General features: G+C 42.2%; 2 protein-coding genes across 3 annotated transcripts; one reads left to right on the forward strand and one right to left on the reverse strand.

The window, feature by feature from the left end:
• Window positions 1-43,323: 43,323 nt before the first annotated feature.
• TARBP1 (TAR (HIV-1) RNA binding protein 1) lies at window positions 43,324-109,391 on the forward strand. Its single transcript, XM_068982022.1, has 30 exons — window positions 43,324-44,263; window positions 46,217-46,314; window positions 48,693-48,762; window positions 50,889-51,037; window positions 52,055-52,107; window positions 53,988-54,085; window positions 56,900-57,035; window positions 57,674-57,770; window positions 60,341-60,430; window positions 61,620-61,761; window positions 67,559-67,658; window positions 68,544-68,716; window positions 79,340-79,437; window positions 82,393-82,554; window positions 86,738-86,952; window positions 87,359-87,596; window positions 87,702-87,890; window positions 89,249-89,430; window positions 89,893-89,964; window positions 91,197-91,317; window positions 91,993-92,103; window positions 92,756-92,905; window positions 94,704-94,790; window positions 97,444-97,640; window positions 99,610-99,691; window positions 101,720-101,891; window positions 107,703-107,894; window positions 108,053-108,177; window positions 108,575-108,711; window positions 109,064-109,391. Exons 1-30 carry the CDS (start codon window positions 43,324-43,326, stop codon window positions 109,230-109,232), a joined length of 4,845 nt encoding a protein of 1,614 aa, XP_068838123.1. The 3' UTR covers window positions 109,233-109,391.
• Window positions 109,392-113,140: 3,749 nt separating this feature from the next.
• Window positions 113,141-121,602, reverse strand: COA6 (cytochrome c oxidase assembly factor 6). Of its 2 annotated transcripts, none has more exons than XM_068982908.1 (3): window positions 121,402-121,602; window positions 120,571-120,730; window positions 113,141-113,368 (listed from the first exon to the last, which is right to left on the reverse strand). In XM_068982908.1, exons 2-3 carry the CDS (start codon window positions 120,712-120,714, stop codon window positions 113,273-113,275), a joined length of 240 nt encoding a protein of 79 aa, XP_068839009.1. In that variant the 5' UTR covers window positions 120,715-120,730; window positions 121,402-121,602; the 3' UTR covers window positions 113,141-113,272. The 2 variants fall into 2 exon arrangements, with proteins under 2 accessions (XP_068839009.1, XP_068839008.1); XM_068982907.1 differs by lacking the exon at window positions 121,402-121,602 and adding an exon at window positions 121,066-121,350.
• Between the last annotated feature and the right edge of the window lie 294 nt (window positions 121,603-121,896).

The raw sequence follows: 121,896 nt of genomic DNA on the forward strand, positions 1-121,896 counted from the left end.
GAAGAGTCAGACACAACTGAGTGACTGAACAACAACAAATAGCCAAGTGGATAAGAGGGCCTCCAGCTAACGCCCCTGCCTTCTCTCTTTCTGAAAAGTGAGCAAAGCTCCTTGAAGTTCAAGGAGCTTTCCCCTGCACAATAGCCCTCCAGATTGTTATGCAGTGGCTATAGCAGTTAATCACAGTCAATAGTTGGAACATCGTAAATTTGGAGAGAAGTCATTTGGTTGGTGGGGAGGGGGCATTGTTATTAAATTCACTTAATCATGAGTGACGATGATGGAGGATTTGGGGGAAAAGCCACTTCCGCCTGTGTGAGCATGAGTCTCCACTGTGGAGGGGCGCCTTTCATCACCAGCTCCCGGGGAGGTCGTAGGTCTCATCCTCTGGAAATGCACTGAGAGCCCTAAGAATTCTGTGGCTCTGAAATCTGCCTCTGAGCGGGGCTGTGGAGGATGCCACTTCCTCCTGCCAGTGGATGGAACAATCCCCCTTCTGTTCTGTAATCCCTGTGCCCTTGGTGCACAGCCTCCTGGGAACTCGGCCATCATCCCCACTGAAGAAGGTCCCCTGGTTCACAGGAGGAGAATGGAAATGGGGCTGCCCAGGAGGGGAGACATTTAGAATCACTGGGTCTTAGCATTGAAAGGAATTTTTAGAGACTGAGTGAAACCCAAGCTCCTCATTCATTTTGAGAATGAGAAATAAGAAATCCAGAGAAGTTGAATGGCTTTGCTGGTATGGCCAAGTTGGTGTCAGGGCTAAGAACTGGTCTTGCTGCCCAGGTCTGTGTCTGTCTCAGCATGGCCGCCTGCTCTCCTCCGGGGTCAGCCCAGGGGTCAGACCATGGTCCTCTTTGCCAAGTGCAATGCCCTGTCCAGTGGAATGTGAAGCTCAAGGACCACTGAGGCTACTGGCAGTGTGGATGTGAGCAGTAAGGATGAAGTTCAACTCCAGGTGAGGTCGGGGTGGAGGTCAACTGAACCCACATCCCTCTTCTCCTTGCTTCACTGGGTGCCCACAGAGGAGCTCTCTGGTTTACACTCCACTTGAACCAGCAGGAGCCCATGGTCTCCAGACTGCACTTGTCCCCTGGCAGGACTGGAGAGGCAGCAAAGGAGCCCAGCAGTCATCACAGGGCCAGAGGCAGAGAACCTGGGTGGTGCTGGGACAGCCTTGAACTAGACTCTCACTCTCTTTCCCTTGGGAGCCAAGCAGGAAAATAGCATAACTGTGTATAAGGCAGTGGAAAAAGGATGTGTTAACCCTCACCCAGAGCTTGTACATCCAGAATCAGTTTTCTCATCCTTTTCTTCCCTTTTTGCCAAACTCCATACATCCCCCATGGGCTGAGATGCTGTGAAGCTGGCCAAGCCTGATGGCTACGATTCAGAGCAAGGATTTTGGGGTCCCACCTCCTGGGTATCCACCTAGCCTCTGCCACTTGAGCGCTGTGTGATTTCAAGCAGGATTTTATTTTCTGGAAGCCTCAGTTTCCTCATCTGGAAAATGGACATCATGCCAGTTAGTTTAAGAAATACCCTAAGGCTTAAATAAGAGGAAGTTTGCAGTGGGTTTGGCTAAGTACCTGGCATGAAAGTGATGGATATACCTCAACTCCTGTTGCTGTTAGCACATAGAGAACTTCACCAGACAGAATTCATAAAAGAATTTACTTGATTGTTTTTTAAAGGGTCTTCTTTGATGTGGACCAATTGTAAAGTCTTTATTGAATTTGTTGCAATGTTGTTTCTGTTTTTATGTTTTATTTTCTTGGCCAAGAGGCATGTGGGATCTCAGCTCCCCGACTAGGAATTGAACCTGCCCCCACTGCAATGGGAGGTGAAATCTTAACCACTGGATCACCAGGGAAGTCCCAGGAGACCATTTAGAAGGACAAACCTTTGCAGTTAGCAAGTGAGACTGCATCAGTCATCAACATCTGGTCTTGGTGAAAAGGAAGGGCAGCTGCAGACAAGGAGACCGACTGGTGGAAACAACACAGATGACCTACACCTTGATGGGGCTGCATATCAACATCGATCCCTTATAGAGGGTGGAGCCAGCCTATCCTAGCTGGGGAACCCCAAATTCTGCTTTCAGTGACCTACAGCCCTGGCTGGGGGCACCTGGGTCTAGCAAGCAGTCCAACCACAGGGCATGACTGCAGGGAAAAGAGAGAAGCAGCACAAAAGAATGGGGGACCTCCCTGATGATCCATGGTTCGAATCCACCTCCCAGCGCAGGGGACGTGGATTCCATCCCTGGGGGTCCTCCTCATGCCAGGTGGCAGCTCAGCCCCGGAGCCACAACCACTGAGCCCATGCTCCACAAGAGAACCTCAGGCGCTGCAACTAGAGAAAAGCCTGCACGCCGCAACAAAGACCCAGCACAGGCAAAAAACAAAACAAAACAAAACAAAAAAGGAATGGTGGCATTCTCATGGCTGCGGTGCAGAGAGGGTTTGACTGATCTCTGAGAAGAGGACCTAGTGTTTTTCACGATCACTATATTCCAGATGCAAACATTCTCAGGCAGGAGAATGGTCCCTAAAGGATTGGTCTACCAATTGAAGAGTGAGAAACTGTTTATAGAGTCACGCCTGGACTTCCTCGAACATTCCTCCTGCACACACTCACGGACACAGACGTGCACACGGGGTGCCTGACCGCGGGGCAGGGAGACCCAGCTGGTGGCTCAGACGGTAAAGCGTCTGTCTACGATGCAGGAGACCTGGGTTCGATCCCTGGGTCGGGAAGATCCCCTGGAGAAGGAAATGGCAATCTACTCCAGTACTATTGCCTGGAAAATCCCATGGACAGAGGAGCCAGGTAGGCTACAGTCCATGGGGTCGCAAAGAGTTGGACACGACTGAGCAACTTCACTTTCACTACATTGGCCAGAGCTCCCTGGGGTCCTTAGTACCTGGAGAAGTGACAGAAGAGGCGAGGGCTGGCCTCACTGCACCAAGGATCAGCTAATTGAACCTGGTAACCAGAGTTTTCCTTTCCCTGCAGAGGGACTGGAGCTGAGAGACTGGAACACAGGAAAAACTGGAATGTCCCCATTTTCTTTCCCCAGTGTCTCTCTGGCGGTCGTGACAAGAGAGGAGGCTGACGGGGGTGGATCAATCTTTCTCCGGCTCTGGAGTGAGTCATTTGGCAAATAGCTTCATGTGGAAGTTACAAAACCTCTCGGGTCACCTATGGAAACCCCAGTCTTCAGAAACCACAGCAAAGTTTCTGTTTGTTTTGGGGTGTTTTTTTTTTTTTTTTTTTTTTTTGCTGTTGAGCTCACTTCCGCAGCGGCAGGGATACAGGCGAATCACAAACCGCACACCGACCGCGCACAGGCGTTCCACCTGCGGATGGATACGCTGCCTTCGGCCTGGAGGACCCCGGAAGTCCCTTCCATCTGCCGTTACAGTTTCTTTTGTGTGTCGCCTATTTGGTCTCTGTTGTACTAATTTGTCCAGGCCACTCCCAAGATGGGGGGCTGCTACGGTCCTCTGAAGGACCTTTCCTTTGGGGCCCGGAGAAAGCTTTTACTATAGACATGTTTTAAGGGGGAATTTTCTTGCTTTGTGTTCCCTACACAGATTTTAGGGGTTTCTTTTACCCCCTTGGGGATAAAAAATCATTTCAAGAAAAACCCACAAAACTTTTGACGCCTGTGGTATTTCTGCTCTTTCTGCTTTTAATCCACTGAAATTATTTTCGAAACAAAGTAGCTCTCAATTTTTCAATAGCCACCTTCTATCCCAGTGGCTGCCACGTACACAAATTCAGTCACTCAGGAAGTATTTTTGAGCATTGCCTATGATCCAGGGACTGTTGAGTTTGCTGAGTATATAGCTTTGAACAACACTGATACACTTCTTGGTTTCAGGAAGCTTACATCACAGTAATAACTAAAAAAACTTCACAGATATGCTATGAACTGAAACCAGAATTAAGGCCGGATAAAGACCCACTTAAACTTAATGGCCTACCTTTGTTAATATATATGCAACTATTGTTCTCAAGTCATTGTTAGTGTACACAAGGGGCTTACCTGGTGGCTCAGTTGGCAAACAGTCTGCCTGCAGTGCAAAAGACCAAGTTCCATACCTGGGTCAGGAAGATCCCCTGGAGAAAGAAATGTCAACCCACTTCAAGTATTCTTGCCTGGGAAATCTCACGGACAGAGGAGCCTGGCAGCATACAGCCCACAGGGTCGGAAAGAGTCGGACACGACTTAGGGACTAAAGGTACCTACCTACTAGTGTACATGATATACAACAGGCATCCCCCCAACGTGGCGGGGGGGTGGAGGTGGGGGTTGGCTGTGTCACTGAAAATTTTGGACTCTGTGAATTCTCCTACAGTGATGACCAAAGCTTAGATGCAAGGTTGAAAAGAGACCACCCAACCTCTGAAAAAAATTGGATTTTGCTGAAGCTTTGTCTTGGAAAAGGACTTAGAAGTAAATATCATTTAAACAGTTCGTTTTTCTTTAGAGACATAGAAAACAACTATTTAAATAGACTGCTGATTTTGTAAATCTGCTGATTTTAATTGGCAGCTCATCCATGTATTCATTTATGGTATACCAAGGCACTGTGCTTTATGACAGAAACACGAAGTTTAATAAGACATGGCCTCTGCCATTCTGAAGCTTATAATCCTGTAAGAAAAGCAGACATGGAAACAATCTAGTAGGTGCTATGTTGAGGTGAGAGTGGGGATGGAGTCCACCTTGCATGAGCAAGGCAATGGGAGGGTCATCAAAAGAAGACTTTTGAACAGTGTCTTCAGCACAAGTTTAAAGATGCCTAAACCTCTTTTAAGAGCCGGTAGCTTTTCTGCATCCTTGTCTTTTTTTGTTTGTTTCTTTGCTGCATGGCGTATGGTGTCTTAGTCTCCCAAACAGAGACTAAACCCACACCGTCTCCACTGAAAGCACAGGGTCTTAACCGCTGGACCACCAGGGGAGTCCCACACTATCCTTTTCTCTGTGATGTTTGTCTATGGTAGCTGTAAGGAATTTGGCTGCATTATCCATACACCAATAAACAACTCTACCAGCCCTTAGACAGAGTAAGCTGCTTAGTATTCTATTTTGTGCAATCAGAGATTAAATTCCAAATTCACTGGCACCCGGAGATGAAACAGCTAATTATATACAGTAATTGCATTTAAAATCCATGCCTTTGAATGACTGATGAAATCTTCTCTTTCAAATGCTCATAAAACTCAGTGTGCCCAGCAACCAACTGGGAAGAAGTGGCAGTAAGTTTTCAGTCTTGTAATGTGGGTATGGTGCCATGCTCTTTCACCCCTGTGCTTTCCTTGAATTCACCCTGCACATTTAAATAATACTTTTGTCCAAGAGGAAGAAGTAAAATTGTCTCTGTTTGCAGATGAAATGATATTATATATAGAAAACCCTAAAGACTCCACCAAAAATTGTTAGAACCAATAAACAAATTCAGTAAAGTTGCAGGATATAAAATCAATATACAAAAATCAGTTCAATTTCTCTACAGCAACAATCTTTCAGAGAAATTAAGAAAACAATTACCTTGACAATAGCATCAGAAAACATAAAATACATAGGAATAAATTTAACCAAGGAAGTGAAAGAACTGTATACTGAAAACTATAAAACACTGATGAAAGAAATTAAGGGAGAAACAAATAAATGAATTGGAAGAATTAATATTGTTTAAACTGTATTCTACCCTAGCAATCTGCGGATTCTGTGCAATCTCTATCAAAATACTGATGGCATTTTTCACAGACTAGAACAAACAATCCAAAAGTTTCTGTGGAACCACAAAAGATCCTGAATAGCCAAAGCAATCTTGAGAAAGAAGAACAAATCTGGAGGCACCATCCATCCTGATTTCAAACTACAGTTGACCTTGAACAACACACAAGGTGCCAGCCCTTTACACAGTTGCAAAGCTGCATGTCACTTTACAGTCAGCCATCCTCTTCATCCAGAGTTCAGTAGCCTTGGATTCTACCAACCAGGGATCAGATTGCATTTTACTGCAATTCGTATCTATTGAAAAACATCTGTGTTTCAGTTGACTCATGAAATTCAGACTCCTGTTGTTCAGGGGCCACCAGTATATTACAAAGCTATTATAATCAAAACAGCATGGTATTGGCATTAAGAACAGACACAGAGATCAAAGAAACAGAATAGACAGCTCAGAAATAAACCTATGCTGTGCTGTGCTGAGTCGCTCAGTCATGTCTGACTCTTTGCGACCCCGTGGTCTGTAGCCTGCCAGGCTCCCCTGTCCATGGAATTTTCAAGAATACTGAAATGGGTAACCATTCCCTTCTCCAGGGGATCTTCCTAACCCAGAGATCAAACCTATGTCTCCAGAACTGCAGGCAGATTCTGTACCATTTGAGCCACCATGGAAGCCCAGGGAAGAGAAAACCTCTTCAAAAAATGGTGCTCTAAAAACTAGATTCCTTCATGCAAAAGAATGTCACTGAGCTATCTTACGTCATACACAAAAAGCACCTCAAAATGGGCTAAAAACTTAAGTATCAGATGCAAAACCATAAAACTTATAGAATAAATTTTATAGAAAAAGCTGTTAACCTTTGTCTTGGGTATGATTTTTTTTTACACCGAAAGTAAATGCAACAGAAACAAAAATAAATAAGTGGGACTATATCCAGCTAAAAAGCTCCTGCACAGCAAAGGAAACCACCGACAAAATGAAAAGTCATCTGTGGAATGGAAGAAAGTATTTGCAAACCATATATCCAATAAGAAAATATTTGCGAACCATATATCCAATAACCATATATCCAAAAATAATAATTAACATCCTAATTATACAAAGAACTCGCACAACTCAATAGCAAGAAGCCAAATAACCCAATTTTTAAAATGGGAAAGGGATGTGATTAGATGTTTTTCCAGAGAAGATCGTCTCATGGCCAGCAGGTGCATGAAAAGATGCTCAAATCACTAATCGTCACAAATCAAAACCACAGTGAGCTATCACTTCACATTTGTTTTCTGTTATCAAAAAGACAGGTGATAACAAATGCTGGTGAGAATGTGGAGTAAAGGAGACCCTCATACACTGTTGGTGGAGACTGGTACAGCTGCTATCAAAAACAGTATGGAGATTTCTCAAGAAATTAAAAATAGACTTACCATCTGATCCATCAATCCCACTTCTGGATATATATCCAAAGAAAGCAAAATCATTATTTCAAAGAGATATCTGTACACTCATTTTCATAATAGCCAATAACATTATTCAGAATAGCCAAAGTATATAAACAACCTATGTGCTTGGATGAATGGATAAAGAAACTGTGGTATCCACACACACCATGGAATATTATTCAGCTTCAAAAAAAAGAAAATCTGCCATTTGAACAGCATGGATGGATCTTGAGGGCGTTGTGCTAAGTGAAATAAGTCAGACAGAGACAAATGCTGCATGAGGTCACTTATATATGGGATCTAAAGAGAAAAAAAAAAACAACACTGATTACATAGATACAGAGTAGAATGGTGATTGTCAGGGCTGGGGGGAGGGAAATGGGGAGAGGTTAGTAACAGGGCACAACCTCTCAGGTATAAATGAGTAAGGGGACTTCCCTGGTGGTCTAGTAGTTAAGACTGTGTGCATCCAGATCAGGGGGTGTGGATTCGATCCCCAGTCCGGAAACTAAGATCCCACGTGCCACGCAGCATGGTCACACAAAAGAGGATCGAAATAGTAAGATAACCTGTATCTACAGTTAAGATAACATGTAATAGGTAATCTATAGAAGGCATAGATTATAGTAAGATGACATGAATTTATAATAATTGTGTAATTTCATGATAGCATGATAGCCAATTTTTGTTAATATTTTAAGTTTCTTATGTAATAGTGGTTTACACCTCAAACATCTATAATTTATAGCATTTTAAATCTTTCAAATAAATACTTAAGACTCTGGGGTGTTCTTACTCATAACCTGAGTCACTCGTTATTAAAATGGATTCAGTCATGTATTAGAATGTATTTATAGAATCCATGCTTCACTATAAACACCACAGGAGGGGAAGGGACACAAAATATATCCAGGGCTTGCACTCAGGCCAGTGCTTCTGCTGGGGAGCTCAACTCAGGAAGTGGTGGTGTGTTTGGAAGACATTCAGTTTAGTTTTCTCCCAACTTGATGGTTAGTTGAAACTTTTGGAACTGTTTCAGTTGGATGGAAAACGGAGGAAGTTATGTCAGATGAATCATTTCCCTGTGTGTTGCTTTACAGAATCACTTCCCCTGAATAATTAATAAAAAATTGACAGGAAGAATGTCCCCGGAATAACTAGCAGGCAATTTCAGCGGGGGAACTTTTATTTTTCTCAGTCAAGCTGAGCACTTAGTTTTTGCCATTTGAGGAGTTTCGACAGACACGGAGGCAGCCGTAGAGCATCTTCAGAGCAGCTCCCAGTAAGAACAGGGCGTGTGGATTCCTGGAGAAGCACTTTCATCCGTTTACTCTGAAGACCCCTGGAAATCAGCCTTGACTTTGGGAAGAGCCCTGCCCCATTCTCTAGGAGACTCTCCAGCATCGCCTGTTCCACACACTGGTTTTGGCATTTTGTGGCCAAGTGACCAGCAACTTTACAATGAGATGAAGTTTCCAGTTTCTAAGCAAATAAGTCAAGCAGTGCAAATTCAAGGGGCATAAGGATTTTTTTGCTGTTTTTACATAAGACGGTGCCAAAAGTTTTCAAGGACTATACAGGAATCCTAAGTCCCATTTGGTCAAAAAACACTCAGAGCTCACACTATGTTGAATTGCCCAGAATCCTACAAACACATGTGGGGACAAGAAAAATATTTGCTTTCTGGGTCAGAATGCTCCCCCTCTTTTTCCTTCCTGTATTTCTCATGTTTTGGCTTTTGCACTAATTTTATTCTTTCTTGCCACTATACTCCCATATCTGTATTACTTTAGGCAAAGAACACTGGCTGATTCAGCAGCCATGTTGATATCCATTGCAACTTTATTAATAATCTTGATAATATTATTAATACAAAAAATATAGCTCTGGTACTAATTAGGTGGATGACCTCCCACAAGGCATTTAAACGCTTTGAACATCAGTTTCCGGATTAGGTTAGCATTTTTTTAGTTGTTTCAATGTCTACACGCTATGGTTCTGAAGGACCTGGCTGGGCTTGGGGCAGTACCATTCACAGATTGATGAGAATATAACCAAGGGCTCCCTGGATGCCATTCCAGACACTCTGCCTCTCTGTGCCTCCTGCCTCCCCTCTCTCCCTGAAACTAATCAGTCGTTCAGCCTACGTGTAAGGAGGAGAACAGTATGGGGGATGCTCTGGGGGCATATGGGGTTTCTCAACTCCCCCCTGGGGCCGCCAGGTGAGAGATGTAGCTTTTCAGATGCTCTGGACCATTCTTGGTGATTTAGACACATCCCTGCTTAAAGCAGATTGCTTCTCCTAATCTGACACCCGCCCCCCCAACCTTGCAGTGTTCATCAACTTTTTTCAATGTGGTTGAAAATTTTACTATTTTGAGCCCATAAAACTGTAACAGAGTATTTCACCATTTACCCGGTTAATTTCGCATACAGTGGATTGTTCCATCTCATCGCTGTTAGGATTTCATTTTTGCCTCTGGGAAGTAAGCGGCCCAGTCACCTCCTGCCAGACCACTGTGGGCTAAGGTCCTGGGGAGATGCTGCATGTTTGCTCTGTGAGGGGACAAACCTCCACCGGGCATACCTCCGGGGCAGAAGCCAAGAAGACTACAGTGTCCTCCACACGTGAACCTTCACTGTGTGAACTTTCAAAGACGCGAACATGTGTTTCCATGTCCAATCACATAAGTCAGTTCACATGTCTGGTGTACATGGGCTTGCATTCTCTATAAGTGGTTGTGCTTTGGGGTACTGTCCAGTACTGCATAGAGTACAGTAGCGTAGTATCCTTATTTCAAGCCCAGGATGTCTGAATGCAGGCTTAAAAGCGGCGGTGATACAGCTGATAGTGCTAAAAAGCACCAGCTATTGTACTATACTACTGTACTTTTCAAGGTACTGGAGTGTAAGATGAAAAATGTTCCCTTAATTTTTTGTGCTTTTTTAAATGTATTTTTTTGTGAAAAGTATTATAACTCTATTACAGTACACTACTATATAGTCGATTGTGTTAGTTGGGTACCTAGGCTAAACTACGAACAAACTGGACTTCAGAATGAGCCCTTGGAATGGAACCAGTCCATATGTAGGGGACTTAATGTATTTCACACAAGAACCGAGGTGCCTTAGCTAAACCCCATCACCCCATAGCTGCCCATCTACAACACGGTGCTAAAAGGGACTCACCTCTCCAGGGGCTGTGGGTACCCTTGAACTGATTATCTGTGGCAGGACAGGACTGCTAAGTATTATTATAGTAATAGAGAAAGAGCCAGCATTAGCATTTTTAGGCCCTGGGGACACTTGAAAATCAGATACTCTCACAGCTGCTGGTAATGGCTGCCTGAGAGCTGGGGAACCAGCTTCTTCACCATCCCCAAGCCACCAACATTTAACTCATCACAATGCAGAGCAATTTGGGTGACATCAGTTGGGAAGGGGGCTGGGGAGCTGGAAGGGGTGGTAATTAAAAAAAAAAAAATTCTTGTCTATGTGTTCATTTAATCAACAAATAACTGAATGTCAGGGGTTGCTCCTGGCAGGGGGTAGGCACCCTGCAGCGCAGCAGGCAGCCTCCGGAAAGGGAGGGGCCATCCCGAGGGTGGGGGCTATTCCCAAGCTGACAGAAAGCAGCAGGATCCCCGGGGCAGATAGATGGTACAAGCGCTGGGGATTCTCAGAGCCCTGGCACAGAGCCCGGCACCCTGTAGGCACCACAAAATATTTATGGATGAATGAATTTTAAAAATAAATAAATAAAAGCAGGAAGGTCCAAATGGAGTGGAGAGATAAATCCAGTCAAGTCAGAGGTGGCAAAGCCCAGGAGAGATGACCACATGCCAGGGTGTGGAGCCTCAAAGGGAGAGCCCGATGCTGGCCTGGGAGCACATGTTCGCATCTTTGAAAGTTCACAACAAGCAGGTTCACATGTAAGGGACTTAGACTGTAGTCATCTCGGCTCCTATCCTGGGTTCTAGGGGACAGACGGACAGGGAGACAGAAGTGCAGCCAGGCCCTGGGAAATGAATGGAGCCGAGGAGCTCCTCTGAGCAGCGGTGTTGAACTCTCTAGGCACCAGCCTAGGAACTTGTTCTCTGTCCACATATGGGCCACACCCTTCAGCCCTCAGCTTCTCTCCTGAGGCAGGTGCTTCCCAGCGTTGCCACCAGCAGTTTCTGACTCATCCTTTCATTTCTATCCTTGCTGTATGTTTTATAAACAAATTTTTATTTAATCCTTAAAGCTATGATTTGGTGGTTCACATTGGCCCAGGTTTTCAGATGAGCAGCTGAGGCTCAGAGAGGTTAAGTCACTTTCCTGAAGTCACACAGCCAGCACAGGTGGGAGCTAGGAGATTAACCCAGGTCTGTCTGGCTTCAAGGCTAGGATTTGTTTTCTCCACCAAGGCATTTCACAGACTTATAGAATCTCCCAGTTGTGAGGGCTTTGAAAGGTCATGTTGATGAACCCTCTGAAAAAAATGCAAGAATCCTTTCCTAACATTCTCCATAAGTTGCTCATGCTCTCGCTTAGAGAAATAACAAACATAGACAAAGAGAAAGAAGATGGGAAGGAGGGAAGAAAGGATAAATGAAAAAGAGGCAGAGAGAAGACAAAAGTTTAGCTTCAATGAATGCATTCAGAGTTTAACTGGCAGGAAAATCTAGCAAGAAGCTACTTTAATTTCAGCATACCTGAACATCTTGTATTTTAAGTTTAGTGTTCTTCTTCTTGCAGGTCTTAGGTCTGGCATGCAGGGATGCAGCATGGGGGATCTAGTTCACTGACCAGGGATTGAACCCCAGGCCCCCTGCATTGGGAGAGCAGTCTCAGCCACTGGACCACCAGGGAAGTCCCTAGTGTTGTCTTATATGAAGTTACATCTGGAGATGGGCCCACCTGCCTTCTCCAGTTGAAGGTCTCTGAAGGCCTGGTCTGCCAGGCTGTGTCCTGGCCTCTGCCCTCTAAGATGTGCTCTTTTTTTCCCAGGCGAGATTTTGCTTCCTCTTGTTCAGCCACTCAGTCATGTCTGACACTTTGTGATACCATGGACTGCAGCACACCAGGCTTTCCTGGCCTTCATCATCTCCCAGAGCTTGCTCTAACTCATGTCCATTGAGTTGGTGATGCCATCTAACCATCTGTCATCCCCTTCTCCTCCTGCCTTCAATCTTTCCCAGCACCAGGGTCTTTACTAAGGAGTTGACTCTTCACATCAGGTGGCCAAAGGATTGGAGCTTCAGCTTCAGCATCAGTCCTTCTAATGAATATTCAAGATTGATTTCCTTCAGGATTGACTGATTTGATCTCCTTGAAGTCCAAGGGGCTCTCAAGAGCCTTCCCCAACACCACAGCTCAAAAGCATCAATTCTTCCTCTTGTTAAAGGTCCTAATTTGCTGTCCTCATAATGAAGCTTCTCCATTGCATGCCCCATTTAAACCATGGATATCAGTATCAGCCCAGGGGTGAGGCATCCATTTGACCTGCCCAGGCTTCCTGAGCAAAACTAAACTAGGGAGAGGGCAGAAAACATGCTTCAGTCACCCTCAACCGGCTTAGGGAAGGGCTGATGGATTCCCAGACCTCAGGAAGACAGAAATTCCAATAGACTGGAGTTGAAACGGGGCACACATATGTGACTTTGGTTACTTCTTGAGGTTATTTGGGGTGAGACAACTCTCAGAACTAGAAGAGTAACAACTGTCTAAATATCCTGGTTTCTACAACTATACATATGCAAAAAAGAAAGAAAAATAATCTTGCTCTAAACTTTATATCTTACACAAAAAATTAACTCGAAAGAACTGCTGCTGTTGAGTCGCTAAGACATATGTGACTCCTTGCATCTCCGTGGACTGCAGCCCAACAAGCTCCTCTGTCTTTAGGATTCCCCCAGGCAAGAATACTGGAGTGGGTTGCCACTTCCTTCTCCAGGGGATTTTTCCAACCCAGGGGTCAGACTCAGGGATCGAACCCTGGTCTCCTGCTTGGCAGGCAATTTCTTTACCACTGAGTCACCTGGGAAACCCAACTCAAAAACAGATGGACTTAAATTTAAAGTGTAAAACTATGAAACATTTAGGAGAACTGTTAGCATGATCCATAAAAGAAAAAACATAAAAGGAAAAAGTCATTATACTACTCTGTTTTTATGTATATTCACATTTTTCCCTAATAATTTTCATTATTTGTTATATAGAAATATTGCTCTGTTCATCATGAGCCTCTCTGGAGTTCCAGGTGGATGGAGGGAGGGGCAGCTTGCAGACAGCACCCTGCTACCCCCCAAAGAGCTGACAAGGATGGGACAGGTTCAGGGCCATTGCCCAGCAGTTCCTAACCCTTGGAAGCATGCTAAACAACAGAGGGAATCTAAGAGACCAATAAGGCTGGCCTCCTGCCCTCAGGTTGCTTAGTGTCTAGACTCGGGTCCAATCAGAAGACAGTTTAGGGCTAAGGTATGTGAAAATAACTGTAAGGTTGCGTGCATGTGTGCAAAGTCACATCAGTCATGTCCAACTCTTTGCGACCCCATGGACTGAAGCCCACCAGGCTCCTCTGTCCACGGGATTCTCTAGGCAAGAATACCAGAATGGTTTGCCTTTTCCTACTCCGGGAGATCTTCTGGACCCAAAAATCCAACCCAGGTCTCAGGTCTCCTGCATTGGCATGCCGGTTCTTTACCACCGGCACCACCTCAGGGAACTATATTCAATACCCTGTGATAAACCATAATGGAAAATAATATGAAAAAGAATATATATATAAATATATATAGAAAACTGAATCACTGCAGATGGTGATTGCAGCCATGAAATTAAAAGACACTTACTCCTTGAAAGGAAAGTTATGACCAACCTAGACAGGATATTATGGAGAAGGCAATGGCACCCCTCTCCAGTACTCTTGCCTGGAAAATCCCATGGACGGAGGAGCCTGGTAGGCTGCAGTCCATGGGGTCGTGAAGAGTCAGACACGACTGAGTGACTTCACTTTCACTTTTCACTTTCATGCATTGGAGAAGGAAATGGCAACCCACTCCAGTGTTCTTGCCTGGAGAATCCGAGGGACAGAGAAGCGTGGTGGGCTGCTGTCTATGGGGTTGCACAGAGTTGGACACAACTGAAGCAACTTAGCAGCAGCAGACAGCATATTAAAAAGCAGAGACATTCCTTTGTCAACAAAGTTCCATCTAGTCAAGGCTATGGTTTTTCCAGTAGTCATGTATGGATGTGAGAGTTGGACTATAAAGAAAGCTGAGCGCCAAAGAATTGATGCTTTTGAACTGTGGTGTTGGAGAAGACTCTTGAAAGTCCCTTGGACTGCAAGGAGATCCAACCAGTCCATCCTAAAGGAGATCAGTCCTGGGTGTTCATTGGAAGGACTGATGTTGAAGCTGAAATTCCAATACTTTGGCCACCTGATGGTGAAGAGCTGACTCCTCTGAAAAGACCCTGATGCTGGGAAAGATAGAGGGCAGGAGGAGAAGGGGATGACAGAGGATGAGATGGTTGGATGGCATCACCAACTCCATGAACATGAGTTTGGGTAAACTCCAGGAGTTGGTGATGGACACGGAGGCCTGGTGTGCTGCGGTTCATGGGGTCGCAAAGAGTTGGACATGACTGAGCAACTGAACTGAACTGAAACTGAATCACTTTGCTGTACAGCATAAATTAGCACAACATTGCAACTCAACTACATTTTAACAAAATATATTTTAAAACAACTTTCCTGGCATACATAAGCATCTCATTTAATTATCACAGCAATCCTGCAAGATTAGTCTTATTATTCCCCTTTCTTGGGCCACTTAAGTCTCAGAATAGGATGAGGTTTAATGCGAAATGTGCCCCAAACCACCAACTAGTAAGTAACTGAACCTTGACTCAAGTTCAGAGTTGATTTCAAACTACGGTGTCTTCAACTGCTTCCCCACAGCACTCTCACCCATGTTAGTCTGCAACGGTCGGCCTGACAAAGTAAGTACCCCACCCTGGAGAGCTTAGACAACAGGAATAGCTTGTCTCGTGGGTCTAAAAACTCAAAGTCTGAGATCAAGATCCGGCAAGGCTTATGGAGAATTCTTGCCTGCCTCATCTAGGTTCTGGTGGGGCAATCTTCACCTTGTAGCTGCAACATTTCATCCCTCTCTGTCATCACGTGGCCTTCAGTCACTGTGTCTGTCTTGGTGGCTCTTTCTTTTGCCCTTATGGGGACACCAGTCACACTGGATCAAGGGCACAGTTACAACCTCATGACCTCATCTTACCTTGACCACATCTGCTCAGATCCTATCTCCAAAGAAGTTCACATTCATAGGGGGTTGGCACTGCACCGTATCTTTTGGTGGGGGACACGAAGTAATCCAGAGAATGAAATCTTACTGATCCGGGAACTGAAGGCAGGAGATGCAGTGATATACCCAGGCTACCAAGCCCTCTGGCGGGAAAAGGGCTCTCTCTTTTTTTCACATTATGAATGGATTGGGTAAACCTACCCTGTAGACACAGGAGAAATCACATAGACAGTAATGAAATTTGGGAGGGGTTGGCGAAAACCTGATATTGATTCTTTGACACGTTTGCTAAAATAGAGCATAAAGCAGTCAGTAGGGGCCAGGGGTGAGGGAGGAAAAAGGAGCCAGCAATCAAACCACTGCAGGTCATCTGGGTGATTGTTCATTTATTCCATTATTAAACACAGGCACATGTGCAGTCAGTACAGTGAAGGGTCACTCACCTGGTAAATTTCCACTGAGTGGCCACCATTGTCAGTGTGAGTTTATATGTCCAGTTGGCATGCTTGTCTCCTGTCTTCTGTCATATGTCTTTGGATAATCCTGAAAGATAATTTTGCTGTACAGTCTTTAAGAAACCAAGATTTGACCTGTTTCTTTGGAACATTGGTCATCGATTTTTCAGATTAACGTCCTTTGGGAAGAACCAGGAAGTTATCAAGAGAAGGAAAAATGTAACTAATTATATACTAAACATAATATGATAATTCAAGTTACCTCTGGAAATTCCTAGCAAGTAGTCATGTCCAAATTGTGCTTCACATTCTAACCAACGGGCCTTGGTTACATCTCCGTCACCTTCAAGCTTTCCAATGTCACTTTGCTGTGCTGGTCTGCGCTTAGTTGCTCAGTCCTGTCTCTTAGTCATGTCCAACTCTCTGCGACCCTATGGACTGCAGCCTGCCAGGCTCCTCTGTCCATGGGGCTTCTCCAGGCAAGAATACTGGAGTGCGTTGCCATGCCCTCCTCCAGGGGATCTTCCCAACCTAGGGATCGAACCCAGGTCTCCCACATTGCAGGCAGATTCTTTATAGATTCTTTACGGAGCCACCAGAGAAGCCCAAGAATACAAGAGTGGGTAGCCTATTCCTTCTCCAGGGGATCTCTCCAACTCAGGAGTAGAACCAGGGTCTCCTGCCTTAGTCCCAAGAAGACAATAGGACAACCAGGAAATGGCAGAGGAAAGCCCACGAGAACATGGACTAAATCATCTGGGTGTAGGAGACCTATATTTGTAGAGGACAGAATCCAGGGGCCCCTGAAAATAGAAGTTGTACTGCAGTATCATTCTGAACTGAGCATGACTCTTTAGGAAGTAGTTGTTTAAAACAAAATAACTTCCCAGTTCCCCAATTTTCTCTCTCTTTACAGTTCATCACCTCAGTCATCCTTCCTAACACCTTGACACAAATGCCTTTATCCTCTCAGTCATCCTCTCTAACAGCCCAGGGCTGCATGGTACCCTCATGGACCCCAGACCCCCTCCCCAGCTTATATCAAGCATGTTCAAGGCTCCCACCCTCTACCCTGACGGATGACGACATAAGAGCTGAGGGCAGTCATGGTTGGTACATTAGCGTGTCACACTTTCAGACGTGTGATGAAACAGTTATTAGTTTAGATGATTTTCACTTCATATTTTGAGAACAATGAGTATCATCTTGAGTCAACTGAGCATGTTGGCATCCACCAAGTGTTGAATGGGCAAATCGATAGGGCGTCAGCCTGCTCACTGAGTTCTGATTCTTGGACTCCTTTCCCTCTCTCCCATGACCTTAGTTCTAGGTTTGCCTCAGGATCCAGCAAGACCACCTCCTCTTTCCACTGAACATTCATCAGATTGTCACAGCCTCCCAAATAAGTCCCTCTCCAGTCTTGCACTATGAGGTTTGTTCAGAGATGCTGGCAAGAGATACATACCCCAAAGATGGGATGGGAAGAGTCACACTGACCCTCCTTCACTTAACTAAGGTGCACTGTAATAAAACCAGTCCTGGGAAGTCCCTGTCCTCAGCTTACAAACATACATACCTGCAAGCCTGCTCGAATGGCTGCAAGAATTGAAGGAGCGTTTTAAAACCCTGAAAGGCGACAAACCTGTGACAAGATGGGGTTTTCAGTATTTCCTATAAGCAAGCTTCATCTTGAATATTCAAAAGGTACTGCTTGACTCACGATGGGGTCACGCCCCTTTAAACCCATCGGATGCAGTTGAGCATAATCATCTAACACAAAACCTATTTCATGATAAAGTGTTGAATAGCTCGTGCAATTGGTTGAATACTGTACTGAGAGCGGAAAACAAAATAGTTATCTGGGGACTCAATGGTTGTAAATGTATGGACTGTGAACACTCATGACAACGAGGCTGATTGGGAGCTGCTGCTTGTTGCCCAGCATTACCAGCGAGGATGGAGGATCGTGACCCAAATCACTAGCCTGGGGAGAGATCACAATTCAAAATCTGAACTTCTTTTTCTACTGAACCCCTATTGGTTTTTTGTTTGGTTTGGTTTGGTTTTTGCTGTACTGCTCAGTTTTCAGGATCTTAGTTCCCTGAGCAGGTATTGAACCCGTGCTCCTTAACCACTGCACCACCAGGGAAGCCCTGCATGTTGCTTTTGAACTGTCATGAAGGTGGAAAATCATTAAGTTAAACCAGCATAAGTAGGGACTATTTCTTCCACTCTTAGTCTTGGAACTGAATATTTATTTAGACTTCCACCATTAAGGGAAAGGAGAAAAATAAGAACACCTCAGTCCAGTTTTCTGAAAGAGATCTAACTCATTACAGAGCGCACATGTGTTCTCACAAGTGAACGTCTCTCTACATATAATTTATATTGACATAAATTATATACACAAATTTATAACACATATCATATATCTCATAATACATTATATATATATCACAATAGATAATTAAAACATAATTATAATATATAAAAGCATATGTCATATGTATTTATATATATTTGATGATATATTTAATATTTTGGAGAATATTTAGAGAATACTTTCCTTTATTCCCCATCCCCAGCCTCGTGGATATTCAGGCCACCATTGCCAGCCAGCAAGGGAAGAGAATCATTTCTGTCTTCCATAGTCGTTTGAACTTGAATTCTTGCAAGGTCTTTGGATGGTCTTGGAACCTGGTTTCTTCAGAGTTCTCCTAATTCCCTCAATTAAACTGGATAATTTCAAGCTGGTTGTACAGAGGGTCTTCGTGATTTAAACCAAAACAAGACGTTCCCTACTTGGCCATGTCACTTGAAGGACATCTTCTTGACCTTCCTTCCCTGGCCTGGGACAGGAGTAAGTGGAACTAATCCAGGCCTCACGTACAGATAGCCCATCCCTGGGATCTGCCAATATAGGCTGGCCCAGTGGCCTGCCTCACAAGGGTGTTTTGAGGAGTTACTAGTTAGTGGCTGTAAAATACTATATGAGTATAATAAACCCCAGGCAGTGAGATCACACTTGCACCCCAGTGTTCACTGCAGCATTATTTACAATAACCAAGCCACAGAAACATCCTAAATATCCATCAACAGAGGAAGGGATAAAGAAGATATGGTACAAATAAACAATGAAATATTATTCAGCCACAAAAAGGAATGAAATTGGGTCATTTGTAGTGACAGAGATGGGCCTAGAGACTGTCGTACAAAATGAAGAAGTCAGAAAGAGAAACACAAATACTGCATATTAATATATATATGTGGAATCTGTAAAAATGATATAGATGATCTTATTTACAAAGCAGAAATAGAGACACAGACATAGAAAGCAAACCTATGGACACCAAGGGGCAAGAGGTAGGGTGGGACGAAGTAGGAGATTGGGATTGACATACAGGCACAGCTGATAGTACGTGTAAGACAGGTGGGCTTCCCTGGTGGCTCAGTGGTAAAGAAGCCGCCTGCAACGCAGGAGATCCGGGTTTGATATCTGCATGAGGAAGATCCCCTGGAAAGGGGAATGGCTACCCCTTCCAGTATCCTTGCCTGGAGAATCCCACGGACAGAGGAGCCTGGCAGGATATCGTCCAGCGGTCTCAAAGAGCTGAACACGACTGAGGGACTAAGCATGCATGCATCAAATAGATGGCTAATGAGCATCTACTGTGTAGCACAGGGAACCCTACTCAGTGCTCTGTGAGGACCTAAATGGGAAGGAAGTCCAAGAGAGAGGGGGTATGTGCACATGTATAGGTGACTCACTGTGCTGTAGAGCAGAAGCTAACACAACCTTGTAAAGCAACGTTCAACAATTTTTTTTTAAGTACTATAGAAACCCAAATTGTTTCTGAAAATGCTAAACAATAAGACATTTCTCAAAAGAGCCTCAGTCCCTCCAGTTTTTTCCAGGAATCCAACTTAAGCAGCTTTACACAGCCATTATCACTTAATTACCAATATAAATCTCACTAGCAACTTCCATAACTTTGTTTGCAAATGAATATGCACACCTCCTAAATCATTCCCTCCTTTTCTCTCTCTCCCCAGCTGGAGTGGAGAGAAACTGTAGCAGCTGTGATTTGCAGAGGCTCCTGGCCTGCAGTGTCACCCCAGGCCGCCCGTACCTGGGACACGGCACTGCTGAGGCTATGGAATTGTACCTGGTTCCCGCTCAGCCCCATAAATCCCCACCTGGCATCGGCGGGGGCAGGCGCATGGCAGAAACCTGGCTCCATCTGTTTGAAAGGTTCACAAACCACAGTGAACTTTTTAGTGATCTCAGGCCAAGTTTCCGGTGTGTAATGAAAACCGAAACCCAGTGTTGGGTTTCCTTACCAAATTCACACAGGGCTGGTCATGACAAGGGACTAAGTGTGAGGTGGCAGGGCACAGCTAGGACACACAGCCATCAGTTCTATTTCTAGCTCGGCCACCGACTTGCTGTGTGGCCTGAGGCCAGTCCCCTACCCTCACGCCTGCAGTTACCTGTCTCCAGTATAGAGGGGGAGCTTTTTACCAGAAAGTTATCTTTCTGGTTCAGAAAGGTGTTTTGAGATAGTAGCATTCCTCTGCATCATTTTTAGTTATAGCACAGAGGCACTTGAGAATATTATGACCATCCCACTTGCGTATATTATCCATTTTTTAAAATATTTAAATAAAATTGAAACAAAATCTATTCCATTTATTTAGGCCCTCTGTCTGCATTCTGAAGTCTTGCTCTTATTTCCTTTCTAAGCTTCAGCTTTTGATTCCAGGCACATTTATATTTACAATTATAGAGAACAGTGGGGAAGGGATTATTGCATGATTTAGAGGGTTTATCTAAATGACCTCCCAGACCTCCCCCAACTCAAAGGTTCTGTGAGTCTATGAAATGCCTTGACCAAGGAGAACAAACCCAGGCCTTCAAGTCCAAAATACCTGTGTCTATTTTCTAGCTCTCACATTTACTGGCTGTGTGACTTCTGGCGAGCTACTTAACTTCTCTGAGCCCAGATTTCTCCTCTGAAAACCTGGGGCAATGCCAAATACTAAGTCGTTGTCAGGAAGATGAAATAATAAAGTACTTTTCAGACATGGGACAGGGTGCCAGACAAAGAGTAGGTGCCAAGGTTTTGCTTGTCTTGATTCACACAAGTTTCTGATTGGGTCAAAAATGTAGGTCATATTTGAATATTGCCTTTGTCTTCCCTTCCAGGGCCCTACTTCAGAAAGAGAAAGAGAGAAGGAAATAAAAAGTGACTCGCTGAGGCCCTTCTGAAAGATCACCCATGTATTGAAATATTCCTTCCAGTCAAAAACTAGGTTATTAATTATACATTGCTATTGGAACAGAAAATAAGAAGAGGCCTCACTGCTTATGACCCAGAACTTGACCATTGTTTGATTTCGATTATTTCCTGGTATCTGTGTAATGTATCCCAAATGTGAGATTTGCACTGTTGAGAGTCCAACCAACTGTAGCCTGAATGACTGTCCGTAATATTTAGTAAATGCCCTGGAATGACTGTTCATTTCCACTCCAGGCAGCGCATTTCTGGGGGATTATTTCACTGCATGGGTGGCCCAAGTCCCTTGGCCTTCAGCCTCACAGCTCATTCCACAGCTCTGGGCAAGCAGCAACCACCCAAAAGCGCGAGTCTTTCTTCCCGGCCCCAGTGGCATGAGTAACATCATTAACTCTTCGGGGCTGAGGTCTGGGATGATGTCAAAATCTTCCACCCCACTGTGTTAGCTGACAGAATACCAGAGTAACAAAGTTTTGGCAGTTTGTTTTCACGCCAGCAACGTGCCTGCCCTCATAAACAATCTTGATATTTTTTTCCTCTTCTTTTCCAGCAGGATTGTGGGTTTCAAAATGGAAGCAAAGTCCTCCCCGCGTCTAGCTCCAGTTCTGAGAACAAATGGGCAAGAAGGCTCCGAAATTCTACAGACAAGGGGAAATGCTGCTGACGTGTCCCCGCGAGGGACAGGACAGGAAGAGCACAGCTGTGCCGTGCGCCGTTTCACATGCTCCTCTGCCGATGAGCTTTCTAAAGTGTAAAAACGTTGCAGGGCGCTCCGAGAGGAGACACACAAACACATTTCCTCTGGGCCCCGGGCCAGCGCTGGGGCAGGCAGAGGCCGCGCAAGTGCACTGTGGATGCCGCGCGCCATCTGGTGGCCAGGAGGTGACATTGCGGGCACCATCCGGGCTTTTACACCATTGATCTGCAGTCATTTCACGGAAGGAGCAATTTTGTTGTTCAGTTGCTCAGTCGTGTCCAACTATTTGCGACCCCTTGGACTGCAGCACGCCAGACTTCCCTGTCCTTTACCATCTCCCAGAGCTTCCTCAAATTCCTGTCCATTGAGTCGGTGATACCATCCAACCATCTCGTACTCTGTTGTCCCCTTCTCCTTCTGCCTTCAATCTTTTCCACCATCAGGATCTTTTCTAACGAGGTGGCCAAGTATTGGAGCTTCAGCTTCAGCATCAGTCCTTCCAATGAATATTCAGGGTTGGTTTCCTTTAGGATTGACTGATTTGAGCTCCTTGCTGTTCGAAGGATTCTCAAGCGTCTTCTCCAGCACCACAATTCAAAAGCATTGTTTCTTTGACACTCAGCCTTCTTTATAGTCCAGCTCTCACATCCATACATGACTACTGGAAAAACCATAGCTTTGAATAAAGGACCCTTTGTTGGCAAAGTAATGTCTCTGCTTTTTTAATATGCTGTCTAGGTTGGTCAGAGCTTTTCTTCCAAAGAGCAAGTGTCTTTTAATTTCATGGCTGCAGTCACCATCTGCAGTGATTTTGGAGCCAAAGAAAATAAAGTCTCTCACTGTTTCCATTGTTTCCCCATCTATTTGCCATGAAGTGTTGGGACTGGATGCCATGATCTTTGTCTTCTTAATGTTGAGTTTTAAGCCAACTTTTTCACTCTCCTCTTTCACTTTCATCAAGAGGCTCTTTAGTTCTTTGCTTTCTGCAATAAGCGTGGTGTCATCTGCATATCTGAGATTTTGATATTTTGATATTTGATTTTTGAGATTTTGGTATTTCTCCTGGCAATCTTGATTCCAGCTTGTGCTTCCTACAGCCCAGCATTTCTCATGATGTACTCTGCATATAAGTTAAATAAGCAGGGTGACAGTAAACAGCCTTGACATACTCCTTTCCCAATTTTGAACCAGTCTGTTGTTCTGTGTCCAGTTCTAACTGTTGCTTCTTGACCTGCATACAGGTTTCTCAGGAGGCAGGTAAGGTGGTCTGGTATTCCCATTAAAGGAGTATATTGTGGGCTTTTAAATTCTGTTGGGAGTGATCATAGGGGATCCTGAAGGAAGACACCAAGGGCCAGGTGTTCTAAATTCCGTTCGTTCTTCTACGACTGGATGCTTGATGTCTCAGATTCTCCTAGAAACAGAGATAATGATCCTTGGGAAGCACTCAGCTCTGGGCCATCCAGCGTCTCATGCCCTCGGGTCCTCCTGTCCCTGTCATGATCACACAGACCTGGGCACAAGAGTCCCCTTCTTTCCACTGCCTGGGGCATGCTTAGGTTCTCTTCTCCAGCCTTCGGAATCCAACATTTCCCAAGGCTTGCTTCACGGCATCTCGACATTCTCAGAGTATCTGCTTCATTTTTTGCCCACACTAGTGTTTGTGAAGCCTGTTCCAAGAATACTGGTTTTATTATTCAGAACTGTATCTTCTCATAAACAGTGTAGGAGGATTCCCTTTTCTCCACACCCTCTCCAGCATTTATTGTTTGTAGACTTTTTGATGCTGGCCATTCTGAAGAGTATGAGGTGGTACCTCATTGTAATTTTGATTTCTATTTCTCTAATAATTAGCAGTGCTGAACATCTTTTCATGTGCTTTATGGCCATCTGTATGTCTTTTTTGGAGAAATGCCTATTTAGATCATTAAAAAACTAAACATCTGGCAATCCCACTCCTGGGCATATATCTGGAAAGAACCCTAATTTGCAGAGATACATGCACCCCAATATTCATTGCAGCACTATTTACAATAGCCAAGACATGGAAGCAACCTAAATGTCCACCAAGGGAGGAATGGATAAACATGCAGTACATATTAATGTATACAATGGAATACTATGCACCCATTAAACAAGAATGAAATAGTACCATTTGCAACAGTATGGGTGAACGTAGAGATTATCATACTAAGTGAAGTAAGTCAGTCAGAGACAAATATGGTATCACTTATATGTGAAACCTAATAAAAATAATACAAATGAACTTATTTGCAAAGCAAGAGAACTATATATATATATGTATATTTTTTTTTAAAGGCATTCCATGTTTGAGAAACTCTGGAATTAAAATAAGAATTATTGTAGGACATCTGAAGAACGTTGACATATTGACATTGTAGGGAGTATTTAAGAAAGAACTACGATTTTTTTTAGTTTCTAAACTTGACGTCGAAATTTCCCCCCCGTCTCCACCTTCAACTGTATCTTGAAAATAATCCATTTGATAAAGCAAATGTAGCAGGAAATTGGTCTAGCCTATTCCTTTGACTCATGATTAGATAGGCTTATTTTTAAAGTGATTCATTTCTGGTAGTCTGTTGTGGCTGTATAACAAAGTACCGCAAACTGGGTGGCTTAAACTGCAGAAATTTATTCTCGTGAAATTTCTTTTGAAGCTTCTCCTTAACTTGTAGACGGCCATCTTCTCCCTGTATTTTCACGTGGTCTTCCCTCTGAATGTGTCTATGTCCTAATCTCCTTTCTTACAAGGATACCAGTCATATTGGACTAGGGCCCACCCTAATGGCCTCATTTTAATTACCTCTTTATAAAGATTCTATCTCCAAATACAGTCCCATTCTGAGAGACTAGGGGTGGAGGAGGGGTTAGGATTTCAGCGTATGAATGTTAAGGGGACACAGTTCAACTGATAAGACCATCTTATTTTTGTATCTGTTGGAGATAACTTGTGCTTCAGTGGAAAACAGCATTCTTTAGAGCAGGGTCAGCAAACTATAGTCAGTGGGCCAGATGTGGCCTGCCACCTGGGTCTATAAATAAAGTTTTATTGACACAAAGCAACACTCATTCCTTTATGGATTATCTGTGGTTACTTTTTGTTTAACAGTAGAATTGAGTAGTTATAACAAAGGCCACATGGCTTGTGAAACTGAAAATATTTACTACCTGACCATTTATAGAACAAGTTTCCCAGGTGAGTATATACCTCAAGTTTATCTAATTCTGACTCTATAGGGACTCTGCATCTTTCATTGCCTTTGAGCTATTTTACAGCTTATTAGGTTGTACAAAATGAAGAGCAATGTAAAATAATCCTTCCCTTAGACACAACGAGGGGCTTCCCAGGTGACACCAGTGGTAAAGAACCTGCCTGCCAATGCAGGTAGATGTAAGAGACGCTGGTTCGATCTCTTCCCTGGGTTGGGAAGATTCTCTGGAGGAGGAAATGGCAACCCACTCCAGTATTCTTGCCTGGAAAATCCCATGGACCGAGGAGCCTGGCGGGCTACAGTCCATAGGGTTGCAAAGAGTCGGATGCGGCTGAGCATGCACACACATTAGACACAAGGAAGCCAGCTTTGCCTCCACTTGCTCATTCCTTTCAACCTTCCTCATCCACAAACATGCCTGCTCTTTAGATTCTCTTTTGAACTCACTGTGACATCCTAACAGTTCCCTCACTGATCATGACTTCAATAAAATCTTTAACACATGTTGATTCTATATTGGGATAAGAGTCATCATTTTCCTTCTTTGAAAACTTTCCCTTAATGTACTGATGTCATTATTCTTGGGTGTGCTCATAACAATGGGATTATAAAGGACAATGTTTTTTTGTTCTTAAAAGATACACACTGAAGCATTTAGGGTGGAGTGTCATGCTTCTAGCTTACTCATGCTTACTTTTAAATGGCTTGGCGTGTGTGTGTGCACAAATTCTCACACATACTATATATATATATATATATATGGAAAAAGAAAGAAAAGAGAAAGCATATATAGTAACATATAAACAACCAGTGAATCTAAGTGAAAGCCATATGATGTCTTTGAGTGGTGTACTACTCACTCAACTTTTCCATAGGTTTGACAATTTTCAAAATTAAAAAAAAAATTGGAAGAGTAAATTTGTGTCCTGCTCCCAGCTAAGTGTGTAGCTGGCCTGTGTCCGGTACTTCTGGATGTCCTTTACTTCAGAGAGCAGCCAATTACAGACACTTGTTAGCTATCTGACTCTTGGCAGTGGGTTCCACAAATAAGAATAAGTAAATGAAACATTGTTGTTTCTATTGTCATAGGCCTCCACCTTCTCAGATTTTTTTTTTTTTTGACACTCTGCAGACCATGTGGGATCTTAATTCCCTGACCACAGATCGAACCTACAGTCCCTGCAGTGGAATTGCAGAATAATAACCATCGGACCACCATGGAAATCCTCCATTTAAAACAAAAAAAGTTAACAGCACCATGTGAGCAGGATAATGTAGAATTTTTAAAACTAGATTTCTCATACTCCCCAAGAGTATTTTTAAAGGAAATGAATCTTTTAGGATGAACCCAGAATCTGAGGACCACTTGGAGCGTGTTCATGTACAAGCTTGGGGTACTACTTTCCGGAAGTGGGTGGACATTGAGGTTCATATCTCTCAACTGCTCTACAATTATTGCCCTCCTGCCCCTCAGCTTGACATCATGGTCGTAATATGGTTAAGGACCCCATGAATTGCAATTGTCTGCTGCTTGAGATGGGACTGTAAGATTCGGAGCTTTTAACATCCTTCAAGGCATGATGGCAAGGTAACAAAGAAGGAAGAAAGCCAGCTGAATGCTCAAACGCTGTGTCATTTAGTGTGAAGGCTTGGGATTGAAATTTTCTGCCTGAAGGAAGCAGAAAAAAATGAGTTTTTACAGAAAGCTGCTGTTTCTAAATCTAAAAGGTGCACTAAAAATAGCTGAAGGGACTGAGCTACCCAGAGGCTTCTTGAGTTGCCCAGTGGGAGTTCCTGCTTGGAGAATCTGTCCTTCAAAGATGCTGCTCCAAATAGCCCCAATAGCTGGTGTGTGGGGGGCTCTCTCCGGGGCTGTCGTTCATCCAGACACAAGGAAGCAGGGGCTGGAGTGGACAGAGATGCTTCTTAACTACAGGAGACCCTGGAGGAAGGCTTTCTCCCTCTGACAGAGGCTGATGGTTCTGAGAGAGAAGCACTATGTGGGCAGAGACCAGACGGTTCTGAAATCGACCAGGAGCACATGAGTTTTGGCCATGACTAACTTCCCCGTTGGCTCAGACCGTGAAGAATCTGCCTGCAGTGCGGGGGACCCAAGTTTGATCCCTGGGGTCAGGAAGATCCCCCAGAGGAAGAGATGGCACCCCACTCCAGTATTCTTGCCAGAAAAATCCATGGACAGAGGAGCCTGGTGGACTACAGTCCATGGTGTCGCAAAGAGTCAGACACGACTGAGCGACTAACACACACACGTTAACACAGACTCTAAAGGAAAATGTCTTTATCCATCCCCACTGATATCATGCTCATTAAAGCCCTGACTTTTTTTCTTACCTGGGCCATCTGCCATAGCCTCTGATAGGGGCACTCTATCTCCAATTTAGGCCACTCCAATTCATTCTACTTATGAACTCCAAAACCATGTTTCTGCATCCCAAATCAGTTCAGGTTTTTCTGTCTATTTTTAGTTTAACTTGAAACAAATAAAACAACCAATAAGTCAAGCAAACAACAAAAAAACCCAAATTCTTCACTACCTTTTCTTGAATTAACCAAACACCCTTACCCGGCCCTGTCTTTCTAACTACGTCAGCCACCTCTTCTTTATCTACTTCACCAAATGCCTCCTCTCTCCACCAAAATCTGCAGAGAGAAAGAGGAGGCATTTTCCTGTCTACACTGGGCTGACAAGAACTGTGTCATATTCATTTTTCTAAGCCCCCATAGAGTTTAGTGTAGTGCCATTCCTATAAAAGGTATTCAAGAAATAGCCTTGCAGTATATACTAAAAAATGGGCTTCCTTAGTGGCTCAGAGGTTAAAGCGTCTACCTCCAATGCGGGAGACCTGGGTTCGATCCCTGGGTTGGGAAGATCCCCTGGAGAAGGAAATGGCAACCCACTCCAGTACTCTTGCCTGGAGAATCCCATGGACGGAGGAGCCTGGTAGGCTATAGTCCACGGGATCGCAAAGAGTCAGACATGACTGAGCGACTTCACCTTATATACTCAAAAGAATTGAAAGTAGAGATTCAAAAATGCTACAAATGAACCTATTTACAAAACAGAAGTAGAGTCACAAATGTAGAAAACAAACTTACGGTTACCAAAGGGGAAAGGGAAGTTTGGGAGGGGTAAATTGGAAAATTGGGATTGACATGCGCACTGCTATATATAAAACAGACGATCAACAAAGACGGACTGTGTAACACAGGAAACTTGACACTCTGTAGTGACCTACCTAGATGGCAACAGAATCTGAAGAGAGATTCTATTCTATGTATATGCATACCTGAATCACTTTACACCTGAAACTAACACAGCATTGTAAATCAACTATACCCCAATAAAAAATTAATTAAAGAAAAAAGAGACTCAAAGAGACATTTGTACATCCACGTCCACAGCGGCATTATTCACAAAAGCCAATAGATGAATGGATACACCACGTGTGTTAAATCCATACAAAGGAATATTCCTCAGCCTTAAGAGGGAGGAAATTCTGACGCATGTTACAGCATGGATGAAGCTGGAGGACACTGCAGTGAAATAAGCCAATCAGAAACGACAAGCACTGCGTGATTCCACTTAGACAGGATCCTGAGAAAAGTCACAGTCGTGGACACACATGCACGATGCCGGTTTGGGGTAGGTGGGGGTCGGGGGGGAAAGGAGGGGCAGTTGTTTAGCAGGGACAGAGTTCCAGTTTTGCAAGATGATTGCACAGTAGTGTGAATGTACTTGATGCCACTCAAATGTCCACTGAAGAATGATGGAGATGGCACATTTTATGTTATGTATATTTTGTGTGCATGCATGCTAAGTTGCTTCAGTCGTGTCTGACTCTTTGTGACCCTTTGGAACCATAGCTCGCCGGATTCCTCTGCCCATGGGATTCTCCAGGCAAGGATACTGGAGTGGGTTACCACGCCCTCCTTCAGGGGATCTTCCCCACCCAGGGTTTGAACCCGAGTCTGTCTCCTGCAGTGGCAGGCAGGTTTTCTTTACCACTAGTGCCACCGGTGAAGCCCATGTGTATTTTACCCCAATTTTAAAAGAGAAAGAAATAGGCCTGGAATGCCGAGTTAAGGAGTTTTTGGATGATTTCACCTGTACTTTTGTAGTGCTGCTCTTCCAACAGAATGGCTAGACTTTTCAAACATGCAAATCACAGCCTTCAACATTCCCTTCTCCCCTCAAAAAGCCCTACAGTGATTTCCCATCAAGAATCAAGACTGAAACTCTTAATCTAGTCTGTTGGCCTACCAGGCCAGTCTCATCTCTCCCCCATGTTCCGCCATCCTTTCGTCTTTCACAGGCCTTCTCACTGCTCCCTCTCATCTCAGGGTTTCCCCCAGCGGAACTGGTCAGTCCCCCTCATTCTTTAGATATCAGCGGACGTACTTGTTGTGGGAAGTCAGGCCTAGCCCAGACCAGACTGGGACCTCTGGTTGCAGGCTCTCAGCATGCTCTTGCTTCTCTTACACAGTGCTTGTCATAACAGTTATTAATTATTATTTTTTTAAATTTTAGATTGTAAGCTCCCAGAGGACAGGACTACTCACTGACCTCCACATAGTGCAGGTAACTCAAGTATTTGCTGGGTGAACAAGTCCGATTTCAAGTTGTCCTTATTGATGTGGACTCTTTCTGCCAGTCTCATCTGCAGGGGTGTGACAAGTGCTAAGACCCCAGAAAATGTAAATACATTTGCATACATCTAAGGTCCACTTTATCTTGGGGGGCTCCAAAATCACTGCAGATGGTGACTGCAGCCATAAAGAAAAGCTGTGACCAACCTAGACAGCTTGTTAAAAAGCAGAGACATTACTTTGCCAACAAAGGTCCATCTAGTCAAAGCTATGGTTTTTCCAGTAGTCATGTATAGATGTGAGAGTTGGATATAAAGAAAGTTGAGCACTGAAGAATTGATGCTTTTGAACTGTGGTGTTGGAGAACTCTTGAGAGTCCCTTGGACAGCAAGGAGATCCAACCAGTCCATCCTAAAGGAAATCAGTCCTGAATATTCACTGGAAGCTGAAGCTGAAACTCCAATACTCTGGCCACCTGATGCGAAGAACCTACTCATTTGAAAAACCCTGATGCTAGGAAAGAATGAAGGTGGGAGGAGAAGGGGATGACAGAGGATGAGATGGTTGGACGACATTAGTGACTCAATGGACATGAGTTTGAGTGAACTCCAGGAGTTGGTGATGGACAGGGAGGTCTGGCGTGCTGCAGTCCATGGGGTCACAAAGAGTCGGACACAACTGAGTGACTGAACTGAACTGAACTGAAGGTTAACTAATGTAAGCAACATCAAGCTCTGCCATAGTCCCTAACCAATGGGAACCTGTATTCACAGAGAACTGTGATCATGTGTTAAAATCATGGCCCTGCCCGTTCATAGGGACATTAAGTTTCCATCATGTCAGTTATAGATAGAGAAAGAAGTTGCCCAGGGACTTCCCTGGGGGTCCAGAGATTAAGAATCTTCCTTGCAATGCAGAGGACGTGGGTTTCATCCCTGGTTGGGGAACTAAAATCTCACATGCCTCAGACCAACTAAGCCGACACACTGAAACTACTGGAACCCAGGTGTCACAGCCAGAAAGTCTGTGAATCAGCCATGAAAGATCCCACGTACACAATGAAGACCTGGTGTGCTGTAACTGAGACCCCACAGAGCCTAATCAATCAATTACTTAATTATTAATTATTTACAAGGTTGCTCAAGTACTAGATTTAATGCTAGTTTACCAATACCTAGATTTTCAAATTGAATGCAAACAAGATCAAGGATTATTTGTCTCCTCTGCAGGCAACCTTTGCAGTTGCAAAAGGAATTGGGTGGGAGTGGGTCGGGAAGGGGGCAGGGCTTCCCAGGTGGCTCTAGTGGTAAAGAACACGCCTGCCAAAGCAGGAGACATAAGATCCCTGGGTCAGGAAGAAAAGGCTGATCTTTTCACTGTGCAGGGTGTATTGTTCTTTAAGGTCCTCTACCCAGAGAACAGATGAACAGACTTTGAAAAAGACCTTGCTCTCCACACACACACACACACACACACACACATGGCATTCCACCCCATACCCAGCAGCAGATGGTGAGAGCAGAATCTGAATCTAACTTCAGGAGGTCAGATCCAAGAGGAGGACTTTGGCAGGCAGGTGGACAGGGGTTGGAGAGAGGAGAGGGATGAGTCAAAATGTTTAAAAGGACAAAGAAATGGGAGGATGACAACTGTCAGGCTTTGCCAAATGTGCCCCTACCTGCGTGCACGCTAAGTCACTTCAGTCGTGTCAGACTGTGACCCCATGGACTGCAGCCTGCCAGGCTCCTCTGTCCGTGGAATTTTCAGGCAAGAATACTGGAGTGGGTTGCCATTTCGTACTCCAGGGGATCTTCCCAATGCAGGGATCAAACCCATGTCTCTTGCATTTCCTGCATTGGCAGGTGGATTCTTTACCACTGCGCCACTTGGAAAGCCTGGGCAGTGAGATAAATCTGCCTTGTTATGCTGATTTTTATAAACTATGCAGTTTAGGGAGCATATAGTGGATGAATACTAAATAAATTCATCTTGATTGATTGATTAGCTGATTGTGAAGAATTAAATAAAGAGCACCTATTTCCTACAGACTCAGAAACATTGAAATAATTATTAGCCAATGAGAAAACACTGAACTTAAATAAAAGTGCCCATCATTAGAAAGATATGAGATTATCAACTTAAAATCACAATAATCTTTGAAGATGAACTTGAAACACTCAGCAAATACATCTTTTCCTTCTTACTTTATAAACATTGCATTTAATAAACAATGTTCTCAGACATACTTACACGTTTGGGAATTTGTTTGTATTGGTCATGATGCTCCAGAGAAACAGTCCAATAGGATATGAGAATATAGAGAGAAAGAGATTTATTTTAAGGAACTGGCTCACACAATTATGGAGGCTGACAAGTTCAAGTCTGCCGTGAGGGCTGGTGGTGGGAGACCCAAGAGAGCCAATGGTGCAGATGAAGCCTGAAGGCTACCTGTTACAGTGTTGCCTCTTACCTAAGGGTCTGAAGTTTTGTGGTTGTTGGTCTATTCAGCCATCACCCGATTGGGTGTGGCCCACCCATATTAGAGAAGGCAATCTGCTTTACTCAAAAGTGTGTGTGTGTGCATGCGTGCATGTGCGTGTCGCTTCAGTCATGTCAGACTCTTTGCGACCCTATGGACTGGAACCTGCCAGGCTCCTCTGTCCACGGGATTCTCCAGGTATGAAGACTGGAGTGGGGTGCCATGCCCTCCTCTAGGGGATCTTCCCAACTCAGGGATCAAACCCCCATCTCCTTCATTAGCAGGTGGGTTCTTCACAACTAGCACCGTGTGGGAAGCCCACTCAAATTTATACCAATGTACTATTAGTCTCAACCACAGATACCTAATTTGACATATAAAGTTAATCATCACACTTCATATGTACACCTTCACAAAGAAAGAGAACCCAATAGAGAACACACTTAAGTGAGGAAAAAAATGTAGCGCCACCCTGCCCGAGATCCAGAACCAAGCCCGAAAACCACTTGCAGAGGTGAGTGATACTGATGGCACCTGCTCTGTGCTGTATAAACCAGTCCTGCCTTAACGAAGCAGGAAAAACAACAGCCATACGATACCAATGCACGCAACCTTGAAAACTGTCTCAAGACCTCACCTTTGGAGCCTTGTCACAGCCCCACATGAGGAATCAGCAATATCTACTTACTGTTTTCTGGCTCTAAACCCAGGATAAACATTTGAATCTATGTGCCAAAGCCTCTGTTAGGCCTCCTACTCGCCCAGCAGGGAAAGGAAATTCCCAGTATTCCAGGAAAAGCTCTTTGAGTCACTGTTATTATTGGTGAGAATTTGATTGGCCTAATAGGACCACGTCTGGCTGAAAGAAGCAGGTAAAGGGCTTTCTGTAGTGTTCAATTGCTTATCAGTGGGCTAGAAAAATAAAGACAGCCAGTAATGGATTTTACCTCCTTCTTTATTGCAGATGTAGCTGTTCAAGGCCCCTCCAGGGCTCTTCCACTGGCGACAATTCCCTGGGCTTTAACCCCTCCTGCGGTGATGAGCTGCTCGATACAGAATCACAATTCATCGTTTAACAGGAATCCTCGTGTGCCTGAATATATTGCCACTGCCTCCCTAAGCCAGACACAGCAGAGTGAGATTCTGCCAGTGACAGAAAGCCTGAGAATTCTGATTCTGCCTCACAAATAGAGTGGATGAGCAGGCTTTGTCCTGCACTCCCTGCCTGCCAAACTCGGGGATCTGATGGGAACCATGATACCCAAGGCCCATGGATTGAAGCATGGGTAATTCTACCATCACTGCATTAGGGAAGCACACCCACGCAGGACCACTTTGTTTGCAGAAAAACCAAAAAGGGAAGGAAAGATGGGAGGAAGGGTGATTCTTAGATTGTTTTTAAAAGATATGCTGGTGGAAAGTTTGATGGATTTCAAGGCAGTTTCCTTGGGATCCCAGGTGAGATACAGATGCATTTTGCCCAGCATGGGCATGTCCTTCCTGGGGACCTCAGTCATATCCCATCATTTTCATAGTTAGGCTGGTAAATTGCCCAGCACCCCACACCTCTCCTTCTGTGCATCTCCAAGTGAGTGAGGCCATCTCGAGTGGAGATGAGACAGTATCTATCTATAGCAGGGTGGTTTTCTGAGTGTTGAAAGGATGGCTTGTCCTGAAATTTGTTATCCTCTCTCTCCCCTAATTCCTGTGAACATCTATAATGAGTAAGTAGGTGCTAGAGCAAGGCCAGCATTTCTCAACCCTCTTGTGGAGCTTTTAAAAAAAAATTCATATGGGACTTCCCTGGTGGTCCAGTGATTAAGACTCTACATTTCCACCATAGGGGACACAGGTTCAAGCCCTGGTCTGGGAACTAAGATTCCACATGCCACGTGGCACAGTTTAAAAAAAAATTTTTTTGGATGCTTGCACCTTGTACTTGAAGTTTCTGGTTTCCCTGGTCTGGGATGAGGCCCAGACATTCTGTGTGAACATGCTGCTCCCAGGGATTAAAGATTCCCGATGATTCTACTGGGTACTGAAATGGGAATCTCTGAGTTAGGCCAACACAAGTAACAATCTTTTTTTTTCCTAGAAAGGCAGAGCTAACATGTACATATTCAACAGATGCTAGTGACAGTCCTTACAAACTTTACCTCGATCAGTCCCTTGAGTATGAGTTGAGGAAAAGGAAAAAGGCCAATGGATGCCCAGAACCAATTGTGTAGCCTCCTCCTTCTTTCTTGGACCAACACGGACCCACAGGGCTTGGTCTAGCCAGTGTGCATTTCAAGGTAGGAATGATGGTGCTGATTTATCAGAAAGAGGTTCCTCTGTGAGGAAAGAATAAGATGCTCAAAATGAACTGAGCTAATAATACTAAATAATACACATCTGGGGAGGAGTTTTTATCAGGAAGGAATGCTTGGCTGCGCTTACAGAAAAACCAACCAAAGAAGCTTAAGCAAATAGGGGCCAATATTTCTCCTAGAACAGTAGGTCCGGAAGTGGATACTTGCTAGCACGGGTTGAGCACCTCCAAGGAACCCAGGCCCCTCCTCAGTCTCCTTCCTTGCACCTTTCATGCAGAGTTTGCCCTTTGCTCCTTGTTCTCCTGTGGCTTGGAGATGACTACTGGAGATGCAGCGAACACACTGCTTTCAGGCAGACGGGAGTAGAGGAGGGGCGAGGCAGCGATGGTCTCTTTTATCAGAAAACAAAAGCTTTCCCAGATGGGGATGTTCCTGATGGTCCAGTGGCTAAGACTCTGCTCTCCCACTGCAGGGAGCCTGGGGTTCAATCCCTGGTTAGGGACCCAGATCCCACATGCTGCAACTAAGAGTTCACATGTAGAAACTAAAGGTCCCAAGTGTCACAGCTAAACCCTGGAGTGCATACATGCTAAGTCACTTTAGTGGTATCCAACTCTTCGCAACCCATGAATGTAGCCCTCCAGGCTCCTCTGTCCATGAGATTCTCCATGCAAGAACACTGGAGTGGGTTGCCATGCCCTCCTCCAGGGGATCTTCTCAATCCAGGGATGGAACCCACATCTCTTACGTCTCCTGGGTTGAGAGGTAGGCTCTTTACCACTAGCACCACCTGACCTGGCATAGCCAAATAAATAAATGTTTTTTAAAATTTAAAAAAAAGTGTCATCTCTTTAAAAACAAAAAAATCATTCCCAGACTACACAAGCCAACTTCCACTTCAGTCTCATTGTCCAAGACTGGGACTCAGAGCTAGCCCTTGCCTCTAACTGTGAGGACAGCTGGGTCTTATGAGCATGAGGCCTTGCCCCAGGGGTTAGCATATTGTCATCAAAGGAAACTGGAATTTTGTGAGCAAGGGAGAAGAAAGTATGAATACTGGGTTAATAACTGATGGTGTCTGACACTGAGCTCCACAGGGAATTTGAGTTTTCTAGACGTTGCCCTTCACACAAACCTATTACCGAGACTGTGTTGGCAATTTTCTCCTTGGAGATTCTCTGAAGGGTTTTCACGGGAGACATCACAAAGCAAGAATCAGGACTCTATCAAGCAGCTTGCTCCCATTCTTTGATCCTCAGAGGTTCACTGAAGACTCCAGCTGAAATCTTGCTCTGCAATTGCTATTTTCTTTCTTTCTGCAGCTGTCTTCCACTTTGCAGCTGTGACACTAAATGGAAAGGATGGCAAAAGCACGCTGCGTTGACAATAGCACCATCTTCTGTCCGGAGAAATGTCCGCTTCTTGACGGATCAGACTTTTGGGGTCGTGCCCGTTCATTCCCGAGCAGACATACATGTGAGACACACGCAGTTAAGAAGAAGTCTTGAGTGGATTCTTGAGCCCTGTGTACCGACCTTTTTCAAGATATTTATTCTATTGAAGTAGAGTTCATTTACAATGTTCTGCCGATTTCTGCTGGACAGCAAGGTGACTCAGCTATACATATGTACACTCTTTTTCATATTCTCCTCCATTATAATTTATCACAGAATATTGAATATAGTTCCCTGTGCTATAAAGTAGGATCTTGTCGTTTATCCTCTCTATAATAATAGTTCACACCTGCTAACTTCAAACTCTCAAGCCATCCCTCCTCTATCCCTGCCTGCCTTGGCCGCCACACGTCTGTCCTCGATGTCTGTGAGTCTGTTTCTCTATCACAGATGCATTCATTTCGTTCTATTTTGATTCACATATAAGTGATATCATATGCTATTTGGCTTTCTGTTTCTGAATCACTTAGTACAATAATCTCTAGGTCCCATCCATGTTGCTGTAAATGGCATTATTTCATTCTTTTTAGAGTTGAGTGGTATTCCATTGCATACATGGAATCACGGTAGATCATGGCATCCAGTCCCATCAGTTCATCGTGACTAGATGGGGAAAATGTGAAAATAGTGTCAGATTTCATTTTATTGGGCTCCGGAATCAATGTAGGTGGTGACTGCAGCCACAAAATTAAAAGATGCTTGCCTTTTGGAAAAATAGCTATGGCAAACCTAGACAGTGTATTAAAAAGCAGAGACATCACTTTGCTGAAAAAGATCCATTTAGTCAAAGCTATGGTTTTTCCAGTAGTCATGTATGGATGTGAGAGCTGGACTTTAAAGAAAGCTGAGTGCTGAGGAACTGATGCTTTTGAACTACAGTGTTGGAGAAGACTCTTGAGAATCCCTTGGACTGCAAGGAGATCCAACCAGTCCATCCTAAAGGAAACTAACCATGAATATTCATTGGAAGGACTGATGCTGAAGCTGAAGCTCCAGTACTTTGGCCACTTGATGCAAAGAGCTGACTCATTGGAAAAGACCCTGATGCTGGGAAAGATTGAGGGCAAGAGGAGACGGGGGTGACAGAGAATGAGATGGTTGGATGGCATCACTGACTCAATGCACATGAATTTGAGCAAAGTCAGGGAGATAGTGAAGGAGAGGGAAGCTTAGGGTATTGCAGTTCATGGGGTCGCAAAGAGTCGGACACAACCTAGTGGCTAAACGACAAGTATTCCGTTGTACTTATGTACCACACCTTCTTCACTCATTCATCTGTTGATGGCCTTTTAGGTTGTTTCCATGTCACGGCTATCGTAAATAGTGCTGCTGTGAATATAGGGGTGTATGCATATCTTTGAATTACAGTTTTTTTTTCCTGGATATGTGCTCAGGAGTGGGGTCACTGAATCATATGGCAACTCTATTTTTAGGTTTTTGAGGAAACACCATATAGTTCTCCTTAGCAGCTCGACCAGACTAGTTGCTATTTCAACATCAAAAACAGCTGCCAGCGTGGACGCGTGTTAGAGTCACCCCTGCCTCCTCTTGAGCTGCTTTACTCCCGCTCATGTAGTCATGGATTCATTCCCCACTCTCTCCAGCACCCCTTGGACCCCAAGCCTGCCCCATGCTGTTTCTCTGCAATACACGTGTGTGCTTCTGAGGAAGAAACTCCGCCTGTGCTTTGCCCTGTGGACATGAGTGTCTGGCGGTGGCCTCTGAGGACCATTTCCTGGGATGCGCTCCATCCTCCACCTCTGGGTCTCACAGCTGACCGGCCATCTCTCCTACTGTATAGCACAGGGAACTTTACTCAATGCTTTACAATAACCTAGAAGGTAAAAGAATCTGAAAAAAAAAAAAAAACATACATGTATGTATCACTGAATCACTTTGCTGTACACCTGAAATTAACATAACATTGTAAATCAGCTATATTTCAGTTAAAAAGAAAACTAGTCATAAACCCTAATTCACTTATGGACAAAACAGGAAACTCGCAAGGAGTTGGGGAACCAAACTCAAACACCTTTCACACACGACTTCCAACGCAGCCCCACATCTTCATGGGAATGAACAGGGGTAACTGGCTGTTTCTCACACAGGTCTCCTCTGTCTATCAAAGCAGCGTATTGTTGCATGTTGAACTAGGCAACAAGGACTTCAGCTCTCAAATGCTCATGTTTGAGTCATTATGTCCCAGAGCAGACTTTCAAGATGGGGGAGGAGTAAGACGGGGAGAGCACCTCCCCCACCACTCCCTGCAACAAATACCTCAGGGGTTCATCAGCGTGTGGAACGGTTTCTACCGAGCACCTTCTGAGCGCTGGGGGAAGACCTCAGACTTCCAAAAAGGCAAGCCAATCTCGCAATGAGGTAGGGCAAAATGCTCCACACCTGAAACTAACTAGTTATAAGCTAGTGTCCCTGGAAACTTTCCGACTGATCAATTTATAACTCTCTCACTATAAAATACTGAATTCGTATTCACTCTGTTCCAAACGCTTTTTGAGTAGCTACCATGCTTCTGGTACTACATTTGGTGTGTAGGCTACACAATAAATTAAAACTGAAATCCTCATTTGAAAAGGAGATCATGAGCTATGGCAGAAGCACACAAATTCATTCATTCATTCCTACCACATTCCTAGGCCTTGGGAGTGCAGATTATGTAACTAGTGAATCTAATTGCAATCGCAGATTTTGCGTGCTTGATGTTTTAGAGGTAATGTAGCAGAGTGCACAGCTTTGAGTCAGCTCTGCTGCTTTTTCATCATGTGACACCGAGGCAAGGTACTTACTCTCTTCCCTGCTCGGTTTCCTCATCTATAAAATGAGAAAAATAACAGCACTTCATTTCTGAGTTGTTTTGAGAATTCAGTACAGTATTATAGGTAAAGATACTACCTATATCTTCTTTTTAGGTATGATAAGTAACTGTTGCTGTGGCTGCTAAGTCGCTTCAGTCGTGTCCAACTCTGTGCGACGCCATAGACAGCAGCCCACCAGGCTTCCCCGTCCCTGGCATTCTCCAGGCAAGAACACTGTTAGCTATTGTTATTACCACAGTTGAAAGCTTGGGGAAGATAGAAGTACCATTAAGGCATTGTGAAGGGCTTCTTACAGATGCCCTATAGTTTGGTCTTCATTGAGGAGTAGCGGATAAACATTTCTTGAGCATGATACAACCAGAAGTGTAGATGCTGGGATTAGTGTAATAAAAGATATAGCCCATGATATGATATGATACGATATAATATAAATGAGTGCTTGGTTATGTCTGGCTGTTTGAGACCCCATGGACTGTAGCCCGCCAGGGATTTCCCAGGCAGGAATACTACAGTGGGTTGCCATTTCCTGCTCCAGGGGATCTTCCCTACCCAGAGATCAAACCTGAGTCTCCTGTGTGTCTCCTGCATTGCAAGCAGATTCTTTACTGCTCAGCCAGCAGAGAAGCCCATAGCTCCTCATAGCCACCCATAGCCACTGATAAGCCCTCAAATTGCTTACAGGGGGAGGAGACAGAGAAGTAAACCTGTGGTCACAATAGTGTGGCAAAGCCTGTGTAAGAGATCTGCTAGGAGAATCCCAGGGACGGGGGAGCCTGGTGGGCTTCCGTTTATGGGGTCACACAGAGTTGGACACGACTGAAGCGGCTTAGCAGCAGCAGCAGCAGCAGGATATTTGGGGAGTTTGGAAGAGGGGGACACCACGTAGGTGGAATGGGTGTTGGTAGTGGGAGTGAGGTTTAAGGAATGACTTTCTGGGATTTCCCTGGCAGTCCAGTGGTTGGGATTCCATGTTCCAAATGCATGGGGCACAGGTTCGATCCCTGGTCAGGGAAATAAGGTCCTGTATGTCACATGGCACACCCTAAAATAGAAAAACAAAAATAAATGACTTTCTGGAGAAATGACAATGTGAACTTTGTCTTGAAAGGAAAAGAACTAGTCAAATGGAGTAAGAGTCTTCCAGAAGAGGGAAAGCCTTTGGAACGACAAAGTGAAAGCACATGGCATGTTTTGGGGACTTCAAAATCTAAATGTACATGGGGCATGAGGACAAGGAGGCTGGAGAAATAGGCAGGGCCACCTCAAGAGGCATCTGGGATGTCATGCTAAGAAATTCAGGCCGTGGGTAGCTGTGGCTTAATTTTAGGAAGGTCATCCTGGTAGCAATGTGGCATGTGCCCTTGGGTGGAGAGTGAATCAGGCAGGAAGTTATTGTTGTCATCTTAATAAGAAATGAGGAGAGTCTAAAACTAAGGTATTGGTGGGGGACAGAGAGGTGGGGACACTAAGAGATTTAGAGAGTTTCATGGATAGATTTGAGGAGCAATTATATGTAGGAATCAAAGAAGAGAGAAGGAAATCTATTTGTAACCAAACAAGACTCTATGGGGCCTTCCAGGCAGAAATCACAGCCCACCACTATGTCCTCTGCCTGCCTCTTGCTTGTAAAAAAAAAAACAAAAACCTTTAGGCTGCCAGGCCTTCTCTGAATTATAAAGAGTACTTTTAATCAGAGAAATGAGTAAATGCAGAAAAAAAGGAAAACAGTCAAGCAAAACAAAATAGTAATAATTTAGGGACTTCCCTGGTGATCCAGTGCATAACACTACACTTTCACTGAAGGGGGCATGGGTTCCATCCCTGGTGGGGAACTAAGATCCTGCATGCTGCCGCATGCAACCAAAATAATAATAATAATAACAACAATAGTTTGGGCACTTGAAAAAGTCAAGGACCTTTAGTTCCATCTCGTGGGCTATAGGTAATATCCGAGGCCATGTTCTTTAAGCTGTTTTGCAGATACTGCAACCTCCACCAGGTGGAAGAAATTAATGGCATGCTGCCCACAAGCACATAACCGCAGACCAGAAGGAACCAGAAGGTTGAAGAAGGTTGATGATGTTGACTCCTGATTACCTCACTACCAACCAATCAGAAAAATGTGCACGAGCTGGTCATACACTCCACAGTCCCTCTTCCTTACCCTGTCTTTGAAAACCTTTCCCTGGAAGCCTTCATTGAGTTCAGGCCTCTTGAGCACTAGCTGCCTTGACCTCTTGCTTGGCGCCTGCAGTGCACTTCACTGCCACCTGGTGTCAGCAGATCGGCTTAACTGCACATCCAGGCAAGTGGACCAAAATACGGCTTCATAACATTTTGGCTCCCAGGTTTTTTGACTTGGGCAACTGAATGAGTTATGGCCACTCCCCTAAATAGGAAATATACAGGAAGAAGTACATTGGTGGGGATAGTGATAATGGGGAAAGGGATGAAAGAATTAAGATAATAAGGTGAACTTCTTAAAAGTGGAGATTGAGAGTGATGCCTTGAGGGACATTCAGTTTCGTAGGCAGGAAGTAGATAGGTTTGGAGTTCGAGAGAGAGATTTGGTGCTAGACATCTAGAGTTTTTTGATTATTAGCAGTGTGAATCACAGTAGAATCTGTAGTTTTAATGACGCTATTCAGGGAAATTTTAGAGAGTGAGAAGAACAGGAATCTAGAGATGTTAAGTCTGGAAATATCCATATGAGCAGGTCAGGAATAGAAAGAGGAGTCCTTCCCAAAAGGATGGAGAAGGAACAGCTGGGGAAATAAGAAAAAGAAAAAAACAGAACAAAGGTATATGGTGAAAACTAGAGGAAGACAGGGTTTCAAGAAAAGGAAACCCTTGAGTCCTTTGGCAGTTTCAGTCTTTAAAATTTTAGCCATTCAGATGGGTGTGAAGTATTATCTCTTTGAGGCTTGAATTTGCATGTCTGTGAGGAATAATGATTCTCCATACGTTACCATATGCTTACATTAGCCTATCTTTATTTGCTGAACGTCTGCTCAAGACTTTTGTCCATTTTTGATAAAGACCATATGTTGAAGGAAACTGATGTTTATTTATTTGGCCTTGCTGCAGTGCATGAAGGATCTTAGTTGCCAAGCCAGGGTTGGAACTCATGTGCCCCCTGCAGTGGAAGCACAGAATTTTAACCACTGGACCACCAGGGAAGTCCCAGAACTGATGTTTTTTCAATGCTGAAGGCAACTGATATTTACTGACACAATCTAAATTGTTGTCATTGTTGTTTAGTCATGTCTGACTCTTTTGCAACTCGGTGGACTACAGCCTGCCAGGCTCCTCTCTCCATGAGATTTCCCAGGCAAGAATACTGGAGTGGGTTGTCATTTTCTTCTCCAGGGGATCTTCCCAAACTTGTCTCCTGCACTGGCAGGCATATTCTTTACCACTGAGCCACCAGGGAAGCCTTACAATAAAAACCTTTATGCATGCAGTCAATGGAAAATCGAATGACTCTGAAACATGGAAAAAATCCTGCATATATGATGTTGGATAACTTAATATAAATTATATAAAACATAAAATATAAAAATCAAATAACTTTAAGTTGCATAAAATACACTTAAACTTAAGTAACTTTAAATTACACTTTATCCATTATGTTTATTACACATAAAGCTCTTTAAAGGGGCAACAGTGACTTCTCCATGGACTAAGGGAGAGATCTTTGTAGTTTGGTTGGAAGGCAAAGAAAACCCACCTCACTGGTTCAGTTTGCCTAGGATTGAGCCATAAACCAAACCAGTATGGTGCATGCTTAGGTGAGGTTTTTGTTTCTGTATTTAGCAGTAGAAGCTGTCAGAAATACAGAAAATATAGACTAAAGAACTATTTGGGGACTGCATGTGGAAGCACAAGCATTGTGTGGGAAGAACTGCATGCTGGAGTCAGCTTGGGCATTCGACTGCCAATGCTGGTGCGGGCATCTCGTTTTCAGCTCTATCCCTAGCTCATTCCTACAGTACTTTGCACGGCTCCTGAATTATTCTTGTTTTCAGTATTTATTTTTTCATGCAGCTGTCGGGAGTCTACTGCATACCCACTGTATCAATGTCTTTGTGGGTGGTGCCAGACTGCTCCTTTTTAAAAACAACCTAGGTGATGGTAAGCGTACCTTCCAAATGTACCTCTGGCCCATTTTCATGGCACTCTGAAATGATTTAGAGCCCCTGGATAGGCCAATCTCTAATTAAGAATCGATGGAGTTGGTGTAGAGACTACATTAACGTTTCACGAGAGAGCCTCTTTTCTCCTTTAAAAAGTTACCCAGGCCAGTCTGGTAGGACCTGCCCAAGGCGCCGCGACCCGGCCCAGGGCGGGGCTGCAAGCCCCCTACCTGCGGGCGGGTGCTCGGGACAGCCGTGCACGCGCACGCACTCGCGCACGCCGGCGCCTTCCTTTGGGCGCCCGGGGTCGGCGGCGCGCGGGGCAAATGGAGTGGGTGCTGGCGGATGCGCTGCTCTCGCAGAGCCGGGACCCCCGGGTCCTGCTTGGGGCGCTGTGCCGCGGGGCGGTATCTGCGGAGCGCGTGGAGACCCTGTGTTTTCTTCTGCAGCGACTGGAAGATGAGGAAGCGCGCGGCGGCGGCGGCGGCGCGGGCGCGCTCCCGGAGGCGGCGCGCGAGGTCGCCGCCGGGTATCTGGTGCCGCTGCTGCGGGGCCTGCGCGGGTGCCCAGCGGGCGGCGCGGATGACCCTGGGCCCGCGGCCCGCCAGCGCCGGCGTGTGCTGAGGGCGGCAGGCGCTGCCCTGCGCTCGTGCGTCCGCCTAGCCGGGGGCCCGCAGCTGGCGGCCGCGCTGGCCGAGGAGGCGCTGTGCGACCTGCTCAACGCGGGGCCCGCGCCCGGCCTCGAAGGGGCCGCCGAGGCGGCCGTGGAGGTGCTGGCGGCCGTGGGGCCCTGCCTGCGGCCTCGCGAGGACGCGCCCCTGCTGGAGCGAGTGGCGCGGGCCGCTCTCGCGCTGGCGCTGGGTGGGGACAAGGCGGGGCCGTCCCCGGACGCTGCGGCGCTGGTTGCCGGGCGGCTGCTGCCGGCTCTGGGCCGGTGCGGCGGGGCGGCGCTGCGGGTTGTGTGGGGCGGGCTGGTTGCGCCCGGGGTGTCTGAGGAGCCGGGCCGCGTCGGGTCGCAGCTGCTGATTCTGAGCGCCCTCGCCGAGAAGCTACTGCCAGAGCCCGGCGCAGACAGCGTGCCTGCCGCGCGCGAGGCGGGCCTGGACGCCCGGCGCTGCTGGCGCTTCTGGAGCGCGGTGCAGGCCGGGCTGGCCTGGTCTGAGGACGCCCTGACGCGCAAGCGGGCGCGCTACCTGCTGCAGCGGGCTGTGGAGGTGTCGGCGGAACTGGGGACCGACTGCGCGTGCGCCCCCGGCCAAGGAACCGGTACTTGCCTCTTTGCTCCCTGGCCCGTCCCTACTTGACTTTCTGCGAGGGCAGCCTTTCTGCTTCCGGGGCCGTCTCCGCGATTCGTACAGAATTTGGTTATTCTCGAGGTCCGCATAGAGCCTGAAAAACCTTGGGAACTTTATCTCGAGGGTGTTCTCTGAACTGTAACAAATCACTGCAACACTGTTAGAGGAGTCCGCATTTAGGATAAATTCTCTGACCCAGAGCGGGTGGAATCCTGCATTCGTGGAATAATTTAGGAACTAGTCCAGCAGGATATTAACAGACCAAAATTGCACTAAATCGTGGGCTCGTTCAAATAGAAAAGAAGGGATAGCACCCATCAAATTGAAAGGAAAAGTATTTACATGTACTGACCTACGAATTGAGCCTTGAGTATTAGAATTTTGTTATGGGAAACCCATCACAATCCTTCGGTAGTTCTCTTAGGAGAATTTATTAATATTAGTTAAGTATAATGGCCTTAAGTCGACCTTTGGCGGAGACTATTTTTGCAATTGATTTAATAGAATGAGGTATTAATTAATTTTACATTTTGAGCCTGTGCATCCTACCAGTTTTTTACAGGATAAAAGTAGACAAAATAGCAAGGCCTCCCTTTAGTTTGGTTTGTTACTATTGATCAGTTTGTTCACTGAAATGTGTGGAAAATACACTTCAGTCATTTAAATTTATTTTGATCTATCGAAGTCTGAAATGGATTGATTGAGTCAAAACTGCCTCAGTGGATGGAAAATATCTATCCTTTAAACTGTGGCTGCCTACTTACTTATACTAGTAAAAGAATTTTGTTCTGCTGAAGTTGTGAGTAGATTAGATTTTTATACACGTTTAAAACATCAGATAGTAGATATTTTAATAGCCCGCAAGTTGATGATCATCCAGTGAGTGCTGTTGCTGGAAAACATTTTTTTTAATTACCAAAGCTAAGCAATCATTTATTTTAAAGCATCAATCATTCTGCAGTTTTAAAGATAAGCAATAGTCTTATGCTTGCCTCCCATCTATATTTCCTTCATTTCAAAGAGCAGCCGCTTTTATCTCTTAGCTGATTATTTTGGCATCTGTCCCTATATCTTTGACATATTCTAGTAATATCATAAAACCCATTATCCTACTTGCAATTTTGATTGAATGTGAGTTCAACAAAATTATGACTATGCAGGTACTGTTCACCAGTGACCTATGTAGTAATCTATGATTTATTTTTTCCTTCCTGCAAGTTTTCCCTATATTTGTCATTTAGTTTGGTTGCCTCCATATTTACCACTAATTCAGCCCCCGATTCTTAGTTAGTTGTTTAAATCTGTCCTGTACAAAGTGAGATCATCAGTCATTATAAATTTTCCTGAAGAAGTCTCTTCTGAAGTCCCATTCCAAGCTCAGCCTTGTGCATACCACTGACATTCTTACATCTGCCTTCACTTTCACCTGGGAGACTCCCTTCACCTGATCCTGTGTTGAAGCTATTTTCCTGGAGTCCTTATCTTCAAGACCTTGAGTATCTGATAATTTAATCAAAGGATCCTTTATGTCTTTTCTGTCAATTCACCTGACACTTTTTTAGTTTTTGTCTCCTGGAAATCCCCATCTGTTTGTGGCTGTTTTCTACCTTTTCCATTAGGTCCTTTAATATACTAATCATAGGTATATGTAAGTTCTATTTTTGGACCATCTTTGAGTCTGGTTTAATTTTCTGTTCTATCTCTTGGCAATGAGATTACTTTTTTTCAGAAGCTACTGCATTATTTATGCCTTAGAGATAGGTACTCTGTTAGATTGCTGGGCTTGAGTCACTCTGGTTGAGCTGGCTTTGGATTTTGTTATTGCTATAGTTGGCAGGTTGTTGTCTCCTTATGTTTAGAAACATAAAATTTTCTATTTAGGAACTAAATCTAGAAACTGATTTTCTTTTTTAAACCATATCAGGCCCAAGTCTGTTTTGGTGGTCTGAGAAGAAAAAAGATGAGCTTCTAAAGTTTTGGGAAAACTATATTTTAATTATGGAAACTCTTGAAGGAAATCAGGTAAGTGTTTTCATATTTTATCAAATCACGTATAGGTGCAGTTTCTTTTTTTCCCCCAAACATTTTATAGAACCAATACAAAAAGGTCTACCTGGATATAGCATAATGGAACACAAGCGTACTTTGTCTTCCAGTGTGAGTGAGTGAGTGAAGTCACTCAGTTGTGTCCGACTCTCTACGACCCTATGAGCTATAGCCTGCCAAGCTCCTCTGTCCGTGGGATTTTTCAGGCAAGAATACTGGAGTGGGTTGCCATTTCCTTCTCCAGGGGATCTTCCAGTCCCAGGAGTCGAACCCAGATCTCCCACATTACAGGCAGACTCTTTACCATCTAAGCTACCAGGGAATCCCTTTTTCTTTTCCAGCATAGATTAAATTTAAGGTTAAATGTAAACTTAGGAAGGAGGAGAGTGAAAAAGCCGTGTTAAAACTATTTAAAAGAAAAAACTAAGATCATGGCATCCGGCCCCATTACTTCATGGCAAATAGAAAGGGAAAAGGTCGAAGCAGTGACAGATTTCCTCTTTGGGCTCTAAAATTGCTACGGATGGTGACTGCAGCCATGAAATCAGAAGACAGTTGCTTCTCAGTGGGAAAGCTATGACAAACCTAGACAGTGTGTTGGAAGGCAGAGATATCACTCTGCCAATAAATGTCTCTGTAGTCAAGGCTATGGTCTTCCCAGTGGTCACATACGGTTGTAAGAGCTGGACCATAAAGAAGGCAGAGAGCCAAAGAATTGATGCCTTCAAACTGTGGTGCTGGAGAAGACTCCTGAGTCCCTTGGACAGCAAGGAGATCAAACCAGTCAATCGTAAGGGAAATCAACCCTGAATACTCATTCAAAGGACTGACACTGAAACTGAGACTCCAACTTTTTGGTCACCTGATGTGAATAGCTGACTCTCATGTAAAGTCCCTGATGCCTGGAAAGATTGAAGGCAGAAGGAGAAAAAGGTGTCAAGAGGATTAGATGGCTGGATGACATCACTGATGCAATGGACATGAACTTGGGCAAACTTGGAAAGATGGGGAGGGACAGGGAGGCCTGGCATGCTGCAGTCCATGGGGTTGCAAAGAAATGGACACAACTGGGGGCCTGAACAACACAAACTCAGGAAATTAAAGAATACTTCGGTTGACTTAATTTATCATTCAAAGGATTTGGTCTTATTTGATCTTCCCTTGACATTTACTTCTAAAGTGTTTGTTAGTTTTTAGTTTCTCTATGTTATAAATAATCTCCAAAGAAATATGCAATGAGGAAAATGTTACTTAAAGTCTGAGGTCAATTGTTATTAAATAATAATGACCCTTTGATTTTGTAGGCTTGCTTTCTTTTCTTCCTTTCAGTTCTTACATCTTTGCATTCTTTGGCTCTGAGACTTGAAACCTGAAAAATCATTTTCAGTTGACTTTGAATTACTCTTCGTCAGAACATGGAATTTTTAAGTTAGGAGGAATCTCTTTAGAGATTAACATTTAGATTGACATTCATTAGAATCATCCTGGTGCCTTATTAAAGTATTAGTTGCTGGATCTGGTCTTCAGAGTTTCTGATTCATTAGGTCTGTGGTGTGGCCTGAGAATTCAAATATTTTACATATTCCCAGGAGACACATACACTGCCATTCTAGGGACCACACTTGGAGACCTATTATAGGGGTTCCCAGTACGTAAGCTGCAAATCGGTGTGGGACCAGCCATCATGGGGTCACTGTGAGGTGTCAGTCCAAATGCATTGTTTGTTGACTAAAAGAAAGAAGTACTCATATGTGCTAAATGTATGTAGGTGTGGGGATGAGGACTAAACGAAAAACATTTCTAAATTTATATAAACTACGGTTTTCCTTAATCAGTGCATCCATAACACCCTCACTGTTTAGAAACTCTTATGTTAGTTGCCCTTAGTTTCTAGGATATGTACATTAGACGCTGGTATCTGCAAGAGTCTAAGAAAAAAGAGCATTGAACCCTGAGCTGGCTCTGTGTCTAAATGTGAGGCCTTGAACAACTTGAGTGACTAGAGAAAGCATTTCAGTATTTTTTCATCTTTGTAATATTAGTGTTATCGGCTGCCTGCTTCCCAGGACAGTTAAGGATTACATGACATAATTTATGATACTCTATAAATGTAATGTTACTGTAACTATGTTCTAGGTTATATTTATTAGCTTTGCCGTACTCAGTCTTGAATTTGTATGATTAGAAAAATGGGAAAATCAGGCACCTTCTGCATGCTTTTTACATGGGCGTGGTGGGGTCAGGGAGGGTGGAGGTTGTGGAGGGAGGAACAGAAGAGTGACTTACATAAATATCTAACGATACTTTGGTTTTTAAAGGTGAATTTTCATTTCCTATGGCTTTTTGCTTTTCAGATACATGTTATAAAGCCAGTTTTACCAAAGCTAAACAGTCTGTTTGAATATGCAGTGTCAGAGGAAAATGGTAATGGTTGCTTTTATTTTGATTTTTTATGACACATCAGTTTCCCCCTTATTTTATAACTAATTCTTGTTCATTGTGGAGAATGTTATATGAATATATAAATTCGCTGCTACCAGGAGACAGCTGCTACTATTCCAGATATATACCTTGTGGACTGATTGTTCATAATGCTTTTTTCTGACTCAGCAGTATATCCAAAGTGCACTTACCTATGTCCTTAAATAGTCTTTGAGAATTTAATTTTAAATGGCTGCAGAGTTTTCTATAATTTAGAGGCATGGTAATTTTATAAACTTATGATTATGGAAAATTTCAAACAGAAGGAGAGGAGTTTGTATGATGAACCCTATCACCTAGCTTCTGCACTGATCAACTTGTGGCCAGTTCCTGTCTTACATTGCATGTGGCCTCACTTGCTCACTCTCCATCAAATGATTTTGAAGCATATTCCTAGCATTATCATTTCATCTCTAATTATTTCAGTATATATCCTTAAAAGATAAGGACTCTTTGGTAATGTTTTATGTATGGTGTATTATTCATTTTTTAATAAGCATTGTTTGATATTATATATTCTAACTGCTTTCCAGCTTTGTTCTCTTAATATATCTGTTTCATTGTTAAAGTTGTTTTCTTAGCGTTTCAGCCATTGTTCTGAGGGTTGGACTTCTGGGGAAGGGAAAATTCTAAGATACTATTTTAAATATAGTTTTTAAGTCCTTAATCAGTACTATATTATGAGGGATTTTCAGGACAAATAAAATGAAAATGGAGCTTCCTAAAATTATCTTACGAAATTAAGTTTAGATAAATGAGACAGCTAAATGCAGGCTAACTGTTTTGTATTCATAAGAATGATGAAATGCTGCATTATCGTGTTTACACATGAGAGTTAACCTAGGTAAATGGGTTTCAGTGCCTGCTTTAGATAATGACAACTTTAATAGTGTGACCCCTTAGGAACTGAGCTTGATTCAGCTGATTGCTATGGTTGTTTTCTGATACACTGGAGTTTTTCACAGACCATAAGAATCTATAGTCCCACCTGGGGCTAGAATTTAATTAAATCCTGTTGTGACTTCACTTATGCATTTACTGTTAAAATGATTCTCTTATTACCACATTTTGCCCACAGCTCTCGGCAAAACAAATCAAATAGCAGTGACAGATTTTGAAAAATTACCACTGCCAAAGAATTGAACAAGCATCTTGATGTAAATAACACACAAAAAGGGACTGATTTATTTATAGAATGCCATGAGTTTAAAATGCTGAATTTTTTTTCCTAAAAATATTAAGGATATTTGAAAAGAGTTAAAAGTATCTCTAAGGTACATAATTATTTCATTTTTTGTTTATCACTCATTCATGTATTTACTTAATAGATGCATACTTAGTGTCCAATACATACTGAGCACTGGGGTAAAGTGGTGAGACAGAAGAACTATTTTTCACTTGAGTTTTAGTCTGTTTTCCAGGAAAAAATGGTTTTGATTATAAAGTTCTAGACAGACAACAGAAAAATGACTGGAATGGAATACTAGTAAGGCCATACCTTGGTGAGGCGAGCCAGCCAAGGCCTGCCTTAGGACTGACTCAGTGGAGCAGAGAGCTCTGGGTGCAGAAGCCCTGAGATGCAAGCAGCCCCATGGGCTAGAGCGCCCGCCTAGCGAGGCCCAGCTTAGTGGTGCGGGAGGGGTGGCCTGAGGCTGGAGCAGTTGTCAGGGGCAGTGTCATACCTGGTTTTGATTTTATTCTGAGTTTTGAGAAGCCACTCAAGGGTTTTAAACAGAGGAGGGACAGTTTCAGATGAAAAATGGATTGAAGTAAGGTGAGAGAATTGGTTGAAATCACCCCAAACCTAAAGTTCCAACCTGTGTGTGTGGAGTCATATTTAATTCTGTACACTGTAGTCACCATGACATCCGCTTACAGTCTTTCTAAATGAAACTGAAAATGGAAAATGGAATACTGAAGTGATTTTGGTTATTCAGTAGTTAAACACCTTTGAACGTGATTGTTGTAATGAAGTTAATGTGTTTGTGTGTGTGTTTATTTATGAATATATAGTCTGTGTGGAGCCATATGTGAGAATCAAAGTCAACTTTGGGTGTTTATTTTCACAGGATGCTGGCTCTTTCACCCATCCTGGCATCTGTGCATTTATAAAAGAATGTTTGAAAGTGAAAATAAAATCCTGACTAAAGAAGGTGTTACCCATTTTTTGGAACTGTATGAAACAAGGATTCTTCCATTTTCACCAGAAATTTCTGAGGTAATGGCACCCTCTCCCTTCCCTTGTTCCCTCTGTCAGAAGAGGTGAAGGCATTTGTTGTATCTTACATGATCTTCAAAAGTATATCCTGGGGCTTGAAAATCGCAAATAAAACTTCAGAGATTTGCTGACAACAAACCCTATATCTCTAAACTAGGCTCTTGTACTTGGGCGTTGTCGACAGGCTGCCTGCATTATCACCGTGATGAAAAGTAGTCCTTTGTTATCCTGAACAGAAGTCAGAGGCATGAGCCCTGGATTAGGAGTGTGTTAGTGGTACTCTCTCCATGGTCCTGAAGCACTGACTTATTGCTCTTTGTCTAGTGATGCTGCTCCTCCGATTCTGAGTCAGTGAATTACTGTTGTGCTGTACTGAGCAGGAGTAGCCTTTTGAGCTATGTTATTAGAATGTGTACTTCCACTTGTCAGCAATCACACAAAGTGATGACCCTGTGAGAATTACAGCTGTGATTTTAAGTCCTGTTATGATGACATGAGTTGAATGATCATAGACTTAGGAACAGTAATTTACCTCTCATTTAGAGGTAACCTAAACGTCCCTAATTATCCAAGTACATGTACAGTGTTTTAGTAAGCATCCTTTTTCTACATTCTCCTAGCCTTCTTGCACTTCCTGAAAGCACACTTTTGTCTACTAATGTTTTCGAAGATACGCTCTTCCCCATTTATCGTCCAGGCATAGAGGCTTAAATTTTCTCTTGGGTATCTTTCTGTTTTTCACCAGTCACTACCTTTATTTTCTACCATGTGTCCCTTCTTTGGATTCCTTTCTTCCTTCTCAGCACAGCACATGCTCTCTTAGTATTCCATACATTTTTATCAGGTTGGAAAGTTTGGTTTGACACCTGGGATTAAGGTTTCCTCCAAGGCTATTATAAATCAGCCTGTAGCATAAGAGATTCAGTAGCCCTGCTTAGGATGTAGAGTTAGGGCAAGTTGACTTTTCAAAATTACAGTTACAGGTTAATGTCAGATTTTTTTTTCCTTTTCTTTTAGTTTATCATTGGACCATTAATGGATGCACTTTCAGAGAGCTTTCTATACAGCAGGTAAACATGCATTTTATTTAGCAGCAAGAGTAATATGTATTTGATTATAAATTTAACTTGATTATGAAATATGACCAGATTGTTAAAAATGCATTTGGTGGATAAATATATGTTGCCTCATAGACATTCAGCTTTTTCTTACCATGTTGTCCCTTCTGGGTTTGTGATTCTTCTTGACCTTCTAGTAGTTGTATCTGGTGTTTCTCTTTTTCTTTTCTTTCCCACTCTGAACCCATCCTTTCTTGGGTTTTAGGGAAGGACACCTCACACAGGGACTTTCTGACTTCTGCCCTCTTGGAATTTATGGTGGCTTTGGCTAACCAACACTTGACACTTTTTTTTCCTTTCTTCTAACTTTCAGTTTTATAGAAAAGTTGTGAAAATAATACAGAGAATTCTGACTTACCTTTTATCCACATTCCCTAAACGATAATGTTTTACCAGATTTGTTTAATTGTCATCTTTATGTATGTATGTGTCTTTGCATCTCTGTGTGTGTCTGTTTCTTAGCTCTGTCTGTTGAGCGGACTCACCCATCTGCATTTCAGTATCTGTCCATCCATCCATATTAAAAACCATCCGTTCACACCAGTATGCCCATTTCTAGTCCACTACCACAAGGTTCATTCTAACTTTTCCCTTTCCATATCAGATGGTGGAGGCCGTTCTCTACTACATGTTGCTTATTTAATACCTTTACACTTCATCAAGCTTGATGCTGAGAAGAGTGTCATTATTATGCCTTTCCTCATTTTTTGAGCTTTATCTGTACTCTTGAATTGTATCTTCAAAAATTTCCCTTGCTTTTGGAATTATGTTGTATTAATATTTCTAATTCTGATGACTAAGTTTATACTTGCTAGTCTTTTGTTTGCTATATCTCTAATAGAGCAAGCCACCCTGGTGGCTAGCTCAGAGGTAAAGGATCTGCCTGCAGTGCAGGAGACCCAGGTTCAATCCCCGGGTCGGGAAGATCTCCTGGAGAAGGAAATGGCAACCCACTCCAGTATTCTTGCCTGGGAAACACCATGGACAGAGAAACCTGGAGGGCTTCAGTCCATGGGGTCACAAAAGAGTTGGACACGACTCAGTAACTAACACTTTCACTTTTGCTTTTCTGATAGAAAGTACTCTGACAGTCAACTTCTTTAAAAATTTTAAATCAACCTGTGCTAAGTTATATTAATATTCAGTTCTATTTAATATCAAAAAAGCATATCAATGCTTGATTTGCCAATTATTTTTATTTTTCAAATAACTCATTACTATTGAATAGTTTTCTGAAGCAGACAGCTGGAGAGCAGTAAAACCAACTTGGTGGTTTCTGAGAGTTGACAAACATTTATAATGAAATGCCTTCAGTTCCCTCCCACACTAGTGTGTTCAGTTAACAGATAATGTTCCTGGCAGAAGCAAAATAAACAAAAATAAAAGTGTCTTTAGTAGATGTTAGCAATCAAATGCTTTTGCAAAAGTGGTTTATTACTAACATATGTCTTTTACTTAATACTTAAAGGTATTAAATCATTGGAGTATGTGTTAGAAATAATAAAATATAATTTAAAATTACCATTTCTAGACTTTTCTTAAAATGATACTATTTGGCAAGATTGATGCATATGTGTCAGAAAAAGTGTCATGAAAAGGAGATCTATGTCTGCTTAGTATAACCCATTACTAACTCACATCAGTTTTTCAGTAATATCCTGATGTTTTTGTAATTGGAGGGATTCTCAAGATTTTACTGAAAAATAAAATGCAGGCTCAGAAGAAGGTAGTTTTATTGTTGAAAGACATTTGAGCCATATTGCACTTAGTTTCATTATGCTTAATTGTCAGTAGATTTTATATATTTGTTTTTTAACCCCCTTTGTCTATAGGTCCCCAGGCCAGCTGATAGGAAGTGTTTCTCCACTGGGACTGAAATTACAGAAGTTTTTAGTCACTTATATTTCTTTTCTTCCAGAAGAAATAAAGAGTATGTATCAGTAAAGAATTTCTTTTTAACTTACTAGCTTAAATGTAAAAAAATTTTTAGAATGTTGATTATAAGCACCATCCTTCTAGGAGAGTCCTGCTGTTGCTGCTGTTAAGTTGCTTCAGTCGTGTCGACTCTGTGCGACCCCACAGACGGCAGCCCACCAGGCTCCTCTGCCCCTGGGATTCTCCAGGCAGGAATACTGGAGTGGGTTGCCGTTTTCTTCTGCAGTGCATGAAAGTGAAAAGTGAAAGTAAAGTCTCTCAGTCATGCCTGACTCTTAGCAACCCCATGGACTGCAGCCTACCAGGCTCCTCCATCCATGGGATTTTCCAGGCAAGAGTACTGGAGTGGGGTGCCATTGCCTTCTCTGAGGAGAGTCCTAGGACTGTTATAATCAGTATTGTCAAACTAGTTCGTTTTTTTCAGGATAATGCAAAATTTGTCAGAATTATACAAATGTCCATTGAAATTGAGTACACACTTTCACCTTTGTATATAGCATGGTACCAGTATTGGAATCTGTAGCATGGAAGCAATTATGGAATATATACTGCAGTTTCCCATTCTTTCTAAGTATCTATATTCAGTTTCAAAAATTAGCAAAAAAAGTCAAAGAAAAAAGGAACCTGGGCTTAGGAAAAAGTTATAAACTGAATATCCATTGTGTCAAAATTGTTGCCTTATACATACTGACTTAGAAAGATTAAAAAAGAAAAAAACTTTTTATAAGACCTCGTATCTTAGAAATGTCCCACTTCTTTGGACTGGAGATGTGTGTTTCTTTTCTGATGAGCTCTGTTGGTAAGCAAAGCATGGAACCAGTGTTGTTTTGTTTGCTGAGTAGCAGGATATACCCTGCTAAGCCTTTTCTTCATTCTAGGCTTTGTGATGTAGAAAGTGACCCTGGCTGTGAAATATATATATATATTTTCCTTTTGTATTAATATGTAATCTGCATATAGGATGAACAATGACCAATGGTAATATGTATTCAAAAGTCAGGAAAGAAAGGGAAAAGATGGCCATCTGTATATCGCAACCTTAGATTTATAGAAATTTGATTGTTTTGGTTACTTTCAAAAAAGTTAGAGTGGAGAAGGTAGCTGCCAGAGCCATTCTTTAGTTTGCTAGAGTTTGGAAGTTTATAGCCTGGGGATTAATTTTCTGACCACATAGGCACATCCTGTGTGTATATCACAGTGTGAGTGAGATGGTGGTGGTCAGCACCCCGCAGAGTCTGAGAGCCTGGTGTTTGTGGTTGTACCAGACGCATGACAGACCCTTGTCAATGTGGTGAGTGAGTGAGAAATAGAAGTTTGACAGTTGCCATCTTCCTTGTGTCCTGAGAGAGGCATTAAGCAAAAGATGGAAACTTAAATAGTCCAGCAAGAATGAGGGCAAGAAAACTGTCTACTTATAGGTTTTACTTTGTAATTTTTTTCTGTCAGTGATTCCCAGTGAATATATTAAGCATACCTGGTTTTGGGCTAGGCATTTTGGGAAATACAAAATACATGTCATATCCTTTCAGGATTGTCCAAGGATTTCTTAAAAGTGATTTCTCAAAAGATTTCTACAATGATGATCTGAGGAAACAGACATTTCCATTGACTATGTGACTTAAAGACCCTTAAGACATCACATATTAGCAGAGAAAGCGGGATAGAGCACCATTCTTGTGTATCTCAAAATAGTTAAAGTAATTGTAGTGTAGGTAAGAAATAGCCTGTGAGAAAGAGCTAATATTACTGTTTGCAGATTCCAGAGGCCAGATACCAATGGTATTTTTCTTTAACATCTCCAACAAAAGAATGGTTTCCAACAGTAAAAAATATATCTTTTACCTTAACTTAAAAAAAAAAAAAATATATGTATATATATATATATATATAAAACGCTTGTTATCAGAGTATGTACAATATACTAGAATACTCATCTTACTAAAAGGGAATGAATTTGAAATAACGTTGATTTTTTTTTATCAGCTTTATTGAGATATAATTCACACACCATAAAATTTACCCTTTTAAATTGTTCAGTTCAGTGGTTTTTAGTATATTCACAAATTTGTACAACCATCACCACTAATTTCAGAATATTTTCATTATCCCCAAAAGAAACTCCATGCCCATAAGTAATCGTCTCATTTTCCGTCTCCCCCAGCTTCTGTCAGACACTAGTTTATTTTCTGTCTCTATAGATTTGCTTATTCTAAACATTTCATATAAAAAGAATCATATAATACATGGTCTTTTATTTTATGTCTGGTTTCTTTTTGCTTAGTGTAATGTTTTAAGATTCACCTATATTATAACATGTATCATTCCTTTTTGTAGCTGAATAATAATGTAATAATAATATTATAGATACTTCATATTCTGTTTATCCATTCATCAGTAGATATTTGGATTGTTTCTACTTTTAACTACTAATATGAATTACTCCTGTGACTATTCATATACAAGTTTTTATATGAATATAATCTTTCACTTCTCTTAATTATATACCTACGGGTGGAATTATTGGGCAATATGGTAACTCCGTTTTTAATTTTTAGAGGAGCTACTAAACTGTTTTCCACACTTGACTGCACCATTTTACGTTCTCACCAGGAATGTCTTAAGACTTCAGTGCCTCCACATCCTGTTAACACTTGTTATCACCTGTCCTTTTGATCAGAGCCATCCTAGCGGCTGTGACGTTGTATCTCATTATGGTTTTATTCGCATTTCCCTATGTAGTGTCTGATGATTTGCTCATCTTCTCATGTGCTTGTTAGCAACAATGATGTCTTAAAACTTTTTCTTTCAGGTAGTTTCCTGTTAAAATTTATTCAGAGGATGACAAGCAGACATTGGTGTGCTGTTCCCATTTTGTTTTTATCTAAGGCTTTGGCAAACATCCCAAGATGTAAAGCTCTGGGTATAGAAGGACTTCTTGCCCTCAGGTAATTTACTCTTGTGTATATTCATATGTGGTTATTTGTCATAACTTTCCTTAGTAAATTAAGTTTTCTCTTCTGCCTTAAGCCATGGGGAGTGGTTTTAGTTAGTGTTGGCATCCTGATTTCTCACTCTTTATTTTATAGAAGCAAAAAGCAAAAAAAAAAAAAAAAAAATCTATTCATGGGGATTTCCCTGATGGTCCAGCGGTTAAGACTCCACACTTAGACTGCAGGGGGCACAGGTTCAGTCCCTGGGTGGAGAACTGAGGTCCCACATGCTGCTGCACTTACCTTTGTTTTATGAGTTACTAATTTAAATGTTAATAAATGCCGTAATATATACTGTTGGATTTTGACCACTTTAAAAATAAGGCCAGTGTTTTTATTAAATATCAATATTGATTACCAGTTATTTCCAAAAATGTGCCTTGAACGTGTCTTGTTAGTTTTTAAAGATTCTTTTCCATATTAAAATTGTACTCTACTAGAGGCCTTACTTATTTAATAGCTTTGCAGCTCTCCTGACAGTAACTGTCTGCGTCAGAAAGTGTAGATACTATAAGCCGAGTTGTCAGTAACTACAGATGACCGCGGTATTCTCTGAGCCCACGGGAGTGCGTGTGTTTTTCCCCCCCCGTCAGGGACGTTCTGCAGTGCACCATGATCACACATCAGATCCTGCTGAGAGGGGCGGCGCAGTGCTATCTCCTGCAGGCCACCATGAATCTGGTAGACGTGGTAAGCTGATCTTTCTTACTCACGTTAACTTCAGTTCGAGAGTCTTTCTCAGTGAGCGGGAGTTCGTTAAAGAGTCTACACGGCAGGCCTGTGATGCTGTCATTAGAAAGCCCTGTTCATAAGATTGGCCCTTGGCTGGCATCTGGAACCTGAGGGCTCCCAACATCCCAGTATCGTGCCTGCAGGGCTCATGAAAACAGTGTGATCTTCACTGAACAACTGCTTTCCTTCTGGGGCTCTGAAGTTGTAGGTGCTGTGCGCAGGGCATCTGTGTGACCAGCTCCCCAGTGAAAACACTGGGCACTGGTTCTCTAAAGAGCCCTTCTGGTAGGCATTTTACCTGTTGGTAGGGAAGCTCGTGACCATACTGAGAGACCATTCTTGGAAGCTTTCACCTGGTTTCCTCTGTATTTTTTCCTGCACGTCTTCCAGGAACTTGACTTTCAAAGAACATCCTTATTCTGTTCTTCACGGAGCTCCAGTAACACACTATTGTTGAGAACAGGGGTCAGCAGACGTTTTTGTGAAGGGCTGGCTTGGTATATTTTAGGTTTTTTGAGTCATACAGTTTCTATTCAGTTCAGTTCAGTTCAGTCGCTCAGTTGTGTCCGACTCTGCGACCCCATGAGCTGCAGCACGCCAGGCCTCCTTGTCCATCACCAACTCCCAGTGTTCACTCAAACTTATGTCCATCGAGTCAATGATGCCATCCAGCCATCTCATCCTCAGTTGTCCCCTTCTCATCCTGCCCTCAATCTTTCGCAGCATCAGGGTCTTTACAAATGAGTCAGCTTTTCGCATCAGGTGGCCAAAGTATTGGAGTTTCAGCCTCAAAATCAGTCATTCCAATGAACACCCAGGACTGATCTCCTTTAGGATGGACTGGTTGAATCTCCTCACAGTCCAAGGGACTCTCAAGAGTCTTCTCCAGCACCACAGTTCAAAAGCATCAATTCTTCAGTGCTCAGCTTTCTTTATAGTCCAGCTCTCACATCCATACATGACCACTGGAAAAACCATGGCCTTGACTAGATGAACTCTTGTTGACAAAGTAATGTCTCTACTTTTTAATATGCTGTCTAGGTTGGTCATAACTCTTCTTCCAAGGAGTAAGCATCTTTTAATTTCATGGCTGCAATCACCATCTGCAGTGATTTTGGAGCCCAGAAAAATAAAGTCAGCCACTGTTTCCACTGTTTCCCCATCTGTCTGCCCTGAAGTGATGGGGTCAGATGCCATGATCTTAGTTTTCTGAATGTTGAGCTCTAAGGCAACCTTTTCACTCTCCTCTTTCACTTTCATCAAGAGGCTCTTTAGTTCTTCTTCACTTTCTGCCATAAGGGTGGTATCATCTGCGCATCTGAGGTTATGGATATTTCTCCCGGAAATCTTGATTCCAGCTTGTGCTTCCTCCAGCCCACCATTTCTCATGATGTACTCTGCATATAAGTTAAAAAAATAAGCAGGGTGACAATATACAGCCTTGACGTACTCCTTTTCCTATTTGGAACCAGTCTGTTGTTCCATGTCCAGTTCTAACTGTTGCTTCCTGACCTGCATACAGGTTTCTCAAGAGGCAGGTCAGGTGGTTTGGTATTCCCATCTCTTTCAGAATTTTCCACAGTTTCTTGTGATCCTTATAGTCAAAGGCTTTAGCATAGTCAATAAAGCAGAAATAGATGTTTTTTTGGAACTCTCTTGCTTTTTTGATGATCCAGTGGATGTTGGCAATTTGATCTCTATTACAGCTACTCAAAAGCAACCATAGACCATTTACAAATAAGGGGGCATGACTGTGTCCTAGTAAAACTTTACTCACAAAACAGGCTGTGAGTGACTTTGCCAACCCCAGACTTAGAGCTGCTGCTGCTGCTAAGTCGCTTCAGTCATGTCTGACTCTGTGCGACCCCATAGATGGCAGCCCACCAGGCTCCCCCATCCCTGGGATTCTCCAGGCAAGAATACTGGAGTGGGTTGCCATTTCCTTGTCCAATGCATGAAAGTGAAAAGTCAAAGTGAAGTCGCTCAGTCGTGTCCTACTCTTAGCGACCCCATGGACTGCAGCCTACCAGGCTCCTCCATCCATGGGGTTTTCCAGGCAAGAGTTCTGGAGTGGGGTGCCATTGCCTTCTCCTAGACTTAGAGCAGGGTGTCTTAATTGGAGATGTGTGACCTTAAGGGAATAAAAAGATTTGGGTGGTTTTCTGAAGGCTGAGGGTAGTTTTTGTGGGTTTGAAAAACAAAGATTCACTTTTGATGTAAATAATAAGTAATTTCTTATAGGATATTTCTGGTTTTTGCTTTTAGATTATACTACCCTATCTCAGAGATAGTAATCTCGATTTTAAGGAAAATAGATTTATAAAGTAATCTTTCATTTTATATAATGGTTAGCTGTTTATAATCAAACTCTTCATTTTGAAAGTTGAATATTTCCTTTTTAAAAATATAGCTCTTGATTTAACTAATAGTATTCTACTTTAAATAGTACGTTAGATTGGTTTTACAGTGATGTTCATTCAGTTAAACATTTTTCAATGAGTAATTTTTTAAAACTGCCCTGCCCGCAGGAGAAAGTGTCACTCTCTGACATCTCAACTTTTCTCATGTCAGTGAGACAAGAGGAGTCATTAGGAAGAGGAACTTCACTGTGGATGGAGGTGAGACTGAAAATAATGATAAGGTCTTTGAAAACTTTGTGAAAAATGGTTTCTTGTCGAATTCACTACTGGCTTTTCTTGTTATCTGTCAACAGAGGTTTTTTAAAAAAGTTTATTTGCTTTGAGTGGACCTAACCAATAATGCTGTTAGAATTCCTTTGGAGAAGTGGGAGACAAAGTGAAACAGAGATGGAAGTATTCTAGAGAAGATAGTGTTAGTGGGCAGATCTCGACTGCAGATGAGAGTGCTGAAAGTACTGATGATATTAGACTCAAGGACAGTGACACAAATATCTACTCAGGTTACCAACCCTGACATTTTGGTGATGTGTAATTCTTCTGACTTCTTGCATCTTGCTCGTCATGAAACCCTAAGTGTCTTGCAGTGGATGGAGAAAAGTCCTGGCGATTATGAGTAAAGTTGGTATAAACATTTGCATACAGATTTTTGTGTCACCATAACTTTTTAACTCATTTGCGTCGGTTTCAAGGAACATGGTTTCTAGATTGTGTAATGAGCATATGTTTAGTTTTTTTAAGAAACTGCCTTCCATATCCATGATTCCGCCATGTCAGGACCCATACAACCATGGATCGTGAAATGCCGTAGTATTTACTATTGAAAAAAATCCACGTGTAAGTGGACCTGCAGTGTAAACCCATGTTGTTCCAGGATCAACTGTATTTAAAATGCACATATGATAGAAAATAAACTTGCAAGGAGGGTAGGAGCTTTCCTTATAACTTATATTTCAAATTCTACATTCTCTCAAAAATAAATCCTTGTTTTAGTATATGAAGACAAAATGAATTTTAAGGTTGTAATTTGTTTTACATAAGGTGTTATTATTCATAGAGATGTTCTTTACAACACTTTATCAAAATGTACATTTTATATTAGATGCTTTAAAAATTCTTGCCTATTAATGAAGTTTATAAGTTCTTTGAGAAGTTTAGAAAACACTCACACACGTATGTGAATATACTCACATACATACATGCATACAAACATTTTTTTCTGTATGAACTGTGTGTGAAGCTCAATCATGACAGTAAATATTCTGTTACTTTGTTGTGTTCAGTTATCTAAATTCAGTTTATTGTGGAAGAAAGAAAATTAATTAGGGAAATTAGAAGCGCTTTGTTCAGTTAGACTTTCAAAATAAGTGATAACTGTTTTCTTTTTCAGCTCTGTGATTGGTTACGTATTAACGAAAGCTATTTCAAGCAATCCTCAACTTGTAGCTCCATTGGACTTCACGAGACTTCTTCTTTAAATGCTTATGTCAGGAACCTAGTGCAAGAGTATATTAGGTCACCTGCCTGGGAAGGTAAGTCTGAGATCATTTTTATGGACTGATGTAACCAAAACATTTTCTAAGAACTTTCTACTGGTTTTTCAAATTGAAAATATATGCCAAATATATGCTGATTTACAGATGTCAAATTTATATTTCAGCCAAGTAATGTGAATAAACGTTATGTAAAAATATTGTTTCCTAACTTGCACTTTATCTCTTCTAGAACTTGAGATTTTAAACCATCTTAAATGTTCTGAGAAACTAGTAAGTTGTCTGAGAAGGAATTGAGCACAAATAAATTTATTAATTTATTCTACAATTACTGAGTCTTTGTCAGCTAGATTTTGCAGATGTGTGTTTGGAGCCTCTGTAGTGGAAATATTTGTAGATAAGTCTGTTTATCTTTTGTTTGTTTTCAAAGCATTACATTTAGTGTCAGCTGATTATGAAAAGTAGCTTTAGAGAAAAATTGTATTTGAAAGAATGGTTTTGTTAGTTTTTTTTACCAGATACTTAGCAAAAGATCAAACGCACTGAGTGAGGGAAGAGCTATGAGTAGATTCATTAATTAGGATTCTTTCTACATTTCTAACGCTTCCGCATCATTAAAGTCATTAGTGATAATTTGAGTAAATTGCGTCTTTGAATTTAACGTGTCTTCAATTTCCTAGCTTTGTCTCAGACCAAGTCATTTTTATCTCCTGACTTCTCTAATCTGATTATGGAATAGGTCTTAAATGATCAGATAATTATCCTTCCAAAATGCATGAGTTTATCTGTTTGTCCTTTCTGGAACATTTTGCTTTTGTGTTTTATTGTCTCTATTGTCTAGTAAATTTACTGTTACTTGGAAGGTTCTGTTGTTAGGCCTATAAAAGTACATAAATTTTAGTTCCTATTGGAGGGAGCATAGATTAAACTCCCTGAAATATCTATATAACTTGTCTTAAAACTCAGTCTATAACAGCATCAGGTCTGATTAAATCATTCAAAATTGGATAAAATAAGATTTTTAGAGTTTCTTCCTTAACATTTCTGGGACTTAAACTGTTTAATATAAATTTTTAAAAAACTGATCTCAAGTGCAAAGGAGGCGTGTGTGTGTATGTGTAATATTTTGTTTGACTCTTAATGCCCTTGGCTAAGTGTCTTTATAAAATTTCAGTTTGACTAACAATTACTGGGCAGTTTTCAGAACAAGGCAATAAATTCCAAAGCAAACATGATTTAGCTTGAATTTTTGAGCATAAAATACTTATAACACTCAGATTTGTTTTTATTAAAATCATCAGCTCAAACATTTTTTAATCAAATTCTACACCTAAAGTAGTTTTTTTCTTTGGGTTTCATATGATCAGTACAGATAGATTTTACACTGATTATTCAGCAACTGTATGTCAAGTGTTTTCAAAGTGCCAGACACTGGAGTTACAGAGATAAAAGATATGTCCTCTACCCTCAGAGAACATAGGCCAACAAGGGAATTGATAAGTAAACACCTAATCTTAACACGATGCCTTGAAAGCCATGAGCACTGGGATGGGGCCCCAGGGTCGGGGCTACTGATCAGAACTTGTAGACCTGTGGGGGATCAGGAGAGGTCACTGGATGAGGTGAACAGAAATATAGGTGGAAAGGGAGGAGCATCCTGCAAGGCTTGGATGAAGTTACATCCAGGAAGCTTGAGAGTAGATAGACCTCCACCGGTGTCTGTCTGTCGTATGGAGCCCAGGTTGGAATGGTGAAGAGGTGGTTAAGAGAGGATGGATATATATTCGGTAGCTGTATGTGTACCGTATCATATATATGATATGTAACAAAGCAATGCAGCAACAACGGAAACCACACAAAACCAGCATCGTCAACGGGCAAAAATGTTGGAGCACTTTCAGAGCAGGGTTTCTGAATCAGAGAAAGTGAGACAGTTTGCAAATAGCAGTAACAGTGTGTCAGAGCTTGGAACTGTTGAAATCAACCAAAGAGTGAAATATATTGAAGAAATTTTATACTTATACAGTTCATCAGAAAGGGTGCCTACTTAAAATGTAACCAAGATACCTGAGGAAAGATCCCAAAGTAGTATATACTACAGCTGTACAACCAGTTTTAGAAACAGCTTTATTGACATATAATTGACATACATTAATTGCACATATTTAAACTTTATACAGTATGATGGGTTTGACCTCTGTGTATTGCTTATGAAACCATTAGCATAGCAAGATAATGAACATAGCCGTCGCTCCCCTCTTCAGTGTCTTCATGCCTCTTGGTCACCCATGGCTCCTGCTTCCACCTGTTCCTCTGCATCCACAGACCACCTTGACATGCTTTCTGACACTAGTTTGCATTTTCTAGAATTACAGTCAGTTTTTAGAATTCCTAGTAGCAAAATTTGACTGATAATTCAGGGTTAGCCTGCATTACAATGACTAAAGATAGACAGTGACCTTTTGTTTCTTTAAAACCATTCTTGCCTATACTTTTCCAGCCTGTGAGAGAAGGGGGAGAAGGTGTAAAGAATTCTTTGCCATTGGTTCTCAGACCATGATTTCCAGACCAGCAATATCAGCATCACCTGGAAACTGTTTAGAACTGCAAATTCTCAAACTCTATCCCACACCTGCTGAAACAAACTCTGGGTGTGGGGTTTACCCTCTGTATTTTAAGAGGCTCTCAGGGGGAATTCTAAACCACATGCTGAGGTTTGAGACCCGTTGTTCTGTAGCCTGGGTTTCTCTTAATATGGCAGTAGAGGACTCAGGAAGCAGCCCTACAGCAAAAATCTCTGCTAGAGTGTCCTCCACTGGAGTAGTCAGGCACTCTGTTGTTATTGACCTAATCCTGTGACTCTTCTTACAATCAGGAATCTTTAAAAATCCACTAAACTTTTGATTCCCCTTCAGTTATCCCTTTCACTTATCCAAAGTGAAACTTATTCCTTCCCTTTCACTTATCCAAAGTGAAAAATTGTTTAGGACTTCAAAAAGTGCCACTGTGATTGGAAACATTCTCAAAAAGCACCCCTACGCCACTCCCACCTCGTAGAAGGTCAAAAGGTATCTCATTATATGATTGCTAGAAAATGTAAGGAACTGAATAGTGTATTGGTATTTCAGTTTCGTCTTTGTTAACAATGAGTTTTTATATGTACATGTGGGATATAAAGCACTTAATGTGAGTAAAAAGCATTTATCATTCTTATGATAGAACGATAGAGAGCAAGTTTCAATAATTCACTCTTATAAAAAGCACATAAATTTAACCTACTAAATTATTTTGGAAAGCACCAACATTTAGATTGTCTAAAAAATACACATTTCTTCAGCTCAGTTCAGTTCAGTTGCTCAGTCCTGTCCATCTCTTTGAGACCCGATGAACCGCAGCATGCCAGGCCTCCCTGTCCATCACCAACTCCTGGAGTCCACCCAAACCCATGTCCATCAAGTCAGTGATGCCATCCAACCGTTTCATCCTCTGTTGTCCCCTTCTCCTGTCCTCAATCTTTCCCAGCATCAGAGTCTTTACAAATGAGTCAGCTCTTCATATCAGGTGGCCAAAGTATTGGAGTTTCAGCCTCAACATCAGTCCTTTCAATGAACACCCAGGGCTGATCTCCTTTAGGATGGACTGGTTGGATCTCCTTGCAGTCCAAGGGACTCTCAAGAGTCTTCTCCAGCACCACAGTTCAAAAGCATCAATTCTTTGGCACTCACCTTTCTTTATAGCGCAACTCTCACATCCGTAAATGACCGCTGGAAAAACCATAGCCTTGACTAGACTGACCTTTGTTGGCAAAGTAATGTCTCTACTTTTTAATATGCTGTCTAGGTTGGTCATAACTCTCCTTCCAAGGAGTAAGTGTCTTTTAATTTCATTGCTACAGTTGCCATCTGCAGTGATTTTGGAGCCCAGAAAAATAGTCAGCCACTGTTTCCACTGTTTCCCCATCTATCTGCCCTGACATGATGGGACCGGATGCCATGATCTTAGTTTTCTGAATGTTGAGCTCTAAGGCAACTTTTTCACTCTCCTCTTTCACTTTCATCAAGAGGCTCTTTAGTTCTTCACTTTCTGCCATAAGGGTGGTGTCATCTGCATATCTGAGGCTATTGATATTTCTCCTGGAAATCTTGATTCCAGCTTGTGCTTCCTCCAGCCCACCATTTCTCATGATGTACTCTGCATATAAGTTAAAAAAATAAGCAGGGTGACAATATACAGCCTTGACGTACTCCTTTTCCTATTTGGAACCAGTCTGTTGTTCCATGTCCAGACGTACTCCTTTTCCTATTTGGAACCAGTCTGTTGTTCCATGTCCAGTTCTAACTGTTGCTTCCTGACCTGCATACAGATTTCTCAAGAGGCAGGTCAGGTGGTCTGGTATTCCCATCTCTTTCAGAATTTTCCACAGTTTATTGTGATCCACACAGTCAAAGGCTTTGGCCACTAAATGGTATTTATAACATTTTAAAGGATAATATAAAGTTTATTCTTTTGTTGTGTTTTTAAACTAAGTTATCCTCCATGCACGTGTGTTTTTAGTATTGTCTTCTGTACTAGTGTAACAAATTTGTATCAAAATAAATTACTCCCAATATATATTAGAATATTTGAAAATATGTTTTAAGTATTTGAACCACTGGTCTGGAAAACTAGATTAACTAAATCTTTCTTGGAAGTTGAGGTGAAGAGTATCATCTTATGATAGAATGAAAAGGAGCTCTAGCTATGATTTATTTTACTTTACCTGGCTTTCAGGAATAGGAAAATACTGATTTTTATCATTTAACCACATTCTTCCAAAAGTTGTTCTAGAAACTTTGCATATATTACTTAATTTTTATAATAAACCCAAGAAAAGTCACAGGTTTATTTAGTTTGATTTTATAGAAGATGACCTAAGCTTTCTGAGAGGACAGTCTGCTGTCCCAGGCTCCCATAGCTAACAAGCAGTGCACCTGAGATTCAGACAGGAGTTTGAGATGTCAAACCCTTTGTATCTGTATCCACTCCATCCCCTTTCCAGTTCCATTTTAGGGAACTCTCACCTCTCATCCAAGATGCCAGAATTGCCTCTTAACCGGTTACCTTGCATCTAGCTTCCTCTACAATCTCTTTTCCACCTTATACCTAGAAAAATCTGTTTAATATAGAAACTTTGATCTTACATAATTCTCCTCCCCGTCTTTGTATCCATTCACTTTGACCTCTAGTGGCTTCCTTTCGCTTTTGGGGTGAAGACAGAAACCCCTATAAAGTCCCTGGTCTCTCCTACCTGTTCTTGTAAGGTCATCTTTGGTGCTCCCTCCCACTTTATACCCCAGACCTTTACATGGAATATGGCATGCTCTCTGCTGCTTCAGAGCCTTGACATGCTCGTCCTTCCACCCAGAAGGGTCGTGTCTCCCTTCCCCTACCTCATTCTTTCCTAGCTTTCGTACCCAGCCCAATCGTCATTTCTTCAGGGTGACTTTGTCTTACTCTCTAGTTGCACGATTTAGAACACCTACTGCTATTGTCATTGTACGCGTCTCTGTATGTTATCTGATGATGCTCTTCTCTTCTGCACTGTGAATTCCACGAGTATAGGAGCCACTGGGTCTGAGGCCAGTGCATGGCATGCCCCCGGCATGCAGAGATGTCTGTGTTCACACTTAAGTGTATAAAAATGAACCATGCTGTGGGGCGTTCTATATTTCTTCTCAGCTGTGTTTGTCTCATGTAATACTGATAAAACATATTCATTTAACTGTTTTATTTTTGGAACATCATCTTTGAAGGATTTTGTTAATGCTTTGCAAACCTTAAACTATTGTTATTTAAGGAGGAGAAAACAGCTGTATGCCTGATTGGTTTGAAGCTAAGCTTGTTGCTATGATGGTGTTGCTGGCCATAGATGTAGAAAGAATGAAGAGTCAATATAGGTAAGTGTTTCTAAACTTGAAAAAAAAGCTTTTTTTAAAAAAAAGGCTAATCCTGTTTATAGTCCATATTCAGATTTTGCAGTGATTGGTATGGAATTGATCACAGCTTATTAAAGGAGGAAATTAGAATATGGCATCATACTTAAAGAAATGTTTAAAATTAACAATAAATTAATAGTGCCAGAGTTTTAAACTTCAGAAGTTAAAAACACAACTATGTGTTCACAAATCGCTGGTTTTGTGTAAGAATATTAGAAGGATGGGTTGTAAGGTCCTAGCATAAGATTAAGTAAAGACCGTTACTAGATTTTACCCCTTTATAAAATATGTAAATTTTAAAAAATAAAGTAATAATGATAAAACGGTCCCATTTATATTTTGAGAAATATGAGCAGATTGTCACCAGATTATAATTATTGCAAAAAGCAGCTTCCTTAGGTAGTGTCTTTGCATATAATGTAAATCTCTTTTCTAGACAAAGTTTCAGTACTAAAGTTGGTTATGACAGTTTCTCACAAATCTTTAGTTCTTTATATTTTCTTGTTAACATGTCTCATTTCCTTGACTAGTATATATTTGTTTTGTTTTTTCTGAAATATGGAAGCAAGGTTTAATTTGCAAGCATTTTAATTTGCTGATAAATTGGATCTAGGATTTTGTTCATACTTCTGCCCCAAACCAAGGGCATGTATTGTTCCTTGTGCTTTCTTCTCCAGTGAATTGCTGCACTCACTGAGAAAGCATGAGTGGAAAGGCCTGTCCTAACAGGTCGTCCTTAAGAGTAATTCTGTCTGGTGGAATCTTTAGCTAACCGAAACTGTAGGTGGAAGACAGTTTCTTTATCCTTTTGAAATGCTTGATTTGGGCATGTCTTTTAATGTCTAGTGAAAAGCGGAGGACACAGAATGTATTAAGGATATTCTTAGATCCTCTCCTGGATGCCCTTGTGAAGTTTGGTACAAATGCCTACATGCCCTTGCTGAAAACTGACAGATGCCTGCAGTTGCTGTTGAAGTTACTGCACACTTGCTTGTTGAAAGGTTCCGGTACCCGAGATGGTGAGGATCAATAGTTTCTGTCGGTGTTTTGCCAGGTATATCATTGGTACTCAGGGTATTTCATTGGTACTCAGAATGAGAAGAAATTCCTGACCTTTTTCTTGAGCTTCATACATTCAGCAAATATTTACTGAGTTGGTGCTGGGAGGCAGCGACGAAGGAGCAGACTGCCCGTCCGGAGCTGACATTTTAGTATCTGCATTCATCGTGCACTATTGATTCCATATTGATGGAAGATGATTTCATTGGCTTTTACTTGTTTTGTTTGTTTGTTTCTGTAGGTTCTCATTGATTTCCAGATTATTGAAAATGATCACTATTTCATATATTTTCTAAGTCAGTATCCATTTCTTACTGACACTGTGTAACTTGTTACAGAAAGTAAACTAAAGCATGAGAATAGCAGTAATTTTATAATTACTTGTGCACAGAGGAGCGTGGAGGGCTACAGCCCAGGGGGTCACAGAGAGTCAGAGACGACTGAGCGACTGAGCACGCAGGCACACACATGTCCCTAAGCACCTCAATGTAGAAAATGCTTCATCCAGGAAGTACATTGTTGGTAGATGGAAGCACTGAGCACTTTCTTCCTTAAACTAAGATTTATGTAAAACAGTATTTGAAAACCCATGGATATCGATATTAGAATTATCCGTGGGTAAGCCTTGATTCCCAATATTTCTGATCAATTTCATTTGGAATTTTAGAAATTTTCCATTTAGGAAACAATATTCTAGAGAAACTTTGGTATCAGGTTAAACTGGAGGATAATATTGAAAGGTTAGATTTTCATATAGACTTGTGACGTATTACAAAAGCTAGAGTCCAAGTTCTGATACTTTTGATAATGATAGCAGAGCCAAATGCTGTGTACATAGCAGTAACTTTTTATAAGATTTTACTCCTTGAAGGGCATAAACGTGTTCATTTCACACATCTCGACTGTTGAAGGCACTTGACTCAGTACCCTCAAGTGCAGGACTGGGTCACGGGTGCCTTTTGGAAAATTATTGGGATATTAGATACACGCAAGAATATGAGATAGTTGTATGTAAATTATGATGCAGAATAATTATACATCCATGAAAGCACCACTGTTGCATCTGTTGCTGAGAATGAATTTACCTATAACTTCTCAGTCTCTGCCTTTTGCCTGCTTATTTTGGTTTTTATCTGTGTCACTTCCATATACTTAAAAAATGATTTTACCGCATAAATCAATGTTCTCACAATATATTATCTCATTTTCCTGCTTTTAAGCTTTATAGAAATGTTACTCTACTGTAAGAAGTCTTCTGTAGCTTTTTTGCTTAGCGCTCTGCGAAGATTAACCCATGTCCTTTCATGTAAATGCTTCCTCATTTTCCCTGTGGTGCTGCCTTCCAGTGTGCTGACACCACAGTTAGGTGTTCTCATATTGCTGGACGCTGGATTGCATTTAGTCTACCGCTTTTTAGTACAGTACTGATTTGAGCACTTGTCTACATGTCTCTTCTAGCGTGTGTGTGTCTCTCCAGTGTATGTACCCCCAGGACCAAAATGAGTGGTTCCTGGGGTATGTGTGTATTCAGCTTTTAAGATAATACAAAATTATTTTTCCAAGTAGTTGTGTACATATTTTGTGTTCTCACTTGCAGAGTGTAAGTTCCCATTGCTCCTTGTGCATCTCTTTTATTATACTGTAAGAGCCAAGGAAATCCGTATTTAGTTTTGGTAGTAGTTGGCTTCCAGATAACTGGCAAAACATGTTAGTTTAGTTAACTTTATTTTTGATTGAAGTCTAGTTGATTTACAATGTTGTATTCATTTCTACTGTACAGCAAAGTCAGTTTATATTTATATATATATTTATACACACACATACACACACCTGCTTTTTTAAAATATTCCTTTTCATTATGGTGGTGGCTCAGACGGTAAAGTGTCTGCCTACAATGCGGGAGACCTGGGTTCAATCCCTGGGTCAGGAAGATCCCCTGGAGAAGGAAAAGGCAACCCACGCCAGTATTCTTGCCTGGGGAGTCCCATGGATAGAGGAGCCTGGTGGGCTACAGTCCAAGGGGTCGCCGAGTCGGACACGACGGAGCGACTTCACTTTCACTGAATGTAGTTCTCTGTGCTATACAGTAGGACCTTATTTATTTATCTGTCCTATATATAATATCTTACATCTACTCATTTAGATTTATTTAATTAAACTAAAATAGATCTAAATCCTGAAAGAATTTCTTTGATAGGGAAAGAGGAAAATAGTTATTTTCATTTTATAAATGAGTAAATAATCTAGCAACTAACTGCAGGTCCTAGGATAAATGAACACATAATGGTAAAGTCAGAAATAACGAGGTAAAGTCAGCCCTCCATATTTATGGGTTAAACCAACTACAGACTGAAAATATTCAGGGCAAAAATTTCTAGAAAGTTCCTAAAAGCAAAACTTGAATTTTCTGTGCTTCAGCACATTCTGCAGCAGACCTTGGCTAAGTCTGGATCTGCTGTGAAAAGTGTAACATTAAAACACACTCCTGGGAAATGCAGACACGTTTCACCTACTTACGAGCCATAGTGGCTTATGTGGGAAAACCCATTTCACTTAAAACTCCCCCAAAAGATGTCTTAAAATGTTCAAAATAAACTAAAGCCTAATTAATAACTGGTGAAATGGACTCTGCTGCCTCTGTCAGCTTAAAGCTCTAAATAAATGATGTTCCAATGGTTATTTTTTTTTTGTTCACAGTAACTGTACAATGTTTATTTTTATATTTGAGGAAACATACCATTAGTCACATTGTAACTCTCCCCTTGTTACATTGGATTATATGCTAAGGCACTTCAGTCGTGTCCGACTCTGTGCGACCCCATAGACGGCAGCCCACCAGGCTTCCCGTCCCTGGGATTCTCCAGGCAAGAACACTGGAGTGGGTTGCCATTTCCTTCTTCAGTGCATGAAAGTGAAAAGTGAAAAGGCAGTCGCTCAGTCGTGTCCGACCCTTAGCATGGACTGCAGCCTACCAGGCTCCTCCATCCACGGGATTTGAGGGCCAAGTAACTGCCCTTATCACACTTCTGTCCTAACTACAGGCTGAATTTGTCACCATAGTGGGTATGATCCTCTTTGCTGAGTGTTACTTTTTCCCTGAGTTGCTTTTGTTTTCTAGCTTTGATCTTTTGTGTCTCTTTGAACTTTTCTTGCCAAATTAGGTTTTAATTAGTTTTTTAATTGTGGTAAAATATATGTAACAAAATGTGCACTTTAAACGTTTTTAAGTGTATGCACAGTGCTGCTTAGCCATCACCAGAGCACACCTCCAGGACTTTTTCATCTTCCCAGCCAAATCTCTGTACCTGCTAGATAATTACTCCCCATCCCAATCTTCCCTCCCCAGCCCCTGGCAACACCAGGAATTTCTGTCTCTGGGAATTTGACTGTTCTAAGTGGAGTCCTACAATACTTATCCTTTCCTGTCAGGCTTATTTCACTTAACATTAGTGTGTTCAAAAGGTCCGTTCGTGCTGTAGCCTGTATCAGAACGCCATTCGTTTTAAGGATGCACAGTACTCTGTAGTATGCGTATGCCATGCTCTGTTTATCCATTCATCTGTTGGTGGACGTTCAGACTGTTTCCATTTTTTGACTATTCAAATAACGCTGCTCTGAACATTAATGTACAAGTGTCTGTTCAAGTCCTTGCTTTCAGTTCTTTGGGGTACATACCCAGAAGTGGAATTGCTGGTTCATAAGGTAATTCTCAGTTGTGTCCGACTCTTTGCGACCCCATGGATGGCAGCACTCCAGGCTTCCCTGTCCATCACCAACTCTCGGAGCCTGCCCAAACTCATGTCCATCAAGTCGGTGATGCCGTCCAACCATCTCATCCTCTATTGTCCCCTTCTCCCGCCTTCAGTCTTTCCCAGCATCAGAGTCTTTCCAGTGAGTCAGTTCTTCACATCAGGTGGCCAAAGTATTGGAACTTCAGCTTCAGCATCAGTCCTTCCAGTGAACACCCAGGACTGATTTCCTTTAGGATTGACTAGTTTGATCTCCTTGCAGTCTAAGGGACTCTCAAGAGTCTTCTCCAACACCACGGTTCAAAAGCATCAATTCTTTGGCACTCACCTTTCTTTATGGTCCAACTCTCACATCCGTACATGACCACTGGAAAAACCATAGCTTTGACTAGATGGACCTTTGTTGGCAAAGTAATGTCTCTGCTTTTTAATATGCTGTCGTAGCTTTTCTTCCAAGGAGCAAGCGTCTTTTAATTTCATGGCAGCAGTTACCATCTGCAGTGATTTTGGAGCCTGAGAAAATAGTCTCTCACTGTTTCCATTGTTTCCCCATCTATTTGCCGTGAAGTGATGGGACTGGATGCCATATCTTAGTTGCTTGAATGTTGAGTTTTAAGCCAGCTTTTTCACTCTTAACTCTTTCACTTTCAACAAGAGGCTCTTCAGTTCCTCTAAAATCATGGTAATTCTGTGTTTAATTTCTTTTTTTGACTGTGATGTGAGGCCTGTGGGATCTTAGTTCCCTGACCAGGGATTGAGCCTGGGCCCCAGCAGTGAAAGCGCCAAGTCCTAACCACTGGACAGCCAGGCAATTCTCTTTGTGTTTAAGTTTTTGAGGAGCCACATGTTTTTCATAATAGCTGTATCATTTAGAATTCCAGTTGGTGGTGCACAAGGCTCTAATTCCTCCACATCCTCGATAACGCTTGTTATCTTTTATTTTTCTTATTTTTGATAGTAGCTATCCTCATGGGTATGAAGTGATATCATGATTTTGACTGTGCTAGCTTTTTGATCATTTTAGGTACTGCTTTTGGGATTCAGGTTGTGACTGTCCGTTATAGGAAACAAGACCCTAAACATCATTCTGACAGTTTGTATATTGTGATGCAGTGTTAACTTTAAGGATGTGGCAGTGACTGGGGTCTAAGTGAAAGAGAGGGTCTTGAGTCCTGTGGTAACTGATAGGACACGCGATGGTAACAGCGATGCTAACACTGAAATCACGAGTAGCATCGACTTCTTCATGTCCCTTTGTTCTCTCTTCTTCAAGCTCTAAGCCTTCCCTTGCAATCTCAAATTAACTTTTTTTTTAGTCTAATGGGTTTGAATGAATCTGTGAAAAGTAGATTTTTTTTATGCTATAAGTTTGAGATATGAGTTGAGAAATAAAAGGCAGAGATTATAGAAGAGAGGAGTTTTCTGTTCTTACCATATTCATCAGTCATTTTCTTGGTTCATAAAAAGCTTTAATTCCGGACTGTTTGCTGGTGGCTGCTTAAACTGGCAAGTGACTCATCCGTGAGACACTTCAGAGGCCATAATAGGGCTGTCTTTATAATAGGTAACATGAATGTTTAAAATTAATAGTGTGATTTTTAATGCAATGTGTAATCTTCTTAAAAATTTATCTGCAAGTGATAGATGTAGAATTTTGTTAAATACCTATTTAAATCTTTTGCCTATTTTTAAATTGAGTTGTTTTCATAGTCTTGTATATAATAATGAGTTTGTTATATATTCTATTAATAGATACAAGTCTTTTGTTTAATATGTGATTAAAAAATATTTTTCCCAAATCTGGAGTTTCTCTTTTCCACTCTCTCAACAGGATCTTTTGTAGAAGAGAAGTTTTTCTTTCGATGAAGTCCAGTCTGTTTATTATGTACTTGCATTTATTTCTTTCTGACCGCTCGGTCTTCACTGCCGCGTGGGCTTTTTCTCTAGTTGCAGCGGGCAGGGGCCACTCGACAGGCACAGTGCATGGGCTTCTTGCGGAGCACAAGCTCCAGGGCACGGGCTCAGCAGTCGTGGTCCAGGCCTGGTGTGTGGGGTCTTCCCAGATCAGGGGTCACTCTCTGGCTCCCGCAGCGGGAGGCAGCTTTTTTACCACCGAGCCGCCAGGGAAGCCCCTGTTTTATGGTTTTTTAATTCTTAGATCTAGCATGTAAGTAGAGGTAATTTGTTAAGGTGGGAGGTGAGGTTGAGGTTTGTTTTTTGCCTATGAGTTTCCAGTTGCTCCAGACCATTTGTTGATGAGATTTCCTTTTCTTTGTTGAATAGTCAAAAATTAATTGGCTGTGGTGGAAACAACCCAAAATAGATGGACGCATGAATAGATAAGTGATATATGACTGTGAAAAGGAACAGAAGTACTGACACATGGATGACTCTTGAAAATATTCAGTGAAAGAGGCCACTTGCAAAACGCCATGTAGTATGTGATTCCGTTTACATGAAGCATCCAGGACAGGCAAATCTAGAGAGACAGAAAGTATGTCAGTGACTGCTTAGGGCAGGCAGAGCAGGAGGGTTATAGGGGTGGTGGCTCAAGGGTATATGGGCTTTTCTCTCTGTGGTGATGAAAGTGTTCTCAAATTGACTGGTGATGGTTGTACCTATCTCTGACTGTACTGAACACCTTTGAAGTACACATTCTTAATGGGTGAATTGTAAAATATGCCATTTATAGCTCAATAAAATTGTTTAAAAACAATTGACCATGTTTCTGTGGATCTATTTCTGGCTTGTTTTATTGATCTTTATTTTTGTCCCTTCACCAATACTGTACTGTTTTGGTCACTGCAGATTTACAGTAAGTCTATAAATAGGTAGTGTGATTCTTTCAAATTTATTCTTTTTTGTCAAAAGTATTTCGAGCTCTTCTAGTGCCTTTGCCTTTCACTGTGAACTTTATAATCAGCTTGTCTGTATTTACCAAAAAAAAAAATCCTACTGGAATTGATTGGAACTGAATTGAATATAAAGATCAGTTTTTTTGAGAATTGCTTTCTTTCTTGAGGCTTATAATTCATGAATATGTTTTATCTCCCAGTTTATTTAGGCTGTCTTTTATTTCTTTCATCAGAGTTTTTTTTTAAGTCTTCAGCATCTATATTTTGTTAGATTTATGTAACATATCTTTGGGGGAAAGATTATTGTAAATGATGTATTTTTTTAATTTTTTGGTTTTGAATTGGTGTTTGCTAGTATACAGAAATGTGAGTAATTTTTGTGTGTTGAACTGTATCCTGTAACCTTGCTGAAGTGTACTTAGTAGTTGAAGTAGTTTTTTTTTTAAGATCCTTGGGATTTTTTTGTAGACAGTGATATCATTTGTGAATGAGGACAGTTACATTTCTAGGGTTTTTCATGGTTTATCCTTTACATTTCTTTAGGATCTGGGGTCTGAAGTGATTCATTTGTAACTCCTGACAGTGATAGTGGTGATCCTCTCTCTCTTCTCTTTAAGACTGGCTAGTACTGACCTTTTCAGAGAAGCAGCTTTTGGTTTCATTGATTTTTCTCTGTTGATTTTTCTCTTTTCAATTTCATTGATTTCTGTTGTTTGCATCTTTCTGCTTGCTTTTGGTTTATTTTGCCTTTTGCTGAAGTTAAGGCAGAAGCTTAGAGTATGATTTTAGAATGACATCGAATGCTGTGGATTTTCTTTAGTTTTGTATTATCTGCGTCCCACAAATTTTGGTATGTTGTATCTTTTGTTCAGAATTTTTTTTTTAAGACTTTTACCCATGAATTTAGAAATGTATTTGGAGATTTTCCTGTTGTCTTTCTGTTATTGCTTCTTGTTTTAATTCTGTTCTAGTCAAGAGAGCATACTTTATACAATTTCAGCTTTTAAAAATTGTTATTTTGTTAGGGTATGGTTTATTTTGGCCTATGTTCCATGTACACTTGGAGAGAATGTATATCCTGCTATTATTGGGTGTGGTGTTCTATAGATGTCAGTTATATCCAAGAGTTTCATGTTTTTCAGTTTTATATTCTTGGAATTTAGGAGTGTTGAACTCCAACTATGATTTTGGATTTGTCTCTTTCTCCTTTTACTACTGCCAGCTTTGCTTTATGTATTTTGAAGATCTGTTGTTAGGTAGGTTGTGCTTTTTCTTGGGAGTTAACTCTTTTATCATTATGTAATGTCCCTTTTTATCCCTGATTATTTTCTTCACTCTGAAGCCTCCTTTGTCTGATAGTAGTATAACCACTTGTACTTTCTTTTAATTAGAATTTGCATAGTACTTTTTTTTTCTGACTTTGTACTTTTAGCCTATTTAATGAGCATTATATTTAAAGTGAGTTTCTTATGGACAGCATATAGTTGGAGCATGATATTTTTGTCTCTTCTGACAGTCTGTGTCTTTTATTTGGTCTAAACTATTTGCTGCTGCTGCTGCTGCTACTAAGTCGCTTCAGTCGTGTCCGACTCTGTGCGACCCCAGAGATGGCAGCCCACCAGGCTCCGCCGTCCCTGGGATTCTCCAGGCAAGAACACTGGAGTGGGTTGCCATTTCCTTCTCCAATGCATGAAAGGGAAAAGGGAAAGTGAAGTCCCTCAGTCATGTCTGACTCTTAGCGACCCCATGGACTGCAGCCCACCAGGCTCCTCTGTCCATTGAAGTTTCCAGGTGAGAGTATTGGCGTGGGGTGCCAGTGCCTTCTCCAAAACTATTTGCATTTAATGTAATTATTTACATATTTGGTTTTAGAGCTGTCAGTTTTTGTATTCTGTTTATTTTCCTGTTTGTAATTTCTTTCTTTCCCCTCTTCTGGCTTCTTTTGAGTAGTCTGGACATTGTTTTGTCTTCCATTTTAATTATCTTTTGTGTTTTTTTCCTAAATGTCCAAAGTTTTTTATGTGATTGCCATGGGGATTATGATGTGCTTAGTTTTTTACAATCAGCTTAGAATTAACATTTTACCAGCTTGAAATTCGTGTAGAAATGTTACTACTTTATAGGTCCCTTAACCTCTTCTCCTTCATTTATTCTAGTTGTCTTATATCTACGTTTATTAAAAACGGTACCAGACAATGTTGTCTTTTTTGCTCTTAACCATCAAACACATTTTAAAGATTCAAGGGAATAGTCTCTTGTATTTACCCATTTAAAATATTTTTGCTGTTTCATCCTTGACATTCCATGTTTTCCTGTGGCACTGTATACCTTTTGTTTGAAAAATATCTTTTAATATTTCTTTGGAGGCAAGTTTGTTGGCAATCAATTCATTTCCCTCCATCTGAAAATGTTTTTATTTTGTCTTCTGGAGAATATTTTTGTTGACTATGAAATTCTGGTTTGCTAGGTCTTTTCTTCAGCAGTTTAGAAATGTTCCATTTGTTTCTGACCTCCACGGCTTCTCATTAGAACTCTGTAGTCATTCCCATCCTTTTCTCCCCCAGGTAGTAAGGTGTTTCTCTGTGCATTCAGCACTGTTTCTTTGTTTTCAGTTTTGGGAGCTTGGCTATACCATGTCGGATCGCTTTTCTTGTTAAAGCCTGGCCATGCTGCACATGCCATGCAGGGTTTAGTTCCCAACCAGGGGCTGAGCCTGTGTCCCCTGCAGTAGAAGTGTGGGGTCCTAATCACTGGGCCACCAGCGCATTCCCCAGTTTGCATATGTTACTGATCTGTTTTCAAGTTCACTGATTATTTTCCCTTACGTTTCTTTGCTGTTATCAATCCCATCCAGTGAGTTTTAAAATTTTCAGTTATTGTACTTTGAATTATAAAATTTCTACTTGGTTTTTGTATAAGTCTTCTATTTCTTTGGTGAGACTTTCTGTTTTTCCATTCATTTCAAGAATAAGTGTTGACTGTTCAGGCATGTTTTAATAGCTGCTTTAAAGTCTTTGTCAGGTTATTCTAACATCACTGTCATCTTGGTGGTGTCATTTGTAGATTCTTTTCCCACATGAGCTAGGAATTTCCTCATACTTTATCTACCCAGTCATTTTGGATTGTACCCCAGATCTTTTGAGTATTGTGTCATCAGACTCTGGTTCTTATTTGGATCTGTGGACGGTGTCGATACATTTGTGTGGCAGTCAGCCAGCCTGACTTGTTTCAGGCCTCAGCTTCTGTGGCCCCAGCTTCTGTGGGTGTTGGCTCACGGTCAGTTTTGCTTTGAGGCCTTTTGCAGTGCTGCCTTGACCTGTCTGCCGAGCGCTGCATCCAGCGGCCAGGCTGGCACCTGTGTGGTTGTCTGTTCAGTGCTGAATGTGCTGGGGCTTCTGAGTAGCATCATATTCAGGGCCAGCAGTTCAGGGGTGAGCCTGGCCACCCTCAGTACACCACTTGCTGGGGCTGTTTTCCTGATCACGTCCGTCTTTGGAATCCCCTAACTACTCACTGTCTAGTTCTCTGAGTTTCTCCTTTTTAATTTCCTGACCAGAAAGTGGGGGCTCAGTCTGCTGCCCACCTTCGTGACTGCTCCTCCATCAGGGGGTCCAGTCTACAGCGGGACCAAAGCAAACTCGCCACTGTTCAGGGTTATTATTTGCTAAATCCATCTGCTGCTTTTGACTTTTGAGAGTCTACACGTGACTGTTTCAGATATCCTGTCCAGGCTTTGTAGCTGAATTCAGTGAGAGAGGGCAGTGTACCTTTGCTGAATCTTATCCAGAACTGAAACTCTTCCATGGTTTTTAAGATTAATTGTAGATATCCCTACTGTTACGTTATCAGACTTCATTTTTGGTAAGTGAGTCACACATACACCTAACAGAGTTGAACTTTTGCTAAAATATATGATATACATTGTACCAAATAACTTAATTCTGTAATTTTAGTTGCATGCTTTTTTCCCTCCATACAGATGAGGTATTTACTCTTCTTCAGAACTTTATCATGTCTACTACAGAGAGCATTTCTGAATTTATTCTCAGACGACTTACTATGAATGAACTAAGTACTGTAAGTATTTACTTGAGTAACTTCAGTCTTTTCATCATTATTTTGAGTGATTACTGACTGGCAGACACTGTATTAAGTTGAAAGGAAAAATTAATGTGATATTTTCTTGAAAAGTGGCCTTGGGGGGCAGAAAAAAATGGAAGATTTAGAGTCTCTTAGTTCCAGTTCAATCGGTGTAACTGATCCTAGGAAAATTATATAGCTTTTCTGAGCCTCAGTTTCCTCATCTGCAAAGTGGGGATAAGATATCTGCTTCCTAGAATTTGGAGAGTACCAAATGGTATAACATATTTGAAGTACTTAGCATAGTCAATGTATATTTGGTCCCAGGATCCAGAGATTCTGACTTGGCAGGTTTGGGATGGGACTGGGTGTCAGTGCACATAATATATTTTTATGTCTGTATGTGATCTTCAAATGAAGTCAGAGTTGGGAACTACCAGTCTGAGGTGAAGAGGATGCTCTGTGAAGATGGGTATCCTCTCTGTCTATGCTCACTGCATAATTGTTCTTTCTAGGACATCTGAAAATAAAATTATAAAGTTTTCTCCTTTTCTTCGGGAATATTTTGAAGATATTAATTTTATAGAAATGCCTATAATTCTTAATTTGGGAGGGTTTGACATTCTCTAGGGCAGATGTTGAAACAGTTACAATCATTATATTGTCAATAGAGTGAGAAAGCATACTGATTTTAACAACTTTTATTAGAACATCCAATTAAGGACATTTGTTTGATAGCTGATAAGCGGGTGTGAAAATACAAAAAAGCAAGTTTTGTACCAAAAAACCTGGGATATTTTGATAAGGCAAGGAGGAGGAGTGTGTTTATCTTTAGCATTTTTCTTATTCAACAATTGTTAGCAGTATTGCTACACCTAAATTTCCAAGAAGACATTTAATAAAGAAGTAACTTTTCATAATTTGTTCCCCTATCACTTTATTGTTATCAGTATTACTCTTCCATTTTATTATAGAAGTTTTCAGACATACACAAAATTATAGTGAACCTCCTTGTCCCCAAGGAGGGACAGAAATAATATTTTTGTTTGTTTGGAGTCTGAAGCTAAAAATAGCTTTAAAAAGGGGAAAGTTATTGTGTTTGTCTTTGAGATTTTAAAAAATGAACTCATTTCCAAAATAACTTTAAATTATTACATAAATCCACTCTGTAATACATTTGGAGTTAGAATTCCCAATTAAGTACATTTATTTGATAACTTATTATAGTTTAATAAAAGTCTCTTCCCCACTTTCCTTCCCCTCAGCAGCATGACAGTCAATATTTAACAACAGGCTCTCCTGCAAATGTCCGTTCTCTGATGTGTAGCCGTAAAGTCAGTTCTTCAGGCTTGGTCCCTTCTTTTTTTCATTTCCTCCTGTCTAGGTGACCTCATCTGCATACCCAGGTTCAGTTATGCCAGGCACCCTTACATCTGTCTCCACCTCTGACTGTCCTTCTGGCTGAATGCCATTCAGCCAACTGCTGTTTGATAACTTGAGTTAGACTTTCCACACATACAGTGTTTGAAATGGAACCTCTTATCATTCCTATAGGAGGTTATCCACCCTACCCCATGCCCCTAGGTTTGCTTCTCAGGGGATGTGTGTGATCCAACAGGTTTCTTTAAGCCTAAGACTTGGGAATCCTCCCTGGTACCTTTATCCATCACTCTCACCCGCTGTGTTCAATCTGTCACCACGCCCTGGAGTTGTCACTTCTCTCTGCATTGTATCCTGGCACTTGGCAAAGCGCCTGGCATCTAGTGGTTGCTCCGTGAACACTGATAGACTGAAGGAATTCTGTGCTTCCTGTGTGCCACGGAAGCGCGAGGGTAGAGCACTTGGCACTGTAATAGTAATCAAGGCCACCACTCAGGGCCCGTCTCTTCAGCATGCTTTCTCTCACTTAATTCTTCCCCAAACCTTGTAATGGAGAGATACACCCTCCCCAGTTTACAAGCAAGGAATCTGAGGCCCAAAGAGATTAGGTCTCTTGCCATAGGTCACAGGGCTAGATGAACCCAGTCTGCCTATGTGTAGGCGTTTAGAAGACCTGCATTTAATTCTGTAGCCCTGCTTACTAGCTCTGAGATGCTGGGTAGGTTGTTTGACCTCTCTGAACTTAGTCATCTTCTCAGGCAAGTGGGGCAGGGACCATTCCTTGTAAGAATGGAGTGTTACAAGTGCATAAAGCAAAGGAAATGGCAGTTGCCATAGCTGTTATTGTGATGATTTATGCTGTGTTAGCATGGAGGACAGGGCTGTGCATCCCAGGCGGTGTGTGTGTTGGGCTTCCCAGGTAGCACTAGTGGTGAAGAACTCGCCTGCCGATGCAGGAGGCTTAAAAGATGTGGGTTCTATCCCTGGCGTGGGAAGATCCCCTGGAGTAGGAAATGGCAACCCACTCTAGTATTCTTGCCTGGAGAATCCCGTGGACTGAGGAGCCTGGTGGGCTACAGTCCATGGGGTCACAAAAAAGTCAAATACAACTGAGCAACTTAGCACACACACAACCTGGGAGGCTTAGTTCCTGCCGTCCATGCTAAGTCTCTCCAGTCATGCCCAGCTCTGTGATTGTATGGACTGTAGCCTGCCAGACTCCTCTGTCCATGGGATTCTCCAGACAAGGGTACTGGAGTGGGTGGCCAGTGTGCCTTCCAGGACGCTCATAATCAAGGTGGGGAGCCAGCTGCGTGCTGAGTGAGTCGTGATGTGTGCTGTAACTGTGCTGAACGCGGAGTCACTGTCTAAGCACAGGGAGGATGTGCTCGGCTCTACCTGGGGAGTTGATGGAAGGCTTCTTGGAGGAGATGATTTCTCCCCTCTTCAGTGTCATCTTTCAGTACTTTTAGATAAACTTAATAAACTGATAAACTTTTAGATAAACTGAACTCTCCTGGTTTTGTGAAAATCGGGGACCCTGCTTGTTAAGTGTTTTATTGTGTGTCTTAGGTTTCAGATCTGGATCGTTGCCATTTGTACCTGATGGTGTTAACTGAGCTTATAAATCTCCATTTGAATGTTGGGTGGAAAAGAGGCAACCCTATTTGGAGAGTTATTTCTCCTTTGAAAAATGCATCCATTCGGCATCTTCAGGAGATGGACGATGGACAGGTAATCCTCTTTGCTTCAAGGCTTATAGTTATGTTGAATAAGGCATGCATGGAATACATATTTGACTACTAGACAATATTTTGATACACAGAAAGCATCTGCCAAAATTTAATTTTGAAAATAATACCCTTTGTTCATAATATTTGATGAAGATTGAGACTCCTGTCATAATATATAACATTACATTTTAATAATAAAACAACTCCTGTCATAATAGGTATATAGCAAAGATATGGTGTTCAGTTCAGTCGCTCAGTCGTGTCCGACTTTTTGCAACCCCGTGAACTGCAGCACGCCAGGCCTCCCTGTCCATCACCAACTCCCAGAGTCCACCCAAACCCATGTGCGTTGAGTCGGTGATGCCATCCAACCATCTCATCCTCTGTTGTCCCCTTCTCCTCCTGCCCTCAATCTTTCCCAGCTCAGGGTCTTTTCCAATGAGTCAGCTCTTCGCATCAGGTGGCCAAAGTATTGGAGTTTCAGCTTCAACATCAGTCCTTCCAATGAACACCCAGGACTGATCTCTTTTAGGATGGGCTGGTTGGATCTCCTCGCAGTCCAAGGGACTCTCAAGAGTCTTCTCCAATACCACAGTTCAGAAGCATCAATTCTTCTGCGTTCAGCTTTCTTTATAGCCCAACTCTCACATCCTGGAAAAACCATAGTCTTGACTAGATGGACCTTTGTTGGCAAAGTAATGTCTCTGCTTTTTAATATGCTGTCTAGTTTGGTCATAACTTTTTCCAAGGAGTAAGTATCTTTTAATTTCATTGCTGCAGTTGCCATCTGCAGTGATTTTGGAGCCCAGAAAAATAAAGTCTCTCCTGTTTCCATTGTTTCCCCATCTATTTGCCATGAAGTGACTTCAGTCTTAAAATCATTTAGATACAGAGAGTGGATTTTCACTAGGTCTTTTACCCAGGTACCCGTCAGGGACACTTTAGGGTGTCCAAATTCAGTAGTGTGGTGTTGGAACCTCCATACCCTGCCTTCTGCCTCATTTTCTAGCCTGGTCGTGCATAGCCTCTCCCCTTCCTTCCCACAGGACACCTGTGCTGCATTCCTGCCAGGCCACAGCACGGGGCTTCCCAGATCACAAGCGCACGCCGCACCCTGCCTCATCTAGGCCTCGCCCCTGTTTGGTCCTTCCACTGAGAATGCCGTCCCTTCAACATACACTTGCCAGTAGCTGGTCCATCCTTAATGTCCCAGCTCAAATTACATTTTCTCTTAAAGGCCTTGGATTGGTGTCTCATTCTTTCCTTCATTTACCTATTGCTTTGTATGCCTTCATTTTTGTACTTATTTCCATTTTACTTGTTTTTGGAATAATTTATGTGTATATGTCTTCTCCGTTAGATTTTAGTACCTAGAGGCATTTCTTAACATGATAGAATAAGATGTAGTGGTTATGAGCACAGGCTTTAGAATTAGACTTCCTGGTTACGAATCCTGGCTTTATCCTTACTAGCTGTGTGACCTTGGGGAACTTACTTAACCTCTCTGTGCTTCATTTACTGCATCTGCAAAATGAGGGTTATAGGGTTGATGTGAAAATTAAAGCTAGCTCATCAATGGTAAACCTTTAGAATAGTACCTGGCACGTGGAAAGTCATCAATAAATGTTAGCTCTTTGCAATTAACACATGGTAAGAGTTTTTTAAAGTTGAGCTAAATCATAATCCAGTCTGGGCTGCTAATTAAAATAGCTCCTTAATTCCATTAATAATCTAATTTTTGGAGTAGTTTTCAAGAAGTGTCCTAGAAGAAGATTATAAGGAGGACTGATTAATCCTTCAGTATCCTATCCACTGCATATTAGCGTAATGAAGGGACTTTGTGAGTTCTGAGTGTGGACCAGAACCATGAACCAGACCTCAGTGATTTTTTACAGATTGGCTTGCTTTCTTTAGTGATTCACTGAATTACATGAAGGTTAACAGGGACCATATTATGCAACTCAAAAGTAACCCTGCATTTTATTTCCTGTATTGGCAGTGTTGCTGAGTAAAATTGATCTGTAGAGATACTCAGTTTACTTTGGGGGTGGCAGGGGCAGGTGTGGGATGGAATAAGTACTAGAGGGTTCCTTTCTGTAGAGGTGTTAGTGGTGGACAGTACTGGGGAGAACGGCTTTGATCTCTCACAGAACCTGTCCAGGTTCTTGCCTGCACCTCTGGTTAGAGATTGGTTTTCTCTCTGTATGTACAAAGCCAGGCTATCTTGGTCTCCTTCCTTTGTGCTCCTACATGTAGAGTTCCAAGCGCTTTATGTGAAATAACCAGTTTATTTAATTTTCACAATACTTCTGTGAAGTAGATTCTGTTACTGTCACCATTGTACAGCAGAGTAAACCAAGATGAGGTGTGTGTCCACAGTCAGCTGGGGGAGGTGCACAGTCAGGGGTCAGACCTAGGCTGTGCGGTTCACGAGTCCAGCTCTTATCAGTAACTGCTGTGCTGCGTCACCTGGCCTAAAGCAGGATACAGCTGACTGAAGGAATTGCATATGATGTGCAAGGGGCCCTGTTTTTTCCTTTTTAAATGAATGAATGCCTCTCTCTCTCTCTCTTTTTTTTTTTTTTGGCGGCACCAGGCGGCATGCAGGTTCTTAGTTCCCTGTGCCCTCTACAGTGGGAGTGCAGAATCTTAACTGCTATACAGCCGGGGAAGTCCCCCCACCTTTTGTTTTTAATTCTAGTTCAGCCAAACAGTTGAAATAAGACTCACTCATAGGAAAGTTGTATCCGAATTGTCTTTTAGTGAATTACTGAATTGTTGTTCTTGTTCAGTCACTAAGTTGTGTCTGACTCTTTGTGACGCCATGAACTGCAGCACACCAGGCTTCCTATCCTTCACTGTCTCCCTGACTTTGCTCAAACTCATGGCCATTGAGTCAGTGATGCCATCCAACCAACTCATCCTCTGTCGCCCCCTTCTCCTCTTGCCTTCAGTCTTTCTCAGCATCAGGGTCTTTTCCAGTGAGTCAGCTCTTCGCATCAGGGGGCCAAAATATTAGAGCTTCAGCTTCAGCATTGGTCCTTTCAGTGAATATTCAGGGTTAATTTCCTTTAGACTGGTTTGATCTTGCTGTCCAAGGGACTCTCAAGAGTCTTCTCCAGCACTACAATTCAAAAGCATCAGTTCTTGGGCGCTCAACCTTCTTTATGATCCAACCCTCACCTCTGTACATGACTACTGGAAAAATCATAGCTTTGACTGTGTGGACCTTTGTTAGCAAAGTGGTGTCTCTGCTTTTTAATGTGCTGTCTAGGTTTGTCATAGCTTTCCTTCCAAAGAGCAAATGTCTTCATTTTGTGGCTGCAGACACTGACCACAATGATTTTGGAGCCCAAGAAAATAAAATCTGTCATTGTTTCCACTTTTTTCCCATCTGTTTGCCATGAAGTGACGGCACTGGATGTCATGATTTTCATTTTTTGAACATTTGGTTTTAAGCCCACTTTTTCACTCTCCTCTTTCACCTTTTTCTAGAAGCTCTTTAGTTTCTCTTCACTTTTTGCCATTAAAGTGATATCATCTGCATATCTGAGGTTATTGATATTTCCCCCTGCAATCTTGATTCCAGCTTGTGACTCATCCAGCCTGGTATTTTGAATTATGTACCCTGCATTTTAAGTTAAATAAACAGGATAACAGTATACAGCCTTGAGGTACTCCTTTTCCAATTTTGACCCAGTCTGTTGTTCCATGTCTGGTTCTAATTGTTGCTTCTTGTCCTGCATACAGGCCTCTTGGGAGACAGGAAAGGTGGTCTGGTATTCCCATCTCTTAAAGAATTTTCCAGTTTGTTGTGATCCACATAGTCAAAGGCTTTAGCATAGTCATTGAAGCAGAAGTAGATGTTTTTCTGGAATTCCCTTGTTTTTTCTGTAATCCCGCAGATGTTGGTCATTTGATCTCTTGATTCCTCTGCCTTTTCTAAATCCAGCTTGGATATCTGGAAGTTCTCGGTTCACACACTGCTGAATTTTTATTACCACTTTGTTTGTTCACCACCAGTTTGTACAGAAATGGTACAACCAAGCGACGTATGTTGGATTTCCCTTTTTTTCCTCTGATATTCAGCAGCAGGCACCAAGCAGAAAAGGTGGGCGCGAGATTCCGGCAGACTGGAGTTCACGTCCTTACTGGTTACAGAGGTTGTCCCGTTTCCTCCCCAGGAGCCCACACTGGGCAGACAGATGCAGAGAGCCGCCAGCATGGCTGCCTTGGCCATGGTGTGTGAGGTCCTCAGCCAGAAGCCAGAGCTACAGCCGGACTCTCTGGATGCGGGTCCCCCAGAAATGTTCATCTCATCACTCCAGCTCAATCAGACTCTGCAGAAGCCCCACACGGAGGGGGAGAGCAGGTGCGTTCACCACTTGGAGAGCAGCATGTACACGAAAGGCTTCTTTTTGCTAATGTTTAAAAATCCACTTTTGTCTCAGTCATAGAGGTAATTAGTGGTCGCTCACCGTTACTTAAAGAATTATTTAAGCTTTGAGAACAGGCTTCATTCAGACGATAATATATTATCACATTATTTATCTCTATTACTGGAAACCCATTAACTTTTCTGCGTTTAGTTTTCAGTGAGTCATTTAAAGTGAGTGAAAACACCTGCTTTCAGAGTAGTTAGGAAATTGAGTTTTCTGCGGTTTCCTTGTTTTTTGCTAGACAGAATAATTTAATAATGACTGTTTAACTTCTCCCCTTGTAAGGATAGTGTGCTACTACATGCAAAAGAAATTGAGACAGACCTAAGGAAGGATGGGGTTTATGACTTAACTTTTTTGTCTCAGTTTTTTTGAAGAGTCATCATCTTCCCAAGGATGGGGGAAGATAGTTGCACAATATATTCATGATCAGTGGGTCTGCCTGTCTTTCTTGTTGAGAAAATGTGACACCCTTACACCAGCCTCAGAGGGTGAAGTTCCAGTGGCAGTACGGACTTTGCAGTCTGCACTAGAAGCCCTCACAGTTCTTCCTTCTGAGCAAGTCTTACCTGTGTTCCACTGTATGAAAATTTTGGTTCCCAAGGTAAGACGTAGTGAGACATAAATTGAAGAATAACCATAGGAACAGACATCAGTTTCTGAACTTGTGATAATCATGTGTTTCTTTCTTTCTATTTTCCCCTACCAGCTTCTGACCACCTCTGAATCACTCTGCATAGAATCTTTTGACATGGCATGGAAAATCATAGCCTCTTTAAGCAACACTCAGCTGATATTCTGGTCTAATTTTAAAGCTTTTGTTCAGTTTGTTTTTGATCCCAAAGTTCTTACCATCGCTGCGAAAATCAAGGGCCAGGCATATTTCAAAATAAAAGAGGTAACTTTTAAAAAATTGAGATGAAAATGCCCATAAGATTTAGCATCTTAACCATTTTTAGGTGTCCTGTTTTTCAGTTGTGTTAACTTTATTTACATAGCTATGACAGATCCCGAGAACTTTTTCATCTTGTGGAACTGAATCTCTGTCCCCGTTAAACATCCCCCCCTTCCATCCCTCCCCTCACGCCCCTGGCAAGCCACCATTCTACTTTTGGTTTCTGTGAATCTAATTACTTTGGGTAAAAGAGGGAACTTTTTGTTTTCGTTTTAATTTGTGTAGCTTGTAGCACATGAGGGAGAGGAGAGGTGTATTTGTAACTCCATATTAGTTTGCTGATATTTTTTCATTCAGTCAGTAAATATTTTGAACCTCTTTTAGTGTCATAAGTAAGAACAAGAAAATCGGTTAGATATAAAGGAGTAGGTGCAAAATGGTAGCCCATGAACCATATCTGCCTTCCAAATTTGGTTCATCTAATCAAATTAAAAATTTTTCAATAGTTGCCAGCTTTTAAGAATTGGGAAATTTGCACAAAAATCTCTATTTCTTCTTCTCTTGGAAAATTGCATGACTGGCCAGCTCTGGCCATTTCTACATGAGAGCAGCGGCTGGGTGTTGCCTAGTACTTGACTCAGGTGGGCACGCCCTTTCTGCTGCTTCACTCCAACCACAGCTTGATTTCTTCTGGACCCTGAGGGCAAATTCAGGTGCCATTGGTCAGTGCATCCGTGCCATTGCTTTTCTCGTACAAAGAAATATTTCTTTGAATATAACCTTATTGAAAGGTCTTTCTGGTTTCTGGAGCCATTTGTGTTTACAGTCACTGGTGCGCAGGAGGGGACATAAGGCAATGGGACTGCATCATGCCTGGGGTGCACGTGCACTCCCCATCCGAAGGGGGCGATGGAAGATAAGTCTGTGTGTCCCCTGCCGTCACTGCGCTGCCTCTGTCCTTTCCTGCCGCACAGCACACACTTAGAGATGGTGGCTTCTTTTGCTTTGGGGAAAGGGAAGCCTCTGGCAAGTGTAAAGAAAACTGAACATGTCAAGGATGAGGTGTTTTTTCTGCCTTTCATTCTATTCACTTTGGACAGTTGTTCCTCTGGGAAAGTTCTGGGTGAAATCAGTATCAATAACATTTTATTTATTTTTAGTATTAAGAAATGAAAAATTAGCATTCCGTGATTGGTTTTCATCTTTCAAACGATAAAAGAGTTTTTAATTTTTTAGACTATTTATGGTTATGTTGAAACTATCATTTGGAAGGCATTCAAGTAACAAGTTTTGGCAACACAGATTAAAAAGAAAAAACTCGATTGATCAAATGATAAAGTAACTGTTGTATTTCATTACAGATTATGTACAGGATAATTGAAATGTCTGCTATAAAAACTGGAGTCTTCAATATCCTGATAAGTTATTGCTGCAGATCTTGGGTAGTTTCTGCTTCCAATGTGTCTTTATCAATTGCTAAAAATTACAGTGAACTTGTCCTTGAGGCATGTATATTTGGAACTGTGTTTCGGCGTGATCAAAGGTAAAAGATGCCATTATTGCAGCCTCTCATAATTTTTTATATTAAGTATCTATTTGGGTAGAATTGTGCCTTTATATTAGCGGAGAAGGCAATGACACCCCGCTCCAGTACTCTTGCCTGGAAAATCTCACGGACGGAGGAGCCTGGTGGGCTGCAGTCCATGGGGTCGCTAAGATTCGGACACGACTGAGCGACTTCACTTTCACGTTTCACTTTCATGCATTGAAGGAAATGGCAACCCACTCCAGTGTTCTTGCCTGGAGAATCCCAGGGACGGGGGAGCCTGGTGGGCTGCCGTCTCTGGGGTCTCACAGGGTCACACACGACTGAAGCGACTTAGCAGCAGCAGCAGTGCCTTTATATTAAGACTTTCAATTAGAAAAATATTACTTAACTTTTTATTTGGGACTTTAATTTTTTTCCTCTAAAACTTGTTCTTTGTTGCATGTTTTTTATGGAAAGACTTATTCAGGATGTACAGACGTTCATAGAAAATCTTGGACATGAGTGCGCAGCAAATGTTGTTATTGAAAAGTAAGTGGTGGGTCTTCTATATCTTGCTATAAATGGAATATTCAAAATATAACACGAGAGATATTCTGTGTAAGATATTGCGTGAGCCTTCACAATTGTTAGAAATTATATTCCCTTGCTAATATATTTTCTTCAGATCTGTCACTGTTTACTGAAATTTGATAAACTTAAAAATTAGTGCAGAAGTCCGGCATAAATAAGGAAATAACTATGGGAAGCATACAATCCCTATTCCTCTTTTCTGGGTGGAGGACTGATCATCAGAGCACAAGTTTATTCTTTTTTGGTTAAAAATCACTATTCACCAATCCCTATGCTCACGCAAAAACAAAATTAGTTGAAATAGACTCTAAAATTTTGATGTCTGGGATAAACCTATGATTGATCTACTGCTAAAATCATTGAGATTTTTAAAAGTTTTTATTTTCTCACATAATTTTCAAAACTTTGTGTGTGTAGGTGTTTATAAATAGTATTGTCATGAGTTTAGAGTTTAGGACAATAAATGATGATTGTGTCTAGTTACCAAAAGTTAATTATTCTGAGAGTCATACTTGTGTTTTAAACCATCTGCCACTCTTCATTAAATATATACATTTGTCATTGCTCATTGTCTTAATTAATTTTTTGTTTTCTTGGCTGCTTTAGTATGACAATAAGTAAGAATTTTCAGTTGATGGTTCCAAAATATTTTGATTTCTATTAGACAGACGTAGTTAATCTAAAATAACACTTGTTCACATTATAACAGTTTTAATGGACTTGGAAATGCTTACTAACGATTTCAGTGAATTTATCTTTCCACACTGGATACTGAAAACGCTGGGCTGCCCAGCACACACAGTGTTTCCTGAGTTTGCCGTTCACTTAGAGACACGCATTCACAGTGCCCAGTGAGAAGAGCGTGCTGCTGATGTGTATTCTGGCCTCTGGGCAGGAAGTGTCTGTGGTCCTCCAGGAGCCGTGTCATGAGCTGTGATCTCGTTTCTCAGTATCACTGTGTGCACTGTTTTACCAAAAGTCTGGGTAAATCAGACTTTTTGTACAGGCGCTCCTGTTGATGTATTTTATCTTCCACTGTCTATCCTAAATTTAAATTTATCCTAAGTGTTTATCCTAAATTGTCATTAAATATGAAGCTACTTAAGATTTTGTATTTCAAAACTAACATCTTACATGTTTTTTTTATTTTGAAGATGTATTAACATCATCTATCATTTTATATATTTTAGTAACAAAAGAGAAGACCATTATGTGAGAATTTGTGCCGTCAAATTCCTGTGTTTATTAGATGGCTCAAATATGTCTCATAAGTTGTTTATGGAAGATCTTGCAATCAAGCTATTGGATAAAGTAAATATGCTTTATTTTAGCTTAAAGTATCTTAACTTGCTTAAAGCACTGGCAGTGACGTAACAAAAGTAAACGTAGCATTTGACTGAGTTTAGACGAAACAGACCATTAAGGCAGGAGAGAGCTCTGATAACCCAGAAGGGCTTGGCGCTGCAGCTCTCCTGCAGGTCCCATTTTTCCAGACGTACGTAGTCAAGGGGCTGGAGAACCCCATGGACAGAAGAGCCTGGCGGGCTGCAGTCCCTGGGGTCTCAGAGCCGGACACGACTGAGCAGCTAAAGCTTTCACTCTCAGTGTACGGCTAACATCTCAGTCTCCTCTCGCCCACGTGACCCCTCACCTCTAACGGGGCACGAGGAGAGAGAAGGACATTTCCAAGTACTTTCATATTAAGCACAGGCGTATGGTTCCTTTCCTAATTTTAAAAGAAGATAAGTTTAAAAAACAAAAGCAGGTAAATGCATTGTTTTGAAAGGAAACTTTAAAAAATGTCATAAGGAAAAATAAACAGTGTCGTAAGAAAGTGTCTTTTTTATCCTTCTACCTTTCAAATAATAGGCTCCTATGCCCAGTTTATACCTTTTAAACTTGAAGTTGTCATTGATTTTGTTTTCATTACTCACAAATTCAGTAGATAGTTTAACATTGACCCCTCCCTCCCTCCTTCCCTCCCAGGATGAGTTGGTGTCCAAATCGAGAACTCGATACTATGTGAACTCTCAACAACACAGGGTGAAAAACCGAATATGGCAGATTCTGCTTGTACTTTTCCCCAAATTTGATCAGGTATAATGTTAATTATATTTGTACCTTTAAGCATAATGTTTTCATATGGAAGCTGTTACATGCTTCTTTAAAACGGAGAAGTAAGCTGCTTAAAATATGTATTTCAGTTCTTAAAGTTATTCAGAAGTTTAATAGAATATTAAGACAGGTGTCATGGAAGTAAATTGGAAACTGATTTAAATGGTCCCACTTAATATATTTTTCCATTAGTATTTTATTATAACATTTTAACATATATTTATGCCACAATACAACTTTAAGCTTTTTTTTTAATAGTGACTGTTTCTTAATTAAAATTAATAGCCATTCACAGTGGTTAGGACTTCAGATTTTCATTGCTGTGGCCTGGATTTAATCCCTGTTCAGGGAACTGAGATCCTGCAACCCACGCAGCATGGCCAAAAAAAATATTAATAGCCATTTCCAAGTTGATAAGACACTAGATTTGAGTTGTTCCCATCAGAAAAAAAGAAATTATTATGTGACATGATAGAGGCATTAGCTAATGCTGCAGAGGTGATGGTCATATTGCGGTAAATAAATGCATTGCATCAACATTCTGTAAACCTTCACCTTTTTATATGTTAATTATAGCTCAGATTTTTAAATTAATAATGATAACAGTTTAATTTGTCAACTTTATTTTTCTCAGAATTTCTTGAATAAAATTATTGACAAGATTTTCCAGGCTGGCTTCATCAATAATCAGGCATCCATAAAATATTTTATAGAATGGATTATTATACTGATTCTTCATAAATTCCCTCAATTTCTTCCGAAGTTCTGGAACTGCTTTTCTTATGTAAGTAGAGGAATTGTTTTCATGTCTTTTTAATGAAAAGATTTGGGCTATGTTGGGACATTATTTCACTTTATAGATTTTTTCTGTTGCCCTGCCCCTAATATACTGACATCCTAAATTGTGTTTGGAGGATTTGAATTAATTTAGGAGACAGAAAGCTCTGGCATTTATCTTGAGTAGAGCATAATTTTTATTTGAGAGCTTTTCTATTCCAACAAAACAAAGAAGGAAAAGGCTTCTGTTATTAAAAAATATGGGAAATAGGTGTCTTCTATATTTTTATTTACTGAGCAGTGTCTTTGTTTGATCTTAGAGATAAGAACAATGAGTCTCCCTTCTATACACAGTCTCTCCTTAACCAAATGATTTCTCATCTCTTGTTGGTAATGATGCTGAGCTGCTCATTCCTCTCCTGTAACCACCTATCTACTGTTTTTCCTAGTTATGCCAGGCTGGATGATTCTGCATGTGGTGTCTGCTGGGCTGGGGGCTGCAAATGGCTTCTTCCCCCATGTGTTTTCACTTCAGCTGCAGTCGTGGGGCCAGCCGAAGTGCCAGGCACCACTATCTCAACATGTCTCCAGCTGGGAGGCCAGACCTCTCTCTGGTGCACAAGGTTCCAAGAATGAGCATTTCAGGAGGATGTGTCCCCATGTTCTCATGCTCCCCTGGCCTCTGATCGCATCCTGCTTTTGGATGGCTCATCAGCCCAGAGCAGATGCATGACCAAGCCCCCAGCCGGGGGAGGGTCTGGATTAGGGCATGAATGTGGGGAAGCTTGTTTCACTGGGGACCCCTAGGTGACTGAGTACCCCTCTCATCACCTGAGTACCTTTCCTCCTCATCAGCAGGCTGTTTGTACCGTGCTCCAGCCTGAAATGGTCTTCTTTATCATCTTTGCCTGCATAGCGAAGTTTTCCAGATTGAAGCTCACATGTGCTTTGTGTCTTTTCTTAAAGGAAGCTATCTCCCTGAGTACTTTGGATCTCCTTAGTATGGGTTTTTGTAGCAGAGAAATAGTTCTTGTTATAATGGGAATTTTGATTTATTGTTTGATTGGATTTTACCTTTCTTCCCCATAAGACTCTAATCTCCATGAAGGCAAGAATCTTACCTATTTTTGTTCTCCCCTCTTTCTGCAACAATTACTGGCCCATGGAAGACATGCAGTAACTACTCCTTACATAAAGGGATTAATCATCAGATCTTCCTCTTGGAGCAGTTTCTGAACTGTAGTGTCTATAGTCTCCAGTCCACCTGGTGTTTGTCAGTTTTCTATTGCTAAAATAATGTGTAATTCCAAATCACTTACCGAGAAGGTTCCCAAATTCTGGTTTAACACTTTTACAAGCAGTTTTTCCTTGTGACTTTTTAAAGGGCCTGCACAGTCCCGTATTTAACCTTTGCTGCTCCCCCTCCACTTGGGGACCTTTGCCTCCTCTTTGCCTGTGTCTTTGTCTTCTTCATTTGCACTTGTTCCCTTTCCTTCCTGCTTCCCATGCCACACCCCGCCCTTCCGACTCTGCAGTGAGCTTACCCTCACCTCCACCCTTGCTCAATCCTTGGTTGAGTGTCTAGTGCCCTTGTGTCTGCTGAGGGTTGCGCTGTGGGCATTTGGCTCTAGGTCATTCCTGTCTTTTATTTGCTTGTGCTCATCTGTTCCCCCTCTAAGCTGTGGCTGCATCAGAGAGGAGCTGGCCTCTTATCACCAACCCCATGGCATCCAGCCTGGTGCCTTGAGGGACATGGGTTCACTGCAGCTGTGAATGACGGTTTGGTGTATCTGATATATTTTCAGGGTGAAGAAAACTTTAAAACAAGCATTTGTACATTTTTATCAGTTTTGTCACATTTGGACATCATTACTGAAAATATCCTGGAAAAGGTGAGTATAAATTGTTTATAAGAAGAGCTCAGGCTTGACCATCAAAATAGAATTTATATATCTGTATGAACTTTTTTCATGTGGGGTATTCTTTGTGTGTTTTGCAGCTTCTCTGCTTCTGCCCTCCCGCTAATGACAGATGCACTTTGACACAGAGGCATACTAAGGTGTGGCCCACATGCACACACACACTGAGGTCTACCTCAGCATATATTAATGGGCAACTTGTAATGATAGGATTCTTAATTTCATATAAGCGTTTGTGTAAAATTATTTAAATAAGACTTCCCTCATTATATGTAACTGTGGAGTTACTTAACACATGCTTGTACAAAGAAACTTATGGTCAGAGTATTTACAAGCCATTGTGTTCTTGAAGGTTTATATGAAATGCTGTCGTTATTCAAAGTGTGAAGGCCAGCTCTTTCATCTTTCTCAGGTTTAGAGCATCTTCCCTAGATAAGTAGAGATCCTAACTAATTCTGGTTCATCACTGTGGCAACTGTGAAGAATTCAGGGAAGCCTGCCAGTAAGATTTAAAGTTGGCTTAAAACTCAACGTTCAGAAAACTAAGATCATGGCATCCGGTCCCGTCACTTCCTGGCAAATAGATGGGGAAACAGTGCAAACAGTGAGAGACTTTATTTTTGGGCACCAAAATCACTGCAGATGGTGACTGCTGCCGTGAAATTAAAAGACTCTTGCTCCTTGGAAGGAAAGCTATGACCAACCTAGACCGCACGTTAAAAAGCAGAGACATTACTTTGCCAACAAAGGTCTGTCTTAGTCAAAGCTGTGATCTTTCCAGTGGTCATGTATAGATGTGAGAGTTGAACTATAAAGAAAGGTGAGTGCCAAAGAATTGATGCTTTTGAACTGTGGTGTTGGAGAAGACTCTTGAGAGTCCCTTGGACTACAAAGAGATCCAACCAGTCCATCCTAAAGGAGATCAGTCCTGAATATTCATTGAACGACTGATGCTGAACCTGAAGTTCCAATACTTTGGCCACCTGATGCGAAGAACTGACTCATTGGAAAAGACCCTGATGCTTGAAAGATTGAAGGTGGGAGGAGAAGGGGACGACAGAGGATGAGATGGTTGGATGGTATCACTGACTGGATGGACATGAGTTTAAGTAAGCTCCAGGAGTTAGTGATGAACAGCAAAGCCTGCCGTGCTGCAGTCCATGGGGTCCCAAAGAGTCAGACATGACTGAGCAACTGAACTAACTAACTAAGATTTAGAGCAAGATTCTGTATTATTGAATCTGCAGAGAATGCACTGCAGTGTTGTAAACTCTCTGGGAGGAAATACAGTTGACCCTCAGTCTACACAGGAATTAGGGGCACTGACCCTCTGCCCAGTGGCAAATCAACATATAGCTTTAGAGTCACCATAATACAAGGTTACTCACCTGTATCTGCAGATTCAACCAACTGCTGATCAGGTGGTGCTGTAGGAAGCATTTAGTGAAAAAATCCATGTGTAAGTGGACCTGCACAGTTCAGACCCCTGTTGTTCAACAGTCAACTGTCTGAAATAAAAATATTCTGGGAGTAGGTTTCCTAGACTTTTTCAAAGTGTTGTCTTTAAACACAGTAACAGTCAAATTTGTGGTTAACCTTTTTTCATCAATCCTAAACCAGACCTGTCTCCCCAACACATTTTAACTTGAAAAACCATCATAATATCTTAAAATCAATGGTGTGTTACAGTGTCTGGCAACCAGATGGCAGTCATGTGAAAATTTGTGCTAACACCTTCTGGTAAGAGTAAGAATCTCTAACATCAGATACTATCACGTGTTATCTTTCTGCTTTAAATATGTGCAGGGGAGAGATTTGCTTACAGTCTGTTGAGGGAAATAAGATAGACAAAAAACCGCACTGTTGCTGGGCTGTTAGCCTGGTGCAGCCAGGAGCGTTTTCCGGTGAGCCATTTAGCAGGAGCATTAAGGTAGCTCCTGATAGTTTAACAAATGTTTGGCTCCATCTGGCTTCTACGTTACTTCACATCACTTCCTTTGCCATTCAGTATCTGTTGAACTGTGTGGTTTTACAGATTGTGTAAAATCTCTAGGCTGTGAAGATGGAAAAATCTGTGAATTCACTAAAAAAGACTATAGCAAAGTTTAAGTTATCTTACTATTCTTCTCCCCAGTTCTTAATTTTCCTGCCACCAATCAATGTTATGTGTGCCCAAAGTCACCACTAGGGAAAACAGAGTGGTTCAGACCAAAGACCAGGGAAAACAGCACTTTGATGTGATAGCTTGCCTTAGAAGTGGTTTCAAGTTCGCCTGAAGTAGAGCTCTTGAAGAATATTTCTCAGTAATAAGTGATGGAGAATGTTTAAATACAGGTTATATTATAGTTAGCCTGAAAGTGCTTTGTTCAGGTTGACCTCGGTGTTGGAGTGTGGGGGAAATGTGTGGCAGCATCATAAATAAGAACTGAGGAGCTGGGAGGATACTTTGCTTCCTGAGGAAAGGGCCATGCCAGTGTATCTCTAACCTGTCTGAGAATGATGATGCAAAACCAGTGAAAGAGAATTACTTTGTAGCGTTTTCATCATCTGTAACCTTGTTTTTGGTCCTACAGTAGAGGGTCAGATGGTCCTGGTTTACATGTGAAGAATGATTCTTTCTTTTCAGAAACTAATTCTGAAGCAAGCCCTTATTATTGTGCTGCAGTGGTGCTTCAACCACAATTTTAGCATTCGACTGTATGCGTTAGTCGCTCTTAAGAAAATCTGGAGCATGTGTAAAGGGTTACACATTGAAGAACTTGAGGCTCTAACTTCTGTTATTGAATCCAGTCTGAGTCAAGTGGAAAACATGCACGGAGCAGGGTAAGCAGGACTTGTCCTTTCCCCTGGTCCAGCAGAGCGTGTGGAGAGGTATTGGGGGTGCCCAGCCAAGGAGTCAGGGGTGCCTGGTCCAGCAGAGCATGGAGAGAGGCGTCAGGGGTGCCCAGCCAAGGAGTCGGGGGTGCCTGGTCCAGCAGAGCATGGGGAGAGGCATCGGGGGTGCCCAGCCAAGGAGTCGGGAGTGCCTGGTCCAGCAGAGCATGGAGAGAGGCGTCGGGGGTGCCCAGCCAAGGAGTCGGGGGTGCCTGGTCCAGCAGAGCGTGGGGAGAGGCGTCGGGGGTGCCCAGCCAAGGAGTCGGGAGTGCCTGGTCCAGCAGAGCGTGGGGAGAGGCGTCGGGGGTGCCCAGCCAAGGAGTCGGGAGTGCCTGGTCCAGCAGAGCGTGGGGAGAGGCGTCGGGGGTGCCCAGCCAAGGAGTCGGGAGTGCCTGGTCCAGCAGAGCGTGGGGAGAGGCGTCGGGGGTGCCCAGCCAAGGAGTCGGGAGTGCCTGGTCCAGCAGAGCGTGGGGAGAGGCGTCGGGGGTGCCCAGCCAAGGAGTCGGGAGTGCCTGGTCCAGCAGAGCATGGGGAGAGGCGTCGGGGGTGTCCGGCCGCAGCAGCTTCTCTTAAGCACATCACAGGCTGCGGTGTGCAGAGCCGGGTCAGGGAGCATTTAAGCTGCTCACTGATGTGCAGTTTAATTACAGTTCTAAGTGCTATCAGCTCCATCATTGACCTTTTTCGCCTTTTTTAACTCTTGGTCTTTATCTTGAGATGTCTCTCTTCAGTGCAGCTGAATGTCAGCATCCTCTACTGTCAAAGAACCACCGAGAAGCAGCACGATCTGACTTTAAAGCCATGTGCTTATCACCCCTCCAGTGTCCCCACTAAAGCTGGGAGCTTTTCCTTTTTCTTTTTTAAAAGAACTTCTTGGTTCCCCAAACAAAATCCTACTCAGATGCTTGATATCAAACAGATAAAACACTGCTGCGGTGGATGGAGTTGGGAGGGGTGCACAGCGCAGAGCAGAACCCAGGGGATGGGAGCTTGGACATGCACTGGGGTGTTGTCCCTTGAAGAGGCTTTGGAAAGCCAAGGGGCAGAGCCAGCAGCTTGTAAGGAGGGGGCTGATCTCTCATCTCAGGTCTCCTGTTTGTTACCCCACTGATGCTGAGGCCTGGTCTTCAGTGGCAGGAGGGACTGGAACTCAGGGGTGAAGAAGGCACATTGGTGGGAGCGGAGAAGGCGTCTTGAAATTCCTGCTTTAGCTTGGGGTTTGTTGATCATGAATTTAACCCAAAACCTTCTGGTGGCCGTGTTTTATAAATTTTTTCCTACCTCTTTCGCCTTTTCAGCCTTGTCAGATTTTCGTTTTTTTGCTGTATTGTGTGTGTGCTTGTTAAAGTGAAGAATTTAAACCCTTGCATTACTTTTGTTTGACTTATGAACACTGCTACTGTTTGGCTGCGTGTCATGAATCTTCAGAGTAGAAAAAGTGACCTATGTAATGATTTTCTGTCCTGGAAAAAAAAAATTTCAAAGCCTTATGGCCAGAGGGAGGCGTAAGACTCCCAGCCTAGATTTCTTATACAGTTCCCTTTTAGGATTCCTTTTCCCCCGGCATGAGAGGTGTACGTGTGGTAGCTGTTATGCGATTTTCCAATTCACTGACCACCATCTCTTTGAGGAAGGAGAGACCTGGTTTTCATTCTTGTTGAATCGTTGTTGTAGGACTGGGAGAGAGGTATTTAATTTCTTTGTCTGTTTTTCAGGTTTTATTTCAAAATATCACATTTAGGATCAGCTGTTAAAAGGCTTTAATCTTGAAGATAGAGGTGTACAAATCTTGGGGCAAAATTCAGATTTTCTACACATTCTAAATTCCACAGTGCCTGCTTAAAAGGCCTAACTGGTGTTCACTCGTACCGGAGGCGATTCACTAGTTCCCTTCCTCAGACGTGTTTTTAACCCTTAGGAGCGCGAAGAAGAACTGGCAGCGCATCCAGGAGCATTTCTTTTTCACAGCGTTCCACCCGCTGAAGGATTACTGTCTGGAGGTGAGCAGAGAAGAGCACGTGTGAATTTCCTTCCGTGTCTGTAGCCCTGATGCATCCTTATATAATGAGGCTAACTGTCCCTGCAGCACCGCCTTCACGTTGTAAAGTTCTCAGTGTTATTCTGTCGCCGTGTGCAGGCGGCTTGCTCGCGCTTTGCTCTTCAGCAGTGAAAATTGGCTAGTCATCTTCACTTTCTGTTTCTCAGGCAGTGTCTGGCTTGTAAACCCTGGAAGGGGGAATATTTCACTCTGAACAGAAATCTGTTCTGACATTAAAAGGAAATGAGTGAAAACATTTGTGCAGGTGAGATTTGTTGTATGAAGCCCATTGTTATGAAAGATCAAAAAGATCTACTCTTTTAAGTGCATATTTTAGGTTCTGGATGATAGAAATTGTATAGCAAATGATCCATCACCTCACTGATCATAATAGATAATGTGCTTATGTAATTTTAAGAACATAAACGTGTTTATTACGTTAGCATGTGAATTAACAATATAGAGATTATTAAAATTTATGTAAATGATTACTACTTTCTTCCTTTTTCAACTGCAATTATCATGTTTTGCCTTTGATTTTTAACTATGTGACCTAAATTTAAATACACACACACACACACACACACACACACACACACACACACACACACACACACACACACACACACACACACACACACACACACACACACACGACCTGGGACCTTTCCTCTAAGGAACTTGGAAGTATCAGTAACTTAAGCTACTGTGCATAAGAGTTTTTGTTGTTGCTGTTGGGTTATTTGTGTGTGTGGATTACTAATAAGCTGGCCTTTTTATAAAGAAATATAGAGATTTGTTTATTGTGAGATATTCATCATAGAACATTATTGTGTGGTTTCTGTTGCTTCATTGCAAAAATTATTTAGGAGTTTTCAAGTATTTTAACATGTTCTGTTCTATGTCCTTTAGCGCCCAGAATGCTTTGTTTGACATCTTTCTGAAGGACTCTTAATAACTCTGTAGTGCTAAGTCAGCCTTTTCTATTCACTTCTCCAGCAGGAGTAAGTCCCTTGCTTCCCCTCTTCCTTTGTCCTGACTTTGACTGCCTCACTCTCATATATTTAATATATTTTATTGTCCATTAATTATATGAACCATAAATGTGTATATGTAAATAAAATAATGGCTCACGAGAACTCTCCTTATACATTTGGAGCTATACTTAGTAGCTGCTTAATAAACACTTAGTTGCATCCAAGCCAGTTAAAGTTTGCATGAATATTGAAAACCATATTAATTCTAAAAGCTTTTATGAAGACTTGCACAATGTTATAAGTTGGTTATTTCATTCTTAAATTGCCTATTGTGCTTCTGCTTCTTACGTGCCTTGTCACCTTTGAGGATTTCTGGATCTCACTTTTCTTGTCATAGGTAAGAAAAGGGAAGGAGGATTGTTATGTAATGAATGAATAACTGCTGTTTACAAATTACTTCCATGTGCTATTTTAACCTGATTTTACCCTCATTTTATCAATGAGGAAGTTGAAGCCAAGAAAGGCTAATGGCTTATCTGACATCACACAGCTAAGATACAGCTGATGCAAATCTGGATTCCAAATCTGTATAATGACAGTGAGGGTAAAGATCTGGCATCACAGGACCTTGAATTTGTTTGCTTATGGAGGTATTTGTCTGTCAGTAAACAGTATTTATCCAAATACCATCCAACACTAATGCCCATCAGTTCCCAAACACTTTTTGCTTGTGTCCACGGCATGGTGTGTAGTGTGTACAGTAAGAAATGCTGGAGCGGAAGATCTGCCTGCTCCTAAGGATTTCCAAATCAATCCCTTAATTTCTTAGAGAAGATAATAAATTTAGATAAGACAGTTGCTACAAGATGCAAATGAAAGTATGTAATCTGATCAGACACGATAGTTTGGAAGAATACATCAGCAATAATAAGTTGTACTTGAAACATTTTACCATGTATTTCTTTATTATTTTTAAGGGGCAAAAATTTTAGATTTTATAATTCTCCTTTCAGACAATATTTTACATCCTTCCACGCCTCTCCGGCCTTATTGAGGATGAATGGATTGCCATTGGTAAATTTACCAGGTTCACTGACATTCCTTCAGATGCAGGATTTCAGTGGTACCTTTCTACAACTCAGCTGTGTGAACTAAAACCAGGTGACTGGTCCCAGCAGGACGTAGGTAAGCATTTTTGTTTTCTTTTCCCCCTGTTGCCTGATCAGGCTCCCTGATTTATATTACTTAGAAACGATAGTTGGTCACTGTTTCGTTGATGTGCTGACCTCAGCTCCCCCTGTGAGAGAAAAGACACACAGTGTGGTGTCACTCTGCACTTCTGTCCTAGTTTTAGAAGTACGCTATTATTCATTCATTTACTTTAGAAGTAGGCTTTTAAAATTATGTATTATTATTATTTTTGGCTTCACTGGGTCTTCATCGCAGCACTCAGGGTTTCTCTCTAGTTGTGGCTCACAGAGCTTAGGTGTCCAGGGGCATGTGGTATCTTAGTTCCCCAGCCAGGGATCAAACCCACGTCCTCTGCATTGGAAGGTGGATTCTTAACCACTGGACCACCAGAGAAGTCCCCTGACTAGTACTTTAATCTAGCCAATGTCAGTTGGTTTTGCTGTTCAAAGCCGAAGAGAGCCTCACCTGCTTTACTATGTAAAGCTAAAATCTTCTCTCTTCTTTGCCTTCTACTATATATTTCTGAAAAAAGAGATTTTTTTTTTTAAGGGCCAAATTAAGCAGTCTCTTTCCTTGTCCCTTTTGGGAATGAAGCCGAGCTTCCCATTCTCGCTCCCTCTGGCTGGCATCACTTACCTCTTAGATCTTCCCCTAGGCTCCAGCCCTCAGCCACGCCCGCTTCCCTGCAGCTTTCTCTAGGACCTGCCTTTCCCTGTTGATCACCTCCTGCTCCTTCCTCCCCTCAGTCAAGCTCGCCCTCCCAAAACCTAGGATCAAGTCCTACACCCATTTTTAAAACCACAATGAACCTTAAGAGATGTGTAGCAGTGATCTGTATTCTCCGCATTTCTGTCACTCACATTGTCCTCTTCGCTTGCCCTAACCCAGAACCATCCCTGCGGTTTCTTTCAGAAAAGCAGAAGCTGTCTCGTCTACTTCTTTACCATACCTGACTTTCAGTTCAGTTTATTTCAGTCGCTCAGTCGTGTCCGACTCTTTGCGACCCCATGAATCGCAGCACGCCAGGCCTCCCTGTCCATCACCAACTGCCGGAGTTCACTTAGACTCGAGTCCATCGGGTCAGTGATGCCATCCAGCCATCTCATCCTCTGTCGTCCCCTTTTCCTCCTGCCCCCAATCCCTCCCAGCATCAGAGTCTTTTCCAATGAGTCAACTCTTCTCGTGAGGTGGCCAAAGTACTGGAGTTTCAGCTTTAGCATCATTCCTTCCAAAGAAATCCCAGGGCTGATCTCCTTCAGAGTGGACTGGTTTGGATCTCCTTGTAGTCCAAGGGACTCTCAAGAGTCTTCTCCAACACCACAGTTCAAAAGCATCAATTCTTTGGCGCTCAGCTTTCTTCACAGTCCAACTCTCACATCCATACATGACCACTGGAAAAACCATAGCCTTGACTAGACGGACCTTAGTTGGCAAAGTAATGTCTCTGCTTTTGGATATGCTGTCTAGGTTGGTCATAACTTTTCTTCCAAGGAGTAAGCGTCTTTTAATTTCATGGCTGCAGTCACCATCTGCAGGGATTTTGGAGCCCCCCAAAATAAAGTCTGACACTGTTTGCACTGTTTCCCCATCTGTTTCCCATGAAGTGATGGGACCAGATGCCATGATCTTCGTTTTCTGAATGTTGACCTTTAAGCCAACTTTTTCATGCTCCTCTTTCATCAGGAGGCTTTTTAGTTCCTCTTCACTTTCTACCTGACTTTATGTAGCATTTATTTGCTTGTTTCCTGCTATCCTGATTTTCCTCCTCAGTCTGACTTTTCTTCCTCTCCTTGAGCTCTCCCACTTGTCCCTTAAATTTATACTTCTCTAAAATTTTAGTGTTTTCAAGCATCTCTTGGATAACGTTAAAAGTGCAGATTCTTGAGTCCTGCCCTTAGATTTTAACTCTGGAGGGCAGTTCTGGGAATGTGCATTGTTTAATCAAATACTGTGGATGTTCATGAATGCATTTTAATACTATCACCTTAAATTTATTTACTCAGTCTGCAAAGATTTACTGATTGCCTGCTACAGGCTGAAAGTTAAGACAAAGGCAATGCCCTCAGGGCACTTAATTCCTAGATGAGCACACCCCTATAGCAGTGGATAATATGTCAGCAAAAAAGTACTGTGGAGACAATAAAGCAAAGTAAAGCTGTGACAAAGGATTAAAAAGACCTTTTTCAGGCTTCCCTCATAGCCTGCAATGCAGGAGACCCAGGTTCTATTCCTGGGTTGGGAAGATCCCCTGAAGAAGGAAATGGCAATCCACTCCAACATTCTTGCCTGGAAAATCCCATGGACAGAAGAGCTTGGGGGTCTACAGTCCATGGGGTTGCAAGAGTTGGACACAACTTAGTGACTTCACCACCACCAAGGAGCTGAAGTTGAGCAGAGGCAGACAGGAAGTAGGAACAACTGAGGCAAAGCCTGGAGGAAGAGCTTCCCTAAAATAGAGGTCAGCAAATGTGAAGATGTGTGGGCAAAAGACTGGTGACAAGAGCTGGAAGGGACAGCCTGCTGGGAAGGAGAGAAGGGAGCAGCAGCACATCCTGACGTCTGATTCGAGTTCCACTGTGGAGAGGGATGAGGAGTTACTGAGTGGGGAAAGGCTGCAGAGGTCTTTCTGTTGTTTGTTTTGGGTAAAGAGAGATATTGCAGTATGATTTCTACGTTGTTCAGTTGCTAAGTCATATCCCACTCTTGGCAACCCCAGGCTTCCCTGTCCATGACTATCTCCCTGAGTAACCCACTTAGGGAGGTATCACCCCAGGGCGATAATGGAAACCCACATTAGCTTTCCACCCTGAATTTGCTCAAACTCATGTCCATTGAGTTGGTGATGCCATCCAACCATCTCATCCTCTGTCGTCCCCTTCTCCTGCCTTCAGTCTTTCCCAGCATCAGGGTCTTTTCCAATGAGTCACATCAGGTGGCCAAAGTATTGGAGCTTCGGCATCAGTCCTTCCAGTGAATATTCAGAGTTGATTTTCTTTAGGACTGACTGGTTGGATCTCCTTGCAGTCCGTGGGACTCTCAGGAGTCTTCTCCAGCACCACAGTTCGAAAGCATCAGTTCTTCAGTGCTCAACCTTCTTTATGGTCCAGCTCACATATCCGTACATGACGGCTGGAAAAAACCATAGCTTTGACTGTGTGGACCTCTGTCGGCGAAGTGATGTTTCTGCTTTTTAATATGCTCTCTAGGTTTATCATAGCTTTTCTTCCAAGGAGCAAGCATCTTTTAATTTCATGGCTGCAGTCACCATCTGCAGTGGTTTTGGAGCCTGAGAAAGTAAAATCTGTCACTGTTTCCATTTTTTCCCCATCTATTTGCCGTGAAGTGATGGGACCAAATGCCATATTCTGAGTTTTTTGAATGTTGAGTTTTAAGCCAGCTTTTTCACTCTCCTCTTTCATCTTCATCAAGAGGGTTTTTAGTTCCTCTTCTCTTTCTATGCTGAGACTTAAATACTAGGATCCCCTAGGTGCCTTCATTTTTTCTTCCCATTCTGTTGGCTCTCCTTGCACGTTTTTTACTTGTTTACAGCTAGAAACCACCACCTGTATAACTGCACCTTTCAGATCTTTGTCTCTCCCAGCCTCTTTCCTAAGCCTGCTGGATGCTTGCACCAGCTCTTCTATAAGCTCTTTAAACTCAGTATCCAAACCCACATTAGCGTTCCACCCAGAGGCTCCTCCTCAGTATTCCCTTTCTATCAGTGAGGTTGCTTGCTCTCACAGAAGTCATTCTTTTCCTGTTGTCTCTTGCCATGTCTATCCGTTACAGGAGCTTGGCAACTCTGCCTTTCCTCTTCAGCCCTTCTTGCATCATTTAATTGAGACTTTCTGTCTTTGCTGGGCTAGTGCAAAAGCCTCTCAATGGTTTTCCATCCCCAGCTTTTCCTCCTCCACATCACTTTTGAGGATTTTTCTAAAACACAAGACCAGTACTGTTAACGTCTTCTTAAAACCCTGTACTGCCTCCTGTCTATATGATAAATTATCATTATACACAAAGTCCTTAGGACCGGGTCTGAGTCATGTCCCTCCATCAGTTGACTGCTGTGAGAGCCCTAAAGCACTGCTGCCGCCCGAGCCCTGTCCTGCCACAGCCTGCGTGTGTGCACATGCCAAGTCTGCAGCCTGCACCACCCTTCCCATGCTCTGCTCTGCACACCAACACTCCCTTCCTGGAGCCCTCCTGGGTCTGGCTCTTTGCCGTCCCCCCCGTTAGTAACGCCTCCCTATGTGAGCATGCCATCAGTATAGGACTGCATCACCATCCGGGTCAGGTCTCTTCAGTCCCCAGGAACCTCAGAGCCCCCGTCTGCTCAGTCAGGTTCGGAATGGGACAGGGTTGAGGAAGAGCCTGGAAGAAGGATCTCAGACCTGAACACACAGACAGGTCAGTATGTTCTGTGTGCTCAGCAAGTTGGTGAAGAGAGAATTATTTGAAAAAATAGTCCTCATTTTAGAAAAGGGCCCCCAAGTACTTGTAAAATAAGATAAAAGCTGTTTATGTTGTTTTCTGGAATACAGTATTCCTACAGAAAACTCCAATCTAACAACACTGTTTGCAAGATACAGCATTATTTTCTGTACATCTAAGAAAAAATGCTACCAAACTATGGATGTGGGACTTAAGGATTCTAAGATGCTTCCAAATTTTGGGTATGCTAACATGGAAAACAGTGTCAGACTTTATTTTTTTGGGCTCCAAAATCACTGCAGATGATGACTGCAGCCATGAAATTAAAAGATGCTTACTCCTTGGAAGAAAAGTTCTGACCAACCTAGATAGTATATTCAAAAGCATAGACATTGCCAACTAAGGTCCCTCTAGTCAAGGCTATGGTTTTTCCAGTAGTCATGTATGGATGTGAGAGTTGGACTGTGAAGAAGGCTGAGCGCCAAAGAATTGATGCTTTTGAACTGTGGTGTTGGAGAAGACTCTTGAGAGTCCCTTGGACTGCAAGGAGATCCAACCAGTCCATTCTAAAGGAGATCAGCCCTGGGATTTCTTTGGAAGGAATGATGCTAAAGCTGAAACTCCAGTACTTTGGCCACCTCATGCAAAGAGTTGACTCATTGGAAAAGACTCTGATGCTGGGAGGGATTGGGGGCAGGAGGAGAAGGGGATGACAGAGGATAAGATGGCTGGATGGCATCACAGACTCGATGGACCTGAATCTGAGAACTCCGGGAGTTGGTGATGGACAGGAGGCCTGGCGTGCTGCGATTCATGGGCTCGCAAAGAGTCGGACACGACTGAACTGAACTGAACATGGGAAAAAATGTGCATCTTTTATTTTCATAAATTGTTGTATTTTGCTTAGTAGAGTTTAATTTGAATATTTGCAACTATTATTGAAAGTGGCAATTGTATCTGAATCCAGCTAAAGTTCTTTAGTTAAAAATCTCATTATAAACTGTTCATTTAAGCTCCTAAAAAATATATATGAGACTTTCCTGGTGGTCTAGTGGTTAAGAATCCTCCTGCCAATGCAGGGGACACGGGTTCGATCCCTGGTCCAGGAAGATGTCGCGTGCCTTGGTGCCTGCACTGCGACTACTGAGCCTGCGCTCTAGAGCCTGCGAGCCGCGGCTGCTGAAGCCAGCGCGTTCTGGAGCCTGTGCACCGCAGCGGGGATAGTCCCTGCTCACCACGACCAGGGAAAGCCTGTGTGTAGCAGCCAGAGTACCCAGCGCAGCCAAAACCAAATAAAATAAATCTTATACACACACATACACACACATATATGCATGTAAGTAAATAGGTTTATATTTTCTTTTTCTTTCCCAGGTTCCAACTCAGGTGAAGCAGATAACCAGTCAGAGTGGACTGATGTTCAGAAGAAGATTATCCCGTGGAAGAACCATGTTCCAGACTTGGACCTGGAGCTGGTATTTCAGGATCGTGCTGCCAAACTTGGAAAGTCAATCAGCAGACTGATTGTAGTGGCCTCACTCATTGATAAGCCAACCAATTTAGGAGGTAAAAGGACAGTCTTGATCCTGAAAATCTATACTAACCCAGTGCCATTTGGGCCTCTTGTCCACATTCCACCTTCCCCGGGAGCTCCAGAGGAGTGCCCGGGTCTTGGTGGGCGTGGCCTTAGGCTGGCGGCAGTAATCCCCGCTTGTCCCGTGCAGGGCTGTGCCGGACCTGTGAGGTGTTCGGGGCCTCGGTGCTGGTCATGGGCAACCTTCAGTGTGTCAGAGACAAGCAGTTTCAGCACCTCAGTGTCTCAGCAGAACAGTGGCTTCCTTTATTGGAGGTGGGTGGAAAGTGCTTGATTATTAAAATTTTCATTCACCAGACTTTCTAGTACTCTGTCTTCTGTCAATCCTTTTGCAGTAGTCCAGCCTGTCACATTTTAAAAATAATACTAAAAAGTAAAATACAGCCCACTCTGTTCTCCTTTTTATTATCTCTCACACTATTATATTTTTAGAAATCATCAATAATGTAGACTTTTTAGTGAAATGTGTCCTGTTGTAACTCACTCTGATTTTATAAATGTATATGATGTTGGGATCATCCTTTTTTATAGTATATAATTCTGTTCTTTTCCTGTTAACAAATTTCAGTTTCATCAGAATTTTTTTTTTTTTCTTTTATTCCCAGCAGGGCTGTAAATGAACAATTTAATATTCTGCTCTTTTTAAACTAAGGTAAAACCACCTCAGCTGATCGATTATCTACAACAGAAAAAGGCAGAAGGTTACACCATCGTGGGTGTGGAACAGACTGCCAAAAGTTTAGACCTAACCCGGTACTGCTTCCCTGAGAAGTCTTTACTCTTGTTGGGGTAAGAGCTTTGTCTTGAGTCTCTGTCTCGAAAATGTTTCAGAAGATTTACAATTTTACCTGGGCTCCTGATCCTACCCCCACACCTGACTTCTGACTTAAAGGTTTATGAAAAGCACCACCCCCTCCCACTCCTCCACCCCCCAGGCTTTCCTTTTACTTTACCTGTTGAGGATGGTTCGGTGAACACAGAATCAACCCATAAACCTTGTTACACTCTTGTTTATTTTTCTGGTACCATAGACTTGTTTCATTTTGTTAACCTTTCTCTTCCAGTAATATCCAGGACGTCTAAGACAAAAAAAATTGTTTTTTACAAGAAAACTAACCTTTCTTCCATTTCTCCTCATCAGCAACGAACGTGAAGGGATTCCAGCGAATCTCATCCAGCAGCTGGATGTGTGTGTGGAGATTCCTCAGCAGGGCATCATCCGCTCCCTCAACGTCCACGTGAGTGGGGCGCTGCTGATCTGGGAGTACACCAGGCAGCAGCTGCTGAAGCAGGGGGGCTCCACGGCCTGACGCCCGCGCCTCACCTGAGACGGGTTGTTGTTGGTGCTGCTGAAACGTTTAAAACTACCTGGACTCATGAGATAGATTCTGAAATTGACTGGGATAGTTTTGTCTTTTTTATTCACAGTTTAATGCCAAAACTTTATCATGTGCCTTAACTATATTACTGTATATGTTGTCCCCTTTAATAAACATTTTTGGCTAAGTTGTATTACTTCTTTAATAAAATATTTTAATTGTGGAAATAAAACAATGAATTTTAGAAAGATCTTTTCTTTCCTAGAAACTAGTATTGTCAGAAAGGTGGATTATGGTGGGAGAAGGCAGGATTAAGGTGGCTGCAGTTATCTATGAATACTGTTCCCTTGCCAGGAGGAAGCACAGGGGCTGGGGCAGAGGGGTGGAAAGTTAGTTTCCCCATGAGGAAGTCACTGGCCTCCTGCTGCTGCTTTCTATCCATTTCTCAGGGAGGAAACATGCTTGGCAAGATATTAACCCAGTGTCCCTATATAGTTCGTAACTTACTTTTAAAGCCATGAAATAGGCCATCTGTTCAGTTTAGTCACTCAATCATGTTCGACTCTTTGTGACCCCATGGACTGCAGCACACCAGGCGTCCCTGTCCATCACCAACTCTGGAGTTTACTCAAACTTATGTCCATTGACTCAGTGATGCCATCCAACCATCTCATCCTCTGTTGTTCCCTTCTCTTCCTGCCTTCAGTCTTTCCCAGCATCAGGCTCTCTTCTTGTGAGTCAGTTCTTCACATCAGGTGGTCAAAGTATTAGTTTCAGTTTCAGCATCAGTCCTTCAGTGAATATTCCGGACTGATTTCCTTTGCATGGACTGGTTGGATCTCCTTGCAGTCCAAGGGACCTCAAGAGTCTTCAACACACAGTTCAAATATATCAATTCTTTGGTGCTCAACTTTCTTTATAGTCCAATTCTCACATCCATACATGACTTCTAGAAAAACAGCTTTGCCTAGGACCTTTGTTGGCAAAGTAATGTCTCTGCTTTGTAATATGCTGTCTAGGTTGGTCATAACTCTTTGTCCAAGGAGCAAGCATTTTTTAATTTCATGGCTGCAGTCACCATCTGCAGTGATTTTGGAGCCCCCCAAAATAAAGTCACTCACTGTTTCCATTGTTTCCCCATGATTATTTGCCATTATCATTCAGATAAAGTTTTTAGGAAATTTTCCCATGTCACCTTTGCTCAGGGTTCAAATAATGATTAGATAGTAGTCTGTATTCTTAGAGTTGTCTACGCGGACCCAGAGGAGGTGACTTACTTGTGCTCATCGTTGCCAAAAGTAAGACTGGAACCCTCAAGGGTTGACTCTCTGTTTCTGTTCTTCTGAGGGTTCTGTTATTAGGATTACTTTATTATTTAATGGTAACTATCACCTTCCAGCAGTGAACATAATCATTGTCTGGGTCCATTTAAATAATATTTAGATTTCAGAATCTGTTCCCTGTATATATGTTTTTCTGCAGCTTTATTAAAAGTTTTTGTTTTGCATTAGAGTTACAAAGATAGTACACGTGCACTTCACCCAGATACCTCTAATAGGATCTTACATAACCACAGACATTTATCAAAACTAAGAAATTAACATTGATAACAGTGCTGTTCACTACGCAAACGATTCTGATCTGTCCAGGTTTCCCGTTTCCCGCTGATACTTTTTCTGTCCCAGGAGCGCTGGCTTTGGCATCCTGGATGCTGTATTGATTCTACTCCGTAGTCTCCTCCAGTGTCTGACAAAGTTACGTGGGCTGGTTCCTTTCTTACCCATTCCTTTCAGTGAGTTTATGTCATATATTTGTAATAGACTGATTTACCAGTATTCATTCCAAACTAGAATTCTCCCCAAATCCTATTGGATTTTAATGTGCACAAAGTCACTCTCTACAGTGTATAACTCTCATGGGTTCTGACAAGTGCACACCATGATGTCAGAGAAAGCAGCTTCCACACCTAAAAATTCCTTTGTGACCCCTTCAAAGGCAGCCTCCTTCTCCACCAGCAGTGAATACCAGTTTGTGCTTCCCAGCGTCTTCATCAGCACTTGGTACTATCTGTGTTTTTAAGCCGTTCTAATAGGTATGTAGTGATCAACTGTTATGGCTTTAATTTGCATTACTCTACAAATAATAGGGAGTGTATTCATAATATGTTATTTATAACACTGAATAAATTCGTGAAAACACAATTTGCCCATTTTTTAACTTGTGATTTTTTTAAATAAGCGTTCATTATTCTGGATACAAATTCTCTATGATATATATATGATTTGCAAATATTCTCCCCCAGTTTGTAATTAATCTTTTCATTCTCTTAATAGTGTCTTTCACAGAGCATAAATTTTTAATATTGATAAAGTCCAACTTAGCTTTATTTCCCCTTATGGATTGTGCCTTTGAGGTCATCATCTAAAATTTCACTTCCAAACCCAAAATCATGTCGACTTTCTCTGTACTTTCTTCTGTTAGTTTTATATTTGACATTTAAGTCTATGCTCTATTTTGAGGTTTTTTTCTATCTCTTTAATTAAGTGCAGTTTGTATTGGCGTTCATTTTATTGTGCATGGACACCCCTTTACCCCTTGTCCAAACTCGGTTGACTGTGTCTGTGTGGCTGTACTTCCGGGCTCTCTTCTGTTCTGTAACCATGGGTCTACCCTGCCAATACCATATTATCTTTAATTACTGGAGCTTTACAACAGCATTAAAATCACTTAATATGAACCTTCCAGTTTTGTTCTTTTCAGAATTATTTTGCCTTTCCATACAAATTTTAGAATCAGCTTGTCAATATATACCAAAAATCCTGAGACTTTATTGGGGTTAATTTGAACCCACAGAATAAACTGAGGAGAATTTAACAGTTCCTTAACAACAGTGAATCTTCTAATTCATGAACACAGTACCTCTCCAGTTAAGTTGTTCTCTGATTTCAATGTTTATAGTTCTGAGGATATAGGTCCTACCCATACTGTTAGATTTATATCTAAGTATTCCTTTGTTTTTTTAGTGCCATTGTAAATGGTGTATTTTAAATTTTAGATTCCAGTTGTTGATGGCTGGTATACACAAATATGATTTTCTTTTGTATAGTGACCTTGTTTCCTGCCACCTTTCTTAAGATTCACTTACTAATTCTAGGTGCTTTTTTGGAAGGTTCTTTGGTATATTCTGTAGAGATAATCATATTGTCCATGAATAGAGCCAGTTTTACGTCTTCTTTCTTTCCCATTCGGCTGCTTTTTTTGTCTTACTGCAGTAGCTGGGAATTCAATACAGTGTTGAATAGGACAAGTGGGGACATTTTTACCTTGTTACTGATTTTAGGGAAAAAGCATTCACTGTCTTGTTGTTTAGTAACTAAGTCATGTCTAGCTCTGTAACCCCATGGACTGCAGCTCACCAGTCTCCTCTGTCCATGAGACTTCCCAGGCAACAATCCTGGAGTGGGCAGCCGTTTCCTTCTTCAGGGGATCTTCCCAACTCAGGGATCAAATCTGCATCTCCTGCACTGGCAGCAGGGTTCTCCACCCGAGCCACCTGGAAAGCCATTGTCTTATCGTTAACTATATTAGCTGTAAGGATTTTCGGTAGATGGTCTTGATTATATTACCTGTATATCTGAAGTTGAACCTTCAATTCCTCATTTTTTGGTGGCTGTATTAAAATGCTAACTCCCAGGACAATGGAAATCTATCTGCTTTTTTCAGTATATATCTCTATAATAGCATTTGCCCACTCCCCACCCTCCAACAGCACAAAGGTACACATGTTGTTATAATTAATTTTTTCTTAAAATATATATTTACTAAATTAAGCATATTTCATATCATTTTATTTCAATTCTTCATACTTTGAATAATGGAATCTTGTTACTTGATCATTTAAATTAAGAACCATATATATGGAACAGGCTTTGGTGTCTGCCATCATTCAAACTACTATTGTCCCAGAGTCAAAGCATTTTTGAATGTCCAGAGAAAGTAATTTCAACTTTTCTGAACTATTCAGGAACAGCCTAGGACTGTGCAGTCATTTTCGAAGGCTGGAAATCTCCTGCTTCAAATTTTTCTTTGAATTTTAAGTAGTCTCTTCTTTTATCAAAATATTTTATCTGTTGGGAAAAAAGGGTTTGAAATAAGCGTAAGTTATATAGATTAAACACAAGGAACAGACTTAAATGTAATTAATTATTCAATATAAATTATGTAAGTAGCCTAAGTAATTTACATTCTAGAGTCTCTAAAAGGAATGTAGACCAGTGAGTTCTAACTCTTCTTGGGTTATGAACCCTGCTGAGAATTTGAGTATGTGGTGCACCTTTCTCAAGAAGTGTATCTGTGCTTAGACATGTAAAATGTGCCAGGAGGGTCCACAGAACTCTCAGGTCAAAAGACTTCATGATTGAAGACACTATACAAGTTTTTCCTATCAACTGTGAGTTCAATTAGCTTTATAATTTACCAGCCATGATATTTCTATTTATTTTTGGCCGCACTACATGGCATATGGGATCTTAGTTCCCCGACCAGGACTCGAACTCACACCCCCTGCAATGGAAGTACAGAGTCTTAACCACTGGCCCACCAGGGAATACCCCATCAGTCACGACATTTTTATTAAGTTTATCTTATCCAGAAACATACATTTAAGGAGACACATAATTAAAAATTATATGTATGAACTATGAATAAGGAAACCGATGGTAAAGCTTTAATAACTTAAAGATTTCATTTTATTATTTCTATTTACATCCTCCTCTTGCCACAGGGAGTCTGGAGTATCTTAAAGCCCCATATCCTGAAACAGTAAAATCACAGAAGTAGAAAATCAAGGCCAGCCACAAAATCTTCAGTGTCTTTATCTGAGCTGTTCTGCAGACAAGGCAAAGGCAGGATACGACACACATTTTCACTATCAGAATAGAAAAACTTTTCTTAGGATTTAGTTGTTGAATACTTCAGTGGAGCCCAAGTAAGTAAAAATGAGCTTAGACTGAGAACGTAAAAATCTGCCCTGCCCTGTCTCAAGCTGGGATAAAAGATGTTTCCAGAGGATGTACTGCAGGCAAAGACTGTCCTAAGAAACCCCTTTGAGTGACTACCGCTTTCTTATTCACCAAAAAACTGTTCTCGAAAATCAAACTATCAGAAATTTGCTCTTTGAAGTTACTTTGGTAAAAAAAATCCCCCACTTTTACCTGGGGGATCTGACTGGCACTTTGACACAAAGAAGTAGTCCTGATTGGAGCTCAGGTGCGGGACTTCAAGTAAGGGACTTCTGAGCCTATGACAGTCAGCATTTATCTTTGTAGGAAATAGGACCCTGGGTCCATTTCTCAGTCCGGAGTTGTCAGCCTGCTTATACACAGAGCCCATCAAAGCATCACTTCATTTCAATTTCACCTAAACCCTACCCTTCCCCAAGCCCTCTGATAACTCCTTTCCATTTGGTGAGATGCCCACAGCAACTCCAACGCATGGGCTCACAGCATGCTAATAAATCTGTCAGACTCCATACCTCTGGCGGCCTTCGGCTGACTGAGCTGGGACGGATGTCATATGTAAAGAATATCAGATGAAGAAGTAGACAATGTCCTTAACATTTCTGTGGCAAATCAATAGATCTTTGCATTTCTCCTGTTACATTGTCAACTGCCTAAGGGATAATTCCATTTAATGGTCCTACTTAGATTTCACTCCCAACTTGTCCAGAACTTACTTCTCTACAGACATGTTCTTCTTCCTCTGTCCCATACTTCAGTGACTGCATCACTATCCACCCAAATGCTCTGATCTCCTTCCCCATCTTGATCACTATAATACAGGCCCACATCATTTCTCACTTGGATTGCTGTAATAGCTCTATAACTGGTTTCTCTACCTTCAATCCACCTGTCACACCACTGCCAAGTATCTTTTGGAAATCTCAATTTTATCATGTCACTGCTTGTTTAAAGATCTTTCAAGGTATCCTTATTGCCTTCAAGAACATCCAAACTCCTTGTTTGTAAGGCAAACGAGGTTATTCAAGACTAAATCTCTGCCCACCTATCCTCTGGGTGTACCACCAACCCCTGAAATGCTAGCCACCCAGAGCTACCCCATTTCCCCAGTGTGCTGATTTCTCATGCGTCTTGCTTCCATGCCTTTCATATACCATACTCTGCTTGAAAATCTCTTCTCTTACCTGATTCAGTTAACAGTGGAAGGCCCTCAACATGTGCACCTCCATGAGGCTTATGTCCAAAAAGGCTAACAAATCAGCAGGCATTCCTTGAAAAGCACTGTATACATACAATGCCAGTGTCCTTAAGCCATTAAATGAGATGCAGTATAGTAGCATGAATACCAAAATACTGGAATTTCTGAGACATTTCAAAGGTTGACAGTGAAAAGACAATATCCAAAGTTGACGTTGTTGTTCAGTCACTAGGTCATGTCCAACTCTTTGCAACGCCATGGACTGTAGCACGCCAGGCTTCCCTGTCCTTCACTATCTCCTGGAGTTTGCTCAAACTCATGTCCATTGAGTTGGTGATGCCATCCAAATTGATAGATATAGCTGTCCAGTTGCTCTGTTTGTGGAAAACTGCATTGGATGATGCTAGAATGACAGACCTGATCCCTGCTCCTTCCTAGGTTAAAGAGCCAATAGGAAACTTTAAGTAGGACCATAATACAAGGCAAACTGATGAAAGGGCTAAGCAAGGGGGTGAGCATGCTTGCTCAGTCGCTAAGTTGTGTCTGACTCTTTGTAACCTCACGGACTGTAGCCTACCAGACTCCTCTGTCCATGGGATTTCTCAGGTAAGAATACTGGAGTGGTTTGCCATTTCCTTTTCCAGGGGATCGTCCCAAGCTAGGGATCAAACCCACGTCTCCTGCTTGCCAGGCAAATTCTTTACCACTGAGCCACCAGGGAAGCCCAAAGCAAGGAGGGAGGTAAGAGTAATTTGGTTTTGTGATGACATATTAGTTTTATGGCCTACATATTACATAACAAATTTGTTTTTTTAGTGTTTTACAATAGAAGCATTCACTGTAAATCTCTATTTGGTTCTACTTTTATCTTTACTATTCGTCTGTGACTTCAGCTAAGTGAAAGAACACAAATTCTGGAATCGGAGCAACCTCCATGCTAATCCTCTCCCCACCACTTTACTCGTTAACTGATCTTGAACAAAGTATCTCACCTCTCTGAGCCTCAGTTCCTATTATATAAAAGAGATACAAAGGCACCTCACAAGACTAAATGAAAATTAAAGCAAATGCAAACACAGCATCTCGCATAAAATGCACTCAGAGGACACCCCATCACTTCCCTCCCTGTCACCCTCTCCACCTTCTCATACACATCTCTGGAAATATCTTTCATTTTTATTCTAAGGCAATTGGGTAAGACTTCAACAAGTCTCAAGTAGAAAGCAAAGGTGAAAAGGGAGCAAAAACCTGAGGGCACAGGCTAGAAAAGACAGCTCGATCGTGGACCGAGTCTGCAGAAGACAAAGGTTTTCCATGGGTGTGCGTCCCTGTCAAATGCAGCAGAAGTTACTTTGACTACTTTGGCCACACCCCTTTTTCCTTGGAGCCATCTATAGCTTTTCAGGTTGCTGTCATGTTCTCTAACAACACTCATGTCATAACTCAGACGGTTTCAGTATCCATGTGGTTGATCCTTTCAACACCCTGGCCTCTCAGCTCCTTGACCTCTTAACTGATCTTTTCCTCCAACCTACCTCACTGCCAGAATCAAAGCCTAGTCCTCGTCTTTAACAACATAGCCACGCCATAATCCCAATTCTGAGCATTTCCATTCTCCAAATGCTCCCTTTTCACTTTCTAAGACCCTGATGCCAACAATCCATTGATCACACCACCTTTTCATTGACCATCATCCCCCTCATACCCTCACTTGTCTCCTTACCCTGAACCCAAAGCTTTTCTTTCAGAGGAAAAGCCACTGTCCCCGGCTTCTCAGTGCCTCATATCCTAACTTCTATTTTCTCCTTGCTGTTCCTTAAGCACACTGGACCCGACCCTATTGCAGGGGTGTTGTGTCACCCTGCTTCACTCCTGAGAACAGTCCTCCAACAATTCCCACTGTGGAGCCTGACACTCATCTCTGGGACTGTGTTGATGTTAGTATCTTTGCCTGAGGTGGGGAGCAGGTGAGGAGGGCCTGTTGGATACAAGATGAGGAATAATTCATTTGTGTATATGCAGAGGTCAAGGTTGGTCCTTGAGAACATCCAAATAGGAAGCTCTGGAGTTAGAGAGGATGTAGATTTGGACCTCAACACCTAAGTGGTACTTCAAGCCATGGCTGCAGGTAAGACTGGCTTGGGAAAGTTAAGCAGCATAGAAGGGAACTCTATAGGGTATGATTTAACAGACACACGAAAGCCTGCCAAAAAGCTATGGCTGCTGGAGACCAGGAAAACTAGGGGAGTGAATTATGAAGGAAGAATGCCACCAGGGAGGTGAAGTCAAAGTCGCTCAGTTGTCTCCGACTCTTTGCGACCCCATGGACTATACAGTCCATGGAATTCTTCAGACCAGAATACTGGAGTGGGTAACCTTTCTCTTCTCCAGGGGATCTTCCCAACCCAGGGATCGAACCCAGGTCTCCAGCATTGCAGGTGGATTCTTTACCAGCTGAGCCACAAGGGAAGCCCACCAAGGAGGTAATGCTTTGGTATTTAAATAAACTTGCATTATGACTAAGTTTCTAGAACATGAGATTTGCACAGCCTAATCCACAGGTTCTTTTCTTGCATGACAGGGACAAAAAGAAGGATGTGGATCAGAGAACAGCATGAGGTCTGGACTCAAGACTACTGAGCCTGAATCCAGGCTCTGCACTTACACATGACCTGTGCCCTCAGAAGTAAAATGGGGTAACAGAGCTACTGTGAGGAATAAATTATAGAGACGATGCACCTGAAGTGCCCAGAGCCTGTACTAATAAATGTTAGCTGTGACTAGCATGTGGGAACCTGGCGAGAGGGTGGGCCTGCACGCCATGGCACCCGGCCTACGTATGAGTGGAGGAGATGTCAATAAAGAAGCACTGGCTGACAGTAAAATCCCTTTATGATGCTGAGAACAGAACCTGCCCTGAAATCAGGGAGATGGGAAGGTCCATTAGCCATTAGGATAGAGAAAAAGCAGTGTGTTTTGGTGGGGAGAAAGAGGGGGAAAAAAAAAAAAGACTGAAGTGTAACTTTTCAAAGGGACTAAGACAGTGATTCCAGCTGTGGTTATCCACCAGAATCACCTGTTGAGCCAGAGCCCTTTTAAAAGAAGCTTCCAGAAGTTTGCAGATCTGAGATGAGGTCTGAGACATAGCTATCTTTTTTTTTTTTAATATTTCCACATGATTCTGACATGTAAACCTGGAGTGGAAAATCCTGGGTAGGGTGTCAAAAGACAGGTCTCAGGGTGAAGAGGTTCTCCTGGAAAAATGTGGGGTAGGGAAGGGAGGAGATGGAACCTGCCAACATTCACCTCAAAGGGCTTCATCACTCCCATCGTACATCCCTGTTTCTAAGTGACCACAGAGCCAGTGAGCAGAGAGTGAGAAAGGGCCTGTTGCATAGGCAGGAACAGTATCCAGGCCTTGAAGGAATTTGATGTTGGCCCAAACTCCCCCATTTCCCACCTACTTTGTAAACTAGGAGTTAAGTCTCTGTGCGTCTATCTAATGGGAAAACCAGAGATGTATAATATTTGCCTAAGTCATTATCTAACCCAATCACCAAGCCCCTGATTTATCACTTTTCAGTTTATATGTCAAGTTAGACATCTGATTGTCATAGTAATCCCACGGGACAGGTTACACTGTGCTGCTCTTACACACACAGAGTTCATCTAAAGCAATTATCTCTTCAATGCCTTCATCCCTACCCTCCATCACAGCCTTCTTGTGGTCTTCAAGCCTCAGATTCTTCATCTAAAAATTTGAGGTGTGAAAAGGTGAAGGTCGTATATCCACTTCATCTCTAAAATGATCTGTTCTCAAACTGCTTGGTAAAGTTTGGAGGAGCATGATGGTGAGAAACCAAAGTTCAAACCTCACAGCAGCCAGCTAGACCTGACTTAGAACTATGGTTCTGCCACTCACTGACCAATACAGAGTAAGCAAGTTATTGCAATGCTCTGGGCTTCTGCTGTCTGCTCCAGAAACTGACAGCAACAACACCCAACTCAAAGGGTGTTAGTGAAGAGCATCAAATACTTACTGAGCCTGGTGATGGTAGGTGCCTTTCCACCCCTTCGCATTTGAAGGACAGGCCCTACAGAGCATGAGCATGTGTCAGCGAGGCGTCTGGAGTGGCTGGTGGCAGAATCCACCATGCGATCATTCTGTTTCTTCTACTCCCTAAGCTCCTTTGTGTTTCAGGTATATGACCACATGATTTTGAGCAGCCAACAGGGAAAGCTTTATTTCTGACAGCAGCTCTAGGACAATGAATCTGCCAACTCTTGCCCACGATTAAATACTATCCCTTCAGAAGATCCTGGAAAGGGATTTCCCTGGTGATCCAATGGCTAAGACTCTGCGCTCCCAACACAGGGGACCTGGGTTTGATCCCTGGTCAGGGAACTAGAGGGCTTCCTTGTGACTCAGAGGTACAGAATCTTCCTGCAGTGCAGGAGATGCAGAGATGTAGGTTTGATCCCTGAGTGGGGAAGATCTCCTAGAGGAGGAAAATTCCATGGATAGAAGAGCCTGGAGGGCTACAATCCATGGGCTTATAAATAAGAAAGTGAAAGTGAAGTCTTGTTGGACTCTTTGCAGTCCCATGGACTGTAGCCTGCCAGGTTCCTCTGTCCATGGGATTCTCCAGGCAAGAGTACTGGAGTGGGCTGCCATTTCCTTCTAAGAGTTGGAAACAACTGAACAACTAAGCAACAACAACATGGAACTAGATGCCATGTGCCGCAAATAAAGATCCCATGTGCCGCAACTAAGACCCAGGACAGCCAAACAAATCTTTTTTTAAAAAAAGAAGAGCCTGCAAAAATCTACCCATTTAGGGGGTTGGAATTTTTTGGTTATTTTTCACAGTAGTCTTGAGTCCAGACCCCAGTTTGTTTTTCAAGGAACTTTAAAGAGTCCGGTGACATTTTCCAAAGGTCTGCGCGATATGTACATAAAACAAGCCTGGATTACCGGACAAGGTTTTCTCTGCTGCTCACAGAAACTGTTGACTTGACACACTTCAGAGGGTGCTTCATTTCATAGCTCACCACTCACTATAAGCTCTATGTATTTTGCCAGTGAACAGCGATATGTGCAAGTGTAACTTACCCACTGTTGGGGACAGCTTGATTCAAATGAGCTTCTTAACTTCTTGCACTTAGAAGCGTCCTCTGTGTTCTCATCTAAACACTTCCAGTACTCATCGCGGGCTCCCCAGCAAGCCTGCCTTTCTTTCATAGATGGGGCTGCCATTCCTAGCGGGCTCAAGCTGTCAACCAAAATATGTGATATTAACAAAGGACTTATAATACCAGAGAAGGCAAGCCAAAGAAAAAGATATTGTCATTCCCTCCGACCTCCTCTTTTTAAAGCTTTGCCTCCGGATTTTAATGATGCGAGCACAACTAATCAGTTCTACAGGAACATTATCATAAGAGCACTCGCTGCTGCTACTGCTAAGTCACTTCAGTCGTGTCCGATTCTGTGCGACCCCACAGACGACAGCCCACCAGGCTCCCCCGTCCCTGGGATTCTCCAGCCAAGAACACTGGAGTGGGTTGCCATTTCCTTCTCCAATGCATGCAGGGGAAGCTTATCCCTTACTCCATGTAATTGCTCCGCTGCTGACGTAGCAGCTTGGTCTCAGAAAGCCGCTGTTAGATTCCTGGCTCCCACATGGTCTGTCACTTAAGCCAGCGCGTGTATTCTCTCGAGACTATTTCCCCATCGGTAAAACGAGGGTAGCACTGCCCATTTCACAGGGTTGCTGTTCGAACCAAAGTGCTGTACAAATAAATGCAGGAGGGCAAAATCACCAGGCAGGACAAGGAGTGCTACTTCGTCTGGCAGAAGAGAAGCCCGAGGCTCGCGGAGAGTCAGCTACCTCCCGGCTCCATAGCCTCTAGGGCGCGCCCCACTCGGCCCCGCCAGCAAGCCCACCTCTCCGCCCGCCCAGAACCAGGTTCCCTTCGGCGCCGACGGGAGGAAACAATCACGCGGTCCAACAACCCGGGAAGAAGGGCGTGGGACCGAGTTGGCCCCGCACTGTCTCCTGGCCCGCTTGGGCAAGTCACGTAGACCCCACCACCTCAAGCAAACAATTCACGTAGCGAATTCGCTGGCCTTGGAATGACCCTTACGGGCTACCGGTCTGTTCCAGGAGGGCGGGACTTCCGGCTCCCTTCTCTTATGTGTCGGAGTGACTTCCGGGCCTACTTCGTCTAGGGCGGAGGGTCCTAGGGGTCGCGGAGGTGAAAAGTGAGTGGGACCCTGTCACTCCTCAGAGTGGCACCCGGTCACTCCTCAGAGTGGCCTTGGTGTTATTAATATCTCAGTGTCTGTCGCCCTACAGTTTTTCGTAATTTTAACGAACTGTGCTCCTTTCGTGAATCTGAGTTTTTATACACATTGCGCCAAGCGCCGGCCGGAAGATTT

The sequence above is a fragment of the Capricornis sumatraensis genome, chromosome 10, assembly GCF_032405125.1.
Source record: "Capricornis sumatraensis isolate serow.1 chromosome 10, serow.2, whole genome shotgun sequence".
In the NCBI taxonomy this organism is placed as follows: domain Eukaryota; kingdom Metazoa; phylum Chordata; class Mammalia; order Artiodactyla; family Bovidae; genus Capricornis; species Capricornis sumatraensis.

Excerpts from the sequence above, each read along its gene's own strand:
- TARBP1 (XM_068982022.1), top strand. The coding sequence starts at position 43,324 with ATGGAGTGGGTGCTGGCGGATGCGCTGCTCTCGCAGAGCCGGGACCCC. Across the intron at positions 51,038-52,054 it reads TTTCACCAGAAATTTCTGAG|TTTATCATTGGACCATTAAT; the intron begins GTAATGGCACCC and ends CTTTTCTTTTAG. Across the intron at positions 87,891-89,248 it reads CATATTTCAAAATAAAAGAG|ATTATGTACAGGATAATTGA; the intron begins GTAACTTTTAAA and ends ATTTCATTACAG.
- COA6 (XM_068982907.1), bottom strand. Across the intron at positions 113,369-120,570 it reads CAAGCTGTCCCCAACAGTGG|ATAAAATATTTTGATAAAAG; the intron begins GTAAGTTACACT and ends TTTTCCCAACAG.